General features: G+C 42.3%; 2 protein-coding genes across 11 annotated transcripts; both read left to right on the plus strand.

Moving 5' to 3' along the window:
• Positions 1-1,686: 1,686 nt before the first annotated feature.
• Positions 1,687-60,467, plus strand: elna (elastin a). Of its 8 annotated transcripts, XM_086143166.1 has the most exons (51): positions 1,687-2,111; positions 14,187-14,255; positions 14,665-14,712; positions 15,787-15,879; positions 16,112-16,138; positions 33,904-33,969; positions 34,144-34,212; positions 35,322-35,351; positions 36,421-36,474; positions 36,655-36,735; positions 37,297-37,344; positions 37,436-37,498; positions 38,475-38,507; positions 38,594-38,668; positions 39,945-39,983; positions 40,062-40,145; positions 40,220-40,270; positions 40,357-40,437; positions 41,136-41,219; positions 42,410-42,544; positions 42,647-42,766; positions 42,963-43,148; positions 43,543-43,677; positions 43,940-44,080; positions 44,259-44,396; positions 44,708-44,884; positions 45,238-45,336; positions 45,444-45,524; positions 45,614-45,646; positions 45,803-45,886; positions 46,011-46,049; positions 46,371-46,420; positions 46,463-46,577; positions 47,799-47,924; positions 48,013-48,048; positions 48,545-48,598; positions 49,661-49,687; positions 49,778-49,792; positions 49,893-49,922; positions 50,080-50,100; positions 51,993-52,019; positions 52,208-52,255; positions 52,497-52,553; positions 52,645-52,719; positions 52,927-52,986; positions 53,824-53,895; positions 55,313-55,357; positions 55,881-55,928; positions 57,513-57,548; positions 58,760-58,831; positions 59,064-60,467. In XM_086143166.1, the coding sequence occupies exons 1-51, from the start codon at positions 2,036-2,038 to the stop codon at positions 59,111-59,113; spliced, it is 3,603 nt and encodes a 1,200-aa protein (XP_085999292.1). In that variant the 5' UTR covers positions 1,687-2,035; the 3' UTR covers positions 59,114-60,467. The 8 variants fall into 8 exon arrangements, with proteins under 8 accessions (XP_085999292.1, XP_085999260.1, XP_085999266.1 ...); XM_086143134.1 differs by having other exon boundaries at positions 46,371-46,577; XM_086143140.1 differs by having other exon boundaries at positions 46,371-46,577; positions 48,548-48,598.
• Positions 60,468-62,634: 2,167 nt separating this feature from the next.
• limk1a (LIM domain kinase 1a) lies at positions 62,635-112,745 on the plus strand. Of its 3 annotated transcripts, XM_086143072.1 has the most exons (16): positions 62,635-62,914; positions 66,379-66,478; positions 87,287-87,425; positions 101,086-101,195; positions 102,269-102,484; positions 102,764-102,869; positions 103,495-103,703; positions 104,355-104,541; positions 104,804-104,890; positions 106,115-106,246; positions 106,466-106,525; positions 106,914-106,979; positions 107,889-108,057; positions 108,154-108,209; positions 108,997-109,154; positions 109,470-112,745. In XM_086143072.1, exons 1-16 carry the CDS (start codon positions 62,857-62,859, stop codon positions 109,636-109,638), a joined length of 2,022 nt encoding a protein of 673 aa, XP_085999198.1. In that variant the 5' UTR covers positions 62,635-62,856; the 3' UTR covers positions 109,639-112,745. The 3 variants fall into 3 exon arrangements, with proteins under 3 accessions (XP_085999198.1, XP_085999206.1, XP_085999214.1); XM_086143080.1 differs by lacking the exons at positions 62,635-62,914; positions 66,379-66,478 and adding an exon at positions 76,287-76,613; XM_086143088.1 differs by lacking the exons at positions 62,635-62,914; positions 66,379-66,478; positions 87,287-87,425 and adding an exon at positions 94,776-95,018.
• The last annotated feature ends 31,434 nt before the right edge of the window (positions 112,746-144,179 follow it).

Genomic DNA, 144,179 nt, shown 5'->3' on the forward strand with positions numbered 1-144,179 from the left:
TCGCTACTCGCGCACAAATTCCCTCAACGCAATTACATGGAGGGCAGAAATTGCATTATATTTACACACTTCACCGGATGTGTTCAAGCTCAATAGCGAAAGGTTGAAGTCTTGAGTCACAGTAAGAGGTTAATGAAGATGCAAGACGTAACAAACAAATACTCAGCGACCTCCCGAACCAGCCAGCAGCAGTCTTGCATCACCTCCTCGGCCCTCGGGAGACGATACAGACTCACAGAAGCACAAAGGAGATGCAGCTGTGCATCAGGCCCCGGGGATCCGTCCCGACCGTCGCGCGGAGAAATCTCATTTCGGAGGCCGCGCAGTATCAAGCTCTGTTCGAGCGCGTTCAAATTGTGCCTCCTTACAAAAAAATCAGCCGGAGGAAGTAGGAACACTACCAGCGGACATCTCTACTATGAAGGATACTGTTTGTCTTGGAAAGCACAGGCCATTTGCATTTGAGGAACAGACAGATCTGTCAGGTCTGTATCAGAGAGAGTTATGACTTTGGCCGGAGCCTCTGCCAGTAAAAAGCACCTCCACTCAATCTCTTCCCGAGATGGATCCCATGGCAGAACAGAAAGACGACAGGCTTGTCAGCCGTGAAGTGTTTCCTAAGTAATGGCTCCCCGTTTTTTCGAGCCAAACCGAATCTGCGCACAGGTGTTGGATAAGACGTTACCTAGAAGGCTCTGATGCAAATCCCTTAATGACACAACGTCTGTGAAACAGTTTGTCAGGGGATTACGATTGTTTTAAAAGGATTTGTTGATGTTATATTTACTCGATAAATTAAGATGAGTGAGGTACTCTTCGGCCGTCATTGCCCCCCCAACACACACACACACACACACACACACACACTCCCCCGACCGTTCCATTTCTTCACCCGTGCATCATCGAGCAGACAAAATTCTATCACGCGCCGCCGCGAGCTGTTACCCATCAAATCCACTCACCGTCCAACAACACGGAATGGCGGTGACTAAAATGATCAAGATGAAAGATGCAAATGACAGTTTGCGGGGGAAGAGTTTCTTTGACTTTTGCACGAGAGGAGACGGTCGGGGTCAATCAATCAGACGGTCTTCTAACCTCGGGCAGGTGTTACGCGTTTCTCAAACCAATGGTGTTTACAATATCCTGATGAACTGGCTTGGAGACACCGCAGGGACCAGCAGGCTGGTGTTGCGTGGATTATTGCTCCTCAGTCATCACTCCGCTATGCCAATAGTTTTCTCATTTCTTTACCGAGACCGACTCCAAACATGGGCTGCCACGCACGTTGCGCCGCTATTTCCAGCTTATTCATGAAACCGGTGACTTCATAATGTCTTGTTCTGATATTTCGTGGACACACGCTGACTGTTGCTTGTGTTCTCCCCCCCCCCCCCCCAACCACAACCACCACCCCTTCCCCGACATTTTCTGGAATTAGTTTTTTTTTCTCTTTTTTTTTGCATGAAACACACCGAGAATCAAGAGTGTCTGCTTATGCTGAAAACCACCAGCTGCAGACACACAGACACAGAGACCAGGTAATTATCTGAGCACGTTGTTTGCTCTTCCTTCGTCTCTTTCCTGACTCTTGCAGATAAGTATGCTCTGCGTCCATGCAAATGCTTGGCAGACAGTTCGGTTCCTTCTGGAGGGGAGTGCAGGGTGTGTGTGTGTGTATGTGTGTGTGTGTGTGTGTGTGTGGTGGGGGGGTGTCTCTCACTCTCTCCCTTTGAAAGTGTCTTTTTTCCCCCTCTCTCTCTCCCTTTCCTTGCTGGCAGCGGTGTCTGCGCTGTTGGCAGGAGTGACCAGAATAAAACAGCAACACCAGACATAGAGGAGGAAAAAAAGCAAAAGTGATCCAGTGAACCAGAGTCTTTGCCCTCTTAATTACGTCGTTTTTTTTTTTTTCTTTCCTTTTTTCACCCTTTTTTTTCTCCCTCCCTCACTCTTAAAGACCTCGGGGTTAGTGCTAATTAGCTAGAAGAGAATAAAACCAGCTGATCCGGAGAGGGGTGGTGCATTTCGGAGCGAGATGGCTAACAGAAACATTTGTTTGCTCGTCTATGGACTCTTCCTCTTAGCAGCGATTCAGCCCTCTCTTCAAGGAGGTAAGTGTGTGTTACAGGTGAACCCCTCGCAGCATCAATCACCAGAACAAGTGCAATCTTTATTTTTAAATTTTGTTTTCCACTTTTTACACAAAATATAAAACTTGGGCTGATTACAAGACAAGTTTTTTTTTTTTTTTTTTTATAATACTTGTCGGTTACCATGTGTCAAGCTGGAACTTTGCTGACGCCTTCAATATGATATTTGCAACTTAGTGAGAGCAGTGATGCTTACTAACACTTAATGATAGAAATAAAGCATTTTGTCCAAGATTTTATTACATTTTGATTCCAATTCGAAAGGGAATGACTTCTTTTTTTCACAGCAGCCACTGAAAGCCATGCAAGATTCGATTCAAGCCATCCTGTGCACAATTACTGAATACTTGCTCCGTCGCGTCACTCTGGAAGAAACACAGTTTTCTAGATTGAGAGGCGGTTCATTCTTATCGCCATATTTAGATGTGAATTGCCAGCTGGCGGGAGATTAATCTGGTTTTATCAATTTTTTTCCCTCCTGAGACAATTCAGATTTCTTGATCTGTATGAGAAAACTCGTGTTAAGGAAATGCATGATTGATCACCACTGACACTTTGTTATTCTTATGTGTGTTGGTTTCTGATATTTTGTGTTTAATTGCCATGGGTCTTCACACTCCTTTCAACCAGAAACCGTAAATTTGCTATGCATAACAGTTTAATTGCCCCGGTGAGACTTATGGGTTTTATCTTTTGCCTGCTACCGTTTATGGTTGCTTGAATTTGGTTCAATCCAAGTAGTTAATAAAATATAAACTGGTTCCCTCAGGTAGCTATAGTGACAGGTCACAATTATTTGATTTTCACCTCACCGCAGGGATTATTCCATGAGAAATTAATTGCAATACCCAAAGAAAATCTTTGATACATTTAGAAAGTTTGGTTTTCTTTAAATATTATAATTTTTTTCATTCATTCAAGTTATGACGAGACCTCAGTTTGACAGAAATGTCCATCATGTTTGTCCATAACTAGAAAAGCAGAAAGGACCTCAAGGTTCGAGGTTGTTCGAGGTTGCTGTATTGCGGTATGATGAATTTTCTATAGAAAGAAACAATGATGCGTGAAGGATTGATGCGACCGAAATTTTCTCAAATGCCTGAAAAAAATCAAACTCAAAAATCCTTTCATGAAAATTCTAGTCTAATTTTACATCAGAGTTATTGGATGGCTAAGATATTTGTCCTTTCAATCGGACCAACACAAGCGAGTTGTCTAGAAAGTTTGGTTGTGTCTGCAAAAAAAAAAAAGAAAAGTTGGCCAAACATTCTTGGGAAATAAGGATGAAAAACGTGAGAAAAAAATCTTTGGGAATGCTTTGACATCCTCTCTGTCTATATGTGATGTCACCTACTTACAAAGGTCATAATGTTAACAAAGGCGAAGAAAATCATTTACAAATCCACCCACTGCTACAAAATTAATGGGTTCTTTTTGGCCCGGTCATGAGTTCAGTAAAAACAAACAAAAAACTTTTCGCGCAATCCCACTATCACACAGACAGTAAAAATAAAATGTTCTCGCACATAAAAAAAAGATGTTCCTGCTTTGCCAATGTAACTTGTAAAATTGTAAAACAATGTAAAATTCTAAGTCATCGACACCCGCAAAAGTTCAAATAAAGATCGTAAACAGTTGTTTACTTGGAATCTCAAATACTGGGTCATGCATTTTAAGAATTAGACCGTTCATCTGCTTCCCACACACACCCCTGCTTTCATAGTATTGTTTATTTTTATTAACATCCTCACCAAGTGCGAGAAGTTACCCAATGGATTGTTCATTTAGAACTTCCAGCTTATTTCGACACACTACGGGAAAGGTCATCTCCGTGGCTTTCTTGCCATAGCTTTTCATTTTTTAGCTCGCACCCACCCATTTTTTTTTTTTTTTCAACCTTATTTTGATTTAGTTCTCGGTCTGCGTTTTGGCAGAGATTCTGAGGTCTTCCAAAAACATGTTTAGCATCTCAAAGCATTAGAAGCGCTGGAGTCGACCCCTTCCCGTTGTATTTGTTTTCTTGAAAGTTGTTTATAATCTGTTTCTTATAGTGTCCGTGGAGCGCTTCAGATGAATGGATAAACTCTTTAGATTCCTGAAACAGTCGCAGACCATTTAAAGTCTTACTTTTCCAAGCCGGTGTGTCGGATTCCTCTGTTTCAAGGTTGACGTGTGTTTACCGGGGTCGTTTTTTGCGACATAATCGGCAATCAAAATATTCTTTCGTCCCCTCGCGAACTCCCGTCTCGATGCCAGGGTGTTTTCCTATAAATTTCAAGATACTTTTAGACGAAAAACAGAACACACACACAAAAGGGAAAATGGGCCAGGAAGTCCAAAAACTTTGGCTCGGTTTTGCACAGCCTTGAATTAGAGTGAGCGTTGACTCCATCCCCAAAATTTCTGCGGCTTTCAAACCAGCTCCATCTGTATCTCTGCTGTTGATGTGGTGCAAAGGTTAATTATCGAGTAATAATACAAACCTCATTAACACCCAATCCTCCCGTTAAATATCCCTGTGCGGGAAATACCTCTACGCCTGTAAAATTCCCAACTTGAATTGTGATAAAGGCCAACTGGGAAGTTTTACCTTTGAAGAGTGTAAATGAATTTGTCAACTGGAGGCTCTTGATAAAAAACCCCCTCCCCACGTCATTTCATCAAATCATAAGTATTAGTTTTCTTCTTTCTTGCTTTCTTTCTTTCTTTCTTTCTTTCCACTAAAATATTTTAACTGGCATCGGAAAAACACCCCGTTCAGATGGCTTTGCAAGTAGAATGACTTGTTCGCCGAAAAGTCAAGTTTTCAGTCGAGATGGAGCAATAAAATAGTTTTAATGTTTCGTTCAATGGTCGATATTGGAGACCGCCGAGCAGACAAATCATTTTTATGTGTCGTGAAAAGAAAATCGGGGTCAGTGTTATTCATTTTTTGAAACGTAAAAAAAATGTACAGCTGCAGCAGTGATTATTGGCCGCGTGAAAATGAACAGATATATTTTATCGCCGTAATAAACAGCCGCGAAAATCCCGTTTGAATTAGACAAGTCGACCTCAGCGTCCCAATTGAGACCCAATGCTGGAGGGGAAGTTTACCTTTGACAGTTTCATTCCAACGGACGTCTTGATTTTCAAATCTCAAGAGCTCCGTGCGTAAATCAAATGTCTTTTTCAATGTTGCCGTCGTTCTGCCGTCATACAAGGTCACGCTAACAACTAAAAAGCGAGAAAATGTCCGTGCTCCCCTAGATTTGAGTCTAAACAGCATATCTGCATTTTCAAGTTTTATTTTATTTATGCATATTTACCTTAGTGCACTTTGTCTTCATGTAGAAAACCTCAGCAGTTAAGGGATAAAGCAAAAGTCATTACTATTTTTCCTTTCTTTTTTTTAAATGGCAACAGTTAATGGCAAAGTGAGAGGAAAGGGGGCAAAAATAGCTGCTCTGTTACCTCAGTGTTTCAAGAGACTTAAAGAGGTTGTGTGATCTTTTTTTTTTTTTTCTGCTGCTAGAAGCCAGTTTGCCTCATTTGGCCTTGGCAGCATCGAGCGCCGAGACCTCAGAGGAATTTAATACATTAATCAGTGGCTGACAATCCCCGGGGTTTGGGTGAAGTGGAATGCAATCAAGGCCGATTGGATGCCATGCCTCGGCTGTCAGAAAGCACTAGTGATGAATGTAGGCATTATCCGACGACAGCTGGTAAATACCCAAAATGCTTCCTTGGTGATTGATGATGATAGTTGATTCTCCAAAAAGTGGCGCTTCAGGCTTTGTCGGTAGTGTGTGTTGCGAGCACCTCTCTGGATCTAATCCCCCGGCTTTTTTTCCTTTGTCGGTGAGAATGAGTAAACGACAGAAGGCTGGACCGGCGTGACGCAGTGACACGTCGGCGCTCGGCAACATCGAAATTAATCGTTATCCCGTCAATTATGATTTTTTTTCCACCAATCTGTGTTCACAACCTGGGTACATTCTTGGGACCGCCACATTGGTAAACTGTCAAAATTGGTCAACCAACTAAAGTTATGTCGTAAAGGGATGGTGATCCAGTCAGAAAATTCGGTCTGGTGCAGACAGACCTACTTTGTGCAGGGTGTGGAAACAATAAAAAAACCGACATGCAATATTTGATCTTTTTTTTTTTCCAATATATTTTTTTTAAAGCTTCCATTGAATAAATAGTGACAATTTCAAGCTGCTCATAAAGCAGGAACAGCTTGAGCTCTCCTATGTCACTTTCTTGTAAAATATTCCATGCTAAGATGCGTGTAGGAAGAGGCATCACAATGTTGGGATTGAATTTTTAATGCCTGTAAAATCAAAGTTTTTTTTTTTTTTAAGCTTGGACCCTCAAAGATGTTGAACCTTGTTGTTGTCGAGCATTTTGATGCTATTCGCGGTGAAATTTGTTTCTCACTGAAGCTGTAGAGTTTGCTGTGGTGAAAGAATTGTTGTTTTCCAGTATTCATATCTGTACCGGCGGCCGCCGTTGGAAACGGGGGGGTCAACCATTCTGTTTACAATTTTACAATCCAAACTTATTGTCTGTCTGGATAGCTTCCATCTCGCATCAAATTGTTTCCAACGTTATGGCTTATGACGTTTTTTTTTTTTTTCCCATCACTGTCACCATAACTACTGTGAAAGGCTTTGCAGGCTTTAGAGAACAGGTCAGTGATGAGCCGTCTTTATGGACGCATAAATCCAAAGAACTACACTCTCCGGGGTGTAACACAAATCATTTTACTATTGGTGCTTCAACCTCTGCACAACTCTCCGACTGTTTAATAGAATGCAGTGACTTCATAAGTCGAATGTTGATTTGATTCCAAAGCTTATGTTTCCACTGTCTGGGGATTTGTCATAAAGTCATAACTTGTACATACAGTATGAACGCTGTTTGAGTTATTTGGTGGAATTTCACATAGTAGCATTTTATCACCGTCGCGATTAATCACTAGTTTAACTCGTTGTCTCGAGTAGGTCCAAACTCATAGGATCATTAAAAAGTAACCGAACAATCATCCGCGTTACGTTTACCAGCCTCAGGGTGACCAATATTTCACCCTCTGACATGATGAATTTGTTTTGGCTATGCAGGCAGGAGTTTTTTAAAACAGAAAAGGTATCGCTCGCAGCGGTTTTCTGTGATTCGCTGTGATTTATGGCATCGCGGTTATTTCCCTCGTGCGGGTTTTTTTCTTATCGTTTTGTTTTTTCGACCTAGAATCAAAGCCTTTATTTTTTTTAATCGTCACGATAAAGCTCCTCGCTGGTCGTTTGCGGCACAAACTGCCCGGCACGGTCATTTTCTGAATGGAAAAATAGTAATAGGTTACTTTGATTACAGAGCCGAAGCCAGAAAAAAGGGGCGTCCGCTTTTGCACTCCATCAAAGTCTATGACAAGCAGACATGACGGCACAGTCGAAACTTTAACTCAAAAATCATTGGGTTTACGGGATTAATCACAACTTTACGACATATTTTGTGAATCACGCTATCGTTCAAAGTTGTCAATGGAGAAGGACGACAGCTACGCCCTACGTTTCCAAAATGGCAAAGCCAAGGGTGTTGAAAACACCAATACCAAGGTGTCCACCTCCCATTCTTTTAAACAGTCTACCGTTTGACGCAGCCTCTCCCACTCAGATGTTTGGTCTATGATCAGCGAGCGCCAAGTGTCCAACAAAGTAGCACATTAACCGGGATGATTTACTCCAGCCTGCGAGCGGCCCCCACCAGACCCGGAGCTCCTGTCAGGAATGTTGCCACCACTTACTGATGTCCAAGGCTCTTCTTGGTTTACAAAGAACAGGACATCCTTGTAACGTTAGTATGAAAACATTTTTATTGTAAAATCCTGGATGATGAGTGATGAAAAATGAAATCTGGTGATAAAAGAGTCCCGATTCAACACATTGTTTAAGCTCAGTGACGAACTAAAATGAAAATCTTGAATGATTTGTTTATTTTAATTTCAGAGGAGGTAACTATATCCCTGCCTCGCAGAGAACTGCTCAGTCCTGCCTCGCCGTTGCTCCCAAACCAAACGGAAGAAGGTCTTCGACATCGCAGGGCTGGTCGGTGGCAAGCAGTGGTGTTTTTATTTATCTTTTTTTGCATTGCTGCTACCAAAGAACACGTGGCGTCATGTCAAACCTTCTTTTAAAATGCCCGTACATTTAAAACGCTTTCAGGCGCTGTGACAGTTCAGGTCGGATACGAGCGCCTCGCGTCTGACAGGGCCTTTCAGGTCCGCTGGATGTTAACATGGCTGGAGGGAAATGAACGGCGATTAGTGGAAACTGTCCAAACGATTAGCAGAAATTGACTTAGCATGTTTTTGGTTGTTGTGAGATCACTAAACAGCGCCACTATTGTACTATCACATAAATGACTGTGGGAACGGGGTCGTTGTATAATAGGCTTGCTTCACTCCGCTAACGTAATTTCACATCGTTGGGGAAATCTTTTAACCACAGCTCTGCTTTGGTCATGTTCAGCTCTTTTTTTTTTTTTTTTTTTCTGTACCTAAACCACCGCTATCGCAGTGGCCTTTCTTACTTTACTAATCCGGTAACGATCCTCTGTCCGCTGTCAGCTTCCATTAAGGCGGTAATAGACACAGCACCCAGCGGCAAGCGACCGAAAAACAGCGAAATGAGAACCAGGTCTTCTAAATCCTTAAAATATTGTCATCTGGGGGCTGTGTGTCCGCGCGCCAGTGCATACCTCCCAGTGATGCTTTGCTTCGGAGCGGCCTAATTGAGACAAGGTTGGGTCAGCGTAGATGGAGTCAGAGGTGTAATGTTAAGATGGACGCGCCCGTGTTGGATTCGGAGGTCTTTGGATGTTCAGAGACATCTTTCCTCCCCTGTCTTCCAACGCGCAGTGGAAAACAGGCCTTGTGAGGGTTGACTGATAGGAGGCCAGCTGTCACACGCTTGATAACAGGCAACGAAAAGGCTGCCAGAAGCCCCAGTGTTTGTTTCACCGCACTGTTGCTCTGGTTCGGAGCATGGGAGCTTCCCATGGAAGGCAAACCGAAACCTCACTTCTCAGGTGGCCGTCGCGTCATAGACGAAACGCTTTTTCCTCGGGAGTTTCCAGACGGCATTGGTTTGAATAGTAACACGTCCAAAACGAAGCACGGGAAGCGTTCAGAGCGGTAACCGGGCAACGCTGGTAACATGCTTGTTAAAAATCGGCCAAAATCAAGAAGAAATAGCCTTCCAGATCACAGAGTCTTTATAAAAAAGAAAAGAATATGATGGGGGAAGATACCGGGAAAAACATTCAACGACGGGAAGTCGAGCTTATCCTAAAATTCTCTTAACTTCTCTACTTTTATGAACCCGAAAGACCTTATCTCATGTAAATTAAAACATCTTAGGCCCAGTTCTTCTCCCCGCGGACCGTGATTCACGCACGCGTTCACAAATCACTCACGTTTTCATTCCGCTGGCTTTATTTCCGACTAGACGCAATAAAACGGGTCTCCAGCAAATTGCTTGATCCAAGACGTTGGACACGCTCCCGTCCCGTCAGATGATAGCGTCTGGCCAACGACGTCAAACCATCAAACAATTCATAACAAGAATTCGATAAGCTCAGACATTGTCATACACGACCTTTGAGGTTATTCACTTTTTTCCCTCACAACATGTTGTTTGAAATAGTTTATTCAGCTGGAAACTGAATACCGATCATGATGCAAAAACAGTGTTTTTCCCGCTAAAGGAGCCGCTAGTATTTGTTGGACATAGCCTTAAGTAGGCTATATATCTTATTAAAATATGCGGCATATGCTTACTACGGATCATGTACGTGACAAGGACCGAAGGCCTTAGGGAACTTTCCAAAATATTAAGGGAAATATTTGAATTTCCATATATACAATAAGACTCGAGACTATTTCTCGGAATTTAGGTACAAACACTTAACTTTGAATTATCATGTAGCTGAATGGAAAATATAAACTTTTATGGGAAAATGGTCTGCTTGTTATCCCTTTCCTGAGATGATTTGGATGAGCAGAGAACCAAGAAGGCATCCGGTGCAAGTTAGCTTAGCATAGCTAACGGCAGTCCCACATATCAAAAGCCTTCCTCTTTCAAAAGTCCAAGATTGCAAATTTTTTGACTCATAATAACTCAGCATAAAGCGCAATTGATTGGAGTTTGAGCAGATTTGTCAGTATGCAGTATATGTAAGAAACATGACTAAATATGAAAAGTTACCGCCCTTCTTTTAAAGTGCATTTTATTCAAACCCTTAAACCTGTGCAAAGTTAATTTGGGAATCATTATGGAGCATTTAAACTTGCTCCAAAAGGAAGGATAGGAATATCAGTCAAATGACCTCTAAAATCAATAGAGGAGCAAGACATTTCAACTTCCATATTTATTCATTTATTAAGTTTAGTTTCTGTTTTCATGTGAAAATTTGTATTTCATTCTATTGATAAAGAGACCGCTCACCGATTGGTCACAATACGTAAGCTATGGAGGTAAATATAGAGGAGCATCAGGGAGACAAATTAATTGTTTAATGTTTTGATGAACCTTTGTTTAAAACTGCTAAAAGATAACCGATAAGACAAACAAAGTCCGCCAAAGTAGGGTCTCCCAATACCAGCCAATCATAGGAGGTGATGCTGCAAAGTCACTAGATGCAGATCCAAATACTTGTGCATCCTATCGAGGCTACATTAGATACCTTCTGTAAACATGTAAATACAAATATATATATATATACATATATATATATGTTTATGTATATGTATATCTATAGAGACCTTGTCCAACGGGGGTATCTCAAGTGTAGTGGTGCATTAAAATCATTTAAAGCGCTGTCAGTATTTGTTTTTTCCTTTCATTTAAATCCGTCACCGCGCATTCATCAGCTTTTCATCACTGCAGTGAAGATGAAGTAAGGTTTCTCTCCCCCTCGCCCCGTACACAAAATCGAATTCCAGGAATTCCCCCGAAGCATATAAAATGTGCACGCATACCAAAATAAAGGGAATGTTAGGATCTTTAATCTCAACTCATTGTTTTTTACGATCTTACGTGAGAGATATGTGTTGAGTTAATTGTGGGAGCAACAGGCTGTTCTTTTTTTTTGATTCCTGAAAACTGTCTTTCTCAAACTGAGGGTTTATCTTAAAGTATCGTAAACGTTTTGGAAGACGCAAAAAAAAATGCGAGTGTGAGTTTCAAAACTGTCTAATAAATTCAGTTTCACTTGATTCCTTGCACTCTATAAGTCAGTCTTGTCCGTCTTTTTAATCCCTCCATGATCCCGTTGGCCTGGTTTAAATCATCAGGGATGTAAAAACACAATGTCGACTGGATTTGAAAAAAAAAAATCACTAAAGACATTCGAACTTTACAGAGGAGGGTCAGTTCGCACGGCGGAGGCAGTCGTGACCCCGGTGAACTTAGTGCACTCTGTGGAAGGTGTACGGTGGCGCGATGGGATTCGGGACAGGGGAAAAGTTGAGAGCAGACACACACTCCCTCTTGCCTCGCTTGCAACGCCGAGACAGGAAATCCTCCTTTTGATTGTGAAATGAAGGAACAATAACTCCACCCTCGCTGTGCGCCGCCTGCACCTGAGATCACTGCCTCCACCGCAGTGACACCGAGAGACACACATTCAGAAGTGCGGCGCGAACTGGACATTATAATGCACTAATAATTTTCTATTAGGTCTTTAAACGCTTGCCAGCAATGTTTTGTGACAAAACAGGCTTTCCAACACCCACAAAAGTTGAATCAAAATCTGAATATCTCAAAGGATTTAGATGACAAAAGCATTTTTTTTCTTTGTTATCTTGCCCTACATACGCTTATATAGTTATCTGTCACTAAAATTGATTGAATAACTGGAAATTGCAAAGTAAAATCATTTTCTATAAGCTCATTTCAAACTTGCCGGCAAATATTTCCAACCTCCACAAAACCTTTGGTTTAATCAAAATCTAAACATTTAATATCTCACAGATTTTAGACAAAAAAAGCAATTTTTGTGGTTCAATCTTTGGTTGAATCAAAATCTAAACATTTAATATCTCACAGAATTGAGAAAAAAAAGGAATTTTTGCCTTCTTTATTCTCGTCCTTAATATGCTTAAATAGTTATCTGTCTTTGAAAAAAGACCACCTATTAAAACAGGGTAATTTGAATGGTTTCGAGCAGGGCGTCAACTTGACAATTTGTTTTTATTTAATTAGGCTGTTTATTTTATGAGAGAGTTGTTTCTCAGCTACAATGGATCCACATCCATCCAATAATGAAACCCGGCGCTCCGGCCAAGGCAGCTGCTACCACAGCGAGTGAAACAGACCTTTCGCTTGCTTCTTTCACATCGGCGGTCATTTTCCTATTTTTGCGGTGACCTCTTTTGTCAAATGATTTGTAAAACCGCCCCTCACGATATAACAGTCAAACACATATCGGCCCTTTGGCGAGGAGAGAGTTAGTCAGTCTGCGGCGGTAACGCGGACCAAAAACGCATTCCTGCAGCTGTAGAGACGAGTTAAAAGTTGTCATGTGTCCCAGCTGCCGACGGGCTCATTTACATCCTCCGAAGACACGGCCGTCACCGTAATTGTTCCAAATTAGCACAGTGCTTCCTGCTAGAGGAAAAAAAGATAGAAAGGAAAGTCATGCGAGCCAGATCGGAGTTTTCATTTTGCTGCTTTATACCTCGGAGACTCCGTCAGGGAGCTGCTTCTACTTTTCATGCTTCCTCAAAAGATTTTTTTTGTCCTAACATGTCGTTAGCATCCTATATATGTTTCCATTTCTTTGAAACCGTCCAGCATTTAACGCGTACAGTATGTTTCCTTTTCTGGCACCTCACGGGCTTCCCCTGTTTATTCGTCCCGACTGCTCATCATGCTGCCTCTGACGCTACATTAAAAAGAAATCTGACGTTATGGCGGAAACCCATTGAATGTGTCAAAGCTTGTTTGTAAAAAGGGGCAAATCGTCCTTTAGTGCCACGGAACAATACGTTAGCGCACCTAATAAATTGCGCTCGGTTTCGGTTCTGACACGCCGCGGTGGTTCGTCACGATTTTTCGCCCAACTATGTCAGACATTTGTACTTCGCAACGCTCTTCCTCCAAATGTACTCGGCGGGCGGAATGCAAAGCACATATTAGCCAATAAACACATGAACGGCTTTACCATGTGGTTTAAATTAATTGGTCATCCAACACATGTAAGAGCTATTAGACCCAAAAACCGTAGTGGTCCCGCAACCCCGGCCGCTCCATTTTGTTGTGTTTTCAGTGATGCAAACCAGGTTTCCCCCTCAAAAAAATGTGACTTTGTAATCCTGGCCTCAGCTCTCGAGCCCCAATGGATTTAGTTGTTAGTTGTCCCAGAACAACTGCAGTCTTTTTTTTATTTTTTTATATTTTAAATCCACACTTTACTTTTATTTCCGTTGTTCCTTGTTCGCATCAGGCCACCGTGTCTGGGTTCCAGAACGAACATCGCAGGAGTTGCTCCGGGCTCCGGCCAAAAATCGGGGGGGGGGGGGGGGCGGGGAGGGGAGGCCAGGGGATGTAGGTGGGGGTTGATGGTGTCCGCAGAACTCGAAGCAACTTTCTGAAAGAAACACTTCCAAATGCAATACCTCATCAGAGTGAAAACAACTGGAATTTTCTCTTAATCAAGCCAATTTTTTTTTTTTTTTTTTTTTATAAGAATTTCACCCTGGCTTCTACCGGGGCCGTTGTGTTCACATTTCATTGTGCACCCATTCCCTCCCATGACCCCGGGCAGATGTGTATGCCAAGGACAAACTTCAGCGCTGCTGTCTGGGTCACAAATGATGGATGTGTTACAGAATGTTTGTCCAATAAATGGGGTCATTGTTTAGAAATGATGTTTAGAAAAAAAAAAAAAAAAGAAAACCTATTCATGGCAGTTAACTGTTTGGAGACGGGTTTTGGGTTTGTGGCAAGAGTGGCTGCTAGAGAGTGACCCTTTGCTGTCCCTGCTGTGTGACAGGGGTGTACGTACCACCTGGTGCTGGGACAGGACCAGGAGGCGCTGGACCAGGAACTGGATTCTTTCCAGGTAACACTTCCCTCACTGTCTGCTCGCGACGTGTAAATCAGAATAATTTTTTTTTTCCCCCTCAGGAGACTTATTGCTGTCAGATCACACTGCGATAAAACACAGTAATGTGTAAAGACAAATGAGAATTGCAAAAATTGTAATACACCTTGTGTTGAAAAGTACACTAGTGAATTGCCAACTTCCCTGTTTTTTCCAGGGATCACAGTTGTTGTTAAAGTGCTATTCAATATTATTTCGGAACTGAACTGAAAAATATATGTTTTGTATTTGTTTTTTGTTTTTTTCCCCACGGCGACCTGTGCAACCCAAATCACAAATATAAATAAAAAGTAGCACGTAAAAGACCGATTGCTGCAAATGAGGAGGGAAACCATAAGGAAATCCTCTTGTTTTGTTGTCTTCCCAGGGTCTGTCGGTGGAGTCCCTCCAGACTATAAACCAGCTAAAGCTGCAGGTCGGTAAAAAGAAAAGACATTACGATTATCTCTATTATTTTTCTCCTGTAGAAAATGTTTCGGAATTTCATCTGGTTTACCGTGAAACTGCGAGGGGGGAAGGAGCGTGATCGAATACAATTTATGTCCAGCGGAGAGACAGGAGTTTTCTTTGGAAAACGAGATGAGTTTAACGTCCACGAGGTTCCCATTTTGACTTAAAATAAAGATTTAGAAATTCACCGTCTGCTTTCATATGAATGGTCTGCAGCCTGCGCGATTTAAGAATTCATAGTTTGCCGATGTCACGTTATCTTTTGACGTGATTCTAACCAGTTCATTGCATTCAGCAGCACCGGGTTAATAGTTCAAGTTCTGATTTTGGGAATTTGAGGGTTTACACTCAACTATTACTCATGAAGAATCAAGTGTTGGTTCAACTCTCCATTCTTTGAAGTAAATCATACAAACTTTATCCCAACGGTTTATCTTTTAAGTGTAATATTTTACCTGCTGCGTGTTTTAAAAAGAATTGAATTTTATTGATATTCATGGAATTATTCTCCCAAATCTTCAGTGTTGCTCTCTGCGTGACCTGATCATTTTTTTTTTTTTTTTTTTTCCGAGGCTTCTCAGCTGGATATCCAATTTGTTATACGGTTCATACGCTTTCACACATTCATAGCAGATGCTATCAAGTCATTGCTTCGCCAACGCCGCCGCCAGTTAGGCACCGTCCTGGCATGGTCTCGGCTGCCTTACCGGTAGATTTTTTTTGGCTTGAATATTCACACCACACAAGATTTAAATAATAATAAACATTTAAAGTTTATTCAGAAAAAAGCAAAAAAAATAATAGAAAATAAAACAAAAAGAAAGCCTTCGCCATAGAGTTGTCAACGCTCAGCTTCGGTTTAATCCGATCCGGAGGAAACAGATGGCGGGATACATCGTCACGATCTAAGAACAATTTTGATGTATTGTGATTGAGGCGAATGATGTGTTCACTGTCAACGAGCCAGTCAAGTGTGTGTTTTGAGGCTCAGAAGCGTGAGGTCAGCGCTGATTGCGGTCTGTCCGTGTGACCCCGGCAGCAGGAGGTTACGGAGCTGGCGGACAGGGAGCGGGCCTGGGAGGCCTGGGAGGCGTCGGACCCGGTGGCTTTGGCTTCGGAGGACTGGGAGCAGGTATCAAAACCGTAAAACTTCGCGGGTAGTTTATCGTCGTGGCGGTTTTCGTCAGCCGACACCTAAAAGAAAATCGTACGCATAAAAATAAAGTGTCTTTTGACAATATTTCAAACCATTAAAATTTTGACCCGTATACTGACGTGTTCGATGTTGACCCCTAAGAAATATCCAGGGGTTGTCCGGCCAAAATCAACAAAACTTACATTTTTTTTTTACTTTCTTCCCACAGGACTTGGTGGAAAAGCCCCAAAACCAGGTAATTAGGAATATTTGTGCTATTACATCCTCCGGGAAATGGTGCGAACAAATGATTTTTTTTGCTTTTTGGCTAAATATATCAAATGTTTCGAGAGCCCGTTCGACTTTGCGGATCCGAAATATCTTTGCGGACGAAAAGAGAGGGGAGTAGGAAGAGCGCTCTGCCGATGAATGTTTGAGCCACATAAAGTTCACAGATCCAACAGTTGGCCATGGGCCGTGTAGCTATTGGGCAGTGGCTAAAAGTAAACAGTCTTTTGACTGGTTGTCACCAAGTTTTTTGTTATCGCCTCTGTTATCATCGGTATTGGTTTACACTGGCTTCGCAGCTGGTCGGGACGTCCCGATTGGGTGGAACCTCTCAGAGATTCCTCCGTTCCCTGCACCTCTGGTCTACAAGAGTGATGATTGGCAGAACATTGAGGAACATCAACGCCCTGCCAAAAAATAGTGCCAGAGCACTGATTACTGTTATTTCAATGTTGGACCCTCACAATATCTGGAAACCTCCTTGTTGAAATTCACCACAGCCCTTCTCTTCCATAGTGGAGCCCAAATATTTTCCTTCACTGTATTTCTGTCCGCACCGCATTGGTGCTTTAGCGTGATGTTTAGCTATCGTTTAATTTCCGTAAGCAGCGCCGATACGATCTCGGCCCCACTCTCTGTTTTCAGAAAGATAAGAAGCCGAGCAAACGCCGCGCAGTTCCTGATAACACACTCGCAGAAAGGTCCCTCTGCGGGGCCACACCCCTACCCTCGACCGAGACTGGCAGGAGATCCAGTGTGTGAAAATGACCCATTATCCAGCATTCGGTGGAAGTTGCTTTTGGCCGGGGTTAGCAGAGTATTACTTCGAGAGGTAATCAGCAAAGTTTTATGTGTCTGCCTCTCAAACTCTTTGCGGTGGCAGCTGTGGCTCTGGAGGCAGTGGAGGTCATTAACTTTCCGGGTCCTTGATTCCTCGATGGTCGTTCTGAATAGCTACTGATTCCCCTTCTTGTGAATAGATGAAGTTAACCCCTTATATCGATGGTTTCAACATCTTCCGATAGTTGATTGAAATGCTTTTCAGCAGCCTGTGGCATTAAAAACTTGCCGTCGCCTCACCAATACTGGAATTCTAGAGCTCACGTCATTATATTATCTAACGTCGATATTGACACGTCAACCGATGATGTTGAAATGTTAAGTTTAAAAGAAACTCTGAGCGACACGTGTTCAAAAGAAAGAGCGCTCGTGCTTGTGCTGCAGGTCGTCAGTTCAACGGCAGAAATATGTCAATTCGGCATCAAAAAAAGAAAGACTTCTGGCATTACGCTTCAGTTTAAATATTTGTGCTGCATCATCCAGAGTTGCAAAAAGGAAAAAAAAAAAAACAACCAGAAAAACATTAACGCGGTCACAAGATCCAATTGGATTGGATGCTCTGGGATTTTTGGAAGACAATTGAACTTTTTTCTTCTTCTTTTTTTTTTTTAAGTTAAAACAAAGTTTGACAGAAAGACACACCAGATCAAAATCAGCTGTTGTCAGCAAATGAATCAAGATTACTGGCAATAGAAATCCTGACGTTGACATGGCAGGTTGCATTTATTAACATCTTGCAAACACCGTATTCAGCTGGGTGCCCCCCAGGTATATACATCCAGTCGAATTAGATTGCGCATATATAAAGTACGGCCACGTAAATGCTTAACACTGCATCATTATCAATATGTCAATGTGCGCGATCATGACCTGCTAAATATTGCCAACACTATTCAGATACCTTACAAGGCTTTTTCCAAAAGACTACCGCCAGACGGCTCAAATAATGACAGGGAAACTGTTCCTGTAAGAGTTAGTCAGTGGGCCATGAACATCCCCGATTGTTTTTACCCAACCTTTAATGGACCTGTGATTGTTTCGCCAAAGTTACAGGGACCGGCAATTATAAACAACACATCGAAGGCTGCCTATCGCTCAGATACAGTCAGCACCTTGCCTGCTCTGGCCAGTCATGAAGAACCACAGCTGTCGAATTGAGCGCCGTGACCGCGGTGAATTGCTGGGTAGCTCATACAAGACCTTGTAAATGTTACACTAATTGTGAGGTCTGTCGGCGTCCAGCTTTAACAGCGCGCCGAAACCTTGGAAAGATCTCACTCTTTATTAACAGCTGTTGCCCGATGTTCTCCCATCCCACCTCCGAAATTCCCTCCAACAGAGGTGGATTGCCAGGAAGACAGCTTTTACGGTCACTTTCAGACAGTGTGAAGGCGCTCGATGAGAAACAGCGGCTACGGCGTTGATCCGCGGTGCAGGGTCCGTACGACGATGAAGGTCTGTTTCATGTTTTGGGAGATGAGTCCTCGGCGGAGCGGCCAAAACCCGGGCGATGTTTGCTTACGTCTAAGAACGACGCGGGCTGAAAGTGATCGAGTGATTCATTATAATCCAGCAATAACACAAATGAGACCCAGAGCACATGTCGTCACATTTGATATTTATGGCTTGTGATATATTGCAGGAATCTGTAATAATCTGCAGTTGCCACAGACTTTTACCACAGTTTTATAAAAATAAAATAAAATTAGAAACGCGCATTTTGCAATCGTGCCACTTTTTAACGAGAGCTGTAAAGTGGCCGCGGTTGTTAATGAGTCAGACTAACCAGCAACGGACACTGAGCATTTTGTTATTTCAAATGTTTCATCACGTATGCGTTCATGCAATAAAGCGTCATGGGCGAAAAGGTGCACTGTCTGGACAATTTAACCGACTTCTACAAGCAGCTGACGCCCCGAAATACACCTCCGTTCATCGTAAGGTGGAGGCCGAGCATTTATGTATTATTTTTGATTTTTTTTAACACGTTTAAAAAGGGTAAAGCTGCACCAGCACACCGCAGTGTCCCTTTCTCACATGCGGTATTTCAGTAGTGTGGCTATTGAGTGTGTTGTCCTGGTGATTGTCGGTCTGTAACTGATAATCCAAGAAGTTGCTTTTTGTTTTTTTTTCCTGCACAACGCATAGTGATTCGGTCGACTATGATTGCCTGACCGCGCCACGTTCGGATGACATCATGTTTTTGTCCTCCGTGCGGGTTCATATCCTTCTGGTAATGTTTCAGTGAAAGTTTTGTCTGCCCAGACTTCCTGATTTGATAATTCCTCCGTTGTGTTTTACTGCCCCTATTGTGGACAAGAGGGCTCTTTGTTGTTTTTCAAAGCCGCTTACAATCATGGTTATTGTGGTTATTTCCTCCGTCGTTGCGCTGCAACCGCCGGTCAGGCTCAATTTATTTAAATCCTTTCTCTTTGCGCCATTGAATTCCCTCGATGCATCTTGTATTACATTGAAAAAAATCATTTCGCAGGTGAAGTCCCTGGTAACAGGGTTTATGTTGTCGCTGCAGTGATGCGGTTTATTTTGAAAAATGACTGGAAATTATGCCGGATTTGTGTCTGACTTCCTAACGGTCGCAATCGACTTGGTTCAAAATCAACACTAAAAATAGACCGGGCACATATTCTTGCGCAGACCGTGACGGCGGGACGTCTGGGAGGCTTCTAGTTTTAGCTTCATGTGAATACAACAATGTGACGTAATGAAAAATTCAGTCAGCAGTCAAGATAAAATTATGGCTCGAAAGATGCTTAGGCTTTTATTTTTGGAGACTTTGGATTTATTAGGTCAATGTGATGTTTGTTTAAATGTGCCCCCAAAAACATTTCATCTTGCAGTTTGAGCAAACATGGCGGAGGCCACATTATATATGTCACATGACCACCGAGTGACATATCGCACTATCGTGATTTATGGGAAGGGTCAAAGGAAAAGAAGGAGTTTTCGGACGAAAAGGGAGGAGAAGTGCAAATAGAGACGGATCATGTATTCTGTCGTACGTATGAAAACTGTTTTGGAAAAATAACATTCCTCCCCTCTGCAAAGACACATTGGACCAGATGAGCGCACAATAGAAGTGGTGTTCTCCATTTGTGGCACATTGAGTGAATCACTTATATCCTAATTTTTTTTGTGTGATTTATCTCTATTTCATTTCCTCTGCTTCCCCTTAGGGCAGATTACATGGTGGATTTTTTGGATGACCAAAAAACATAAAACATCATTTATCAACGCGTGCACAATTTTGGTCCATTTGGTCTGAATAAACAATTTGTTTATCTTTGACACTGCTCAATGGGACCTCCCAAGTCCATCTATCTCCAGATTGTAAATGCATATTTCTGTTCTGTTGTGGGAGAAGAGATTTACAGTTGCAGAGCAGTGACGCGCGCTGATTACGTGAACCGCAGGTTTAGGATATTCAGTTTAAATTGAACAGACGGAGCACACACTCTCCGCGGGCCGGCCAAGCCGCTGTTTGCACCGCGCTCTCCGGCATACGTGCACCTGGCCCGAAGAGCTGTTTTTGACAGTGTTTTGAAATCTTGGCTCCTTCTCTGTCTGTAAAAGGCACTCCAGTCTGGGGGGGGGGGGGAACAGACAGTTGTAGTGTCTGATTGCGGCAAATATGTCTGGGGGTTTTCGGAGTTCTCACCGACCGTTGCCAACATTTGCTTCTTACTTTACGGCTAGCGCTAGGAATATTGTTCACGTATCGTCACCGAGAGCAAATGATTATTTCACCGCACAATCGCCTTTTTACAGTCTTTGGATCATGTTGAATAGCGGCACGGCCCATTAACGTGCACCTGACTCTCAAGGGTCATTCTGGCCACAGTTTGAATTTTTGCTTCATGATAGCATGATTGAGGGAGAAGGATAAGGAATGGCAGTGAGTCAAGCGGCAAACGTATGGTAGATATAGACAAAGGTACAGACATCGTTCTGATACCCGACTACCGTCTAACGTACCCGCGCACATTTGAAACCCAAATAAAAACCAGCCTTGTGCACTCATTCATCAGCAGAACACACACTTTGTGATCTGGCTGAAGAACTATAGACTGATGGATTGAGGTGCGGATGAAAGTGTTTAGCCTAAAGAGGATGAGCTTTGGAAGACGTCGCGTCTCCTGATGCACATGTGCTTCTCATCACCGGCCTGCGTCTCCCGAGTGGCTTCAAATGAGGACCGAGATCCATCGTGTTTTCTCTGACGGGTTATATTTCACACGTGATGTATGTATTTGTAGTTTTCTGCCCGTTACGCCGAGGGTCGTAAGGTGTTTGAACCGCTATTCTCTGATTTGGAGAATGGCAGCTACTTTTCTAGACTTTTCGATACTTTGATATACATTTCTACATTATTGTCTCGTCGGTCGCCGACCGGTGCGACTATACTCGCGGGACTTTTTAGTCATTTTCATCTTTTTACTCGGCTTTATTTCTACTTCGCAGAATTCACCCGTCTGTTATTTATTTTAGAATTTCCCTTTCACATGGTCTGGCTCTGCTTCTGCGGTCAGCCCGTTTCCTGAATTTGCCGCTACACTATGAAGTACTTGGAAATGCGTCACACGTGCCGCCTACCGTTTTTTTTTTTTCATCAACTTTAACCTCACAGCTTCTTGTGAGTTCTTCCCACTTGTTAAGTGTTACTAGTAAATTCGTTTTCCTATTTCGATTCTCTATTTTGACATATATCATCATGACCAAAGCTCGGCCATCTTTCTCTGTAAATATGGTAGTGTTAAAAGTGCATGGATTTATGCGCGAACACACAGCATTGAGTATAGAACTACATTTTATGAAATGTAGCATTTTCCCCCCTTTATAATTCTATTTTTTTTCCAACAGCACTTGGTGACGCCCCCATACGCTCACAGTGACACTAATTATTTGCTTTTACTGGAATATTGTTTCACTAAACTTTTTTTTTTCTCAAATGACGTAATCAGATGCCTTTAAGCATCTCGAATTATCTCTGCCAATTATGTCATTTATAACAGAGGAAAACCGCGATAAGGGCCGTATTAGGTTTTATTGATGTTATAACGGTCACACATGCCAGACATTTCAATTTATAATTGGTATTTCTTCCCCAGCGTAGAGCCAATACTTGGTCCGAGGCCCGATCGCAGCTCTTCGGACTTCCACCAGTCTGCTCTGAGAAGGTTACCAACGTTGCGGTGTATTTTTTCGATCTTGTCTTTGACTTGATAAGCCATCCTTTGGTGCGATCTCACAGCCTCCCCCGGTGGTCTGTATTCTGGCATTTTAAGGATCGCAAACCTGGTCCATCTGGCAGCGCCGTCTGACAACTGTTTGAGCGATGAAGACATTTTCTTACTTTTGTTTCCATAAGAGTTCGTAAAGACAGACGGATCGCCGTCCGTGCGACCTGCTTGTAATCAGCGGAAGAATCAGACTGAAGTCTTTCACATCTGAGGTCCCGTGTTTTGTTTTGTTTTTTTTTTTGATTTGTGGCTGATTAAGAAATTGCAGCTCTGTGTTTTTGCAACGGAAACTTAAATCGTACTCAATCAGACTTTGTGTCATCCGTCCCACCCCTATTTGGGAGATTCAAAAAAGTTAAGCCAGAAAGGCCTCTTCATCTTTTCCTTCCTCAACGCACAAAACGAGTTTATATCTCTTTCCTCGACTAGGACTTGTATCTTCTTGCATTTTGCTAACTTAGATTTCGCTGCATCGACGCATAATAACCACTGAGATTCGTTTAACCTCACTTATTGAACTGCTTTCAGTTCAACGTCCTCACCAATACTATTCCAACGCGTCCAACTTTCAGAGTCACACAGTATGTGTCCCAACTGAGTCATTTATTCATGCATTATTAACAAATATTACATTTCCTTGTGGACTTTTTCATGACTCACTGCAATTAAGTTCCTCTGTTTCTCAGCACGTCTCATGACCCGGTGTTGATCTGGATGACGACTTGTGAAGATAATTTCAAAGCGTGCTGGTGATTTAGCCTATGAACCCATAATTCTCCCAGATTTAATTTGCTTTTGCGTGAGTTTTTTTTTTTTTTTTTTTGCTCTCTCTTTCAGTGACACAATTCATCTCCCAGCCATGTTTCCCCCTCCAATTGTACCACATTGTGTTTGTTACAGTGACCTACGGTTAAGTCCAATCCATCTCCCTTTTGACTTGTGAACTCGGAGAATGCTTTTGAGGCTGACTCAACGTATCTAATGTCAGTGTTTCGACGTGCGTGTTTTGAAATGAGACGATCTGTTGAACAATAGCCTCTTTTGCCAACTCCTGAATTGTCAGAAAGGTATTCAGTAAAATGGCAGTTAGATGCACATGTTGACCATCTGGGTGAGGAAACACACTCGTCCAACTTTACATACCATGTAAAGTGCGTTTGTTGTGTTCATCACCCCCACCCCAAAACCATAGTTTGTAGAACTGACCTTCTCTTCATAAGAAACTCCCAAACTGCGTCCTGTATGCTGATATTTAGAATCTCCATTGTCTTAACTGTGCATGGTGTCTGGATTTGAGCTGAGTTAAAATGTGAAAAGCGCTTAGTTAAGGATGCTAAGCGAACATGCCGGGGCCTCGTGCTTGGCAGACATTCCCTCAGCAGTGGGTAAAGCCGAAGGCAAGGCCTCTCAACACAGAAGCAGGGAAAGAGGAGAAGCGGCTGTGCGAGCTGACAGCTTATAGCATGTCGTGCTCTGCTTTGTATTATTTGCAGCATAAACAATGACATCACGAGCTCATTGGATATGTCGTAATGCACGGCGAAGAAATTAGCACAGTTTAAACTTGAGGGCTTCCCAGAGCACGGTTCTCCGAAGGGGCCGACGGCCAACTCTTCCACATGCAAAGCCTAAACTTAAATCATTAGACTGCATGTTGAGATGGGTTTTTAAAATTTACTCGGAAAATTGATGGATTTTTTTCCACAGAGTTCCACGTAATATTTCCGGAAATGTAATGAATAATGAAATGTCAGAGAATGGGTTGCCAACCAACTTAAAAGGGCCTCTGTATTATGATGCCAATGTGCTCCTTCAACGCTTTTCTATTAAGATTAAAAAGTAAACTAAAACTCAATCTCGTTATTTGTGTATGACACAATTTGTGCAGGAAAATCCCTTTGCCAGACTTGAAAAGTTAAATGCTATTGTTTCTTTTTCCCGTCTTTAACAAAAAGCACCATTTTTTTAAAACGACGGCGGACACAATGAAAGATTCATTTTACTAGGAAAAATTTACTCGGAAAATTGCTGGATTTTTTCCACAAAGTTCCACGTAATATTTCCGGAAATGTAATGAATAATGAAATGTCAGAAAATGGGTTGCCAACCAACTTAAAAGAGCCTCTGCATTATGATGCCAATGTGCTCTAAATACATAAAGATCCCTCAACGCTTTTCTATTAAGATGAAAAAGTAAACTAAGACTCAATCTTGTAATTTGTGTATGGCACAATTTGTGCAGGAAAATCCCTTTGCCAGACTTGAAAAGTTTAATGCAATTGTTTCTTTTTCCCGTCTTTAACAAAATGCACCGTTTTTTTAAAAAGACGGCAGACATAATGAAAGATTCATTTTACTAGTGTTCTGACTCACACTACAACATTCTGTCAAAACACACACTTGGTTAAAACAAAGTCTTAGTATCATTTCCAGAAATTCAGGGATTTCGATGAAATTCGCGACCACAAACGAGTTCAGCAGACGGAGAAAAAAAAAAAACAAAACGGAGGAAATGTCGACATTCATTGATAAAAAAGGGTTTTTTGAAGAACACAAAATGTGGAGCCAGCTTGGTCGACATGCAGTTGTTTGTGCTGCCTATTACGCTACACTTGACTGGTTACGATTCCCCAATTAGCGCTTGTTTTTTTTTAATTAAACTTCAAAATCGGTGAGGCTTCGCTCCCGTTGGTGACGTTACAATTATATCCATAAGGACCTCGCATTACCAATTTGATCATTCTTTCATGTGCGGCCAGGCTGAGAGCTTATTGTCAAGGTTTTCGCTCTGACGGACTTAAGTTTCCACATCATCTGCTGAATAACGGTCCGGCGTTGGCTTCAAACTGCTTGTGATGTCACCGCTCCCTCCTTGCAGAAGTGGCTCTTATATTCATAGTTTTAATGAGTACATTTTGATAAATGAAAATTGAAAAAAAAAAAAAAAAAAGTTTTCACCTCTGCCATTTGAAGCGGGAACAATCGGAAAAAGAAGGAGCATATTTTTTTCTTTTCTTTTTAAATGTTTCTTTTAAAATGTCATGACAACCCGCCCGCTGGATTTGGGCAATATTGCCTGCAGACTCACATTCGTGTAATCGAGAGACGGCAGTAATGTACACTGCTCAAAAAAATAAAGGGAACACTTAAAAAACACATCCTAGATCTAAATGAATGAAATATTCTTATGAAATACTTTGCTCTTTACACAGTTGAATGTGCTGACAACAAAATCACACAAAAATGATCAATGGAAATCAATTGTATCAACCCATGGAGGTCTGGATTAGGAATCACACTCAAAATTAAAGTGTAAAAACAAACTCCAGGCTGATCCAACTTTGATGTAATGTCCTTAAAACAAGTCAAAATGAATCTGTGTTGCTTCCTGAGTGGACACTATGATTTCACAGAAGTGTGATTGACTTGGAGTTACATTGTGTTGTTCAAGTGTTCCCTTTATTTTTTTGAGCAGTATATTTATATGTATGCTTTTGCAACGACGGATGTGTTTGCGGAGCTGCGCTGAGGTAAGAGACGGACGTGCCTGGTGAGGTCACGCTGCCGCAGACGTCACCGGGAAAGGCGCTCGGTTTCGGCAAATGCTCGTAACGCTCATTTGAAACTCGGCATTTGCAGTTACCGTTTTATTCGGAGCTGTTCGCGAGAATTGCTCACGTCCTCGGAGATGAAGTGCGCCGTATGTTCTTTTTGTCCAAATTAATGGCCTCGGCGAGAATCTCAAAGTTTGCCAAGGGGTATTTCGTTAATGTAAATTCTTACCAGGGAGAGAAACAGATCACTTTCTTTTTTGCAACATGATGTAACTGTCCCCTAAAGAAGTCATACTTGACCACCCACCGTAACACTGATGTAGCAGTTTAAATGTCCGGTTTTATTACGATGATTTTTATCTGGACGCTGTTCCAAGAGCTGAAATCTGAAGAGAGTGAGGCAACTTTAAACCTCTTCCGTGATTGTCGGTAAGGGGCTCAGATAATTGTGCACTACGGGTCATCTGGCAAACAGACAAGCCGAGGCTCCGAGACCTCTTTTTCGGTGTCGCAGATCCACGAGCGAGGAAAAGGAATACAATAAAAGGCTCGGCGCCAAAGTTGTCCGCGAGCGCGGGAGAGATCGCGAGTGTAGCGGTGAGACAGTGTGAATTCTTAACTAGTCCAACATGTGAATAGCCCTGCTTGGTACCTGGAATTGACAGCGGAGAGAACCCTGGATGTGACAAGGAGCAGCAGAGGTCACAGGAAAGGGAGGGGAAGGGAAGGCGGACTGAGGTTTCAGTGTGTCCACTTGTGTCTCACGCGATCTGGAATCACTACAGCACCTCGCATCATTGTGTTTTCATCCATCTCGGCATGCGTCACCTCACAAGAATGCAAATCTATCCACCGGCTTGGAAGTGAAGCGCTGTGATAATTTGATACTGATAAAAATCTGGTGTCATAACTGTGAAGGACATAATGATGAGCTTAGTTTTCAAAGTGAAAATTTAGAAGGGACCACAGCTGAAGAGGAGAATCTGTCCGTCAGTCGCTGCAAAAATCCGAGAAAAAGTCTTTGAAGACGAACTTATTGGGAAGATATGCTATAAAGATATTATGGCTTTATGTTCAACCATGGTTTGTCTCTTGCGTTTTTGTAGCTGGATTCTACTTTACCTAGGGAGTGAAGTACACATCTCACACAAGTCTTAAGTCTTACAAAAAAATAGAAGAACAAAATCAGATTTTGTGGTTTCTTTTCAAAAGAAATAAATATGACTTTCTAGAGCAGGAAAAAAAAATATGTTGGAATGGGACGACATATTTTTTCAATTTCAGCACTTACATCATGCGGCCGGGTCATCGCTTGTAATGTTAAGTTGCTGTCCAAGAATGAACTGACCGACAGCGCGAGCGTCAAAGTGACAACACCAACAATTCAGTGGTGGTTCATACATCGCTAGAAAAAGGGAACTGAAAGATGTTACTTTAATTCACATTTCCTGAAGTCGGCTTGCTTTGAGCGCCTACTTGATATGAGCATCCCGGACATTTCCTGTCTGTCTTAGTCGTAGGGACATGGTCACAGCCCTCCCTTGGACTGGAGACTTAAGAGCAAGGCAGTTCAGATTGCTAGCATCTGCAAATTCATGTGTGCATTCCGTACCATTCTTGCTTCTCATTGGTCTCTCAACAGCGTCGACGCTGCTTTCGACATCTTTTTGGTCCTATTGAAAATGCGCATTTGTTTCCATTATCGCCCGGGCTCCCTCCAGCACAAGCGTTTGTCATTGCACAGCACTTGCGTAGTTATATCTTAACCAAAATGAAGTAAGAAGGCCGAGAGACACGCTCCGACATTTCCTGGACATTTCGTAGCGCCGGAATCTGTTCTCTGTGCATCTGTCGTCGGTTACGGAGGAACCTCGCTGAGGAATTCTTCGCCGTTTTAAATCGAATCCTTCACAAGTCCCAGCTGGTTGACAAAAGCAAGAAAAAAGGGAGAGAGGGGGACGAAAGGGGATCAGATGGAGAGGAGCGAGCAAATCCATTATTCACTCCTCACATTTGGCTTCCACCGGTTGCTGCAATTAACAACCCATGTCGGCACAACCATTTAGATAACAACTGGAGCAGAAAGAGCAAAGGCAAAAGTCAATAGAACGGAGAAACGAGAAGGACGAGGGTAAGGTAGTTGTTTTGATTAATGGCTTCGGTAACCATCTGGTTGTGAAAAAAAGAGCGCTGCCTTAGGCAACCCCAGTGGAGAGCGAGCTTGACGTTTCAGTGGTGAGATTGAAACCAGATATTTCTGTCCACCCTGGCTCGTATTCATCACCTTGTGAGCCTTACTCACACTGTCTGGCCGGTGTCGGTCCTCGGTTCAGATACCGAAACTTGTGATCCGGTGCAGCAGGAGGCGAGGGATATGGCAGATTCCCCCCTTGTCGCATTTTGATTTATCTGCGAACAAGGTTCCCTCATTGTCAGCGTGGGTCTGGACGGGGAATCATTTCTGTCTCCCTACCGAGATCGGTCTTAAATCCGCCACCACAAATTCATCTCCGCTTTTGGGTGACGCTCAACAATTCACTGCCACACCGTCTCGAATTACGCCCCAACAACCTGCTGCTGCACTTGTCGACGCACAGCTGTAAAAAACCTGTAGGCTCTTTTGAATGGAAACTGCCCGTGTTTTTGGTCATAATGTGCGAGGAATCCAAATGGTCTGAGGGAAACTGTGATGTATTTCTGCGCTGCAAGACTCACCTCCTGTTTTTTTAATAAATTAATTGTTTTAGCCCCCCCGGTTTTCTCCCCTGTGTCACATTATATTACCGTATCTGCCATCTTGGATTTAGAGCCCTGACCTTCGGTCGGGTTCCTCTGTCTGTGGTTTCAAGTCGTCTCCCGGGGTTGCGGTTTCGCCCCAAAGGTCGCAGAGAAAATTAGTCAATGCGCCGGTGTTCAAAAACCCTTCATCTTGTCAGCAGTCAACTTAATACTGGGAGTCGGACCAAAGAAAATCGATGATTTGATATCAGACTTTCCATGTGTGATTCATGACAGAAAACAACACTGGTGTAAACGTCCAATAACATGTGAACTATGACGGGTCTATTTGTGCGAAGCCGACATGCTGTAGTAATAGGAGTCCAACAAAAACATGCTTGTTTGGGCTGCCATGGTGTTGTAAACATGGCTGAACAGTGAGCTTTTGTGCAACAAAACTTCAATCTCCCAAATACACAATCAGTCAATTGATGGCAAGTCAACAAATGTGTCCGACTTGTTTGTGTGGCCTTTTACTGGACCCTGAAAATACACAACCTCAAGGGTAGAGTTGGACGTTATGACGATATCCACTGTGTGATGGTAAAAACGTGTCTCCCTGTGGAAATCTGGCAATAAAGTTTCCGCCGCAAAATTTGTGCAGGCCATGTAAAACATCAGACGGGATTCTCAAGATTCCCATTTGATGTCAAACAAACCGGCTGCCTCACAAGGTAATGCTAATCGGGCGGACGGAGAAGCAGACTAAAACTTGTAAATACACTGCAGGAGGAGGCATCCCAGCCAGCACAACTTAGTTTGCGTTTGTTTTTTCTTCGGATGAAATTTCCAAATATTACCCCACTGCTGTGTATTTGTTTTTACTTCAGAGCTTTTCACTTTATCTGTAGTCAGATGATGTCAGAAGCAGAAAACGATGCCTCCTTTCTCGTACGTCCACACCCATTTTGGGGCCTGAGTCTTGCACAAGAGGTAGAGACGAGTACCTAAAGAGCCCGTTACTCTGACTGAGCTTCACCTAAGTAGACGGAACATCGTTCCTCCAAAAATCTAATGGGGTAAAAGTAAAACGAAGCAAACTGAACGCATATTTTCAAGTATTATCTTCCATTTTCTCAAGCTGCTATTCGGGACAGCCAGTTGGCTCGGCACAACAAGTCTGTTGCTATTATTTCACTTGAAGCATCTTCAACTTCAACATTCCAAGGGGTCTTAGCACAGTCTTGGATTATTTGTCCAGTTCCATTTGGCTCATCTCGTCTTAGCACCAGAAGGCATGTTCGTTCTCTTGACCATCTAACATCTTTCAGTACAGAGGGCTAATTGGTTGGCCGGCCGGTTCGTAGCGGCTGAGCGAAAGCCAAGTTCCCTACGCTGATCTATACACGATTGACTTACACCCTTTTTTGAATTGTTGCCACACTAACAAATGAGGTTGAAATGTATTCGATTAGAATGATTTGCAAAAAATGTACTTATATATACTGCACACACACATCCTGTGAATGTGTCTTTTTAACATGTCTACATTTGCTGTTAAGTTAACTTTAGTTGACTTTAGTTCAGCGCACTGTCGAGTTGGACGTGGCGGCAGCTGACGGCTTTTTCGGTCGCATCTAAAACAGCGTGAACGGTTTTTCATCACTCGCCATCTTTCTCCATTCTTCATTCACACAAACCAGCACACACACACTCGCACGCATCCAACTGATTAATAAATAATGTATCCGTTCCCTGTTTGAACTGCGCAGCCATTACACTGTTAGCATGCTAATTTAAAAGGGGTGGAGGCGGAAAACCACAATTGCTTTGATTTGTATATGAAATGATTGCTGTGGTTATTACACAAAGATTAAATTCAGATTAAATCTTGAGGGGAGATGAATTAGCACATGAGCATTACAGCTCGGGTCTGATTTCTCAGCGGCTTTGCCAAACTTTCTGCGAGGCCAGGCGCCTATTCTTGTTTGACCGGGTCACGGATCACCCAACTCTCGTCTTCTCCCATCCCCGGTGTCATTACAGGCACCCTGCACGTTACTGGGCGCCAGCCATGGTCTCACCCTGCTCCTCTGTCTTGTTCAGCCTGTTTCCCATGCTCACGGCTTACCCCAGATTTCTTGGCTTGTTAAGGCAACTTTTTTTTTAAGCTTACTGGCAGAATTCACATTTATTCCTGTTCCAAGAACAGTCATTACTCCAGTGCGATGGTCTCGTATTGGGGAGCTTGTTCTACAAGTAGTTATTAACATGGGACGTACATGTTCTCAAAAATGGAGTCCTCGATATGCATCCCTGAGCATGACTTTCAGAAGGAATTCTTAATAGAAATAGGTTAAATCAGGGGTTTCCAGATTGTGGCCCTCGGAATAATATTTTGTGGCCCCCTGCCTGAAATCAAATCTTTGTGTTGGTGCGGCCCTGCGCGTCTTTACTCACATGCATCCGGGGGGTTTATACGGTGGATTTAAAAAAAAAACAGACAAGGAAAAAATGAAAAAGTAACTTTGCAATGTATTTTTTGCTTCAAAATTTGAAAGACAAAATGATTTTTTGCAAAAAAAAACCATCCAGTGACATTGTTAAAAATGATCTTTTACTTTTCTTATTTCTATAAAAACCCTAAAAACAATAGCAAAAAACCCCTGCAAAATTAAAAAGATTGGTTTAAAAAACAGAATACCCTTGTAAACATGATGCCGCCCCTTATACATGCTACCAATCAATTTTCTAATAAATTCTATTGGCAAATTTTCCCACAGTGACAAGATTTTCTTTTTTAACTTTCATCAGTTCTTTTTTAATATTCATTTTTTTATATTAATTCGTCATGATTTTTTAGGGGAACAGTCTATGACATATAAAGATTTTTATTATTTACCTGTTAACCTCCTTCACACTAAAACAAAGGAAAAATTTGAACTTTTACTGGTCCGGCCCCCTTGACATCAAATTAGGCCGTATGTGGCCCCCGGACCAAAATGAGATGCCCCTTGGTTAAATGTTAAGGATTTGCTCTCATCCTAAAAGTTCTGATAAACTAAAGTATCATTAAGATGTGTGAAAACACAGTCAATTAATCTGGGAAATAAGAACATTATTAGGATGTAAATCGAACCAGAACCGAAAGAGATTTAAAGTATTGAGGCGAGAAAATCAAATGAGTTACTCTGCCATCCAGAAAATGAAGAGACATACTTTTTTACTGGTTTACAGCTCACAAGAAAGACACATCAGCCTTTACATATTGATATTTAAAGCAGTATATAAATTACTGACATCACATATTACACTTTTGAATGTTGTGGCCGCCATAATACTTTTGTGCTGTCACTCGGATCCGAAGATGGCCCGGACCGTGAACCAATCTGTTTCCAGTGGACGAAAGAAAGTTTCGAGCACATTGTTGAAAAATAAAGCGATGAGTCACCGCTGCACATCTTTTCCTCTCCTAATGGATCCGGCCTGATAGAACACAATGCTTTCCAAAGATGCCAGAAGTGTCAGATAGTGGCTTGTAGTCCGGTTGGAGCTCACTGTTTTGCCTCTGTCTAAAATCATTGCGGGACACTTGAACAATAATACGTTTGTTCAGTTGTACGTGGGTCATTACAAACACTGATAAAAGTAATCATGTCCAGGATTTCAGCACCAGGCCAATGATGATTCACCGTTTAATATATCCACAAACCTCATGATGGATCGCCCACTACTACAAACTCTGGCTCTCTTTCTGCACTCGCTATTAAAAACTGTAAGCATCATACTTCCTGGTCCAGTGCCTTTGAGCAATCCAGTGACCTTTCGACTTACGGGCCGTCCGCAGCCAAACGGGGTGTGAATGATAATCCAACAGAAGGACACACAGGACTTTATCGTATCCAAGAGGCTGAACAGAGATGTTAAGACACGTCAAGTTTATATTTTGGGTTCTTTTAGTAATCAGCCCATGCAGGTGTAGCCTTGTCCATCAGTTATTTTAGTGTTCATATTAAATCAAGCCAATATTTCCCAAATGTGAATCTTCTTCTGCTGTGACTTCCCGGCCCCGCACATCTCCACAGCCCTGCGCTGTAGGACGGTTTTCGGACGGCTGTCGCAGAGAGCTCGGCCTCCCGACTCACAACCTGATAACAGCATGTCCAAGAAAAGCTGTAAATGATGCTTGGCAGTTCAGTGTTCACTCTAAATGCCTCTGGAGCACTGATATATCTAATGTATGTAAAAATTAATGCCACAAATATCGTAGAGTAGCTTTATAGTAAGATTATCTACAAATACTACCAGCCAATAAATTATTAATATTTTCAACATCTCCACATTTTGTTTAATACTATTTTTTTGGTCCCTTATCGTAACATGAGCCCCTAGTTTGTATGATAATAGTGTGATAATACTGCTAATTTTTCATGCTTTGAGAGATAATTACTTTTAGCTGGAGGCAGTGAGTAATGTAAAGTCACTTTAAATACAGTTTCCAACTGTGCTCTATTTATCCTGTCAAAATTAGGCGAATTCCTTTATTAGCCCCAGCCTGTGATTTTTTTTTAACAGTATGAGTGAGCCTGTCAAGTGAATTTTGAAATTCATTACAGCATTTGCATTTACTCTCAATTCCTTAAAATGTATCACCTCCATCCAAATCATGTCATAAAATGGCATCCAAAAGTCAGCAAATCACGCAGGTAAATATTCAGATTTCAAAATTTGTGAAGCAAATTACAGCTCATGTTCAGTATTCCCCGAGCATTATCCAGAGCCAGTACAATTGGCTCCACTTTTGTCAGTGAGCAGGTGGTGAACAGTTTACTCCATGTCATTCCCCTCTTTCCACGCTTATTTCATTTCCTAATCTTCTTTCGTTCTTTTTTTTTCCTTCTTCTCGTCAGATGAATTCCAAGTTTGGATATAACTCCATCCATGCGTCAAGTGAAAACACATACTGTATAATTTGGAGCTATTTACTTTTAGAAATAAGAGACAGCTCCCCCCAGTGTTTAGAATACAATATAACTCCAAACATACTGTACGTGTGTGTTTTCCGTGTGTGCGTATGTGTTAAGTATTTGTGATGACTTCATATATGTCATATTTTGTCCAGGTGTTCTAACTTTACCACATCTGTTATAAATGCAAGTCCCTGAAATATTTTGCTGAAAGGTTAAATGATGGTTTGTCTTTGTTTTTTTTGTTATGTTTTCTTAGAATACGACATGTAACAAATAGGAGGAAAGAGGAAACAGTGTTGAAAGAACATTGTTTTGATCTGTCTTTTGAGTTTCTGAGACACCGACCATTTCCCCGTCATTCCATTGGCAGTTTTTCTTTTTCTTCCTTTTCAGGCTATGGCAATTTAGGGGTCGGTGGTCTTGGAGGTGGTGGTCTTGGACCTGGAGGATTGGGAGGAGGTGAGTAAATAAAACTTGGAACTCAAGTTTAAAATGATGTTTTGTTGCAAAGTATATTTGAGAGTAATTTGATATCCGCTGGATCCATTCTGTTCCCGGTGATGTATCTGTCTTTTAATATTTCAATATTAAAGTATTATCCTAACTCAGCATTTTGTCCTTTTGTTGAAATAGGTGGTTATGGAGGATATGGTGGCGCTGGGGGGCTCTTCCCTGGAGCTGGACAGAAGGCTGCTAAAAGAGGTACAGCTAATAGCAGGCATAGTTCTGGCTTTAAATGTGCCTGTTTAGCCTATGTAACATGTTTTTCATTGTAATAAATTGGTTGATATCTAAACCTATATTGAAGTGACTTTACCCGTAATGATCCAATTCAGCCATTTGAGGTGAGGAGATTAGGAGGTTAACTCCTGAAGACTGTAAAAAGAAGGTAATTACTAGCTTAGCTTAGCTTAGCTTAGCTTAACACAAACACCTCAAAAGTGAAGGCCAAGCTTCTCCTACTTGGCATAAAAAACATTATATTCTTTTAATATTATTATCAAAAAATTTTAAGCCCATAACTAAATAAAAGTTCAATTGAAACTGTTACCATATTATCATGACAACGCAAGATTAACTGACTTGGACTCTCGACAACAGGAAAACAAGGGTTAGTTTAGTTTAGAATAAACAACGACTGGTGATATTTAGAGAAGTCAGTATTTGTGTATCTTAGCCCTGCGTGAGCATCACACAATCCATAGCTTGACCCACCATATGCTAAACATAATGTTTGGTGATATTGGCTTCACTTAGATTCTTTCTTCTCTGAATTTTCTTTCAGATGAATTCAGATGAATCACTAGCACTCAAGTAGGGATTCATTAAAATGACTAAAATCCCCCCAATTGCCGTCATTGCGTTAAAGCTAATAGCAGCTGTGAATTTATCGGATAACGAACATTTTCCAATCACTTGTTTTGAGCTGTTTAGTAGCGATTATTGTGGCACGCTTTCCCTTCATACTTACAGCAAATGTGCTACCTTTAAATATTTAATATCTCACCACTTGCTGGTGAAAGCGCAAGATAAGAATGGCTTCTCAGTGATGTCAAGAGCTTCTTTATAAAAATCCCAAATTTCCATCCTGTACTTGTATACTCTACATAAAGAATTGGGAATTTTGACCACCCTCGATGAACCAATCAGTCACGGAAATGACCAGCTAAATGTTCAACTTTGTCTTTATGCTTATGATCACACTGGAAATTTGAGTAGAAAGCATTAAGAAGAAAGAACCGTAAATGTACTGATTGTGTGATTGTTTCTTAATACTATAGCACTGATATTCTTCATCCATCCTCTCACAGGTGCTGGAGGCCCTCTGCTACCACTTGGAGGTAAGCTGATTTTTGGCCGCAGCGCCAGTTGAGGAACACTAACACAACGTTATGATTGATGTGTGCGCGGCGCGCCAGACCAGAGCCAAAATGAATGTTTTCGATCAACGTTAACGCAGCGTGAAAAAGAGTGGTTTTGCACACAAATGTTCAATCTTTTATGATGTACCTGTAAATTTTAGACACTTTGAACTTTCTCAGAACCCGGCATCTCCTCAATAGCCGTGCTGTTTTGTTTAAGTTCGGCAGGCTGATTAAACTTGGACTCACTTACGAAGCGCCTACGATTTGGCAAACGGCCCGCTCTTAAGTATTGGTTGGCAGACGCAAAACCTTTGTCCCTCACATCGGTCTATGCTCCTTTAATGACATTCAAAATAAGACTGCACAGATAAAACAAACACTTCTTTGCCAGGAGTTTGCTCAACAGATCTCTCCGGCCGCATATTTACAGGTAGTGCGCAATGTCTGTCCGGCGAAAGAATGGGGGGGGGGGGTGTAAGATTTAAAAATGCAAAAAAAAAAAAAAAGTTTGAACAAATAAATGATTGTGTTTTATCCCCCTGCCAAGACCGCTTACAACTGAAGCTGACAGCTCATTTCCTGCACAAAAGGATAGCCAAATAAATGAGGCATTTGATGAGGCAGTGCAAATGCCATACATACTGGCTGCCTCCCATGATTAGATTACAAGACAGCCATGTTGCTTTTGGTCATGACAGTGATGACAGACTAAAAGGCCCAGATTAGCTGCATTCATTAGCGTTGTCCAGTCTATGGATCTGGCTCCCCAGCAGCCGGGCAAACCTGGCACAAACTTCACACGTCCTTTTGGACGTACTAATGCTACAGCGGCCTTCAGTGGTCAGAGGATGTAACACATCTAAAATAAGTAATCCACACACTTGTGGCTGGCGCTGAGCATCTTGTGGCACACACACACAAAGAAAAATACTTCACAAAGTGCTCAAACAAACTAATGTGTTTTTGATTCCAGTATAATAACATTATCATATTACCATTGTTGTTATCAGTTTTATCGTAATGATATAATGTTATGTTGTCACAGGGGCTGGAGGGGGGCCTGGAGGAGCGGGAACTGGGGCTGCAGTGCCAGCTGGAGGTAACACACACACACACACACAAACATATGCAAACACACACAAGCACACACCGGAGGTACTTTACCTCCCCTGATTTCTATGAACACTGAATGCACCAGATGTGCCAGCATGTTTAAAATTTTAATCGGACCCCCCTTGTGTAACTCACATAACTCCCCCCCCACCCCCTCTTTTTACAGTCCCTGTTATCCCTCAGACGGGTCTTCCAGGAGGCGCCGCAGGTGGCCTAGGTGCAGGAAAGAAAGCTTCCAAATTGCCAGGTTTGTATAGATTACACACTGAAAAGTTAAAATAATAGCGATCATGCTGGCCTGCAATTTTTGCGGGCGCAGTGTTGGCTGCCTCTCATGAGTCAAGCCATTTGTTTAGAAGCAACAAAGCCCTTAACTTTGCACCATGACTGTATTTCTTGTGGCTTTGTCTCACAACTTTCATCATTTCCATTTACATAATCTAATAATAATCTATTCTGATATTTAGCACAGTGGATAGTGCTTTCAACTCACAGCTAGACGGTCCATGACATGGGGGCCCTTCTGCGTGGAGTGGGTCTCCTCCAAGTTTTCCAGTTTCCTCCCGCAGTCCAGTCGTCTCATTGGAGACCCTAAAGTGCCTCTGCGCATTTGAGAGAATTGTTGTTTGTCCGAGCGGCAATCGGACCAGGGTCCGCCCCGCTTCACCCCCAATTTCAGCTTGGTTCCAGTCTGAGGGGCAGGATAAACAACATAGATAATGAATAATCCTTACGGACAGCAAGACTGCACCCAGCACTTTTGCATGACGGATACAAAATTTTAATAATGTTTCTTTGGCTGTGACAGGTGTAGGTGTGCCAGGTCTTTACCAAGGCGGCATTGTACCAGGAACTGGTGCGTCACATTCAATACAGTAACTAGTCTGTCAGTTTTCGATTTTGCAAGCAAATCCCTGCTAACGCGGTCCTCTGGCTTACTCCTTTAGGGTTTGGCGGACGAGGAGTTCTTCCAGGAGTTGCCACCGGTACTGATCTCAGTCAAAAATCAAGTAAGGTTTAAGTCAAAGAAGTCATTTTTTTTGGCACAGATACCATTTTGAAATGGAAATGGATGAAGCTGCAACAAATAGCCGCTTCGTTGTGATACACAACATGCCCGACGTATTTGAAGTTCAGGATCTTTGAGCAAAAGAATTAGCTCAGCTCCTCTGGGTTACATCTGTCCTGTTAAAAACTTTTAATGCATTTGAAGTGTGCCTCTCCAAAAACACAATTTGAAAATGACCAGATTCCATTTAGCCCTGGAAAAAGCCAAAAGCACTCAAGTTGATCTGGGAATATTTAGTTATAATTGATTCAGGCTAATTTAAAGTAGAATGGCTCACCAAGTTTCCTATTATGAAATTAATTCCTGAAGTCCAAAAAATGTGTTTGTTTTTTCCTTCTTCGTGCGACTCTGTGTGTAAAGATGTATCTCCAGTGTTTTATACTGAAAGGCTGATGTCATATTCGTTGATGAAAGTTTTTTCTTTTTTGTTTTTTTTGTCAGAGTTTGCTGAAAATTTGATATAATCTGCGAGTGGGGATTGCAAATTTTCCAGACACTGATGTTGAATATTCAGCTGACACAATAAAAAAATGTAAAATTGCTTTATAGCAAAGGACGGGATATCTTTGCTAATTATGTTATATAAAATGATTTGGTCCGTCCCTCCTAACAGCTATTTGAATATGACACAGTCTTTGTTGTTTTTTTGTCTGTGCACGTCAGTGGATTTGAATTCAATGCAATTACAGTGACGCAGATACAAAAATGTTCCGCATGTCCTGGCCTAGCTTCTTTTTTTTTCAGCATGTTCTGGGTTGTAGAGTAGGCCACTCTGGACTTTTGTCCGTTTATTTGGCGATAGTTTATTGAGTGTATTTTATATTTGTTGTTGTTTATTTCTGTTTTGTCAGTTGTGTCATACAATGAACTTCGGCCATCTTTGTATCTGACTGGCCGATTTGATTTTTCTTTCACAGTTGGGGGAGCAGGACAGGGCGCAGGGGGAACCGGTAGGTATTGTGCTCGATTTCAATCGAATACGTGTACTTTCTCGTCTGTGTCCAGAATCCATGAAAATGTATTTCACTCTACCCAGGAGGCCGTGGGTATGGTGGACAAATGCAGCCAGGAGTGTTTCATGGATACCCACTGAAAACACCCAAAGGTCAAGGTGGGAACAAAGATTTGATCATACACAGAATTTAAAGAAGATTTTTTTTTTGCCATTATCAGTCAACAAATAGCCTTGTGTCCCAACAGTTGACAGGTGTTCTATGTGGCACTAAAGTTCTCACTGATAACTAAATACAAAATATCAACAATCCGATTAAGATATAGAAGACTCGATATTTTTAAAGTTTTATTTTAAAGATGAGTGCTTTATTTTACAAAATAGGCTTATGATGTTTGTTTGATTAACCTCAACAGCAAGTTTTACTTATGGCTTTATTTCCAACACCTGAATATATTGTGTATGAGAGGTAACTATTTATTTTCAAAAAAAGGGGATGACTGGATGAAATGGATGACTAATTTACTTTACAGTTGCGAATCCCACTTCATCTAATGTTCATGAAAGAGTTTTTTCAAAAGCAACTTAGTCATAAATTCTAGCTCAACAAGTGCTTTGGTTACTTTCTGTTTGGATTACAGAGCCAATACACCGCTGAGACTAAACCAATAAAAGTAATTAATGACATCCGCTTGAGGACTGACACAGTCACAGTCTATGATTGAGTACTTTTGGACCGGATTACTGCCTTAGTCACTGCACCGCATTACCACAGACATTCTAACACCAGGCAGCACTCTTTCTTCTTGACTGTTTAGGTTCACGGCAGAACACCGCCTCTACATGTGGGGTTCCCCAGAGATCGATTTTGGGTCCTCTACCATTTAATCTATAATACTCTGTGTGTGTGTGTGTGTGTGTGTGTGTGTGTGTAATGTTTCTGAAAGGGGAAAACAGAACTAAACAAGCAAAACAAATGTGTTACCACCATTATGCTAGTGACAAATAACTCCTATTATGTGTCCCACAATGGGAAAAACAGGGGCTCGGTGGCAGGATTTTTTTTCTAATGCATTAGAAATATGACCAACATCATTTTCTTAGCTCTCACCCTAAATCCCACTCTGATATGATTGAGATGCTGGACTCGGGTTTTAATTTCCACCGCCGCCTCAAAACCTTGAGTCACAGCACTGTCACAGCAAAAACTCGAAAAGCTCACCAATGCCTGGATTTCAGGGCTCTTAGCTCTTGACTATATTTCAGGAATGCTTGTGATACATGAACCCTTAGAGCAACTCTCGCAAGGGATCGCCCCTGTGTTGGTACAAATAAAGTTGCCTGTCATTGAAAATGATTTGCATTGGTTGAGATAATCTCTGTTCTTATTGTCTCATTTATCATTCTGATTATTATTGATAAAATTTGCTTTCAGGCTATGGAGCAAAACCCAGTGGTGGCAAATTTCCCTTCGGTAAACTTTTTTTCTTTTGAAAAATTGGTGTAACCATAGCATTGGTGGAAAGAGATTTGACACATTACAATATTTCAGGTTATGGGGGATTTGGCACAGGTGGAGCTGGACTTCCAGGAGGAATCGGTGGAGGTTCAAAGCCTGGATATCCTGTTGGAACTGGTTTGTGTCTAATTAATATGGGCTAAAAAGATACCAGACACCAGGATATCTCTTGACTTTTTTACTGTCTTTAGGAGTGGGACCTGGGGGCATCTCACCTGCTCAGGCTAAAGCTGCCAAATATGGTGAGCTTTGAGATTAAGTCTTCCTGCAAAAGAAAAAAATATTCTGAAGTTGATAGATATGTATAAGTTGGTGTTCTTTCACACAGGGTTGGGGGGTGCCGGAGGCGTAGGCGGCGGTGGTGTTGGTGGTATCGGAGGCCTTGGCGGCACCGGTGGATTGTTTCCAGGTTCGGTGCCCGCAAATCTAACATCTGGGAAAAGACATATGCACTCCGTTCTTAACAAGTCTGTATAAATGAGTGCAAGTAAAATGCAGTATGCAGCAGTAATTTGTGCGTGTTTAATTGCTGGCAACTTCAATACCAGACTTTTTTGCCTTTTATTTCTTCAATTTTCCAACATCAGCTAACAAACCTCCCTCCTACCAGCTAGATCTTCAAAAACTTCCAAGAGTGTGAACTCTGGTCATTTATTGTTGGAACAATAAAATTATATAAGTGCATAATGATGTAATAAGACACTGTTGATGTTATTAGATGAATGTAATCGTGATCTGGTGGAAAATCAGGAACATGAAATGGCTTTGTCTTTCCGGGACAAAGATAAGACAATGATCATGAGTCTGACTGCAAAAATGTTTCCCCCTCTGAGGTAGAAAACCAGTATATGATGGGCGAGATCACAAATCTGTTTGGCTAAATGAAAAATTAATTTGACAAAACTGCATATTTAAAAAGTCTGATAATTGGTCCAAACAATAAATAAAGCTACAGCCGACATTATCAACCATTGTCACTTTGGTCCAAAGACCTCTTTGGACTTTAACCATTAATGTAATTCCCCCCCCAAACTCACTTCAAATGTATTTTAATCAGTTTAATCAGTCCCGGCTGCTAGTAAAATTGTTTGCTTTTTTCCTTTATAGGAGCAGGAGGACTGGGAGGGGCCGGAGGTCTTGGAGGTGGAGGATACCCCGCCGGTGCTGCTGCAGCTAAAGCCGCTAAATATGGTATTACTATTTATATCTCCCAAATTGTTGCATGGTGTCTCCATGGACTTGTGTTTTACAGCATTCCCAAGGCCCTTTTAACTACCTAGCGAGTACAGGATGATCCTCCAGCAGAAACAACTCCACCGCCGGGGAGCAGCTCCATCTCTCCCAGCACCCCATGTTTGATAATGTTCAAACCAGCTGTCACAACATTGTTACACTCTGCATGATAACTCTGCAGCTGTCATAGAAACTTTGAAAGTGATCTCAGCACAAAAATGACCCGCAGTCTTCAGCTGAATGCATATGATTTACTTTCAGCAATCATTGGACTACAAAAAGAAACCTGCGGGATCTGCGCACAACATGCTGAATGTACTATTTCCCCATCACGTTTACAAGTTCTTTATATTGCAGTATCTCCCTCCATAGCCACCTTTAATGGGGCGAGTGTAGTTGGCATCCAGTAATATCAGCCATGTCTGTCAAATCCTGGTTCTTGGCTTTCTTTGGATGATTAGCAATGGCTCGGCAATCGTTTAAGGCCCAGGTTAGTTTAACTCACGAGGGTGACCATGATTGACAGAGAGTACGATTACGGCAACCTCTCCAGAAATGACCGATTATCCTATAACAAAAATACTGAACCTCTATTGATCTTGATGATGTGATTTTCCAGCCAGTAATTTATGGCTACTTAGCCTGAAAAAAAGTATGCTGCCACACAATACTAGTGTGTGCACAGTACAAAACTATAAAGGCCTTTTGACTGTACTTTGTCAGCAGATTAGTCAAAATGCAACCATCAATCATTCAGTTCCAGTAATAATTAATTGCTCCTGGTCTTCTCAACTTTTTCTGTGATGTGGCTGCTGCCTCTAAACACCTGACGTCTTTGTCTTCCTTTGGGACTCGCCTGGCTCCGTCTTTGGGTTTTTTGTATATTTTCAATCCCCAAGCCATCTTCCCTGGAGTCTCAGCCATGATGTTTTTGAAGATTCAACATTTCCCAAAGGATTTGATAGTCATACTTGACTCATTTGCGTCTTACCTTTTGTCAGCAATAATCATGGGCTGCCGAGACTCCCAAGTTTACCCAAGTTACCCTTAAACCGAAACCATGTTCTCAAGTAAAACCATGCCACAAGCACAATCAGCCACAAGCACAATCAACCTAAAAATATTTATCTAATTGTTTCTTGTAAAAGGACAAGGAGGAGCAGGAGCGCTTGGAGGGGTTGGAGGACTAGGAGGAACAGCAGGTTTTGGTGGTGGAGGATCACCGGCCGCTGCTGCTGCTGCTGCTGCTGCTGCTGCTGCTGCTGCTAAGGCTGCCAAATATGGTAGAATATTGTGAAATATTTGATTGATCTTAGTATTTGGGATGTGATTCATCTGCGATTTTGGGTCAAGGAGTTACCTGTGAATAATTGTTTCCTCCACAGGAGCAGGATTAGGGGGGGTAGGAGGACTTGGAGGAGCTGGAGCACTTGGAGGACCCGGTGGACTGGGAGCTGGCGGATACCCTGCTGCTGCTGCCGCTGCTGCTAAAGCTGCAAAATATGGTAGATTATTTTAACTTTACCATAAATTAGCCAAGATTTGTGTTTTTTTTTTTTTTTTTTTTTTGTTCTGAGGCAACCAAAAAGATCCCTTTGAAGCAGTTGACAAATGTTTGACAACATTTTCAAATATGAGGTAAGTTTTTAAATGGAGGCAAAGTTTAACCTTTAATTTTGTTTTTTATCTCCATGGGAGCAGCAGGACTTGGTGGAGCTGGAGGACTCGGTGGTGGAGGACCCGGAGCTGGGGGACTTGGAACAGGAGGATTTGGACCCGGTGGACTTGGTGCAGGTGGACTGGGAGCTGGGGGACTAGGGGGACCAGGAGGACTGGGAGGTGGAGGATACCCTGCCGCTGCCGCCGCTGCTAAAGCTGCAAAATATGGTATAGTGTTACTGATTAATTTTTTTTTTTGTGTATCTCGGTTTTTGCAATGTCTTATTTTTTGGGAGATGTCCAATGGTGAGATGGCGAAACCCAAGCGATTCGGTAATAGCAAAGAAAAACATCAAGCACTGTATGTTTGAACTCACAATCATAGCTTCAATGAACTGTGTGTAATAACATTTTCATAGGTAAGCCAAGTTAGGTCAAGACCACTGGCATAGCCTTGGTTGCGTAATCTGAACATGAAATGGGAAAAAGCTCATAGGTGTATAAACAGCAGAGAATTTATGATTAGAAAAGCATAATAAATTACTCTGACATAAATATTCTTTCATCTCCCAGCTGTTCGAACCCCCCAGATTTTACCCGCGAATAATTGTTTCCCTTGCAGGAACCAGATTGGGAGGAGTCGGAGGACTCGGAGGAGCCGGAGGACTGGGAGGAGCTGGAGGACTGGGAGGAGCTGGAGGACTGGGAGGTGGAGCTTACCCTGGCGGTGCCGCTGCTGCGAAAGCTGCAAAATATGGTAGATCATTTGTGTATTGACTTATTTTTTCACAGGCAAACCAATTGAAATTGTTCACTGAGGCGCAATCTTATTTTGCATGATGGACAAAATGTCAACTACTCTGCTCAGAGCACTTTGGAAAAATATGTGTTTAAACTGTGCAGGTTTTAAGGATTTAAGGTTTGCTCATCTGGAAAAGGCCAAAAAATACAAAAGTTGCACAATTACTGCAAAACATCGAAGTGCAAGTTTATTCCGTAAGTTGTTTCAATCTCTACAGGAGGGCTGGGAGGAGCCGGACCCGGAGGAATTGGAACTGGAGGACTTGGAGCACTCGGAGGACTCGGGGGAGCAGGTGGACTTGGAGGTGGCGGATACCCTGCTGGTGCTGCTGCTGCTGCTGCTAAAGCTGCTAAATACGGTAGAATGTCGTAGATTATTACCCAGCAAACATCTCCAGCGATACAATGCTCAGAGATTAAAAGTGTACGTGGCTTCGGGGGAATATGAGCACATATCCCTGGAATCCCTTGACAAACTCATGTATGGTTTTACGCCCAAATACATCCTTGACCCTGAGAGGGATGTTTCCTCCACAGGCGCTGGAGGCCTGGGTGGAGCTGGCGTGCTCGGAGGAACAGGAGGACTGGGGCCGGCTGGCGGACTTGGAGGACCAGGAGGTCTGGGAGGCGGCGGATACCCAGCTGCGGCAGCAGCTGCTAAAGCTGCTAAATATGGTATTGTAAAATACTCTCCATATCTGAGAAGTCATGATGCGGTAATGCTTTATAGCTCTCACAGTGTCACCTTTGAAAAACTGAGCCATTTTCCATTGGTTTGATGAAGGTGGTGGCATATTCCAAAAAGGAGAGCTGCCTACGATTCTTAAAAGAATATGCAAATGTTACAGTCCAACTATATTAAAATTCAGGTTTACTTGAATGAAAAATAAAATAGTACTTAGCTTTTATTTCTTATTGCAAATCAACTTTTTCTCAAAAACTCACAAATTTGAGACCTTTAACTGTATTTTTCCCAAATGGAACAGGCGTTCAAGGGGGAGCTGGTGGACTCGGTGGAGCCGGAGGAGCCGGAGGGCTCGGGGGTCTCGGAGGCGCCGGGGGGACCGGGGGATTCGGAGGACCTGGCGGACTGGGAGGAGCGGGAGGACTTGGAGGCGGGGGATACCCGGCTGCAGTCGCCGCTGCCAAAGCTGCTAAGTATGGTACTGGAGATTCATATCTCAGAATGTGTGCCGCGGTTTCGCTGGAGTCGGGGCTTGAGTCCAGAAGGCAATACCCAGTGATGAGAAAGTCGCCAAGGCCAGGAAGGAAGCCTGAGAGTGGCACTAATGAGATAGAAATGTGTTTCATTTTAAGATCTTGGAAAGGACCATTTTTAATACCCGCGCTCACATCATTTACTTTGCCAAAGAGCACTTGGGACCGATGTGACAGACCGTAAATCTGTGGTTGAACCGAGGACACGCGGCTCAGAGTACCTCACCCTTGAGGAATGCAGGCTAACCACGCAGATCCAGGCCACCCCAGAGACCCTCATGATTGTTTTCCTCCATAGGAGCCGGCGGGGCGGGGGGCACTGGAGCGCTTGGTTATGGAGGAGCTGGTTATGGCAGATACCCTGCTTCTGCCGCCGCCGGCAAATCTACCATTTATGGTAACTTAAATGAACTGACGTGATGGTAATATAAAATATATTGCTATTCCATACTGGGTTATTAGAAATGAATATGAGTAATAATATTTTTTTCCGGCGTGTTTTAGGTCCGGGCGGTGCAGGGGTAGCTCCAAACGGTGGTGGAGGTTTAGGCGGAGGAGGCGTCCCATTTCTACCAGGATATGGATGTAAGGATTTGTGGGAAAAACAAGTTTTTTAATATCCCAAAATCTTCCAGATCATTTTTTTGTTTTAATTTCTGTGTGTTGCGTTGCAGCCTTGGCAGCGGGTGCCAAACCTCCTAAATACGGTGGGAGAATAATATTGTTACCAACTACTGACAAATAATTCTTTAAGTTTGGCTTGTGTCATACACCTGTACATCTTACAACATTGAACAGTATCTAAGAAATCTTTCATACATAACTATATTTCTGGTCGTGGCACTTCGTCTAATCCTTTCCAGGGGTCCCAGGAGCCGGCGTAGGAGGGGCAGGGGGAGTCCCTGGAGGAGCAGGACAGGTTCTGCCTGGTGTTGGCAGCTTTGGAGGTGAGCTGTCCAGCTGTCAAAGCGTTTTTAGATAAATGTATTTTTATACTGACAGTGCATGTGTTCCTTCACAAAAGCTTTTTTTCAGTCAAGCTGATTTTTTTCTTTTTTCTTTTTCTTATAGGTTACAATCCGGGTGGTGGAGTCAAACCCCCAAAATATGGTAAGATTATATATTGGTTAGTTTATTTTTTTGACATTTTAGCAACCATCATTAAAATCCTCTTTGAGGTTTGAGGCTGTGCCTGCATAATGCATTTGACATTATGATCAACAAAATCAGCTGTATATAATCGGATATAAGCAGGAAAACATTTATTCACATCCAGGCTTGCATTTCTGGATTGCCTAATTCTTATTAGTTTGAAAAAAAGCCATCTGATAAAAATATGCTACCTGTCAGGTGACCTGCTATTGCTTTGATAAGTGTCAGGAGATGTTAAAAAAGAAATAAAAACTTCTCAACGTCCACCGTGTGTTTCAGGCGGAGCCGGAGCAGGATTAGGAGGAGCCGCAACAGGACTGGGAGGAGCTGGAACAGGATTAGGAGGAGCCGCAACAGGACTGGGAGGAGCCGGAACAGGATTAGGAGGAGCCGGAACAGGACTGGGAGGAGTGGGACTGCCGAGTCAAGGAGTAGCCGGCGTGGGAGCCGGTGGATACCCTGCTGGTGCAAAACCTGCTAAATTCGGTAATTGACACTCCTGTATACACACATGACACAAACCGATTTTGATTTTGTTCTTCAGACATCACAGGGTGACTTAAACATTTATTTTAAAAGGTTTTGAAGTCATTGCTGTATCTTCTGTATCAGCCAATAGGATTGCAATAAGATTACATAAGTCAGACTATGGATCCCACAATAAGGAAATTCAATTGTCACAGCAGCATTTCATTGTAGAAAATTGCTGACATGTTAATAATAGAAAGAATATGCAACTAAGGGTGCAAATAAACAAAGACTATGCACAATATATACAGTAGACTACAAAATATTAAAAATATGAAATTAAATGCCTTGTGCAGGGAATGGCCATAGATGACGTGGATAAAAAAAATAAATGACATGATGATAAGTAAGGTGTCTTGGAGAATGTATAAATGAGAATTAAATCAAAACACAAATTTTGCACAGATAACAGTGGTAAGTATAGACAGAGGTAGTATGATAGTACAAAAAATGGTTTTATGTACACACACACACATATATATATATATATATATATATATATATATAGTTATATAGTTTTTTGAATCTTTTTATTACACATTCAATCAAGCATATTAATATTAGCAGCAGTGGCACCTTTTCTAACCAGAGTACACAACGCGTTCTCACTCCCAAGCTTGTGTCACATACTAACGGGTCAGGTATCCCGTCCCCGTCTTTTTTTTTGACAAACCTGACAAACCATCTATTTTTGGGTTCAGTGTCAGTGGAAGAGCGCGATTTCTTATTTAGAGTACAAAAACGTGGATAATATAGACTCTGCTTTTATTTAGATTAGGTTTAAATATAGATACAGATGTTGATGTAGTCGTGACACTCCAGGTTGATCGAAAGAATGACAAGAAAGTGTGATTTAATGCGACGATATGTAACTCTAAGGGAACCTTGACAAGTCATCAGGCTGTTGATGCTTTTGGAGTGAGACTGTGTTTGAGGACAAGAGATCTTTAAAGATCTTTAAAGTCTGGTTAAAAAACACAAAGTTTAGGAACCTGTTACTCCAGCAAAAGTAAATTCATCTCTGTTGTCTCTTCATGAATGCCTGAGGTCAGTGTCAGGAAACGTTTAGCTATAACGATATAACAGAGTAATCACTATCAGCCTGTTGGAAATTCTCAAAGTGTCGCATTATAAGGTAAGACGTGTCGGCCGGTTTTGACCCGATATGTAACCCCTCAGCAGGCGTCACAGGAACAGGGCTCGCTCTGCCAGGAGCTACACCAGGTTCGGTCATCAGTGGTCTTCCAGATGGCGCTCCTGTTTCGGTTCCAGATGGCACAGGTGTTCCTATCGCTGGAAAACCAGGTAAAGATAACGGCATCAACATTTTCTGATATGAGCCCTTTTATATAACTTTATACAATTCCCAAGGGTCTTTTTATTGCTTTTACAGAAAAGGATGTAGGTCCCGATGGAACTCCCGGTCCAGGTAAAGTGATAGGCCACCATTCAGCATATTCTGTTAGTACGTCCGGCCCAAAATTATGATACTGTATGTATCTGTATTGCACGAACAATAATCGACCCTGGATCATCCCCCAATCTAATAAACATTTTCTTGACCGTTGCCACGACAAGACGATTTCAACAAGAATTCACCTTGACCTGGATGACTGAGAACCTCCATAGACATATACAGGATATTTGAATATAAACTTAAATTGTACAGGACCTTCTATGCAGCAGCTGAACTCAACCTTGGGTTGAGAGCGCCGGCGCAGTAACCATCCCACCCAAAAAAGAACCATGACTGTAATGCTAATGCTATCAGCTATTGACCCCCTTGAGCTTTAAGCGTCCCGGCTTCGTGCAGCGTCAAGATCCACCTCACAGCTTCTGCCTGTTCTAGTCCCCCCCTTCCCCGCCCTTCCTCTGCCCCCTTTAAGTCGACGGCGAATGAAAAATGGAACCTGTTGTCTTTCTAGCAGGTCCCACAAGTACAGCCGCAACTGGCAAGGACCCAGAGGTCCCGCAGCCCAGTAAGACTTACTGCTTGCATGAGAGATCCGTGCTATTGAATATACATCTCACAGGGAATTTATATGTATTTTCTGCTCTGATAAACTTGACATAAACATAATTGTGTATCAGCGTTTTCTTCAAATTGAGATTATGCATTTAGCAGCTAGAGTTAAATTCTAGTTAGACTCATGCTTCCTCTTGACTACTTTTACTTCCTGACACAGAGAAGCATCAGTCTTCTTTTAGGGACTGCAATTACACGGTCGATTCAGTTGTTTCCGTCAGCGTTTTTTCTCTGTCGGATCATTTACTCACTCCAGCAGTGCTTCTCCTTAAATCCTCTGCCGCCACTACCTTTTTTCATTATGTCACTTCCGGCCACAGTTTGTCTTTCCTCAATAGTACGTCTCCTGCACACTCCTTTCCTTTTTACTAACCGCTCATTCTGCTTGGCAAGTTTCTCTCAAGGTGAACCATGAATGTCATTTTCTGATAAAAAAAAATCTATATTGTATCTCACTTAACCCTGGAATGTAACACATGATTGCTCTTGTTTGAAGTTTTGACGGTGATGATGTTGTCTGCCCACCTTTTTCCTTAATTACTGTTCCTCTCCACAGTTCTACAGCAGGGATTTTTTTTTGGTTTGTTTGAATTTGCATAAAATAATTTTGGAGAGCGTGCAAAAAAACTGAACTTTTAAGTGTGGTAGAACATATAGTCTTGTAATAAAAAAAAGAATTAATGGCAGTTAATTTGAAGTGAAGCCCCTGCTCTAGAATAACTTTACATTCTTCTATGTTGTGATATATGTACGGTTCGAAAGGTGAGCCTCTTTTCTCGGTAGCAAAATCAATGATATTTATTCATTTTGTTATCCAACCAAACAGAAGTGACATGACTGTATAATATAACAATTAGTTTGACTCTTTTTTCTTTTTTTTTTCCTTGCCCACTTGTGGTGGATGTGATTAAAAAAAATAGGCGGTAGGTCATACTTTATCACATTATAACCAATGTTTATTTCCAGTATCCTGGACCTTAAAAGGCCTTAATTTGCATTTTTATTTTTTCCACAGTTGCCGGTGGAATTGTACTTCCTAGTGGTAAGTACTATCAGATGAATTTCAGTCCACCTAAAAGTACTTCATGTGTAATATAAAAGTGCCTGATGATACTTTTCCTTTGTTTCACAGCAGGGACGAGCGTTGGTAAATAAATTCAACTTTCCCTTAATTGCATAAATAAAAGTCTGGCATAAACACGAGATGTCTGATAGGAGACGCTGAATGTCACATTTCAATGTCACAGGTGGAGTCGGTGTTCCGGCGTCCCCTGGTGGTAAGAAGTTTCTTAATGCGGCGCTGCATTATTTCCAAATGTTCTTGGATTTTAAACTCACTGAGTGTTGTGTGCTTTCTAACCCTCTCCTGACAGTTTACCGTGTATTAGATAGAAATAAATTATGTAATTTATTGTTTTTGTCTTTTTGTTTTAGTTGGTTCCGTAGGTCAACCCGGTGAGTGCAAACCGTCTCAGTTTTCTGTGCTCTTTCTGATTCCTCATTTTAAAGCACAACTACATGACACTAAAAGAAAATTAATGCTTCACCCTCACCATTTCGACTCTGACAGGGAGTTTGCATGCTCTCCCACCCGTGTCTTCATATGTTTTTCCCCGGTTTCTCCGGTTTCCTCACAGAGTCCAAAAGGTTCACCATAGACCCTAAATTGCCTAGAGGTATGAATGAGTGAGTGAGTGAGTGAGTGAGTGATATGCGTCACTATGTCTCGATATGTGGCCCTTTGATCGACCGGTCAAGGGTGAACGCTCGCCCGATGATAGTTGGGACATGTTCCGGCCACCCTGAGCGCCAGGAAAACTATAGATAACAGTGAGTGAATGAATAAATGAAAACGAGAGAGGTGACTGATACAGAAGGATGGTTACCGCAGCAGTGCGTCTTCGTCGCACATGTGGCCAACATCTGGGCTCCAACTGAACCGCGATCGCCGAACGTGTCCCTAATTACGCCTAAATGTGCCGACTGTCTTGTTGCTTAAAACACGTAAAGAATAATGATCACGCGGCGAAATCACGCCTCATTGACCATCTCAGTATTTATCTAATCATATGCGTTTTATAGGTCAGTGAGCGAACACTCGGATCCCAACAATTACTCAGAGTTAAACTGAAGCATGTGCTAAAAACCAATTATATGGTAGAAGGTCATTTATTTGAGATGTTTCATGTGGATTGGAGGCACAAGTAGATGTATAAAAAAGGGACTTTCAGGATAGATCCTAATTTATTCATTAAAAAGAAGAGGCAGGCAAAACCAGGCAAAACTCATCAGGGAAATCCCGGGCCTGCATCAAGAAGCGGGTTCACCCGGCTAAATTAAAATATTGACCAGCCTAGTTAGTTGAATGCAAACCCATTAGCTGGATTTAAACCAAATTAGTGAAGCAAATGCAAAGTCAAGATAAGAGTGTGTGCATTCGCAGTCAGCACACACCATCTTTGCTGCAGGCTCCTGTGACGAAATACATGCAAAATACACTCAAGTTATATTTCTTTGTCTAAAGCTGGAATACGGTGAAAATCTGGGTTGAATTCATATAACAGATGCAGGAAAATCACATTTGCATCAGAGGGTACCCTTGGCATCTCTGACTGTGGAAGTAATTCGATTAATAAATGGAATTATTATTAAATCTGTATTTCATGACAAACATGCATCTCGTGAAAACATCATTCAGCCCAGTGGATACATTTACATCCAGAAATTAAAGTCGACAAATGACGGGCTTTACTGCTTCAATCAGCGTCCGCATTAGGCTTAAAGTGATCCGACACAGATGAGTTATCCCCTCACTTATATTCAAGGAACACGCACACACACACACACACACACACACACACACACACACACACACACACACACACACACACACACACACTTACACCCTCTCCTCTCTCCACACTGACTTCCCACTATGGTCCATTGAGAACTCACTGATCAATGAGAGGGGTTATGTTATCTTTACCTGCACCAGAGCAGTTTAGGCCCCCCGTTACCATGGCGATATATCCCACCAAAACCGTTTTGAGGAAATGACAATTCTCTGGAACGACCCCCCGCCTCTATGATACGGATCCCTGTTGTAGAGGGAAGAGAAAGCAGGTCAGGAGGAATGGAAATCCTGAAAATCTCTTGAGTTCAGACTTGTGTGTCCATTGTTTTGTCTTTCCTCTCCATCCCCTCCATACAATTTAGCTATTTGGTTAAGAAAATCGATTTTGTTGGTGTTTTATTTTGGTGTTGGTCCGCTGCCTCGCCAGTATCAGGCACCTGCACCTGCCCCGGGGTGTGATCTGCAGCTTATGTTGCTTTCCTCTCTCCTTTAGTTGCAACAGGGGTCCAGCAGCCTGGAGGTAGGCCCATTTTTATACTTCTGTTTTGGAAACTGGGATTCTTTTTTTTTCTCTTTTTTTTTTTAGACCCATGACTCTGTGGGATACACTGCAAACTTTAACCACATGATGGAGACAGAGACAAACGTAGCATCTTTCCTGTAGCTATATCTTTGACTCTCCTGATCCAAATTGCTGCCTGTTTTCAGGTGTTGGTGTTGGTGCCGTGGGCAAACCCCCCAAACCAATTTTACCAGGTACAGAAAACCCCTAACATTCCTTCTGAGATATAAAACAAAATTCTGTATTTTTATGGAGGAAAGGTCCTGACACATGAAATGTATAAATATGTTGGGCCATTGTGGTGATAGCGTTTTTACCAAAAACAAAATGGAAAAAATTATGCGCTGCCAAATGGAAACCTTTTTTTAAAGTCCTTCGCTATGAAGGGCGATCCTCATCAATAACAATTCAAAGTTCGGGTTTTCTATCCAACAGGTGCTGGAACAGGCTTTGGGCCAGGCGGATATCCTTATGCTGGCGGACCCTATGGAGGCAAGCTCCTTTCACCTACACCTAACTATCAGCTTTTTTTTTTTTTTTGCATATTAAGGTAACTGTTACCGTCACCGCTTCTCTTCTGTAGTCCCCTATGGTGCTGGTACTGGGGTCGGAACTGGAGCCGCAACGTTGCCCGGAGCCAAGCCGCTGAAACCTCCAGGTGAGTTTGCCTTCAGTCTTGATACAGGGCGAAATGAACCGAAATGGCCTCTAAGGGTACTCTTGTTTTAATGCATCTTTTTTGACCGAGATAGAGCTCATTCCGAGAAACATAACTTGTCTCCGATACAATAACTTCTTGTTTTTTTAATCTCTTGTACTTTATGTGGTCTGTGAACACAGTTGGTTGTGTCCTGTCCTGTTACAGCTGTAGGAGGAGCAGGAGCTGGAGGAGGAATTCCACTGACTGCAGGAGGAGGTTATCCAGGTCAGAGCGCTCCCGTTTACCTTTTTCACAACTTGGGATTTTATGTAACATTTTATTCACACTAAGTTCCCTTCACACAACACATAAGAAGCATATGTTAAATTCCTCTCCTAAGAAAAAAATGCTGAATGTTGATAAAGTCTGCTTGATGTATGTATTTCCACTCTGGAGCAAAAGACCAGACCAGACCAGACATTGATGCTAGTTTTTCTCAGTCCATTTCAACATTGGAATGGGCTGCTATATCGGGCGAAGTCGTCACCCAACTTGAAATCAAAGAAAAAAAGAAAAAAAAACAATAAACAAAACAGCCCTGTTGTGCCCAGTGCTCAAAGTGACAGTTGGCCAGGAGATGCCGGCGTATTGCATTTCCTGTGCAGGAAATGATCCTACATGCTGATAAGATCCCTTATGGCAGTTTAGCATCAGACACCAGGAATCTACTGGACACTTTGGCCAACCAAACTCGGCGGCGGTTTTCAGAAGAACGGCTTTTTCTACACCCATTCCAAGCCATGCTGCACGTTGTTCCTCAAAATAAAAACTATGTTCTATGACGTGGGCTGAGAAAGGGTCTGCGAATACGAAAGTCCCAATTCCTTGCAAATGAAAGTTGCAAAGTACAGTTTTGACAATGGCAATAACATGGCTTTTGTGCATACAATGAATTTATAAGCAAACTGCAAATGTACTTCAGTATGTCGTACATCCCTCTAACATATTTTGTTCACAACAAACAAATAGCTGTTTTTGTGCCATAGTTACAACATTTAGTGACCATTTTGTGATCTTTTATTCCTGTTATTTATATTTGTCTATGTCTTTTTTTTCCGGCAGCGGGTGGGTTGGCGTATCCGGGTGCTGGGGGCCTCGGAGGGACTGGCGGTGCGGCTAAAGCCCCCAAACCAGGTAGGCTTGATAACAAATACTGGAGCGCAGAATCATGATGAAAACATGTGGGAGCGATGTCACATTTAATCGTAATATTTAGCGTGAGCTGTTACTTTTTACAACAGCCCAGAGGGCACGGCCTCCATCTTTAGGCACGAGGAGGTTAAAGTCAAGATCTTAGAAAGAACTGCAGCCGCTCAGTTTGCAGTATTAGAATCTCTTATTCCATCCTGCAATGTTATTGGAGGAAAAAAATCACTTCACAAAAGGAATAGTAAAATAATGACCTATTTGCTTCCCTCATAGCAAATAGCTGGATAAAGTTTATTTGGCTTCAAAACATTCCTGGATTTTTACGGGGAATGGAGGCTGCTCAGTTTATCTTCCCATCCTCTTTGTTTGAAGCCCAGTTTAAAAAACCCATGGAACAAAAAGGCTGTGATTCAGTTCTTTATTAAAGTTGACGTTAAAAGAGTATTATAGAGGTTTCTACTTTGCGACGCAAAAGACTTTTCCCGTTTATCTTGTACAGCCTGTACTCGACAAGATGGCAGCATGGTGGTGGATTGTTTAGGCCCCTAATTCGAGTCCGACGTGGGGGGGCTGGCGTTCTACATGGAGTTTGTATGTTCTCAACGTGTCCGCGTTCCTCAGGGTTCTCCGGTTTCACCCCCGCTGTCCAAAAACACAGAGGCGTATCATTGGAAACCCTTAATTTCCCAGATGTGCGAATGAAAGAGGGAATAGTTGTGCGGGGTGTGAATCAGAAGGTTAATCTCTTTTGACCTGTGGATGAGAGTCAACGGTCGCATGTCTCTGTATAAGGTTTGAATGAGGGGGTGACCTTTTTTTGCCTCTATGACATGTGAATGAATGGGTGAATGGCTGCATTTCTCTATACCAGGTATAAATGACAGGGTGAATGGCTGATTGCCCAGTGACAGGCGAGTCAGACTCCTGCCACCCCGACAACCTGCGTGCAAAAAAAGCGGCATAAATGATCAGTGAATGAATGAATATTCTTTTTAAGTTCTGATTGACTAAAGTTCCCTCTTATTAGTAGCGAAAGAAATCGCTAAAATACTCATCTAGTCATTTATCCCCTTTGAGTGAGACTGTGATAGGGACTTTCATTTGTTGTGCACGTCAGTGGTTTGGGGTTTGGCAGTTTGGACATGTCAGCGACGCTGTTCCCTCTGGTGTAAGCTGTGCACGCCATCAAAGTCCGATTGAAGATAACACTCTGTCCCCGGAGGGCCCTGCCTTAAAAATAGCACATTTGTACCGGAGGAAGTTTGGGTTGTTCCCGTTTTTATCTGAACCACCATACTTGTTGGGGGTTGGCTGGGTTGGAAGCAGAAGAAGACACACAATGCAGATTTTGATGTAAAGCCGACCGCACAGTGTATCACAAAGCTTTTCTCCATGTGAACAGGCTATGGCAATATCGGAGGCGGCGCCGGAGGTGGATATCCGCAAGGCAAGGAGCACCGTACCGTTTCACCGGTTATTTTCATCCCTCCTCTTCTCGGACTTATCAAATAAATGACCTTACGCGTCGGATAAACATAGCAACCATGCCGGCACAGCATTATTTTGCCGCTTCCCTGTCGGTGAGGCACGGGCGGAATCACAAAGCGGCAGCCCTCTCTCACCGCGGCGCGGAAACCACACTGTCACGGCCCCCGACGCCCCCCTCCCCTCAGCAAGATTATGACGTCTGTGTAAACTGCTTCCACAGATGATGTTAATAACTTCCCTCATTTTCAGGGGCATTATTTCCAACGGAGCTTTGCCTCCTGATGAGTAATTATCGGCTTTTATAGAAATGCGGTCACGCCGGCTTATTCGCTTTTTGCGTCCTTGAAAATAGTTTCCATGTCGTTCATTCAGAATTTACACATGCGGCCTTCAACATTTTTACAAATACTGCAACTCATAATACCGTATATACTTCAACACATAGTTATATGACTCTTTCTTTGTTTTTTTTACTTCCGCAGGCCTAGTACCTGGCTATGGAGGAGCTTACCCCCAACAGCTGTACCCAGGTATTTTACCTTTCTCCGTCTGTGAGTTCCCATTTCTTTTTTTCCCTCACATTTTCGGTGGAGTTGTCGGCTGATAGAGATGGAGGAGACAATATGTTTGTGTTGGGTTATCTTTGTGACCTTTGGGGGGCCTTCTCCTCCACCATAAATCAGGAGGAGGCAAAAAACGGAAAGCCGAAGAGAACCATTCATCCTCAGAAGGCGGAGGCGTGAGAAAAGTGTATTTGTGGCAACAGCAGAAGAACAGGGTTCTGCTGTGTCTGCAAAGAAAAGAAATGAAAAAAAACAACATGAAACACATGGATAGTAAAAAGTCAAAGCTGGCCTTTATGTATTCATGCAAAACGTAGTATCTCCCCAAGTACGCCTACAGCTATTCACTACACAAATACCACATGCAAAAAGCTAATACTTTGAATATTACGGCCGCAGTAAAATGATGTGTGGCTCCATATAGAGGCTTATTATTATTATTCTAAATCGAAGAGAGCTGATTAAACTACGCTGGAATGACCTTCTGAATAAGATTCCAGTCATTTCAGTCATTTTTAATGCCCCAGTGGTGCAAATACTATATTATATTGTAGCACTTTTCCAACTATATGTCATTGGCGCGCATGTTTTGGTTGCAGTTACCAGTGGAAATAGCTAAGATAAGATAAGATAAGATAAGATAAGATAAGATAAACTTTATTGATCCCCATAGGGGAAATTCCTTTGTCACAGCAGCGTAACAGTTATGTCAAAAAATAAAAAAGTCAAATAAATATGAATGTAAATATAAACAGAGAGACAGAAGACAGAGGATAGCAAGACATCCACGAATAAAAACACCACCGCAGCAACAACAACATCTACAACAACATCAACAACAACAACAGCCAACAACAGCAACACCAACAACATCAGGGATAATAATAGACAACATAAAGGCACAGTAAGGGGGAAAAATACACAACCAGAACTAAACAACATAAATAGAGTGACAACAGCGGGCTGGGACAGCTGAGTTGGGGCATGATGTGAATGGGTGAGGTAGTGAATGGCGTAAGGTAGTGAGATTGTAGAAGCTGAGTAACACATCGATAGGAATGGTATATAATGAGTTCAAAATTAAACGGCGTTGACCTGACAGTATCCATGCCCGAGACAACAATCCTATCCATTAAAATGTGAACAATCCTGAATCCTTTTCAGATGTGAAGCTTTCAAAAAACATTAGCGTGTCATTTCAAATTTCTAACAACGGCACAAGAAGCTGAATTTGCATAACATAATTAAATTATGTTCACCCCTTTGAAGCAGTGATTGTTGATGGAATTGTTTATCATGTTTTCAAGGATTAAATCAAATCAGCTTGTTACCTGGAGCTATCCAAAACCTTTTTTTAAATGTGTTTTTAACTACTGACTGCAGTCTGCTTCTAAAATGGTGTCACTCCGAATGGCTTAGAGAAACATTCGTGCATGATTTAGGTGCTTCTCGTTGTCTAATCTCATTTCTTCCTTGACGGATCCCGGCAGAGAAACATATCAGGTATATTTGACATCCGACTCACGGCACCATCTCTTTTGTCTCGTCCAGGTGGTTACGTACCCGCTCCTCTGACTCCTCAACAAGGTACCACTTACGTTCATTACCCCACAGAACACTCAATCGGAAACGTTTCATTGTTGGCTGTTGGGACTCTCGCCAATCGGACCCTTTTAGCGTAAACTTATCTTGTCCATAAACATTTTTCTGTCCATGAGCTATGATGAAAACGAAGTCAACTGCAAAGTCAAAGTCACCTTCAACTGCGATTCACATCTTCCATTGGTAGTCTCGGTAGGAGTCTGTGCCAGATGTCCAGTATTTTGCGCTATCATTATGTTATTTTAAAGAAAAAAAAAATGGACTGGAGAGGGAGACTAAATTTGCTGATGGTGACGGCTCCAGCGATGTCCGTCGCCAAATGTGATAATAAGCACGATCTGTGATGCGAGGGTCACCCCTGTCGCTTTGTCCCGACTTTACTCTGTGATCACCGGGCGAAGATGCCAATGTTCCAGATTATCTGGATGAGTTTGAACGAGGGCGCGGCGCAGGCCGGCACCGCGTGTGCTCATCAGTGCAGATGGCATTAACCGCATTTTCCCGAGTCTTGGAGATTACAGTGGTTGGGATTATCTCCAGGAAATTCAGCTGACATTGATGACTGACATCACGCCACAAAATCCAAATTTTATTTTTTTGTGTAGCTTTGGTCAAGTGCGGCTGAAGTTTTCAGCGCGAGATATAAGGATGAACAGTTTTGAGGCAGTTTTGAAGCCTTTCGCTCTAGTTGTTTTTGATGGAAGATACAAGGCTGTTTGAATTTGAGTCAGGTCAACTCAGATTTCATTTATTGGGTTAAACTACTACTTCTATTCCAGTTCAACTAAGAGCTACTGGCTTCCAAAAGCGAATTCAATGCACGTAAACCTTTCAAACTGCAAACTTTGCGATGGCCGGCTTGAGAGTGGAGCGGTCCGCTGGTTAGAAAATTGGCCTTCTTCTCTCTGACCCAAATAAGCATGCCTCCTCACAGTCTTGTTTCTCAATCACTAGCTTCTTTTATGCAGCTTGATGTTGGTTTTGCAAACAATGGGCACATTTAAGAGGCAATCTGATGATAAAGTCGTGTTTTCTTTGATGGCACAGACAGATCGAAGCTTCGCCTGTGGCCTATTTTGTGTCTTAACCCCCCACCCGCAACCCCATCTCACAGAGTCAGACAACATTTGTTTCTCAGAACAAAGCAGCAAAATTAAGTCAAACACAGTATTGATTGCGCCTGTTTTGTTTCGCAGCTAAAGCAGCCAAGTACATTGGAAATCCATTGCAGGGCTTCCTGGGAGGGGCTGGAGGAGGGATCCACAGAGGTAAAAGACACACACACACACTTCCTAATCTGACAATTATAGTTGAATTCTTAGGGGCACTATGGTGAAAAAAAAGCAAATCCAGCTCCTTAAAATGAACTTGTTTTTCACAGTCTCTCATTGCAAATCCAAGTCGCTCTGGTTAAAGGCTCAGAGGGAACATGTGGCTCATGTGTAAGTACTTAATACTTAAGGGAAGATTAAACTTAAATTGTGATGATCTTTGCTGCAGGTGGAGTTGCAGGATGCCAGGGGAAATATTGTGGGAAGAGGCGGAAGTAGAAGCTTTCTTGGGAGCTGGTGTGACATCAAGAAACCATGGTGCTACTGCATGATCTAGAATGTACATTTTATATGCAAACAAATCTCCATTAGAAAACTTGCAGAGATTTTACTTGATTTCAGTGTCTTGTTTTTATACGAACCCACCGACCCAGAATTTTTTTTTTTACACTTTCGGATGTGACACTTAATGTTGAATGTGCTTCAGTTGTGAATGTGATTAATTGGCCGTGGCTCCCCTCGATGTCCTGACCTACTTTGAAAACAAAGTGTGCGTCAGCTTGAGTTGCTTTTTTTGTGTGCATCAAAATGCATGTGTGTGTGGGTGAGTGTGTGTGTGTGTGTGCGCGTGCGTGTGCGTGTGTACTGACATATGGATGTACTGTTGTGTGAAAGACAAGCATCTACTGCCATTGTGACCTTTGAATGATTTCCCTCTCTGTCAGCGAGGTTGAGCTGCCGTTACGTTGCAGCAAAACACTGTATCACCTTGCTGGGCTGAGTTTGTCCCCTCCCTGACTTCTGAGGTGGACGTATCTTCCAGATATGATGAAATCCGGCCACTTTGGCTCCCCATCCGCTGCTGCTATTTTAAGACCCGCCGGGTATAAAGCAGTAGGAAGAGCGGCACTGGCCAACCCATCTGCTCTGCCATCTTGCTGACTCTGAGATGCAAGAGCAGATCAGTCTTCTCTGCATTTCTGACCCAAAGACTCCTTCAAACGCAACTCTGGCGCGTGGATGTTTTTGTCCGAATGTGGAACGTCCTAAAAGTCTAGGATAGAGCGCTGTAGTCAAGTGTTTAGTCTCTTTTCATCAGTTATTTGCATTTACGTATTCAAGCTTTTTTTTGCACCATGCTTTGACTCATATCTTTATTGTTACTAGGAATGTATGAACATAAAGTAAGAACAATTGCATTTATCCACTGTTTAGAAAGGCGATATGAAAAAAGAATGACTTTATTGGGTCCACCCCTTTGTCCATCAACTTGAGCTGCTTTTTAAAAAGGCTTTACTGACCAAAGATTCATGAGCACTGTCGCCAGGTGACCCACCCACCCCTGCCCAGATCCCCCGCCACCAACCCTCCTGTTTCTTTTTGTGATTTTGTACTGTATTTTGTACTAATCTGATGTTATCTGGCTTCGGTTTTTCCGCTCCGTGCTGGGTCAGACCTTGTCTTATGTGCCGTGGGATATTGCTCATCTTTATTTAAGACTATTTCTAGAAGGAGGAACGGTGTGGTTTTGCACTTTTTTTTTTGTTTTAAATATTTCCACGACACACATGTGACTTGTCATATCTTAGCATTTTGCTTCCCGCAAGTAACTAAATAAAATGTGTCAAAGAAATTTGTACCCCTCTGTTTGTTTATTTTGCACGAGGATTAGCTTTAGGACGGCGGTAAAAATGCCTGGTATTTCCCAATAACTGATAGAATTTGCAATATCTGACAGAAGACACTGTCCGTTTCCTTGGTATAGTAACTCTACACTTGTTGTGCCAGCTGGAAATAATCAAGTCATGCCGAGGTCTCACGAGAGCCAGAGCCCTGTTCCACATAGGAAGATTGTTGTTTCCTACTTCATTTACAAACCGTGTCCTGCTGGAACTGCAGTATTACTAAAAAAAAAAAAAAAAAACAGCTATCCCAACAATACTGCCCCAAAGCTTTTTCCCAGGAATATTCCGATGTAGTCTTCTCCCAACAAGCCTGTTATTTCGCAGTCGAGGTCCCTGGAAAGAACATTATGTTCCTTTGGTTCCAATAATCCATAAAATGGTGCTGCGATTTGTCTGTTCGTTGCTTTGACTCTTAAAGCTAATCTGCCGAGCCGTGCGGCTTTAGCGCAGGAAATGGGATGAAGTGAAAGTGTAGCGACACAGGTGAAGAAAATGGCAAAAATGTGAAGGTCACCGGAACAACCAGTCTGCAGGAGGAGATCCAAACTGATTAATCGGTGCACAGTTAGAATATCTAAGTTGGCACTCGGTTAAAGAGTCTCTGGGAAGATTTGTCCATTTCTGTCATTTTCTCAGAAATCAACATGTCTACAGTTGGATCATAAGCACCTGTACAAAATCAGCCCTCCTTGGTTTGGAAAAAAAAAAATTAAATGAGAAAATGTGCTGCTACCAACCATTTTTAATGACTCAACTGTTTGTTTAGGCCATAAAATGAAAAAATAAAGCAAGGACCAAAGCCCTCGCTTTTCCTTGTGCTGTCCTGAAAAGTGTGAACAGATTTGGTGGGTTTCCAGCCAATTGGGCTTCTTTTGATTAAATTGCATATGGCAGGTTTTTGAAAATGTTGTGAGAGCAATTTTAATAGACGAGCCGTTACGCAATTGTCAAAAGCACATGGTGGAAATAAACATTTGATTTCCTTGAGTTCTGTCCAATGTTTTTAGTGTTAAGAGGGCTTGTGAGGGCAGGGTTTGCTATTGGTTAAGTGGCTTTGAAGGTTCACCTTTGCACCTGATGCTATTCTTCAGTATAGTGACACTGAACCAGTGTTGAATTGATGCATTCTTAAAAAATGCTACGGAGGCAGTAGACATGTTTCCTGTGACATGTGTGATTGTTTTACCCAGTTTCTGACCAGGTCAAGAGTTTGGGGGTTTGAAGTTGTGAATACGCTGGAAACTGTCAGGCTTATCTGGCAACACTGGTCCTGAACCACAAGATCCTAAACAAGTGTCATGAGCGACAATGTGAGGCTTCTGTTGATTAATCGATTTGTGAATCAATTAATTAACTCTAGCGATTCCAAAGATGAACACTATAACTTTTTGCCCATTAAAGAAGAGACTTTCACTGCTTATGGAAAAAAAAAAAATCTAATTATCGATTAATTGCAGATTAATCAAAGCTATTTTTTAATCTGTAGACTTTACCTGAAAAGTGTTGAACTTGCTCTCCTGTAATTATAATTGGAGAGATGGAAGTACCCATCCTGAGGTTTTGATGATTTGATACTCACCTGCTACCTATTTGAATATTGATTTCTGAAGTATGCATTACTCGATTACTACATTAAGTATTGAGTTTTAATAAATACAAAATAAAATTGTCGTTTGTTAATCTCTTAGGTTGACTTAGTCCATGGTTTCGTGCCGAAGCCCCCCCCCCAGCATAAAATTGAACTGATCCATCCATGTCACGTGACCGGAAGCGCAGCGAGTATCCCGCAGCGTTAATTACAGCAACTCGAAACACAAGGTGCTCAAAGTGTTTGGCAAAGATGTTTATTTTGCCAATTAAAGTTTTTTTTTAATGAACAGTATTTGTCACGGGACTTAAACTGTAATATTTTGACGAAGGAAAAAAAAGAGTGATTGTTATCGAGTGAAAATGGCAAAAATGTAAGTCGCTATAGCATCGTATGATAACAGTGGGGGGTCTCGCCCTTCACTAATTCCACCGCACGGAGCGGCGCCTCCCTCCTCTTCCTCTTCTTCGTCCTCTTCCTCCTCCCCTCCTCATTCCTGCCTGGAGGAGTGCTGCTGGTTGGCCAACCTTACCCCCCACCCCGCATTCCTCCCCCCTCCTCCCGGTGCCTCCGTTTTGGCCGCTTGAATGAAGGGGAGGTGCGGGGCCACCGCGGGCAGGGAGCGACCGACCGAGCCCTCAGCGACACGACCGCCGGGCGGAGGCGCTTGGTTCGCGGTGTGATCGGACACCGGCTCACCGTCGATCTCTCTCTCACTCTCCCCTCCGGAGCTCGGTGTCTACGAGTGAATGAGGTTGATGCTGCTTTGCTGCACCTGGAAGGACGAACGCATGGGAGAGGAGGAAGGTAAGGGGCGGTGGTGATGGTGGGGAGGGTGGGGAACCGGTAGAGATGCTCGGCGATCAGTTTCTCGCCTGGATCGGGGCTGCAGCCCGCTAACCTGCAGCTGCCGAGAGCGAAGCCATGTTGTCGCCCTCGATGGCGTGCGTGTGCGTGTGCGCGTCCGGCTGCAGGCACGACTTCGAGTCGAGAAGGTGAGAATCCCGCACGCAGCGTGAGCAAGGAACTGAAGTGAAGAGAAATGCGCCGCGTGGAGTGATGATCTGCTGCAACATCCCTCCGCATGAGAGGTCCACATCATGAATCCACGCACACACATGCACACGCAATGTGACAGCTGATTTTATTGGAATGTGAACAAAGTCCAGCCTTGAGAGTCACCGATTATGTCCTGGCTGAATAAGAATGTCTTGATGGGAAGCTGGTGCAGATAAACGAGGCGGTGGTTTTTCTTCTGTGTGTGTGTGTGTGTATGTGTTTGTGTGTGTGTCACCTAAAAACAAAAGTCCACGCACTTCCTAGCGTCTTGTGATTGTACAGTTTAGTGGCAACTTGTTCACTGGCCTCTTCACCTTCACCCCTTCAGTGCCTGATGCTTCAGTGAAGGTCAAGAGCCGCACTAGAGGTGCCAACCTGCACAGTGAACACACACACACACACACACACACACACACACACAAACAATGACTCTAAGTGAGTCACACACACTGCTGGCAAGGTCAGTGAGTCACCACACATGTGGCACTTGTATCAAACCCAACATGTATGCGACAAACATTTTCATTTGACTGCGGTGCTTCTGCCTCAAAGCAAAAAGGTCCCCGGTTCAATTCCAACAGGTGCCCCCTCTGTGGAGTTTCCATGTTCTCCCTGTGTCTGCGGGGGTTTCCCTCATCGGAGACCCTAAATTGCCCAGGCGTGTGAATGAGTGAGTTGTATGACTCAATATGCCACCCTGTGATCGACAGCTGATGTGTCAAGGCTGAACTGCCTCTCGCCTCTGGCAGCTGGGATTAGCTCCAGACCCATCGCGACCATGAGTGCAGGATAAGTGGCAGATGATGGATGGATGACCGATTCTTCTTTTTTAAAACGTCGTTAAAACAGGAAGTTTCAGTACAGGTATCCTGAAGGCAGAATGGAAGGGATCAGCTAGGAGGCCTGTAGTGTGGTTGACAGTTGCCATGGTGATGCATCCTGCTTGGTTTCTCTTAAAAACTACAACAAAGATAGCAACAGCGTATTATGTCAAATTTAATATATACTTGAATTATTCACACTTGATGGTTTTACATTGATGTAACTTGTTCAAATATTTATTATCTTAATAAACATGGATGGATATATATAGATGTATCATTAATAGTCATTACCAACTGTGATATAGTCATCAGACTTCACTTATTTGATGCTTCATTGTTACTACGTCTACATTGGTACTGGAATTTTGAAGACATCCAAATTTCCTTCGGGATTATTAAAATTTTATCTCATCTTATCATATTTTATTTAAAATGTATATAAATATCATAACTGGTAATGCGGTATGGATGTGTTGCTAGATACTTTAAATGTGCTGGTAACAACACTTACCGCATGTTTTCTGTTGTCAAATTTAAACGAGAAAAATACACTCATCACCATGGGTTTATTTCTTATAATAATAATAATTTATAACCAACATGTACTTGTTAGCTTACACACTGCTGACTGCGTCAGCAATAGCATTGGCACAGTGACCAGTCACAGGACAGTAAAAGAGGTGGATCATTCATTTACTTTCCAGTTGTTTCCAGTTTCTGACAACATTTTACCTCTTATCACTAAACATGTTTTTTTTTTCATTTAACGCATAATGAGATGCGATGGTTTGTATAGCGCCCCCTGCTGGACATCTTGAAATACAATGTCTGTGTATTTATAATCTCGGTAAAACCAAGATTAGGCATCATTTCATCAATGAACATTTGAAAAATAATTATTAATATATCATCGCGACATCACAGATATATACATTGCTTGGAATTTTTTATTTTTTACTTTTTTTTATCTTAAAACCTTTTTTGCAGCATCCTTAAGACAGTTTGAATGATGAAAAAGAAAAATCACCTTCTGCTTTGAAACACAGAGTGACAGCACAAGTGCATTTTAATGGCTTAGCTTCTTAAAATTTGTGTGGTTTTTACATCTCAGCACAGGAACCCCCCTCCTCCTCTTTCTCAGCAGGAGCAGGGTGTGTCAGTTGCTTTTAGGCAAACAGGCTGCAGTTGCAGAGAACCACAGCATCATGCTGATGGCTGCCGTTGCCTCCTCTTCGTCCATTCCAATAAAGATTCCCATCAGCATCTTTCAAATTACAGGCCCAAATAAGCGGTCCTAATCCAGCTAATTACTCTCCTCCCCCAACTCCCAATGCTCCGGGAAACAACATTCAGAATCTCGGCGAGTTTTTTTTTTTTTTTTAGCCTTGTCTTTCCTACTTGATTGACAGATGGATGGGATACAAAAGAAACACCAAACTTCTAACTCCTCCCCCGGTTTCTTTTCTATAAACTGAATTCGATTGTGCAGGATAGCTGAGTAAAAATTTGAAACCGGAATCAGAACAACCATTTTCTCAAATCAAATTAAAATGAAATGTCTGTGAGTATCCTCATCTAGAAAGGACTTCCACCATGCGGCAGTGGATTTATAACATCATTACCGTCACTGTGTTATTACATGATGGGCTCCCAGCTTCTCATTGCATGTTAAATCTCTGGCGTAAATGCAAGGTCATACCGTAACTTGTGCTTGTTCATAAACGGCTGCTCTGACCTGTGGGCTGAGAGCCGGATTAGAGGGCCGTTAAGTGGCCGGATGACTTCCAGTTTGTGTTTTAATGGCGTTTTGGTGGTACAAACGCAAGACGCACGAACGTCTGATTCCACCTGTCGTGCCTGAAAATATATAAAAATTTCTTCTTCGTTTTAAGTTTACTGCCAGTTGGAAAAGAAAACACACGTCACTGGTGATCTGATTTCTTCCAAGCAGCAATCTTTGATCATGGTATTAGAAGTAGAGGATCTTCATTCTCTTTCCTCCAAAGCTTTTGGAGTCGATATTTTAGATATCAAATATCTATAACTTCCTTCTGTATTGTGATACTCTGATTCATCAAACTTCCCTATTTCCTCTGACTGGGATTCACCAGTTCAATATATATACCCCCTGCTGACCCAGTCATTCATTATAATCATGTGATAGTGATGTCATCGCCTCAGCTTTGCACATGTTTTGACTGTTGCCACTGGCAACGAAACCAAGATTGCTTGCCATCAAACAAACATCAGCGGTCACATCCCATCCGCAGTGCAATTGATGTTATTGTGCAGAATTACTTGTAAGACCCAGGAGGAGTGTTTTTGTGTGCAAGTGTATGTATGTGTATTCCAGCCATCTCATGTGCTTGTGTGTGTTTGTATCTGCAGCTGGAGGGAGTTTGCCCATCTGCATGGGATGCAAGCAGAGGATTTACGATGAGCAGTACCTCCAGGCCCTCAGCAGCGACTGGCACACCGTCTGCTTCAGGTATGCTTTGCCGCACACTGATGTCACACCTGGTGAAAACACTACTCACTAAGTTGTATTCTGAGTACAATTATTTGATTGCTTTTTTCAAAATTCAGGTCAAATATTTCCAGAATGTCTCTGGAAATAAAATTCTATCCATGCATAGCTGTAATAAAGTGATATTTACAAGCCTTAGGTTGGACTGTAGGTACCAGCTTGCCTCTGTGGATGTGTGTATGTGTGTGTGTGTGTGTGTTTGCAACATGTCATGCATCTTGTTCAACTCACCTATTTGAGTTGAGATGGTGGATGTGGCTGAACGTCTCAGTATATATATGTGTGTGAGTGTGTATGCAGCGGTGTGTATGTAGTGTATGTTGCAATTGACAAATATACTGTATATATTGTGAAGTTTGCCACCTATGCTTTTTTGCGTCGCGCAACCCGAGTGTTGAAAAAGGCTCAGTGAAAGGACACGTCAGTGTTTCCTTGCTCGTCGAGCGTCAGGCGATCCTGCTCTCTCCAGATTTGCATGTGGTGGCGACGTCCATGACGGCAAGCCGAGATAGACGATAGATTTTCAGGTCACAGGGAGGAGGATGGAGGAGAGGAGGAGGCTAAACTTAGAAAAATGGGGGGAAAAAGGCGAGGAATTGGGAGGGAAATGATCCTGGTGTTTCTAGTTATATTTCCATTTACCTTGGTTTGGATGGTGGTTGTTTTTATATTGAATATCCATCATACTTTTGTATCCTTTAGCGCATTTATTTGCTTATGTGTAGCATTCTTTGTTTTTTTAATTGAACTGCAATTAAACTAAGCTCTGGCTGTTGAGAGGCCCTTAGTCTCCAGACAGCATTGACGACAAACTGCCACCTGTTGAGTTTAAGCCGGGCAACTGGTACTTTTGCAAACCCTAATGATGTTTTCCTTTGCATGTGTATGTTATTAACATGGTATACATACTATAGATATGAGTACTATTGTCAGTACTAATACATCATCCTGGTTTGAAGCAAAGTTTCAGTGTGAAAGCAAATGTGACTGTGTTTTTAAGTGTTATTTACCCGTTAGGATTTAAACTCTCTCGGTCTTCTTCTGAAAGATTAGCAAAGCAGCATCGGGGAGGTTCTTATTTTTTGTCCTCTGAGGAGGAAATCTTTTCTTTGTTTGCCTTTTTCACCCGAGTTTTTTTCTTTCTTTTGTGTTTTTCAGGGTCTGTTTTTATTTAGTTTTTTTTCCAGCACACGGTGACTGCAGGTTGAACTTTGTTTTCAAGCTGTCTGCAAACACAGCGCGTTCTGAGTCACTCCATGATCCGCAAACATTACGATACCATTCAGCCTTCAGGCTCAGGAAACAGCCCGGATTGCTTTGGAAGGTTTTCCGGTCAGGAACCGACTCCGTTTAAGAGATATTACAATTTTTTTTCCCCAGGATTTTAAATCGACATCGCCTCAGCTTTGCCTTATTACACCGTAAATTCCTCAGACTGCACATGGGTTTCACTCGGATGGCCCCTGAGCGAGTATGGACGTGTCGACGTCATCATTAACACCGTGTGTTCAGTCGTGGTTACCCATTGCAGGTTTTGCAGGTTTAGTCGGGTCGACAACTCTGAGTCACAAGTAGAGACTCCCTGGCATGTTGAACCCGAACCACCAGGACGTGACCTTTTCAGGTCAATTATATTCTAGAAAACTATAACCCAGAATATGCCGTCAGGTGATCACGAGCCCACAGACACATCCCATTCACACCTACAAACTACTTAGAATATTCCCTTGTTTCTTATCTCACTATTTGTAATGGAGCAATGAAGCACTGCAGCAGGAAATTCAGCCAATCACACAGTTCAAATGTTTAAATCTGCATAGATAAAATGTCACAATATTGAGTCAATTAAATTCTGACCCCCGGACAATAGAGGGCAGCGTTGTTGAGAAAAGGTTAGATTTTGTAAATGTTGATGCTCCAAGTTTATTTTGCGGTATCAGAAAAAGGGCACCGTGAGAATCGCATGCCGCCAGCGAAACTAAGGAACAGCCATCACAGATGGAGGGCCTGCTTCCAACCACCAGAGCGTAGGGATACATGATGTTGCACTGGGACTCGTAAAAGTATTGAAGGAAAAAAACAAACGCTGCTAGAGTCATCATTCTAAGTAAATAAATCGTCCAAGTCGCGAAATTCTCTTCGATGACAGCACGCGCCTTGTGCATGAGAATACCTGATGTCGTGCTGGATATCCTCGGAAGCCGCGTCACTCCTCAGTAGCTGCCTGCCAGCCCTGGTTTTAATGCTTGTGAGATGACTGGTTCTCCGGCAGCGCGAAGCCGTCGGGAGGAGCGAGCGGGCCAAACGACGTCCATGAAACCGAGACCGGCAGATTTTTTTGGTTCCAAGACATCCGCTATCGACCCGTCTCTCTGCTTTACCTCTTTTCCAAAAGATACGTAATCAATGCTTCCTCCGTTGTCCCCAGGCGTATTAGCCGAGACCACTGGACTCTTTACATACCATGTAATAAATGAACAGGAAATATTGAAAGAGCATTTCAAATTGACCTATATATTTTTTAGCATAAACAATCCTTATGAAAAAAGAAGTTAGATCAACAAGGCTAGCTTCTTGGCTCATTTCCTTAGATAAATATATGCGAAGAAAGAGACAGTGTCAAACCTTAAGCCTTTTATCACTGACCTGTTTAGCCCCTATTTATCAGCTATTGTGTTATTTTGGGGACACTGATGCTGCCGGGCCTCCCTGTCAGATCAAATGTTTCCATTGAAGCTGGTCGCGTCGCGGAAAACTCACCTCTCAGTGCGTCATTAATGATTTCCATTGCTAGGATGTCTGAATGGGTAATCCGAGGAGGGCACAGAAGTGTGTGTGTGTGTGTGTGTGTGATACAGATGGGGACTTACATCCGGCTGTGTTACTGAAGATAAAGGCCTGATGAAGGTTTCGGTGGGGGGCATTGATATACATGAATGTGTTTCACAGTTCTCGTTGTATTAATGGACCGGCACTGTTTCCCTCTCCGTCCCATCACGGGACGTGACGCCGACCGGCTGGCATCACCGCTTCAAACCTGATCATTGTCGAAGTTCCCCCGCATTGAAGCGAGACGTCAAACACCACCCTGCGCCTCCACCCCGTCATCCGACGGTTTGGATTTGTCGCTTTAAAGCCGTGAGAGTCTGTCAAGGGAATTTGTCTCCTCGAAAGTCACGTTCTCTGAGACGGTGTTTCACCGTGAAGCGCAACGTGTCTTGCATTTATTTCCTGACCCACATCCAAATCCTCCAGGAGGTAGAGCGGGGGGCGAGATTGTCATGGAAATGGAAGGATTTGGCTTTGCTTGTCCAACAGAGCTCCCATGGAAAATTGACTAGTGGGAGTGGAACTTTAATCCAAACAAAATGTCTTGAATGAGACTGTCCGACTGCAGGGTGCAGTGCTTTAAGTGAGTGAAAGGGAAGTGGAGATGAGAGGGAAGTGTTTTATTTTGAGATTTTAGGAATCCTCTTGGGTGGATGATATAAAAAAAGAAAGGCTGCCTGTTGGTTTCATGGGAAAATAACTTCTGTTAGTGCACGAGGAAAGTGCATGCGAATAAAAGGCCACAGCCAAACTACGGCCTCTTCAGTAGGAATGCAGCCACTCTCCTTATTTTCCTGTGCAATTTTGCAAACCTTTGCTTACTTTCTGTGAAATGGGAAATAATAAAGACAACACTTTAACAGCAACCGATTATAATAACGTCAACATTATATTCACCTCTACAATGGCGGTTAAAGCTTGAATTGTGTTCCTCCAGGGTAACCTCTTAGTTCTGCATTTGTCTATACTGGGCTTACACCTCATAACTTTTGCAGTCGCGGACTTAAAACTGAAAGTTGGAAAGAAATGGTAAATGGAGACTGGAACTGGAGTCGCAGTTTGAGGTGGTAATCTTAGAGTCTTAGCGCAGCCGTAGCTCAGTCTTTTCCCAGTGTGAAAAACCCTGCTGTTACATAGCTCCACACCTAATTTAGCAAAAAAAAAAAAAAAAGTTTACATTCTGTCACAAGGCCTGACAACCCTCTGTGGCATAGCAGGCCAGACGGGCTATGACCTATTTTTCAGTCAATTTCTTACTTGATTTATCCATTATTGTCACAAGAAAGCCGTTGACCAGTGACCGCAATAGTCCGAATCTGGCAACGGCCACGGCCTATGAGTTGTACCACCAAGCACCTGCGTCACAAAGTTCCTATGGAACTGGAAGACCCTGCCTTAAGGCTGGAGCTAAAATGGTTCAGAGTATTGAGGTCTATGGTCTCTGGTTCCTATCCTGTCTCAATATGTGAAAGAACAGCCCTGTTCCTGAAAAGGTTTAAGATTGCAAAAGGTTCCCACTGTGCGAAAAGGGCTAATAATAGCATTGTTGGGGCTATATATTATTAAGCATCTTATTCAAAAAACGATATTCTTTTGTGGATTTTTAACATGACGTTAACATCCAGACATATAGCAGTAGCTTTTAAAAAACAGCTTCTTTTTTCTTCAACAACTCACTGCTAATTTAAAAAAAAAAGTATCACAGGAGACAGGCCTGAGGAAAATGGCAAGAATCCACCAAAAGATCTATGAGAAATATTCTAAGAAATGATTATGAAACCAACCTGAAATATCACCAAGAGGTGATGCAAAAACTAGCCGGTGTGAAATTATCCGTATAAGAGAAAACTTTCACCTTCATGCAGGAGACACCAGCAGTTCATTAATTTTGTTGGTAAACCAACTTTACTCGTAGCATCCGATCAACTCCTGTGAATTATATTATCTAATTGTTGATAAACGTTTGTTTGTAAATAAAGTGATACTGTTTCTGTGTGGAGGAAGTATTGGAGACATTTGGTTATCCTCAGTTTCATTTTGACCTCTGTATACAATTTAGACTCTCGGCTAGAATTTCATCTGCGCGCTGTCCGTTCAGAACCGCAGCGGAAGCTAAACCATTTAACAGCAAATCCCCGATAATTTCCTATAAACCGCTATTAGCTGTTTTCCAAAAAGCAGGAAATGAACGGGCTTGAAGATGATCCAACTACTTTAACCAGCGACTGAAGAGCAAAAAAAAAAATCATGAGAGGGCGGTCAAATAGGTATGTTTTTGTGTGGACAAATTCATTCCACTTTTGCTCATCGCGGCCAGATCAGAACCAGGTCACAGCCGGAAGATAGTGCAGCCGGACCAGATGGAGCTCAGTTCCAAAGAATAAACACTGGTTTTAATAGTTTTCAGGCGGCACAGCTCACCGCTGTTTATAACAGCTGTCTATTACTGATTAGATTAGGTTGACAAGAGGGACCGCTAATTTTTTGACTTTCTTATAAAACACCTATACACAACAAAGCATCTAGCAAGGCTTGATATTATATACCGTGTTATATTATATATATTATGTGCTTCAGGGGGATCACACTCTTCAGCCTCCCTGGTAAGGTCTATTCAGCGGTGCTGGAGAAGAGGGTCCGCCGGGTCGTTGAACCTCGGATCCAGGAGGAGCAGTGCAGTTTTCGTCCCGGTGGTGGAACAGTGAATCAGCTCTATACCCTCGGCAGGGTCCTCGAGAGGGCATGGGAGTTTGCCCAATGGGTCTACATGTGTTTTATGGACCTCTAGAAGGCGTTCCCGCTGGAGATCCGGTGGGAGGTGCTTCGGCAGTATGGGGTACCGAACCCTGTCGTACGGGCTGTTCGATCCCTGTCTGGTCGGTGTCGGAGCTTGGTCCGCATTGCCGGTTGTAAATCGGACCCGTTTCTGGTTAGAGTTGTACTCTGCCAGGCTGCCCTTTGTCACCAATTCTGTTCATAACTTTTATGTACAGAATTTCTCGGCGCGGCCAGGGGGTCTAGGGGATCCGGTTCGGTGGCCGCGGGATCGAGTCTCTGCTTTTTTGCAGATGATGTGTTTCTGTTTGCTTCATCAGTCCATGATCTCCGGCTCTCACTGGAACGGTTCGCAGCCGGGGTGGGGGATCGACACCTCCAAATCCGAGACCGTGGTGCTCAACCGGAAACAGGTGGAATGCCCACTCCGGGTTGGGGAAGACGTCCTGCCCTAAGTGGAGGAGTTCAAGTATCTGGGGGTCTTGTTCACGAGTGAGGGGAGGATGGAGCGGGAGATCAACAGGCGGAGCGGTGCGGCATCTGCAGCAATGCGTACGCTGTACTGGTCTGTCGTGGCGAAGCTCTCAATTTACCGGTCAATCTACGTTCCTGACCTTACCTATGGTCACGATCTGTGAGTAGTGACCGAAAGAAAGAGATCGCGGATACAAGCGTCCGAAATGGGTTTCCTCCGCAGGGTGGCCGGACTCTCCCTTAGAGATAAGGTGAAAAGTTCGGTCATCCGGGAGGAGCTCGGAGTAGAGCCGCTTCTCCTCGACATACAGAGGGGTCAGATGATGTGGCTTGGGCATCTGGTCAGGATGCATTCTGGACGCCTCCCAGGGGAGGTATTCCGGACATGTCCATCTGGGAGGAGGCCACGGGGAAGACCCAGGACGCGCTGGAGAGACAATGTCTCCAGCGTGTCCTGGGAACGCCTCGGGGTCCCCCAGAGGATCTGGACCATGTGGTGGGGAGAGGGAGGTGTGGGCCTCACTGCTCCGGCTGCTGCCTCCGTGACCCGACTCCAGATAAGCAGGAGAAGATGGATGGATGGATATTGTATTGTAATTGTGTTAGTGTTTTATAGGATAGTATACTCTAATAAGAGTCTAAACAGATGATATATTATACGATTCACTTATTTGTTTACCCGGTTCTGTTGCCTAAGTAGTCATTTTTTTAAAAATCCATATATTTACACTGTTGTGATTCTATTACGTGTAGTCCCTCACAATCAAATGCTAATGCTAGGGCTGAGCAAGGGTGTGTTTTTTGTTTTCATTTTTTAACCTTTTTTTTTGTCTGTTTGTATTCTCATTGAAGCTATACTTTTTCTTCCTGCACCTTTCAAGGTGTTTGGAAGAGTAAATGTTATTTAGTTTATTTGAAATGGGATAGATGATATGCAACCAAGTGGATCTCCTATGCTGTCAGTAAATTCACAAAATGTCAGGAGTAAATCAGTAATTTGTAATCCGAAGACAATAATCTACACAAAAATTTTTAAATGAGCCAAAAAAAAAAATAAGAAGGGGCCAAAATAAGATAAGATAAACTTCATTGATCCGTATGGGGGAAATTCTTTTGTCACCCCAGCGTAACAGTTGTAGTATCAATAAATAGGACAATTCAAAGACATCCACAAATAAATAGACAGCGGAGTGAACAACAACCTCAAGGATAAGAATAGGCAACAGAATGGGGTAAAAAAAAAAACAGTAAAATAATATTATCAATATCAAAGGGATTATTGACAAGAAAATTGAAAGAATTTTAGTTATCTCTTATTGTTGTTTTTGTGCTTATGGGTTTTACATAAAAAAAAAAGTTGGAGTTATTAAGCACTCCAGGATCTAAATAAGACCCTTAAGTATCCTACAAAAGAAATGGTGCTGGTTGTTGTGTGTCTCATATGTGAGTCAACATGGAGTAGATGGTAAATTGTTTTTCCATTTGTTTGTGGTGACATTCGTAAGGAATAGTCATTCTTCAAAGTGAACTGAGGAGCATAAACAGCGAGGACAGTCCCGCAGTCCCTCTGCAGCGCCGTACATCACCGCCCCGCTCCATTTCTGCAGGGACTCCGGTCGTGCAGTGGTCTGTGAAGGGCTTCGCTATCCTTTGCACCTCAGCGCATAAATGCCTGTGAGTCACAGTTTTTGGTACAAACGCCTAACCTCCACTGTGTCCCTGGAGAAGCAGGCAAGAGAGTTTTTCTCAAGGACAATGTGAGACGGAGCCAGCAGGCCATCCTTTCCGCCTCCATCTGGAGTTTCAGCCGCCGAGTTCCCAAAAACAGCTGACGTCCCGTCTGATGTGTTGTCACTCAGGACTTTAGAACAAATGGAAGTAAACAAGACTGTGGAGGATGAGCAGGCAGCCTTCTGCTGGCGGCTCTGCAGAGAAGCGCACAGGCTGCAATGACTCAGCTGTTTGTACCTGCGGATTCATTCTGCCTGGCAACACAGGCTGCAGTTTGACGGGGGGGCAGATGAGGGGGAGCCGCTATCGATGAGGGACGGTTCGCATCTCGAGCCGGTTAGAGAGTCGTAACCGGAACTTTGACGTCCGACAGTGCTGATGGTTCACATAAAACATAAAGGAAGCCTTTTATTTTCGGCAGTAAGCTTGAAGCAGTTGGCAGTATTTTGAATTACTGTACACTTGCAAAGTGACTTGTGATATCTGAGAGACCTATAATTTTTACGTTGCATCTAAAAAATGACAGGTGCATTAAGCAGGATGTTTGAGCAGAACATTTAAGCAGCCCAATAATTTTAAAATGTTGCCTACATGTGCAGGGTTGTCGTATGCCAAACTCAAGCAAAGCTACCGGGGAGCCAACAGTGCAAAAGAGTGTGTATAAAGGTTGGACTCAATCATCATATTTTTTAGAGATTATTTACATATTTGTCATTAATAGAACAATAAATTAAGGGATGAGTGAAAAATACATGAGACTATCCTGTTGATGTCATATTCAGTGTGGTCAGTCTGTGCATCCCAATACTTGCTATGCCAATCGTTGTGTTGATCTGTAGAGATAGTTGCTATAGCAACAAGTGGCCAAGATAGCACGCAAGATCCCACCTCCACAGTTTCCCGAATCTTGATTTTTCCCACAGAAGTCATTCAATTGGATAGTGAAACAGTGAACCACAGTTTGTCAGAGGAGGAAATTTCAGCAGAAAATATAAGATAATGTGGTGTGTATGTGTGCTTTGGTGTGTGGGCATTGAATGTTTTTTTACAGAAAGTTGAACAGTTAAATGGGATATGTAGTGTTGGCCAGTGGCCATATCAAGCCCTTGGGTACAATGTATTTTCCATATTTGCACATTGTTAACCATGTTGGGGTTTAGGTGGTGTTCATATTTTCGGTCTCCAAACATCTGTGGTGCATATGAAATCAATTTTTTGCATGTGTTTCTAGAAGTTAACACTCTTGCAAATGCTAAATCATATCAAGACCAATAACATGGCTGTGCCAGTGTGTGGCTTCTTGCTGCTGTGATTGACAGGTAGAAAACCCAATCAGATGTGGTGGCCCCGCCAAGTTACATTGATCCAGCTGTCACTATCATCATGTTACTTGTTGTTAGAATTGAATGATATTATCTCTCAAATCAAAATTTTGAGCCTGCCGCTCAAAATGCGTCCTTTGGGTGCCATGAATATGATCAGCCGATCAACACGCTGCAGGGCCATCGTCCATTTTTAACATTTTTTTTTTATCTGGAGCTATTTACAATCCTGGAGCTCCGATGCATGGCTTCTCAGGAAAAAACGCATTTAAAAACAAGCAGACCTGTTTGGGTCCTTCCTGTGGGAACATGTGGTTGTGTGTTTCCCCAAGGTTCAGCTCCAACACATAGTGTGTACCAGCAAGGGCTTCAAGACTGCCCGCTCATGGCAGCGGGTTGTGCACTGTGACCGTGAACAATTAACTTGGGAGGGTACAAGATGTGCATGGAGTCAGAATACCTCACTGTTTGGGACCCCCATGCTAAAGCTACTCTCAAAAGCAGAATGTACCAAAAAAAAAAAAAAATATATATATATATATATATATATATATATTACTGATTTCATGATGTCTCTCATTCCACGGCAGAAAATGACTATTTACATTAATATTTACATATTTAATGAAGGCAGTAAATAAGTTGCCAAAGGTAAGATGAAGGGGCCACGGGTCTAGTCTGTGATGTCACAGGGACAAGTCTTGTCCCCGAGGACGCGCATAGAACAGGAAATAGTTGATAAAGTAGCAGCTGCACCGAGAGAGGAAACAGTGGAAGGGAGAGACAGAGGACAGTGGTCGATTGTCGCTGACGGTTGTGACAGCGAGGCTGGTCGAGCTGCGTCCGCTCACCATCTCCACTGCTGACATGAGTCTGTCTTCCGCCTGTCAAAACAAGACCCTCGGGGCCACGAGCAATATGTCACCCAAGAACCAGCTCAGCAAGAAGCGTCTGCAGCGCACAAAGTAAGTGGGCCGAGGGTTTCGGGAGCCTGGATGTTAATGATTTCACGATGAAGCCCGTTTAAACATTTGACTAAACATGTCAACCTGAACAGAGGCACCATTCTTTTTTAACTTTCTGCTGTGTTGTGAGTTTGTTGAGACCTGATACTTGTCACGGCTGAAAAAAGGAGAAAATCGGGCAAATGTATTTGTGACTTTTTTTCACGTCATTCGATTTGAATACAAAACTGCTCCACCCAGTAGCAATTGGTGTTTTCAACTGATCGGTGTGTTTGTGTTATGGTTTTAGCAGCATTGCAAAGCTGTTTAATTCAGTAAGAATAACATTTTTCTGTCTATTACACTTAATGGTTATGTTTTTAGAAAAAAAAATACCATTCACAAATCTCTTGTATACTCTATCTGGTAATGGATGACTGGTCAGTGTGTCATCCTGTGAGTGGACATTGTCAAGTACACAATTCAAATGTCAGATACACCTCTGGCTTTCTGAATAGAAGTGAAAAAAAAATCATGGTAATTATTTCCCCTTTTCTCGACACTACAAGTATGTGTGACACTGGGTCATGTGTTGTTGCATTGTTGTTTGTACTCAATGTTTTCCAGCCTCTTCACTCTTGATGGGTTTGCATGGAGTTATAGAGAAGTAATCAGTACTTTTGTACAAGTAGTTGTACTAGTAGAAGTAAAACTAGGTTGTTGCACAGACTGGTGCGGTGCATTTGTGTTGAGGATGTGAGAACACAGACTGTTGTGGGAAAAGAAGCGCGTGTCAGCCGGTCTGGGTCTAATCTTCTGGGAGCAGCAGGCATGTAACACGCAAATCTCTCCTGTCTTATATGGAGATGCTATCTCGTCATTCAAAACACAGAAATGTTTGAAGACGGGTTTATTATGTTGTCATACAAAGCATTGAAAAACGTGGGGAATGACCGTGTCGGGATGAAATGGGCGGTACAGTAGCTAGCAGGTAATTGTGAGGTTTTTTTTTTGGATGATCCCTCTTTTGATTGTGTGAAAGGATACTGGACCCCAAAAGAGCGATGAGCTGGTCATATATTATGTGTGCATTACTGTGCCTGTGTGTGCGCGGATGCAAACTGAGATGTTGTCGCACACACAACGGGTTCCTAACGAAATGATGATGTTTAAACCAAGAATTAAAGCAAACGCTCTAAATAGTCGAGTTGTGATGACATTCCTGCATCCTCACCAGGCTTTTTTAGCAAACTCGGAGCATATGCCATATGTCTTATTACACCGTACTCACTGTTCTATGACAATGTTCACATTCATATTTATAATCATATTAATAATAATGTTTACACTCTTCTACCAGCATATATACCGATCCACTGCGGACAGCAAAGTAGGAATTTCACTATACAGGGAAACTTGTTTCGACACTTCATGTGTGACAATAAATGCTTTGAATCTTGAATCTCGATTTCGATTTAATCACTTCATCACTTTCGCTCAAGGATACGGGCCGGATGGACTTCAAGGCGTGTCGTTCCAGTAAAAGTAGTATCCCAAACAGTGGATTCGGGGGAGGCCAGGGACAGATATTTGCCTACATCACCAAAAACAAAACCAATATTGCGTTCTCTGTGACTCCCTAATCGCGGTCGGTCAGATAGCTAATGAGTTTTGAGGTCACGTGCGGTAAACTTGGCCCAAAAATAATGTTTTTAAGCCGTTAAGAGTATTAAACAAAGTCTGTCCTTGGTGCCATGATAACTATTCTGTTCCACCAAGATAAAGGCGTTTAGTCGGCTGTCTGTACGAAGAATGTCGCTCTTCCTCATCAAACTTCCCAGGGCTCATACCTGCTGATGTAACACATTCGGAGGAGAGACTAGTCATCCTGTGTGCTGGTACTTTCTGATTAATAATACGACCTTTCGCTCACCCGATGTTTTTTAATCCCATACAGGAAACGATTTTTTTTTTTTTTTTTTTTTTTTCTTGTGTTGGAAGCAGATAGTCTCCAGGCTTAAGCGCCACATTTGATTAACAAGAGTAAGACTGACACTCCTGCTGTCTTTTCCCTCAGTCCTGTCCCTTTTATTTTTGACTTTCATTCCTACTGATAACTAAAACTGTTTCTGCCCGTGACAGAATTCAGGAGAGAAACTGATATTTTTCAGAAGTTTATAAACCCCATGCTAGTTTGGTCGAATAGATGACAGTGAGGAAAGGTGACTGTTTATGTTTGTAGGATTTGATTCTTTCCCAGTGGGGAAAATGTAGTAAAGGACATTTTTAGACTTTTTTCAGACTTAGTTAAGTTGCCCCCTGCTGGCCACTAGAATGAAATGCTTTTATGAGACCATGATCACGCGTTTTGTTCATTTTATCTTGTGAGTCAAGTCATTTCCATTCTTGGTTCACTATTATTTGTGAATGACCCATAGATAAAAGCTGTGTTTAAGGCTGAGTCACAGAAACATAGCGGCTGTTAATGACCCAATATAATATCAACCAGTGTTTTCCTTCTTGGTAATTCATCCATTCATTTCGGTCACTCAGGGTCGCGCAGGTGCTGGAGTCCATCCCAGCTGTCATCGGGCGAGAGGCGGTGTTCACCCTGGACCAGTCCAGGCTCAGGAAGTACTCAATAACATCCCTCAGCGTCATGTTCCCAACTCGCTCCCTTGTCATTTGGCACTTCTATTTCGGCTCGCGCTGAGAGTCACAATGTTCTGTGTGCCGTGTCACCAGGGCTACAACATATAGACTTGTTTGAGTTGACGTTGAAGTTTCGAAACAGGGATCATAAAATTTTGACCCCGTGATTTGTTGACTCTCGCGCTGTTGTTTTCCTCATTAAAAGCGTTAAAGCTTTGTGTTTTCGCACTAGCGTCAAACCCACCTCAGAATTATCTGAAAATTGAACACACAGTCATCCGAAAGGCACTGAAAAAAAACGCCAGGGCACTTTGATGGCAACTGGAATATTGGTTTTCCAGCATATACTTGAATTTTAAAAAAATGAACTGCGGCGAATTTAAAACTCCTGCGGTATTCAATGGAGCTGATCGTTAAACCCCACGTGTCTCTCAGCCCCAAGGTTGGACTTGAGGTTCTTGCTGTTTTCCAGTTTTAATGTAAAGGTGAGCCAGATAGCGACTGTTCTGTTACACTATGAAAGAGACCTGCCGATGAATCCCCCTTAACTGAACTCATTATGGCTCCCGGAGCTCGCTCAAACCTTTTTTTTTTTTTTTTTTTTTTTTGTCATCATTGGCCCCCACAGCGGAACAAGTGAGAAGACCCCAGACTGACCGCGCTTGCGGCTTAACCCGCACAAAAGAAACTGCTGCCGCGAGCATCATTTCCTCCCAGCCTGGCCCCGGCTCCTGTTTACCAACTGAACTGGCCATCGGGCCGCGAATAAAGGCATTGTCTTAAAGAATGCGCTCAGCTGCCTTGGCAGAGAACAACCTGCTTTCCTCTGCTCTGATTTAACTCCCAAACACAAACAGGGGCTCGAGGGCTGATGCTAAAGGGGGTTAAGGCGAAGGCCACGGGAGCAGGTAGAAACCTCATTGGCTGAGGTATTTCCTGGTTTAAAACCACCCAATTGAGAACAAGCCTGGGGTCGGCACGATGAGGTAATGCCTTTTTTTTTTCTCGGGTGAAATGGGTGACATCACCGCCATGGCATTCCCCGTTGCCATGGAGACGCGGGGGGGGAGGTTGATAAAAGAGGCATGTGGTTTGCCATGAGCCTGTCCTTGTGGAAACTGATTGTGCGGGAGCCGAACTAATCAAACCAGTCCGATGCAGACGTATCTTGGATTTTTTTTTTTTTGTTTTTCGGTTGTGCGGTGGTGGTGGTGGTGGTGGTGGGGGGGACGGGGGGGGTTCAGTGCCGCGTCGCTTCTCATCCCTCCTTTGCCCTCCTGTCGTTGATCATTTCCTGCGACCAGAATCCATGGCACCAGTCCAGGAATCCTCTTCTATTTATGTCACTGAAAGGGGAAAAAGAGGGGTCTTCCCCAGACAGTCTGCCACTTCCTCAGCTTGAATTTCACTGTGTGTGTGTTTGCGTGTGCATGCGCGTGCACGTGCATGGGTCTAAATGCCAACCCCCTTCTCTCCTTCACGTTTTCTCTTTGTCAGCAAGGATTTTAAGCTTAGCCTGCAAGAGCGCAGCTTTCATACACTTGACACATTTTCTATAGCAGACCCATTTGTCCCCCTCAGTGTCTCCCCGTGTTTGACATGTATCATCTTATTTTCCTCCCGTGTCGTTGGAGGCTGGGCATCACGCTTTCTTGACTTATTGATCAGGCGGGCGCTCGGACATTCCTGTCTGCTTGACTCATCGACAGACGACGGACGTCCTTCTGAGATTGATGCAAGATGAAGGAAGCTTTAATAATAAATGAGTGGCTCTGCATGCGCGTGTGTGTGTGTGTGTGTGTGTGTATATGTATGTGCGTGTGTGTGTGTATTTGCGTTCGCACATGCATCATTTTTTATTGCAAAATCAATGCTTGTAGTCTCATATAGTCCACAGATGCCTCCCTCTCGGTGAAAAATGAATTAATTGATCATATATCCGGTGAGGGCGGGGGCGCAAACGTAAGTCGATGTAATTTCCTCCGAGGTGATGAAGATCTGATGGCGTGTGTGAAAGCGAGAAAGGTGCGGCTCCTCTTAAATGTTTCAGGGTCGCTTCTGTCAGCTGCCGGCGACCCCGCTCACGCCTCTCTCTGGACACTCAGGGTTCCCTTTTGGCCCGTTCTCCTTCCTGCAGCGGTGTCAGGCTGCACGTCAGTTAATGACCTGGGCAACACCTGCAAAAATGCACACACACACACACACACACTGTAAAACGCTCAGCTGCAGTACGTTGTCCAAATGGCATGATAACATCCTGTTCTGGGTGTATTCTGCTGATAGTGTTATTTCACACCCCATACATGACCTAAAGTGCCTACTTATGCTTGTTTTTAACCAAACGCCTGCATAGTAGAAAATATTTCCGGACTTTATGTTGCATCAAGACCTCTGTGACATTCACCTTCAGTCAAAAGCAATGCGGTAAGATTTGCGACTTTGCATACATATCAATGACTGACCTATTTTAGTTGCTCATTTTCTATTTTTTATTATCCTAATTTCCCTGAATTGGTCGTTATACAAAAGTTATACAACCCAGGTATAACAGTGTCAACATGGACAAAACTGGAAACAATATAAAGAGAATAGTAGTGAATTATGAGTCAAAACAGGAAATTGAAAATCATGAATTTAATGATTAACTGATGATAATGTGATTACTCAGTAGTGAAGGGTTCAGTCCCTACATATGTATGCCTGCATTTTTTGATCAATATGTGTGTGTGTGTGTATATATATGTATAGTTACACTCCCTAAAATCCTCATAGGTTGCTCAGCAGATTTTATTCTCCTCGTTTACTCGACCTCAATTCCATCATATCGACCAAGATAAATATATGTGGGCGCTGACCGGGGTCATACTGTCCACACGATTAATACTCCGCCGTGTGGTTCAAAAAGCATATCATTAAACTATCAAATGATTATAATGAATATGTCTAATAACTGGCTAATACAAGAAGCTCATATATAATCAACACCGTGATAATTAACCGCCAACCGTAAAGCCTCTCTGATTCCAGACGAAGCGATGAGGAATTTGAAAAGCGACCCTTTAAACTATTGGCATTTTAACCGTTTTTTTTTAATGTTTCTGGCATTTTTTTCCGCTTAGAACATCTCGCTCGGATATTATACAAGAAAATGGACCGCTGACCGTTTCCATCCAGTTCCTCAGCTCATAGTTTGATTGTTAGGCTAGCGCTAATTTTCAAAGCCTGTTTACATACTAAAACAAACCGAAGCATACTTCAGCTGTCGACATTATTTCATTTTCCAGACATGTTTTCAGACGGTTCTGTGAAATGTTCGCCAGCTTTGTCTCGTGAACCCTGGAGGGCCCCCGGTTCATTTTTGCGGACCCAGTGAGGCGAATGTCTGGAAGCCGGGCAGCCTCCCTTTGACCTGGAAAAAGCAATTTACTACACTGTCGGATACTTTTAGGTAATTCCATCGGGGATTTGAGAGGGGAGCAGCCGGGAGAGTTAAATTTATTAGATCTTCTCCCCCACTCTCATCCTCTCTGTCATTGACTGTTTCTCTCCCCTCAGGGAATCCGGCCAAGTTCCTCAGGTCTCTGCTATCACTCACTTTTCAACATTTTGAATTCACATCCAGTCGTTAATTATTGTTGATGCTTCTCTCAACTCCTAGGTCACTATTTCTCACTCCACTGTCTAGTTTGTCTTTTGTTAATATATGAGGAAACTCTTCAAAATCGCTTTCTGCACGTTGTGTGAAACTGCGTGTTTAGAGGCTAAGCCTTTCATCCAGGCTGATTTTTTTTTTTTTTTTTTTTTGTATCATAACAGAATGGGCAAAAGTCTCACGTTGATAATCCTCTTACACGTCTCTGCAGATGCACACAAGTGTTGTCGCGCGAGAAAAAATGTAAAAAAAAGCTGGAATGGGGAAAGCGCTCATTAACATGATAAGACCAATTTATTTGGCTGCTGATTTTTAATTATTTTTTTTTGTTATTATTTTACCCTCGGCCGCTCGCCGCCTCAGCAGTTCAGATAAGATTCTTGTCCTGGAGGCAGGAACTTGGCAGCGCCATCTGGGAGTCACCGATGTATTCACGCATATCTTTAATACGCTGGCGCCACTCCCAGCCTCGCACATGATGGAGGAGCTGAACCTTAGTTGCCATCAGATAGGATGCCTGTGAATGTGTGTGTGGGTGTGTGTGGGTGTCTGGGTGTAGAGGATGCAGACACATCCTCCCCAGGTATGACTTTGTCTCAGGAGGATGTGTGAACGCATGCGTGTGTGTGTGTTTGTTTTGAAGCCAGCTTTTGAGCTGTCAAGAGCCAAGACTGCTGAGTGTCTCCCAGCATGGTCCTGAAAGCTCTGACCCACTTCCAACTCCAACCCACCCCCCACGTCCCCTTCTGCCCGGCATCCAAACTCGCCGCATTGCGATGCACCGGAGCCAAAATTTGCTTAGGTGCTTTACACGTGTGTCCTCGGAAGCTGCGAGATGCGCATGAAGAGCGGAAGGTAAACGCCTCGGGCAAAGTCACAGGAAGCCGCTAGCTCTGCTTGATACACTTAGGAGTCTTTTAATGGATCCGCGGATGTTTTTTTCCAGAAGATATTCATTTGATTTCTTTCTTACTACCAGAATTCAGTTTTAAGATTAAGGACATGGCAACTGGAAGACGTACGAAACTGTCCTTTGAGATGCATAAAAAGGAATCAATATCAATTCTAAGCTCTTGTGTTAATTCTTCATTCTCTAAAGACACCATCCAAGTATCGATCTGGTCGAGGAGCTGACTTAGTTTACACCCCTTGTTACGCGGAACTTCATTTAGAAAGAGTCTGAATGAGCCAAAACGGAAACCGCTCTGAAACACACTCGCAAATTAGAGTCCATTGGAAAACACTTGTGACCGGTTGAAGCGGCGAAGTGTCCGACGGGAGAGGAGCTCCGCCGGGAACCGGGAGAGCCGTCACTTAGTCACGGCAGTCGGAAGCGGGGATTTAGAACAGATTACAAACATGCACCAACTCATGCACGTGTCATGCCAAGAGGGGATTAACACCATTATGGACACACACGTGGTACATTTTCCTACAACACATGAGATCATTCCCGAAGACATTATGTTTGCAGTGAAAACGCACAGCCAGACATGTAGTCATCGCCATGGCGGTAAACAGAGACCCAACTCGTGTTTAACAGGCGAGCCTCATCCGTCGCTCTCATCCTGTTAGATATCAAGCATCACATGGCTTTTTTTTTTTTTTTTTTTGCATCGTAGCCACCGAAGCTCAAAGGGGATGTGGTGTTTGAGTCATATCGTCAGCACCCGCCGCCCGTCGCTCGGTCAGCAGCGGATTGTCACGGCGCACCCACCCCCTGTGTGGGTCCGGTGTGTGTGTGTGTGTGTGTGATCTGTCCAGATAAACCTGTCTTTATCAGACTGGCTGCTTAGTCGGTTGTGGATTGATGTGGCTCATCCGATGAGTCAGCGCTCGGACGTTGAAAAACAAGAGCTTGGCCTTCATTCTTAAAAAAAAAATCAATTCATTCATATTGTAAGGGACTATAATCTCATAGTGAGATCAGATATGCTGATCCTGATGAAAGTGTGGTTTTTTTCACACACTTTAGGCTCATTGGTTGCTTTCTGAAAATGAATAGGTATTTTGGTTTTGTTTTTCTTCCTGGGAATTTTTCTTTCGATCGTAAACAAGATGTTTTGCATTTCTTACCGAGACAAGGCTGTGCAGGTCTGTGCACGGCAGCGGCATTGTTTATTGATCCACAGTTTTTTTATATCAGACTACAACACTTGGATCAGCAATCCATATTGCCCCGTAACACTGCAGTACTTTTGCAGAAACTCTGCAGTGAGCGTCCTCACCGCAGATCCACAAGCAGAACTTTATGCTGCATGCGTTCAATGTCAAATGCTGCTCGTTCTCAGCCGAGCAAATATTATACCAGTAGTCGATTTTCAGTTTCGATATTTATCCCGACATCTGCTCATGTGCGGAACTCACGGGTCAGATACGTCAGTGGGGGAGTTTGAATTCCATTTTTCAGTCCACCCTCTTTGACATTTCTGATCTGACTAAGACCGAAGCTAATATTTACCGTGAAGATCTGTCAATCGGATGTTTGCTATTTTCCTCAGCTTTTCATAATAGTGTATTGGCAGAATGCATGAGGGTGGCGCAGGGGTTCCGCTCTGCAGCTAGAAGGTTTCCCGGTTCAATTCCGACGTGGGGGCTTTCTGTGTTGAGTCTTTGTCTGCGTGGGTTTGCACCAGGTTCTCTGGTTTCCTCTCACAATCCAAAAGCAAGCAATAGAAGGATTTTAATTGCTCCCATGTGAACGAGAGAGTGAATAGTTGTATGTCTCTGTATGTGGCCCTGTGATGGAGTGGCTACCGGTCCAGGGTGAACCCAGTTTCTTGCCCAATGACTCCGGCCCCCCCAGGACCCGGAGTGCAGGATAAGTGTTATAAATAATGAATGAGTCAATGACCGAATGTTCTTTCAACTAATTGATCTCTTAAATGTCAGAGAACGGTGAGAAAGAGCCGTCTCTTCATGCCCGGAGCCAAAGATGATGTCCTCGAATGTCTGCAACTTAAAGATAATTTATGTGATGTTGTAGGAGAGTAAAGACAAGAGAAAACGGGTCACATCGGATGAATTGGTGGAATCATGGATCCTTTATTCTGATTTCTACTGACTTAATTGCTCCAAACATACTTATCATTAACCTCATGACAGGAAGTCTTAAAAACAATGTTGTTTTTATTCAGCGATGCATATTTTCCAGCCTCTTCAGTCCCGACATCTCCTTTGAAACCATGTTGGAATTGGACTTGATACCGAAATAGAATGTGACTTTGGCTCTCTGAGGAAAAATGCTCGGTTGTGTTTTTTTTCCGTGTGATCTCATTTATTTGATAGAGCTTCAGAGGCATTTATTACCACCGTGAAAACTATCGTTTGCGGCCGCGCAAGGGTGTAATTATGCGGTTTAAAGTAGGGTTTGCAGATTTACTTTGTTATGGCGTGAAAGGTCCCGGACGTCTTAACCAAAGATTCAGTCGGACTAACGTCACCTTGGCTCGGCTGCTCAGTTATCGGAACTAAAAATAGCAACTCAGTTTTAGGTACGACTTAACTGAAACAAAGAGTAACAATTTCCACGGTTGCTCCTGTTGGAAGTTGGTGGATTTTGCTCTGGTGACACTCAAATTAATGCTGCATTTGGAAGATTATTTCTCTGCCCTAATGGGCCAAAACCATTGATCAGCCTGACGAGATAAAAGAGATGTACTTTAATCATCCGTTGCTTGGGAAAATAATTTTTCCCTGCTCATGTTTTTTCATCTACCCTCTCTGAGTGCGTTCCACTTCTAATGGATGTGTGTGGGTGTGGAGAGGCTGTGACCTGAGTGTGTTTACCTCCAGGTGGAAGGTAATCTACCACCTCCAGTTGCAGCGTCTGTAAGAATTTTGAGCTTTTGCATTTGTGCTTGGTAGCATGGCTAGCGCTTCTGCCTCTAGACAAAAAAGGTCCCTGGTTCGATTCTGATGGGGCGTCTTTCTGTTTGGAGTGTCCGTGTTCTCCGTGGGTTGCCTCTGAGTTCTCGGATTTCCCCCCGCCGTCCAAAAAACACGCAGGAAACGCTAGATTTTCCAGAAAGAGCGAATGCTGTATGTCTCTATATGACGTTGTACGTCTTCATATGTGGCCCTGTGATTAACTGGTGACGAGTCCAGGTGGCCTCTCACCAAACCAGAGCTCAAGTAGTCCAGCACAATAGATAATGCATGAATAATTCAATGAATAATTTCATGCATTTCAGGTATGGATCTTTATCTCCTCTGAGGGGGTTGATATCCATTCAGTTGCATCACATGCAATATTTAAAGCCTGCCCCTCCTCTCCCCCGCCACTTCACGCAATCCTTTTCCTCATAACCTCCATGTTGGACACATGTTGATCATCAAGCTTGTCTCCAGATCTTCTCATGTGTTCTTCTTCCTTCTGGATCTCCACCAGGTGCTGCGAGTGCAGCGCCTCGCTGTCTCATTGGTACTACGAGAGAGATGGGAGACTCTTCTGCAAGAAGGACTACTCGGCCAAGTTCGGGGAGCTGTGTCACGGCTGCAACGACCTGATCACCACCGGCCTCATCATGGTAAGAGGATTGGCCCCGGCCGCGCACGTCTGTCCTCCCCTTGCCGCGCTCCTTTGTGAAGGGATGAACCTCGAGTTACCCTTCGGATCCGTTTCCTTCACGCCGGTCGCGGCCGAAAACGGGGCGCTCGCCGCCGGATGTGTGCAAACATGCGTCCGTGCCGGCGGGATCCGCGTCAGACCTGTCACTGACCCGGACCCGGGATCTTCTTACAGACCCCCCGGGGAAAATGAAGGCTTTTGTTTTGAAACAGGAGAGCAGAGGTGGCTGAGCAGAGTAGAACGGGGGCAGCCAGACCGGACCGCCGATGGCCAACAGATACAGTTATTAAAAGAAACAGGAGAGTCACGACTATTACTTAATTAATGATGGAATTAACCGCTTAAAAAAAAAAAAAAGTGAGTAACGCAATACGTTGGAGATATTTGATAATCTAGCCTTTGTGCGCGCTTCGTCTTCGTGTAACAAAAGCACCGTGTGTGAAGTGCGTGATAAAGAGAAGCAATCCTCGCCGAGCGAAAATAGAATTATCTGACTGAACCTGTCAGTGGTGTGATGGAACACACGGGGATCATGAGCTGGGAAAAACACCGCCTGTCTTTTCGCCCAGGAGACTGATAAGAGAGACATTTAAATATTTATTTGCATTTTCGGAGGGAGTTACCTGATACTGTCAAATTTGCAAAACGCGACTTACCATAAATTACAGGCCTTTGTGTTTTTCCAGAGTCCTCTGAGGAATTCTTAAACTTTGTGTTTTCCTTTTTCCCCCCACATATTTTCGGGACGCGTGCCTCGCTGTGGGTTTCGTGATATCATGAATTGGCCTAAGGTTTAACCCAAAGCTCAGACAGTTAAATAGGTCAATAAGTCACCGACGGTGGGAGTCCTTTTATGCTAAATAACAGTTAAAGTAAGTGCAGAGTACATTTGTGGAGCATAAAATAAGTTGATTGACACATTAACATCCTGTTAATGTATGCCTGTGTGTGTGTGTGTGTGTGTGTGTGTGTGTGTGTGCACGCAACCTTTCATTTGCCCTTTGCCAGATCAATCTCAGTAATGAAACATTGGAGAGTAAAGTGAATTGTCCCGCTGCACCACTTTTCCTGATTTTCTTTTCTCCTGTTTATTGCTCTTCTTCTCCTCCCCGTCGCAGCCATTAGTGGATTTGAGATCCGTCAGTCATTCAAACTTTATCGGCAGGATCCGCATTTGTCTTACCATCTCGTCTGACGTGCCAATGTGAGCTCTTCGCGGCAGAAGAAGCCTCACCCACGTCGGATTAGCGCCGAACACGATCCTTTTTTTTTTTACTTTTCAATCTCCATTGTCGGCTCGGGGTTCAGAATATCATTGATTCAAAGATGCATCAAGATGCTCAATGGGACGATTTGGAACCGAAGCTATTAAGTCACAGAAGCAATTTTTTTTAAGTGTTTTTCTAATTTAAAATAAAACAAGTTTGACGGCTGCGTTTCTCTTTTCTGTTAGGACAATGACTGATGTTTTAAACTTCAAGCTGCATTATGGGAGAAGGACAAATGATCCAGCCTAACACGAGCACAGTAAAAAATATGTAATTGTATAATAATAAGATGCGACATGGCAGAGGAACGAAGCAGCTTTTGTTTTGTGGAACTTCATCCCTGATAGGGATCTAAATTTCTGAATGTGAAGGTTTCCTACATTCACAAATTGTCTTTACCCAGTGGGGCAAACCATGTTAGGATGCCTAATATTTAAAACACTGCAATATTTTACACAAAATAATACATTTCCAGCTCGATTCCGAATGGAAAATCAAATATGCATTGAGATTATGGTTGTTTTATATTATTCAATTATCATTTTTCAAATTCAGTTTCTATAAAGATTGCTTTTTGGCCGGAAGAATAAGATGAATAAAATTTTACAGAAAAACAAATAATTACAGACGGCCGCAGAAGGAATAAAGAAAAACATGTCACTCCGCGTCTGGAGAACGTCACTGCTCGACTCGTGTGTGTCAAACCTTCTGAACGAAGGCTGAAAGATTCATTCATAATACATCCAATTAGTTTAAGGTTAAAAATGGTTGAAAGGGGGATCCCTCTTGTTTACCATGTAAGTAAAGTGTCTTTGTATTGTGTACAAATACATCTAGACTGTCAGTCACTCAACGTGAAGTCGCACTCTGTTTGTCGCGTCCTCATTTTTTTTCCCTCCACAACGGAAAATGTGCTTGTGATGTAATTGTTTCCACCACAGACCTTTCCACTTATTGACCTTGAGAAAGTCTTTCACAGTAATGTAATTATTATTTAAATAGACAAAACGTGTGAGAATTTTTGAATTTGGGGATACATATTAGCTAATTTACCATGTCATTTCACTATGTTTTGTTTTTTTTTCTCCATATAAATGGAGAAAAATAAATTTTGACTTTTTCCTATGATTTTTAAAATGGTAGAATAACTTTACATGAAAAAAAAAGAAACTTAAAGAAGTGTTCAATGTGAAAATAGACAATAAGATTTGAATCAGACTGATCCATGTCTTGATGCAGACCATTGTGCGGACCATTGTGTCCAATGTCAGTTTATACAGGAGAAGGACGACTTACAGGCCCACTTTCTTTAGTCTTTGCCGTCGGGGGGCGGTGTTATGTGCTGATCACCATGTTCTCCTATAATAATGTGTCTGTCCATCAGCTGCCAAACATCGACCTGTGTTTCCCCTCACTTGAAAAAAGAAGCTTCGTGCGCTCTCAGTCAGTCAGTGTTTTTTCCTGCACGTCAGCCCCCCCAAACCCCCCACGCTACCAGTCACCCCTCAGATACACACACACACGCTCTTGTTTCCTGTCATCGGGGCTCATATGCGGGAGTGGGGGGCGGCGGCTGAGATTGTGAAAAACAATAAAAGGGCAAGTATGAATTGAGCGGGATGAAAAAATAGACTCGGGGAAGTGAGAGTGTGTGTATGTGTGTGTGTGTGTGTGTGTGTGTGTTTGTGTGTGTGTGTGTGTGTGTGTGTGACCAGCTTGAATCAGAAGGCCACCAGTGGCAGGGCATTGACGAGCACACTGGCATTTAGTTACAATTCAGGGAATTTCTGTTCAACTCTCCTCACTTATACAAAAAACAAACAAACATTGTTGGGAGTATTTTTTTGGAAGTCAGCGGGGTTTGTCATTCTTTATCTTTCAGTTTTGATTTGAGTTTCTCTCGTGCTCGATCAGTCGCGTCCTGCTGCTTTTTCATTTTTGGTCTCGGCCTCAGATTCTGCACAACAGTCATCTTTTCTTGTGAAAATATATAAATGAAAATGTAAAAATACTGTGAATATAAAGCAAAGTTGGGGGATTTTAAAGGAGACCAAGAGAAGAAATGTGAAATCTTCAAGTTCTATCTGAACACTCGCATACTGACTCAGGATTCATGAACAACATCACGTTTGTGTGTCTCATCAGTGAAAGTTTAAATTAGTTTGTTTCCAAACTGCTAATGCATAAGACTCGCGGCAGCATTTCCTCATTTCCCTATTTTTATTGCGGGTGTTAAACTATAACATCATCGGTGGCGTAGTAGTAGTTTTTACGCGGAAAGCGCTTTTCACTTCATCTTTTCATATGCGCAACTTGGACTTCATTAAGCCGCACTTGCACTTACATGTTTTATTTAACAACCTGATTGCAGTGACGTTTTATGGGTTAATAACCAAGTTGTTATATTATACGACACAAGAGGAGTCCAACAATTAGAGGCAGCAGGTGAGGGCTCAGTGGTTTCGCTGTTGTTGTGAGTCATTCGCTGATGCTGTCTGAATTTTGCTTCTTCCTCTTCTTCTCTACTCTCTGTTATTTTTTTTCTAATTTCAAACTGACAAAATACACTTCAGAACCCAAACGATGGAAAAGTCCCTCAGTCGTCACGTTGTTCCCCATCACCTCCCCTCAGACACGCGATGACAGCGCATTCTGAAAATCCACCTGGTGTTTCTGTAAATGTCAGATGACTTATCTTTATGTGTGTCCACATCAAGATAATTACATGACCACTTTTTGGAAACGGTAATAATACTATGATGTTGTCAGTGAGCAATAACATCATCTGACCCAATAGAGGTGTGTGAAAATTCTTAATACTCCGATTGCATGTGGCCCTGACGCGTCTCGTCCTGCGTGTTGCACATGTTTGGAACGCAAAGAAATACTGACTCTGTCCGGAGGTTTGCATGGACTGAAGGTGAATGCAGATGAGAGCCGTGTTTAAGCAGAAACGCTGACAAAGAGCCAGGAGACGAAGAATTTGTTTGAGATTAAAAACTGCGGTAGACTGCGTCACATTCAGTACCTCAAACAATGTCCTCCCTGCATGTATCAGATGGCGCCAGCAGTGTTTGCTGTGTGTGTGTGTGTGTGTGTGTTAAAGTGCCAGCTTAAACACATTTCCCCTGACCTTTCGTTACCATGAGACTTTTCAAATACTCATTGTTTGTGTGAAATTATATTTAAGTTAAGGGAGAGTCATTCAACTCTCCCCAGAGGTCAAAGGTCAGATGGTTCTCTAACAGCTTCAGGGGTTTGTTTGTTGGCTCAAGGACATTTGCATGCAGTGAAAGCGCCTCACACCTCGAGGGCTCCGACGTTCCCTCCTTACCGGGTGATCTTGCCTTGTTTGTCTTCCTATGAACTTATATCATCAAGCTTCACATTCCCAAAATGTTCTAAATTCATGATTACTCCGACATGGCAAGTATTTCTTCTCATTAGTGTGGAAACGCCATTTAAATCTCCCTGCTGGGTTTTGCTTGAAAAACAACTGTTTATTAGAATCTTTATTTAGTCGTAAATGCTGATCTGCTGTGTGGCGCTTTCAAGGACTGAACCTAAATTTAAAACGTCTTTTACTTTTAAGCTTTTTACCCTTTCGCATTATGTGTATTGATAATAACCACCAATTTCACAAAATTAATTTTTTTTTATAAAAAAGAATAAAAAAATAAAATGAAAAATTTAAAAAAAGAAAGAAATATCATCTTAAAAAAAAGGCAAAAAGGGACGAACTAGCTTTGGCTAAAAATTGGAAAAAATATTAAAAATGAATGAATTCGTAATAGTTTTAGATAATGTTTAATGAAAGAATTCCTCTCAGTGATTAGTTTTTTGTGCTACGTTTGTGACGCAAACCAATTAGCCTCTGCACTATCATTTTGAACATTTTTACCTTCACAACTCTAAAAGTCTATTGAGGCACATGAGGATGTGAACCGATCTGATCTATTTTCACATTGGATTGCAATACAAAGTTCCTCTACGCTTGAGTGTGAGAACAACAGTGCATTCACGTGCACCCCTGCAGACAGAAAACACAGCAAAACTAAAATCAGCGAGCGGCAAAGGTAACACGTGGACACAACATCCAGCTATCTGTTGACATGCTATTACGAATCCATGTGGAGAAATCATCTCAAAAGGCAAAATTCCCTTTTAAATGTTTAAATGTAACTGTTTTTATCAATATCCGATATGAGAAGTGAAAGAAGAAGTGCACTCGGTGCTTGCCCTATTAAAAGGAGAACAGCTGCGTTACTTCTTGTCACAAATCTGTCACTGACGGCAGTGAAAAGTCCCAAAATATCAAAACGCTGGTCCTCAGTGAAGTGCATTGCTGTAGATGGCATTGTTTACCTACCTGAAGAATGTGTTTTACTTTTACTTTGGAGACAAAAAAAAAGACTAACTCTCAAAAGGAATGTGTTTGTAAACTCACCCAGACAAAGAATAGACAGTGGGAGACCAAAACTTTCTGGCAATACAATATCATGAGGTTAAATAGTTCTTCATTGGTCCCAAAAGGGACCTCCACCAAGGAATGCAGCAACTCCCCTTCTACCTCGGTCTCCATTGCGCTTTTATCTCCCTGTCACGCCTCACAAATATTTCAAAGTGTTGACGTAGAATACACCATAACTGTGCTAGAAATAGATCGCGTGTGTGTTTTGAGACGGGCTAATTCGCCGTTGCTTCTGGTGAAACTGCTCCCCGGATTCGTCATCGTTCGACTAACGCAAGAGGTGAATGATTTATTGACGGTGAGCACGGCGAGCGGCGGCGCTGATATTCTAAAACCCGATGTCACTTGACTGCGTCTTGGCATGGGATGTAGGAGATTGAGCGACAGGAATGACAGCTTCTAATGCGGCCCCTGAGCTGGCAGTTAATCATAATTCCTAGCAGCCATTTTTTTCCCCCCCTGCCGGTGTCCCAGGGCCCCTCAGTCAGAGCCGGCGGGCAGCTGAGCGTCTATTAATATCCATCCACTCATCTGGCCTTCTGCGCTCGAGCTGTGCTGCAACGAGACGACAAGGACAAGTGTGGCGTGGGAGTGACGCCGAGATAAACCTGGGAGCGCAGACTGATGCGAGGAGGGGCGAGGAGGGGCACAATGTTAATAATTAAGCTCACACTGGCACGTCACATGTCAGCGTAGCACGCCAACCTCACGCCCTCTGACCAAGTCACAAGTCTGTCCCTGATGAAATTAGACATTTCTGACTTTTTTTTTTTTTTTTTTTTAACTTACCTTCTCAAAGTGGTGAATTCTGACAGAAGGTCATCTCATGATCTCTGTTGCCTCTTTGTTATCATATTTCCTCATCTTTTTTTTGAACATGGGTTTATTCCAGCATATCATCACATCATCTCGCACGCACAACCCAAAACAGAAGCCGGTCAGCTGAGCGCTAATGTTTCAGGTGAAGCTGCGATCGGAGGTTTTATACAAACGGAGAAATTGTAATTTAATAGAATACAATAGAATGTTCCTTTAATTGTTCTCCAATGGGGACATTTAAAAAAAAAGGAATTGCTATAATCATCTATTATTTGTTTGTTTAACCCTCATATTATGTTAAGGGTCAATTTGACCCATTGGGTCAGTGGGTGAAATGGGTCAAATTGACCCTTAACATAATATGAGGGTTAAAATTATTTGCTGTAAGAAAAACGACAAATGTACATTAACTGCACATTCTGTTAAATTTGAGAAGGATTTCTAGATATTTTTGGCATGTTTTTTTTTTCCACATATCGGCGTCAATACAGAGTAGCGGAAGACTATTATGCGACCCCATGTTTTTTTGTGCGTGTATTTTTTGTTGATGAATAAAACGACACTTTTGCGGGCATGAAGGCAGGAGGCAGGGGAGGAACGAACTCAAGATCGAGGAGAGGCGGGGGGTTTAACAGCCGGCATGTCGTGCAAGAGTGGGCGGGCCCGAGCAGGAAGCGATGAGGTCATAGCAAATGTGAGAGAGGAGGAAACCCATGTGTGTGTGTGTGTGTGTGTGTGTGGTGGGGAGGCGGGCTGAGATGAGCTCAGCTGCAAAGGCGTGGGCTGCCTCTCAGCCTCCCTCCCTGCTCCGCTCCGCCGGCCCGCCACTGCCTGCCAGTGTTTTGTTGTGACACCGGCCGCGGGGGGGATGATCGCCGCTTCAGTAGAATGAACTAGATCAGCGCAGAGCCACGGCCCGGGTCCCGCGGACATGGTGGGAGACTTGTTTTTCTGGAGCTTTTGCTGTCTCAGGCTGTGGAAAAGGGAGAAGAAGGTAAGTGTGCTGACTTCTGCTCTGCCGCCGGTTGCCGGGGGAAACGCGCACTCCCGCATGTGCCGAGAGCCGGCGAGGATGCGAGAGGGGCATCTCCAGCTCTTCCCATCTTTTAATCCCTTTTAAACATGTAGTGCAGGCTTGATGTCTAATCTGGGTCAGCGTATTGCTTTGTAATTCCGAGTCTCTCCTCTGTCATGTGGGGTCTTGCCGGCTTTTTCTTCTCCTCTTTTTCATGTCATGGAAAACTGATGAGCCAAGGCACGGGGACTATTTTTAGAGGATCACTGACACAGATAAAAGTGGCATTGTGCAAATGCACGTTGTCATGTTTAATTCCCAGCTCGCAGTGATGAGCACTTACTATACACGGTGAAAATCAGTCCCCGGGTTTGTTTATGTTTTTTTTTCCACAGAGTGGACGCTGCCAGGCGTACAGTTAGGAGAGAAAGCAGCTGAATTCATTAACATTTCTAAATACTTTGTACTGTGAGTCTCTGTTTGTGGCAGAAGGGGGGTTTTCACTCAGCGCATCAATGTGACCCACTGTCTTCTCCCTCTAATCGTATTTACCCTTAATGATCTCCCCCTTGGCTCGGCAGCCCATGATGGAGAGGCCTTGCTGGAGCACATCTTGATCACGTTTTGTCTTTTCGAACTGTCGGATATCTTGGACGCGTCTCCCCGGATCTGACCCAGTTGCCGCTTTCTCTCTCTCTCTCTCGCTGGGGAGTATCACTTACCTCATGCATGTTTTTGATTTTTTTTTTTTTTTTTTTTTTTTCTTACCTCCAAACTACCAGCATGAGGTCACGGCTGAAAACGTGAGTCGCAGACCAGGTCACATATGGATTTTGTTTTGGAGTTTGAAAGCGGGCTCGTAGTAAAGTTCATTACATCAAGTGCGAGGTTAAGCGGAGCCAGACCCGCTGTGATTTTTGTAAAGCTGTTCAGAAGCATTTTCTCCAGTTTGTTGATATGAGGTAACCATTCTGCCTTTGGCCACAGATGAGCAAAATCAGACACTCTTCAACTATTGTTTATGAGAAACCTGAAATGAAGAATGTTGATATGAAACATACAACAAATCCCAGCTGAGCTTCAGTTTTCATCCAGAGGTCTCTCTAAACCTCATTAGTTTGTGATGAAAGACAATATAAATGAGGTAACAGTCAGATACGGCGTTATGCAGGGGAAAAAAACATACCCCCGCATAAGTCCCAGACTCAACAAATCACATAGCCCGATTACTAAAAACCAAAGAAAAATAAAGGCCTTGAATAACATTCAATGTGTGCGATGCTTTCAAATGTAAGAAAAAAAAATCTGGATGGTTGTAGTAACACAGTAATAAGTAAATTAATTCAAGATTTCTCATTGAATCCAGACTAGCATGCTGTGATTTGTTGATCTGGCTATAAAACATGACTTGTAGAAGGAAAAGAAAGTGAAAGTGGCAGAATGTGGATTGATTGCCTCTAAATTGTTATGCTTTCCCCCTGTGATCGGGGATCCCCTGGGTGTTTTATATAAATTTCTACTACTCCTTTTTTTTTTTTTTTCTTCAAGCTTTTTTTTTCAAAGGAAGAAAAATGGGAGAACCCGTGCTGATGTGTCATCTGGCCATCGTTTTCAAAGGCCTTCTCCTTTTCTTTTATTAGTACAAACTTGGTTTTTACTATATTTTTTTCCTGATTTATTCTCACATGGCACACACACACACACACACACACATACTCCGCTCATTCCTGAACGTCAAACACTCGTTCCATGCAAACATGGAAAAAATCCTGTAAGACGCGCAGGTGATTCTGACCAACATGAGAGAAACTATTGGAAATATATGTAAATGCAGTCAGTGTAAAATTCAAATAATTCTTCAGAGGAATTTTGGTATTTTCTTCTCATAGCCATTCTAATTCTTTAACATATGTTTTGGAGATTTATGTCTTTAATACTCACTCAATTAAACCCCTGAACATTTGACCCCAGCAACTCCATGATGACTAAACCAGACAGGCCCCCGATGTTGCCGCTAAACACGCGTGACTGATGAACCGACGACATTCGACCGACGCGGGTTTTTTAGATGTTTGGTGTCACCAAGAGCATCAGACGGTTGTAAATACCCCCGATCGTCTCAAAAAGTAGATTCACATTCCGTCTGCGGCGCTGTAAATCACTGAAAATGAAGCTGAAGTCGTCCAAATCTGCTGTTGCTGAGGGTTCAGCTCCAATGGCCTAAATCTGTTTCAGTCTGGAAAAAAGTTCCATGTCGGAGGCACGAGGCGAGCTCTGGGCCTCTGGAGTGAATAAGTCGGTTGAATTATTTAGCATTCGCAGATTTTTCTCGTCTGGTTGAATTTTTCATAAGTGAAAAAGCCCCCTGATATTCCGGACTTTTCAATCGTCACGCTTTAGGAGACAAACCAACCTCAATTTCCAGGTAGAAATTGGGGATTCATTGCTGTTTGCGTGTACAGAGACTCTGGACTGAGATGACAACCTACAGCAAGCTAGCCAACAAGCTAGCATTTTATTAAAAAGCTATTTTATTGAATAGTAAAAAGGGCTAACCACCCAGGGATAATGAAAAATAGTGACCAATGATAAGATGCTCAATGATAATAACAATAATTATATTAATTTGTTTTGGAAAATGTTTACATATAAATTTTTAGATAAACTAATAATGAAAACAAAGCCCCATTCGAATGCTAACATTTTCCCATCACTCTGGTTAGCAGGTTTCCCATTCTCCACCGCTGTACTGCTCTGTCTGTCTCTGTCATAATTTGCATAAAAATTATAATGATAATAACAATAATGACAATCATTACAATAAGTGTAAGAAAATGTTTCAATATTGATTTTATAAAAATGAAAAACACATATCTCATGACCAATGCTGGCCAATTCTAGCATTTTATCTGATTCAGATGTTTCCCATTTTACTCATGGCAAATATACAGATCAATATGTTTATTACAAGTATTTGCACCATGAGCTGGATTGTGACAATAGAAAAGATAGATTGATATTTTTTTAGACAGTTAAAATCAGTTTATTGAAAGACAACTGTGCAACCAACAACCTCAGATGTAAAACTGCACTTCTGTTAGATATCAAGGAGAAGAGAAGGTTGTTCTGTTGGGGGAGAAGAAAAAAAAAACGACTCAACTCCTCTGGATCCACTCACCCTTCCCCGGGGCTAACTTGCACATGGTTGTTTTGCTGTCAGTTGAAGTATCTGCAGGGCAGCATGAGCGGCTGACACACACACATGCACACACACTGGCAGGCTCACGAGAATGATGAGATAATGCAAAGTGAATTGAACACAGAGGCTTGAAAACACACACATGATGTGGACCGAATGAGTAACTAGCAGTGGGTTGCCATGTCTTTTGAACTCTGTCCATCGCGTATTCTTTTATTTTGAAAATGTCCGACAACTTTTCTCTTCATGCATTTGTGAGCGACTGTATGTGTGTGTGGGAGTGTTTGTGTGTGTGTGTCTTTGTGTTAGTGGGCTGCCTGCATGGCAAGCAAATGGCAGCGACACACCCTTTTTCATCTCCGTCCAGCTGTCCTCTCTTCCTGTCTTCCATTTGTCAGGCTGCACCTAAGGCTCTCGCTCTCTCTCTCTCTCACACAAGCACACACACACACACACACACACACACACACACACACACACACACAGAGTCAGGCTCACATTTCCACCATTAACAAGGACATTTCAGTCCTTATCGTTATCCTGGTCCAGGCATCCATAAGGCTCCTAGCCTAACTTTAATCTCACCGTAACCTTGAAGACATTTACAGTAAGGAATTTTGTTTTTTTTATTTATTTTTCCCCCGCAATAGACAAAATTCTGTCCCCATGCCATCGGATTACATGGTACACGTTCTGCACAATGCTTTCCCCCGCAGTTAAATATTGCCGGCACCCGTCAAAACCCTTTGTCAGTCCTCCTGATTGGTGCATTGCTAAATTTCTACCCCTGTAAATGTCTCTGTAAGGTGTGTCCTGTCCCTCGCCAGGTCAAGTAGAAGTCAAAGATGAAGGAAAAAAATATGGGCTGACGGTAATCTGCACGTCCCCGAAAAGGAATAATGATGATTAGAGATACCCTGTTTTGTGATGAATCCCCTCTTTTTAATTTACATTTCATCCACTGTGATTTAGACTTGTACCTTAAACATATTATATACGATTGTGAGTTTTGATCTTGCAAGACTGCGTTGTCTCCATGTAATTGGCGCTCGTTATTATAAATCCTCTTTTGCATTCACCCATGCGTTTACATTCACTAATTCACGCGTCGGTCTCAGACTAAGGCGTTTTTATGGCTCTCCGTACGAAGCTGCGCAGCCGGTCGGATAAATAAAGAAATGAAATTGGTCATTAAAGCCCACAGCTGCTTCCTCCCTCGTCCATTACAGGGCCATTTACCTCCTGGCTTTCTCCTCTCGTCTCCCCCTCTCTTCTCCCCTGCCGTCACTCTCCCCCTGTCTCTGTTTCTTCTACAACATATAAACATCGTGTGCAGTCAACTGCAGGCCACCTTTTGATCTGCGAGTACAACTTTCTGATACTGGGTCACGTTGTAAAAACTGGAAAAAAAAAAAAAAAAACATGAGGCGTTGGGCTACCCCCCCCCCTTCCATCCCCACCCTATTCTATTTTTATTTATTTTTCAAAGCATATGAATCAGTCAGTGTCTTCTGAATTCTTTGATCCTCGCACTGTGATGGTATTTTACCGCTATTAAGCCAGAAGGAGGTGTTTTGAACCAAGTAATTCAAGCTTTTAATTAATATGCTTGTACAGTGTTTTCATCCCCTCAGACCCCGTGTGCATGTGTGTGTGCGGTGTGTTATTGTTTGCGCGTATGTCAGCGCTGCTGTCCCTCGAGAGCGTAGCAGCAGACATATGGCTGGAGTTAATGATTTTATTGATTCCCCATATCACATTTCTCCCGGTTTACCCCATTCGCTCCTGTTAGGAAGTGTCACACATTCTTGCAGGACAAACGCTGGATTAAATCTCCACGGTCGATATCACGCCCACCTGACTTTTTACACGGTGTGTAAAGTCACGGTTTCATATGAAAAAAAAATTACTTAAAGCCGCTACCTGAACCAGTAATTCTCAAAGTAGTCTTGCAAATACATCATTTATCTTAAGAGCCAGTCAAAGAATCACACTGTATGATTTTTTTTTTTTTTTTTTACAGTTTTTTTATTACTCATTTGATTGATTATTCTTTGTTCAACGCTCCCTCATGCAAAGCAAGTCTGCCGTGTCTGTATTGGAAATTATAATTGCAGATCACTGCAGCTGAGTTGGGGGGCTCCACTCCCCTTCAAAATGTTTCCAATCAAAGCGAGCAGCGAAAGCAGAGGCCCGGCCTCCGGAGAGCAAACATCTCATGTTTAACCATCGGCATCACTGAGCGGCTCGGCCTTTTGCATCTCGGAGTGCAAACAACTTAGAAGGGGAAAATAAAATGGTCGATATTATTACCTCGAGGTTGTGACCACTTTATCGATTTCCCAACTAGCAAGGACACCGATTTAATCAGCGGTGGTAAAGCTGGGTTGATTGCATGGCAAATAACAGTATGTGTTTTAAAATATTTTCATTTAACCGGTTAGCGGAAGGGGTAATTTGTCGATGTCTCGAGAACATGGAGTGGAAATCTCCAGTGGGAGCATAATGCCCACATCTGCCAGGCTGTTTGAATAATCTGGTCATTGCCTGCTCTGTTTTTTGGCCATAACTCAATTCCCTCTTGTTTGCAAACGTGCCCTGAGCTGCAGCGACGATCTGGCAGCAACAAACTCAATCTCCCAGCTTGAAACTCATCATTACAGTCAGTGACCAGACCCTGTCCTACTTCTTTGCCCGCTTAAAACCTCGCCGGCTGTTCAGCCCCAACCACTGAATTCTTGCCCGCAAGGTCTTGTCTCTTTGTACAGAAGAGCAGAACGTTGTAGAACTTAATCTGTCTTAACGCTCGCCTAAATGCGTCTTGCTTTTTTTGTTTTTCTCTGACAGGTTGCAGGGGAACAAAAGTATCACCCAGAATGCTTCACCTGTCTCAACTGCAGAGCTTTTATCGGTGATGGAGACACATACGCCCTGGTGGAGAGATCCAAACTCTACTGGTTGGTTTTGCAGCTTTACGTTCTATGAGGGAAACGGCAAACTTGAAAATGTTTTGTTTTCGATTCACTGCACCGCAGCAAGCGATGCCATTCCAGAGAATGAAAGCCACACATAAAACCCCAAATCGCATCAGTAATCCAAAGTTTAGTCACATGACCAAATCTTAAAATTAGTCCAGCATATTTTGAGCTACAAAGAAGTCTTTGTCTGAATTGTGACCGAACGCGGGGACTCCCGCACAGTACAACCAGCCACAACATTTCCAGTAATGTGTTTTTCCGCTCAGGGTGACCCTTACTGGTCCAGTAGTCTGAGCCGCGGGTGGAGTGTGTAGCTCCGCTGTAGCGTCGGGATGACTTTCAATGGCGTCAGTGGCATTTTCAATGACGCGGCTTGCTTCGCATCCAACTTCATACCCTGCTCTTTGCACGGAGGTGCATGTCCAGGGCCGGGATCGCTCACATGACAAAACCAAAATCCCCACCTCGCTGAGGCCATTACCCCGATGTAGCAAGAGTTTCTACAACACAAGTGTTTAGAGTCATGTTTCCTGGGGGCGGGGAGTAAATTGAATTAAAGGATTCTGATCTGTTAGAGCTCAAACATCACATCAAGATGACCGCAGTGTTCACCAGAGCTAACAATGTTACTGGTCTTTGACATGTTGCAGTAAAAGTACATCAAAGATGTAGTTGGGAGCCAGCTGAGTGCAGTATAGATGATTTTTGAGTGCTTTTGAAAGGGCAAGCAACGCTTCAGAACAAAATATTCCTGAGGCAGCAGTTAGGATCTTGTTTTTCTGAACACATTGCATTTTAATGAATTGTTTGCCCTTTTTAAAAGCACTAATTAATTCCCTTTTTGTATACGTCCAACTCCCAAATATTTTTTCTGTGATTATTGTATGAGGCCTTGGGGGCCTTAATCTCCCGCAAGCATTGCCAAAAACAAGAACGTGCTAAACCCTAAATGAGGTTTTGACAAAGACATGGCATTTTGTCAGATTGTCTTTTCCTCCATTTCTCACTCTCTCTCCATCTCATCATCTCTTGCCTCTTTCTCGCCACCCCAGTGGCCATTGTTACTACCAGACCATCGTCACCCCGGTGTCGCTGCCGGACTCGCCATGCTCACGTATCCCTCACACGGTCACACTGGTGTCCATCCCGGCCTCGGCCGAGGGGAACAACAGCCGCAGAGGGAGGGGTTTCTCCGTGGCCGTCGACCAGCCGCTCAGCCCGACCAACGGCTACAGCCCTGAACACGGACGCACCGTCAGAGTCTCCCAGTAAGTCTCTTAGCCTCTTCTTCTATGAGAGACGCACCATTGTGTGCGAGTGTCTGGCCAGTGTAGCGCCAGGAAGATGGGAAATGACCGGGCGCAGATGATCAACATTGGACGACAGGCTGATGGATGTGGGTCATTTTAATATTGTGTGATGTAATGGAACAAAAACGAGATGGGCGACAATGAAAGCCACAGTTACGCAAATGAGCCGAGGCTGTATCAGATCCCAGGGCTTTTTGATACGGTCACTACAACTGCCTATTGTTCCCCCTCATCCAGGGTGGACCCAGACTGCATCAGCCCGGATGTGAAAAATTCTATTCACGTCGGCGACAGAATCCTTGAAATAAACGGGACGCCGATTCACAATGTTCCACTGGATGAGGTACAGCACGGTCCGAACTCCTTTGTTGAAATATGACACGTGAAACAAACGCGTGCGCTATGAATGTTTTTTCTTTTCTTCTGAAAAAACTGCTCCCACATTCACATCAGGAGGACCTATGGATGAGAAAATGTCTCCAACCAGCTGAAATTGTCATATTTCTATTTGGGAAGAATGGAGAATTAACTCCCAAGCGGTCGTCCCCATTCTCTGATATGTTAATTAAACCGCGACCTGTAGAGTCTATTAGTCAGCATTAGCATCGACCTATATCATATTGGGGAATCAAAAAACAGAATTAGGTGTGATACCAAAAATATCCAGGTTTTTTGGTGTTAGGTTTCACATAATTTATCTATTAGCTAATGTACCCACTAGGTTTTGGCACTTTATTGTTGGTATCATGTTGGTTTTGAGTTAAAAAGTCAGCTGTATCCAAGCACACAACAATATTTTGCTCTAGTACATCAAAATTAAAATATGGAATGAATACTAAAGTATTGGTTTTAGCTCTTTAAGAAGAATCCCATTATAGATCAATTCCTGTTCATCATTTGATCCAGTTTAACTTAAGTCAATTGAGCTTTCTAGGATTGAATTGTGTACCGACCCTCCTCCTCTCCAGATCGACCTACTGATCCAAGAGACGAGCCGTCTGCTCCAGCTCACTATTGAACACGACCCCCACGGCCTGGGACAGGAGGGGGGCTCCTCAGAGGCCGAGCGCGGGGAGGGCTCGCTGTCCACGCCTCTGTCAGAAGGCCCCAGCCCCGTCATGCCCATAACCCAGCCACCCAACCCTGATGTCAGCAACCTGAGATCCCGCATCATCACGTAGGACATCTGCACAACTTCTGCTAACTGTACTTTGTCTTGTGTCACTTTGGCTCCTAGTAACTTGAAGACCAAAGAGCAGATTGCACCGAATGATCTGGTTTAAAAAAAACAAACAGGAAAAAAAGTTGTTTTTAAAGCTTGTGTGCCATCACTCATTTTCCTCCACCATCCCTGATTCGTACATCTGCGTGACGCGTGTGATGAATTGATTTTTGTCATCGCCCTGCTGCGGTCCCTGGATGAATGGATGGGAGCCGTCAGCTGATGAGCCACAATAAAAAACCCATTGTCAGATTAAATGAGTTGTATAATGTCAAAACAGCAACAGATTTAGCTGAATTCAGATAAAGTAGAAGCGAAAGCAGGAAGTTAGAGATACGTCGAACGCTTTGTCTGTATCGCTTTAGTCTTTGTTTTCCCCTTAAGATCCCGATCTATTTATGTACTCTAGCAACTCATATGTGTATTCCTATTGTTGCAATAATTTCTTAAGAAATAGGATACATGCATGAGATGTAGTTTCTGGGTGAAGAAACCATCATTATAGTTACTCTGCCCTCTGCTTCCTCATAAAGATAGGTGAATCGATGCTTTAAAGATGACGGTCTCCCTCCCCTCACTGTGACCATCTTCCTTCTCACCATGCAGGCGCAGCTACAGCATCGATAAGTCGCCGGGCTCCAGCAACGCAGCGTCCCCCATCTCGCAGAGGAAGGACATCAATCGCTCAGAGTCACTTCGTGTCGTTTCGAACCGGACGCATCGCATCTTCCGTCCGTCTGACCTCATCCACGGAGAGGTGCTGGGGAAGGGTTGCTTTGGACAGGCCATCAAGGTACGTCGAAGCCAAACGTCCACCAGAATGGCTTTTAGGCAAAATAGAGCACTGTTGACAAGTCTAGCTGTTATACTCTTAACATCCAGCAGACAGCAGCATTGAGTCATATCAGGGAAGAGGGTAGAGGCTGTTAGTTATCCTTTGCTGTTCAAAATCTCCCTCTCTTGCATGCATCAGGTGCAATGAAAATGCCCCGCATGTCACCGTAACAATGTTTGTCAGATTTATGGCCTTGTTGACCCACTGTGTCTGGTCCCAGGTAACACACAAGGAGACGGGGGAGGTGATGGTGATGAAGGAGCTGATTCGCTTCGATGACGAGACGCAGAGAACATTCCTGAAAGAGGTGAGCGCCGCGACAGTTCCCAGGAAGTCAATCGCCTCTTTCGACCTCGGGTCACACATTGTCAATAGTGAATTGCAGGGGTTTAGACATTATTGGGGGAAAACTGAATTATTTTACATCATTTTTAAGGTCATTCAGTCCGTTTTCAGCTCAGTATGGGTGGATGAAGAAGTACTGTCCTTAAAAACATCTTTAAATGCATGAATAAAATTTAAAGCTTGAACTGTTTTTTATCTCAGATGGTCCAAAAACTGAGCAACATGACCGGTCCTCCTCATCGGTCAGGAAGGGTTTCTGAACAATAAAGATCATGGATAGCATTGATACTTTACCATATACATTTTTTGTGAAAACAAAACAAAATGGAGGTTAAAACTCATAAAATACTTAGCGAAATGGAAATTGGGTTGGTTTTGGTGAGTGAGTTACCCTCCAACACAGAGTGCCCTATCTGCTTCAACATCATTTAAACTGACGGAAGGGGGACTAATAGCAGTGTTTTCATCTCCTTTAATTCCATGCAATGGCAACTTTTATTCCATGTAATTGGCTCTGAGTTACTCCAAGGCTTTTTTTTTTCATTGTGATTCGGACGCCACCCACTGTTTGCTGCCTGTAACGCAGACGCGGGTGTTAACAGTTAACAGCCCTCTAATTCAGATGTTTGAAGTTGCGGTTAATGGTTTTCATCTGGTTGCATGTAGGCTTACGTCAGGTCGGACTTTTTGCTTTGTAATTTGTGCAGAAGACAGCAGCAGAGTGAAAAAGAGGCTAATAAACAGCCTCGAGCTGTAATGAGATTGTTTATCGCTCCCAGTTGCCACTTGTGTGTAGGTGGACTGAGTCTTAGGTTGTCTCGCTCCAAAGCCTCGGTAGTGAGACTAACTTGAAAATATATGTTAAATTCAGGGCTGTTTTGAGGTTTCTTTTGGCATATCATTTTCAAATTAAAAGCACACCCTGGAAGTTGAACTATACGTGTCATTTTTGGACATTTTTCTAGCGTTGACACACAATGTGGCCCGATATTGTCACTGTTGTTTCACTGCTCGCTCATGCATTTAGGTGCAAAGGAAACCGGGATTTCAGCCAAAACATTGCAGAGAAATGAAGGCAATGTTAAGCACTCAGGCCCAAACTGTTCTAGTGGTTGAGTAGAGGGCAAAGCAGCAGGTGTTTATTTACTACGATAACGGGTGAAAATATCCAACGATCTCCCTCCAGGTGAAGGTCATGCGTTGTCTGGATCACCCCAACGTGCTGAAGTTCATCGGCGTTCTCTACAAAGACAAGAGGCTCAACTTCATCGCGGAGTACATAAAGGGAGGGACCTTGAGGGAGATCATCAAGAAAATGGTGAGGAAAACAAGTGTTCTTTCCTGAAAAGTGTCAAACACGACAAACTATCAATTCGTCATATTGCCGCATTTATTTGCAGCAGCGGTTGATGGACAGATACTCAAAGTCTCGGGATTCTCTCTGTAATATGTAATGGGTTTTTGCCTCGGGGTTGTGTCTGTCATGAACTGTAGATGAAACTACTAGTAAAGATCGACTGTGACCTTTCATTCACAGGACAGTAACTATCCCTGGAACCAGCGAGTCAGCTTTGCCAAGGACATCGCTGCCGGAATGGTGAGAAAAACTACATAAACACGCCTTTTACTTGAACCGGTCATCAGAGGCAGCTACTCCCGTACAGACGCTTCAGGGAGTGAAATACTTTCTCCCTCTTGTGGTCGTAGTTAAGAGCTACAACATCTCCGTTTATAATGTGCAGTCCCTCTTTTTCCGTCCTCGGTGGAAATAGAAACACGAATGCCTTCAGGATTAGGCCATGTGTTGTCGCTCGATAAAAGCAGGATGGTGCACGTCATGCATGACAGGGTTACAACGAGTACAAAACCAGCTACTCCAGATGAATCAAGGCACTATTGTTCTTCTTGGCTTCAGTTTTCAGTCAATTAAAAACAACATGTTCTGTTTGTTTTTCTTGTTCCCCGCCACCCTGTCCGTCATCCAGTCGTACCTGCATTCCATGAACATAATCCACCGCGATCTGAACTCTCACAACTGTCTTGTCCGAGAGGTAAGGGCTTGCATACTCGTGCGCTTGTGAGCTCTCTGTCTTACTTTCCACAGGAGTCATTGCGTTGCTAACATTAGCTGACAGGTCAAACACAGGAACGATATGCACTATATCACGTTTTATTTTTCCTTAATTCATTTAAAACCAAAACAGAATCCATCAGTGTTTTCCTTGTAATTTATCATCGGAGGGAAAGGAAAAACACGTCAAGGTCATATGACCTTTTTCTGTGTAGCCCTTGAGAAGAGATAATAAATACACCCTTCTTAAAGAGGAGAATACCAAGAATGGATTTATAAATAAATGTAAGCCAATGGGTGTGTCTCAGTGCAGACAAAGACAGCCAATTAGCTTCAGTGTCCTAAGTTGCAGCGATGTGTGAGAACTTAGTAACCAGTCGCAAACCTCAGCGCACGATGACAGACAGTATCTAACATCCATAAACAACCAGGCTCTTTCTTGATTCATTCTTAAAGCCGTCTTTGTTCTTAAAATAAAAATGCTACTTTTAGTTTTCGCCTCCGCACATGTACTTCAACACGAGGTTTCAAAAAAAAAAAAAAAAGGAGAGGGGAAAAAATGGCTAGCTATCAATTAAAATGCCAAAGCAGTTAAACATCTGTTCAGTTTTCTCGCCCTGCAGAGACGTGATGCTGAGAGTCGTCTTCAAAATCTCAGCTTCTCGAACCCGAGATTCAATCAGGAATAAAATATACAATCCTGAATATATTCTGAAGGCACGTGAACCATGAACTTGGACTTTTTACTAGATAAAACTAGATCCCAAATCGAGAGAAACCAGATTTGTTTTGTTGAATTTCACACTTGACGCTTAAAATGTTTCAAAAGAATAATAGCTCTTGTTTTTATGTCCGCCATAACGGTAATGTTTGATATGACCGCTTGTAGGACAACACGGTGGTGGTGGCAGACTTCGGACTGGCTCGGCTCATGGTGGATGACAAACACGAGGAAAAGTTGTCACAGAGCAAACTGCCGGGTCTGAAGAAGCCCGACCGCAGGAAGAGGTACACGGTGGTGGGGAATCCCTACTGGATGGCTCCCGAGATGATCCACGGTGTGAATTCAAAATTACACTCGAATATTCCTCACTCCATTTTACCGTGTCGGTGCCAAATTAAACTAGAACTGACCTTGCTCATCCTCTTCTCAGGGAAGAGTTACGACGAAAGAGTGGACATCTTTTCCTTCGGTATCATGCTCTGTGAGGTGAGTGGCCTTCCAGCATTTATAGCGATACAAAAAATGTGTCTATTTCCAGAGGCCTTACATTTGAAGTGAAGAAACATTATGATTTGTGTGTTATGTGTGCGCGAATTATTAAAAAAAAAAAACTCATCTTACAAGTTTTCCATTAATATTTTGTCTTCAGAATTAGATACGCGATTTTTATTGCCCATGTGTGATTGTGACTGGGTTCTACGCAAAGCTCCTGCAGAGATCACAGGTTTTCTGCAAATGTAATAAATCTGTCAGAGCAATATTCTTACACAGGAGACATTCCCACTTGTCACAGTCGGAAAAAATCACAGATTTACGGCTCACATTTTCCCATCTGACGTGCGCGCTCAAAGCCAGGACCCACCAGCCCGACGAACTCAGCAGAATTTAGCCGCCATTTGTTTTACTGTGTGACATTTCGGAACCTCGTCCAAATGCAGCTTATTTCGGCTCCTGCACATGTTTGTAAAATATCAATTTCGTTTCAAAAATATTGCCTCCGCGAATGCCATATTTCTGGAGGAGCTTTCCACGGCTGCGAGAAGCAAAAAATATTTACTTTCCAGCAGATGATCCAAAGTGTAGAAGCCTGGCTCGGCACCATCGGCATAATTTGGACTCAACGTTTTAGTTCCACCAGTGAAAAGCTGAGGAATATGACTTCCCCAGATGAACACCACGAGAGGGAGGATGCTGGGAGGTTTTGCTTTAGGGCTGCTGCAGCTGAATTGTCCTCACAAAGGCTTGAAATGCTCGCTTTTCTCGCTCTCCGTAGATCATAGGCAGGGTGAACGCAGACCCTGACTACCTCCCCAGAGCGATGGACTTTGGGCTGAATGTGTCCGGCTTCCTGGAGCACTACTGTCCCCCGGACTGTCCGCACGCCTTCTTCCCCGTTGCCGCTGTGTGCTGTGACCTCGACGCGGACAAACGGTCAGACATTTACAACACGCACATGTAGAAATCTCACGTAAAGGGACAGTTCGCCCTAAAAAATAAATAAATCTCTGCTCTCTCTTGACATTAAGGTAGCTCACCTTAGCATTGTATAGTTTTTACTTTTTTAAACACAAGATGAATTGAGCTAATGTTCTTGTGCGTTAATCACCTCTAACAAGTTGCTTTTCATTGATTTGAGTTTTGCGATACTAAGGATGATGTTTTAATGGGTCCCCATTAAATATGTTGAAAAAAAATACAGAATCATTGAGAAATGACAAAGTGACCTCATGCGATTTTCATCTCCAGCCCTGCGTTCTCTAAACTGGAGGAGTGGTTGGAGAACCTGAAGATGCACTTGGACATTGGTCTGCCCCTCGTGTCTGAGATGGAGCAGCTGCGCTCATCATTCTGGAAGAACAACAGCATCACGCACTCTGAGAACGGACTGCATGTCCACCCCGAGCAGCCGGAGTAAGGCTGGACTGCGTGAGTGGGGAAATCGGCGTTTAACCCACTAGGTCCCTTAAAAGTGCTAATGTCGGGCGGCTGATGTAGCGGCGCGGGACGAGCGGCCACCGTTCTCGTATGGCGGTCGGAGGTGCTTTTTGTGGGCGGAGGCGTCCTTTGAAATACCCCTCCGTGTCCCGAGACGGATGCGGAGGGCCAGAATGGCTCAGGCTTAACTAGCAGACTCAGGGGGAAAATGTGGATCTGAGAAGCCACCCTTTTGCGATGCACACATTTTCAAAGTCAAATCAAGAGACTGCGATTGCTCGAGTCCGCCGCACCCGGAGCTAACGCGAAGCATGTCATATGCAATCAGACCCAATGTGCAAATCACAGCTCAAATGTTAAATCATGTAGATTAACATTAGCAAGTCAGGACATTCAAGAATACTTACTGTAGTGTGTATGTTTAGGCGAGTAAAGTATTCGGTCAAAACAAATGTTCGGCCTTCTGATTTTGAGCCACTGCCGAGTATATCGTGAACATGTGTTGGCAGGTGTTCGCATGCGTTCGCTCGATTTAATTTGCTCTCTGGTTTGGATATAAAATCTGATCATGCAAAGGAGAGGGGCCTGTCTTTGACCTGTCCGGGGCTTAGTGTTTGACATCAACTCGCTGTCCACTTGTACAAGTCGAGCAGAATTTCCAAGCTTTAAATAACAAAGGAAGGCGTGCATGGCTGTAAATAATGCTGTCAGATCGAATCCAGCTCCATCGCGTCCCTCTGACCCCATTTGGTCATTCACTACAAGACCTGCTTGTGTCTCTGGGGCCGTCCCTCTCCCCTCATTATCGTGTAGCATCGCCTTCACTTTGAGGTACACATCTTTGGCACGCATTCGGTACGTTGTTTCCAATTTTGAGAGCTGTCACCCTTTCTCACATAAATCGATGTGGCATCTTAAACATCCAATTCATACCAATGTAAATAGCTCGCAGTGGCAACATTGTAAATGTTTTAAATATTGTAAATGTACAGACATATTTTATATACATATACAACATTGCCATATTTTTATTGGCTGAACAGTTGGAACAAAGGCATTGAAGTTTGAATGCAGTTACTAGGGAACAGCTGAAGGTTTGTTTGTTTTTATTTTGGTTTTTTTTTTCCTCCACTGTTAAGTTAGGGACTTCAGTCATTTGAGAAAAGATTCAAATTGCAGCTGCTGAACATCAACTACCATTTACTTCATTTCGCTGAGTGTCGCACTCTGTCACCCCAAAAGTCTCACTCGATATTTCATCACTCCTGTGAAGGCTCGGTCATGTGGCTGGAGTGAGGTAAATCCAAATACTAATCAGATCTGTGTTCAGGAAATTAAATATATAGGTCAAAGGCCCCTTTCAACATGCTAAAATAAATGGCAATTCTAATATATATTATACAGTAGGCTATCATTCAATTAATGATTCACTCGTGGATTACCCAATTTGTTTACATGTTAATGCAAAATGTAAATATTATGTATATTTTAATGACTATATTGAGATATATATATATATATATATATATATAGTCATTGAAATGTGCTATGGCATCTCTCTTACAGGCATCAAATATCTCGCCTTGCACCTTCAATATCAATGTCTTTCCTCGAATCAAAAATACTTAATTTCCTGCTGTTGTTCTCACGAACTGCATGATGTTCTAGTGTAACTAGGTCTGTTCAGCTTCTATGCTCAGCTAATTTTGTCTCTGCTAGCATTGTGATTTTGAATAAGATATGAAAAGACAAAAAAAAAAGTCACCAGAGAGATCCAGGCTGAAAATTATGCATAGAAGGAGACAAAAAAAACAGCATCTGTTTTTATATCTAACCACTGAAATGTTTTTGTATAGATTTGAGTACTTTAATTTGCACTATATAACCAAATGGCTGGTTTAAGCCATGTTTTTTTATTTCCTCTCTCGGGCTACTTGTGATAAGGAAATTACTACGTCAGTTCAGGTTGATAAATGAATGCAAGACACTGATAGAGCCTTTCAACTGTAAAAATGGGTTCTGGGAAATCCATCCTCTCGGTATCAAACGGGAACATTTGAATAATGTTCGATCATGTACGTTATGGGCAAAATTGGTTAAAGGAGCTTGTTGCAATCATACCACTATGATGATATTTAAATGAATCGGAAAGGCGTCACGTGAAGACTTTGAAATTCTTCGAATCCAAGAGTGTCTGGTTTGAAAGCGACACAGAGGGTGAGATGTCCCAGTTCCGCTGCTGCCTCCAGACTGGTCCTTTGTGAATGACGTTCTGTGTTGTTTCTGACTGCTTGGTTTCATATTTGACGCCCACAGAGGCTGCAACCACTGATGTCTTTCTAGACACACAGCACTTAAAACAGCCGGTCTCGCCCCTTCATCGTACTCTTTTTGCCTCAGGGCCATATTTTCTAGCGCTTCTCCACGATTAACTTAATTCAGCAGCTTTATAGAGCTATTCTAACAGTAATAGTAAGACACAAAGAGCATGTGACTTATCAATGTATTGCCTGGTTCACAAAAAACGCTTTTTACAAAGTATCAACAACCGGTTGATGTTTGTCTGTGGGCGCTTCCTGTGCAGTGGCTTCGATATGTTTGTGTCTCCATTCCCGTCTGAGCCGTGCGGAGCATGTTCGAACTTTGTGTGAGGATGTTTTGATGATCAATGAGAATGTTGCCGCAGCACTTCTTTGCAAAGGATCAATACCTCTGATCAATGCTGTGCCTTTGTTGTAAGCTAGCCTTGCCAACGACTTGAAAACGTGAACTGATTTCCTTTTTATGTATCATAAGTTCAAGCCTGATTCAAGTGGATTGAATATCATTGCTGATTCTATTTGTATGAGATTTCATCTTGTTCTGTATCATATTTATATTTTCCAGAATCTTCATTGTCAGTTTTGATATCTTAATATTATAGTTCTTTTTTTTTGTCTTATTTAATTTTTTTACACAAACTGTGAAAAAAATTCTGCACTTTAATCCCGAACATGAACATTTAGACTCCGAGGAGACGACTGTTTTTATTTTGTTTTTCCTTTTTGTCACAGCAAAAGAAAATTAAACTGTTGCTCCTTAAACTAAGCGGACTTAATGTGTCGGTTGATTTGCACTCAATGTATCGTTGACTGAAAGGGTCGCATCTCGGTCCCTCATCTCATGACTGGGGGTTTCCACATCGACATCTTCAACCGCCGATGCATCCTACTTTCACACCTAGCAAGATATGGCAGCGTGTGCAAAGACAATCAGAAAAAGAAAGTGAGAAAACAAAAAAGAATTTGAGAAATCAAAAAAGAATTGCTTCTGCAATTTAGAAAAAAAAAGGTACAAAATATTAAATGAATTCCTTAGAAACATGTCTAGCAACCAACCAGCAGATGTCACTCTCTGAGGTACTTTTGTGTAGCTATTATTAATAATGCACTAACTTTACATAAAGTGTATTCAATATGACCCTAAACTGTCACACACCGCTGCTATGAAATCATCATAAGGCTAATGCTGAAGTACTCTGGTAAACAGAAGAGCACAGTTGTGAAGAAAAAGCTCGCATTGTGAGATGTAAAAGAGAAAGTCAATAACGGCTCTTTGTAAATAGGAGTATGATCACAGTTCAGTATAAAGACGGGAAAAAAGAGCAGATATTAACATAAAATGTTTACAATCAACATGACTGAATGTGCAGTGCTTTGGTACAGCAAGGATATGAAAACTTCATTAGCATGGCGTTTGGAGTGGTTCGCAAAATAGTATTGGATGCGGATGAAAAAAAATGGGTGAGAGATTTATATGAAGGCTGGATCTGTTTTAAAAGTAGCCTCTATTTAGATATTTTCTAATTATTAATCAAATTTTTTTTAGTCGTGTAATTTTTGTAACGAGATGTCGCCCCCTCCCTCGCGCAGGTGCACGTGACCCCTCTCCTCATCACATCCACGTGCGATTGTTTTCATTCCGCCACCGCTGCAACAACTGCTGGCGCGTGACGTCACCGCCCCGGCAGGAGGCTGGCTAGCTTAGCACACACACACACACATATACACACACACGTTGGAGACGGGTTTGTCCGGTCAAACACCGAGTACAAGCAGACTTGTCATTTCACTGCGCGGTTTAGAAGTTCAGACGCAGGAGGAAAAAGGACGCGGAGGAAAATATCGTGAACGGGAGGGCTGCGGCTGCCGGTGTCACACAAACTTTGAGAGATGGAGCATTCGTCCAGCAGCAGCCACCGCTTTCGCTCCGCGGTGTTCAACCACGGTGAGTGTCCGCCTCCGCGCCCGCAGGTAACGCCGGTGTTGAGATAAAAATAATTTAAAATTAAAAACAAATAAAAAAAAACGAACACGGGGACTCGTCCATTGCGGGTTCAGTTGACGCGCGAGCCGCAGAAACACTTCCGCCGTGTGGGTGATTTCGCGCGTGCGAACCCAAACATTGGTAATCAAAATAATCGATAGATAATCGATATGTGAGGTGTAGCCGGTTAAGAGCAGAGAGCTCCCTGTACTACCGGAAGGTACACTCCGTCCCGCACCGCCCAAACCCCCCCCCCCGCCGAGAAGCCCGCGGCTCCGGTTGCAAATGCGCCGTAATTCTCCGGTTATGCAAGAGAGGTACCGCGGCTCGCCACGCCACGCCACGCACTGTTCCGCTGTTCCCGACCGGGGGGAAGAAAACAGCTGGACTGCAGCAGGAAAGTCCAGCGTGCACGGAGATGGACTGTCATCCAAAAGCCCCCTTCCCTCCCCCCTAACACACGCACACACACTCAGACATCCCGCCGCGGTTAACCGAAACTCGTCTTATCAATGAAGGAAGTCATTGGAGGTTCATGACATCTGACTGTACTCTTGGTTTGACAGCTTGCAGCCTCCGGCTGTTTCCTCGAGGTCCATATCAATATGACGGGATTGACAAACCTCAAGTGGATTTTTCTCAAGTTTGAATCCAAACACGCAGTAATCCCTGTCAAAACAATGCAAAGAAAAAAAAAACAACCCCTTCTGGAGTATAAGCTCTGACACTCTTAGTTGCATGCTTGTCCCAGACGGAACTGAATGGGACATTTATAGACCAAAATAAAAACTTATAACTGCTTTCTGGTGGACAAACAGTATAATCTGGGCTGGATCATCCATATATGGTTTTGGGTGAGTGCCCAGCAGCAGTAGCAACAGCCATGGGCGGTACCGAGCGATTGTGACAACAGCTAAATGTTTCAAATATGTGTCATATTTTTATCGTTTGATGCGATGAGAGGAGAGCCAAACAGGTGCAAAATTTAGAGTTGAGCGAAAAGGCTGCATTTCGACACTTATCGTTTTTCAATTAATTAGAAATCTCCTGATGTTAGTTCAGTAAGCAATTACTCAAGGGACTATTCCAAGAAATTATGTATCGCCCAAGTTGAAGTTGAGTCCCTTTTTAGCATAAAAAGCAATACTTTTCCAAGTGTGGATCAGCTGGGGCTTTGGAGTTGTGGTTTTGTTTCTGATGTGTCATTTTCACACAAGGTGTTGTTGCCTGTCAACCCAGATATTTTTCACCCTGCTCAGAGTTGATCCACAGCCCTTGAATGACCTTGAGCATACAACAAGATCTGATACCTTTTCTACTTAAAATACTACACGTGCAGTTCCACCAACGTGTAAGTCCAGATCTCCTCCAAAGTTCGACACGGTCTAGACGTGACCCCTGTCTGCTTGCATCAAAGCATTCCGTGCTTTGTTTCTCCGAATTGCATCAAGCAACAATCCCTGGCATCTAATCATGTCTGAAACTGCATTAGCCCTCCGTCACTCCATGTCTCATGAGATCCCAATCTGGGTCCTGGAGGCTCGTGATGGAACACTGGAAACTAAATTCACGCTCAAAGTCTTTCTGGCTTGAATTGCTTTCCGGTAAGTGAGAGAGCGAGATGATGAGTAGGATGGAGCTGAACGTTACAAACGATAAAATGGGAGCTCTTGTGCAGTGAGGGGGCAGAAATCTGTTTTATACTGTGCCATAGATAAAGGACATGAATAATAAACATTCAAACTTAAAAAAAATCATTGTTACCAAAATTAGATTTTCATGGTCTTATGGTTATAATTAATTATGAATCAGAAATAATCAGAACTTCATGATCCCCATTAATGAGTATCATTTATGATGCAGAGGATAAGGTAAGATGGAGGCAGATGATTCGCTGTCGTGACCCTTGAAAGGAACATCTGAAATGACAAGATCTTTTTTTTTTTATTTTGTCGAGCCACTGTAAATTTGGCAAGCTGGTGATATGTTCAAATGTTGGTTTTTACATGTTGGCTGTGCAGAGGCTACTGGGAGTGCTTTTTTTTTTATGTGCATTTTGCACAGCATTTTCTGTGAAATGGGATATCTAGGAATATCTCAAACTTACCATCAAGACAGTGTTATTAAACTTGCTGAAATAAGCTAGCCCATAAATGAGATTAAGGGGGAACTTGTGCTTTTTTTATTGAGAGCACATTAAAAGAAAGCCAGAACAGCCCTAAACAGGCAGCTCGAAAAGGCTAGAGTAGGAGTGTGTGTGGTGTGGATGGGTGGCACAGTCAGCAGGCTGACATTCCTCAGGGAAAGCCTTGTGGAGAGATGCTACTATCTGTGGCTGCGACAGCATCGCTGGTGGAAGACCTCAGCATGTAGGTCAAGGGAGGGACCTCAAGGAAAATTAACAGGTCAAGCGAGAGGCCAGTATAGTACAGATGAGGAATGTAATGCCAATCTCCTGTGTTACATGTCTGAAATAAAAATGTGCTGGTCTCTATACCGGCGGCATTTTGGGGTGAGCAGCTGATGTTTAATTTATCTCTTCATGCTTTTGCTCTGACAGCAGTGCACAGGAATCTTGTTGCATTGCTCTTCCTGCTACAGTAATTTTACTCTCTGCATCTGGAGTGGAACACACAGATGCCACTAGTTATAAGCAGCAGCAATATCCATCTCATACATTATAAATCATTCACATGCCGGAGTTCCTCAGGTATTGAGGCATATTTGCTACTCCAAAAGGGTTGCAAAGGTTATAATAACATGTAGGTTTCTCTGTGAAGTTGCACCCACCCACGATCCTCAATTTGTGGTATTGGACTGATACCTGTACCACCGCAGGTACACTTTCAGAACTGGTTGTGCGAAGAAAAATGCATTTGTTTTGCTTCTGAAGAACTGAAAGAATCGGCAAGTGCTGAACAACATGAATAATTCGGAGTAGCGTATGGTCCTGACTAATTACTGAAGAGGCCAAGTGGTCTGACTTCTGTGTTGTTTCCAAAAGAAAGGCCCCAAGACCTTTAACAGCTGAAAGTTTTCTCTGGAAACGTTCCAAATGCATTGTCCACTGATAAAGAATGTCCGCTATTGTAAATCCAAATTCCTGGGGAAGCGACTTGTGTAATGGCCTGCACCAAAAAAAAAAAAAAAACCCTACAGGAACCCATTCACTGTGTTATTTGAGAGACAGAAGCAACCTCAGCATTTTGAGTCATTTCATGCAATCTTTAAAGCATGCGCACTTGGACACATTTGCAACACCAAGTATTTGTGCTGGCAAAGTTTGCTGACGCACTTTCTAGTTAAAAATGAGTTCATCATCTGTCAAGCATATGAAGTGTCACTAAAATTGACGGCTTAACTGAATTTTTTTTCCCCTCCTTTTTTTTTCGGCAGCTCTGTAAAATTATCAGTGCTGTATATGTATTTCAATCTGTTGTAAGGGATTGAGAGATGTACGGCAGTTTGATTTTGAAGAAAGAGCTCTTTGGCAAATAGTTCTGAAAGAGTAGGCTTGAGGAAAACAACAGGGCCAATTAATTTATATTGATCGTTGTTGCTGACAAAACCAGAAGCTGAGAGATTTTTGTTGGTTTACCTTATTGTTGTAAAGTCAATCTTGTTAACCTGCTGCATTAGATTGATAGCATTAGATGAATGAATGGGTGGACAAAATTTTTGAAGGATGGATGTAATAAAGTAAAATAAATAAAATTGGGTATGGCCTCAATCTCTTAAAAAGGTAAACTATGCATGTTCAAGTCATGTTCAAATCATCCAGTGCCATATTGTATGATGGATAATTTTAATGTAGAAAAATCTGATGCACAGTTTTACTATTTATATCCAGAGAAAGATCATGGAATCACCGGAGAGGGCTTGATAAGTAAATTGGCAGGCACTGTTAAACACTAGCGCCGAAGGAATTCCCTAATGATGTGAAAATTTGTGATACGGGGAAGACACCCAGCCCACCTGAGCTGTTTATCTCTTCCATATCAAAGCAGATATCATAAAATATATCAATATGAAATTCAGTATGAAATGCTGATTATTGCCTGCTGATTATTGCCTGTATTCCTTTCATAACAGGAGGCTCTAACATTAGGTGAAGCAGGCGGTTAATATTATCAGACTGATATTAAATAAAGACTCTGCGCAAAATCCATTGTTACTCAGATTTTTGTCATTATTAATTTGCAGTACTAAGACTGGAGCTCCAAACCTCCGCCAAGGGCAGTGGACACAATAACTACCACTTTCCGTTATGTTTAATGGCTCTGCCCCAAAATGTAATTGGTTCCTTCTTGGCCCTGTGACAATCCTCCACTGGGTTTCAAGAAAATTGTCCTGGCAAATGCTGAAGGAGCTACTTTTAAAATAATGCTTTTTCAAGTCAAATCAGGCTGTGCTTGGCAGAAGCTGCCCCACAAAGTCACACAATGACACACATTCGTACATGGCAGTGGCATGGAGGAACCATGGATGAAACCATTAAGTCTCCATTTTATCAGAATGTTGCAAGTCCCGCAGATCAGGTTGCATAGATAAATTGGTATGTTTAAAAAGAAATGTAAATAAAAGAAATGTGTTTAAATGTAGAGTTGTGCTCAAGGACTAACAAGCAGTGCAAGAAGTGAGACGATAGAATTGCAAACTTCCAGCCTCCTAAGTTGGTGTGTGTTACAGATCGTATTTGTTCAACATGTTGATATTTTTGTTTCTGCTCTTCTCTTATGTCTCCAAACTTGATTGGATGTGGGCTTGGGAATGCTACCGTTTCTGATCAACTATTCTCCTCTGACCAGATGATGAGGTAAGAAACCAGTTTTACTAATGCTACGGTTCTGCATGAAGCGCTTTATTGATGAAGTGCGGTTTTGGACAAGATACGCTGACCCCAATGAAGATATTACGGTTTCAAATGTCAGCTATGTCATTTCAACCTGATAGAAGCTACTGCTCTGGAGATTTTTATGTTCAGGCATTTCAGGGCCTGCTGTTCAAACGTGTAATACTTGATAATCATACATGTGATGGGGGTTCAACCCTTCTGTTCCGCGATTTCTGCTGCAAAGATCTGTTTGTGTGTCTGTTGGTGGTGCAGAGTTCTCATACACCACAAAGGCAGACTCTGTGTGAGAGCGCCCAGAATTTCTTGTTCTGCATATCACAAAGTTAAACTTTTCCCGCAAGCGTTTTGTTTGTATACCTGTAGCTTTTGATTGTCTTTGAAACTGACATGTTTAGTGCTTATAATTGTCTCATGTCTTAACAACTGGGCTGTCTGTCAACAGTCAGCACAGTGCCAGAGGCTTACAGTAGGCTAAGGGTAAATGTGCTTCTCGATTGCTTGTTAACAGGAGCATGTCACCTCCACGGCAAACCAGACCCTTCCCATCACTACCTTCCCCCCCCCGTCAAATGTCTATCTCAAAGCCTTGGCAGCTGTGTTTGGCCCCTGAGTGGGGATGAAAGGGGGCGTGTTTGTTTTGAAGCCTGAACAGTTCACAGACGGGTGGAGAGGAGTGAATCTGTATGGGTGTGACAGAGCCGGGTTCCTTCCTCAGCAACATTCCAAGCCTATGTGACAACGTGTCTGCAGATGAAATGTCTTGTGTTGGATGAGACACCTGTCAAAGGTTAAGAAGCTCTCGCTATGTTCAGTGGCTGCCCTCGTGCCCGCTGGCTGGACAAGCGAAAAATATAAAAAAGTAAGAGTCTATATGAATGTAGCTCAGGCTCTTCAAACCTCACCCACTGTGTGGTTCACATTAAACACAGTGTGTCTATCTTTTGAGAGCAATCGGTCAGTCCAGTGTGACCGAGATGCCCTTCTCCAGTGCTTGCATCCAGTGGCTGCAAACCATGCTGGGCCCAGGGGTGTGGTGGGGCAGGAGGGTGGCTGTGGTTTCCTTTTGTTAGCCTGAAATTGCCACACAACCTCTCCCTCTCTCACGCGCACACACACACAAAGACGTCACTGGCTGCAGGCGGTGCCAGATCCGCACACAGACGCATCGAAGACGGAGCAGTTGTATCTCTTGGGTAAAACCTCTGCACACACATTCCCAGTGTTGTGTTCCACTGTGGCTTTTACTCACCCGCCCATTAGCTTCCCGTGCCTTCATTTGCTGCTTGCCGCTGCATCCAACTCGTTGGCAGCCTATATTTGGACTTTATTAGCCCGTTAGCCTACTAGCCGTGGCAGTCGATGCTGGCTTCCCCTCTCCCATGTTTCTCGTATGGTCCTGTCTGCTTTTCTCATTAGCTGTTACTGCCAATTTGTGCAAAATGATTGCATTCATTTGCAACTGGGATGGCTAACACAGCCTACCACACCCTAACCTTCACAGCTGACTATTGCATTGTTGAAGAAGGCAAAAGACAATGTATTTTATTTCAAAGAAATATCTAGCAGCAATTAATCCAAGTGAAGAGTGTAAGACTTTTAAAGGACTCCTATAACATGACAGTTTTCCCTTTTTTTTAAGACTTCTCTTACATATCCTATATAGTCATTCTTGCTTGTTTCAATAGCTGAAAAACTGCATTCTGTCAAATGTGAAAAATGTGCTTTTGTCTATGCAACAATACCACCATCTATTACATTGTTTGACCGAATCCACACACCAGGCCAAGTCATCTCTCATCCATGGTGCATGTAGTGCAATGACACAGTTGTGATGTAGACAGCGAGTCAGTGTGTGTGTGTGTGTGCGTGTGCGTGTGATGCGGGGGTTAGCCAGTGGGTTTGGCTGTGACAGGCGGGCCTCTGGGCTTTCACAGTTTGATGCAAGGGCAAACAATTGGGTTAGGGAGAATGCTCGCAGCACTTCACTGAGTGCGAAGGCACCGCAAGACAACAATGAGGAGATGGTGAAAGATGAGAGCTTAAAGGGGGGATTTGTTGTGAGTGTTAGGCACCATCATGTGTGCAGTATGCAAGCCAGTTCATATTCACATGAAGAGAAAGTGCCTTGTAGTTCAGCTGTACTTTCTCACTCAATGAATCATGCAGGATAATGTGGGGTATAAATAACTTCTACCCGTGAAAAGCGTGAATTATAAAGAGACTTAATATGTGTAGTTTCTTTTCTCTTTTCACAGCTTCCTGCTTTTTTTGTATTGGTTTGACGATTGGGTGTTCATCGTATTTTGTTGTTTACCAAAATGTGTTTGTTGTCAGGTGCACAGTAACTGAGTTTCGATAACATTGAGTGAAGCTTTCAAACGGCTGTTGGTATATGACTAGTGAGGACAAACCTTTTATCTGCATGTATACAGATGGTAAAAAAACATGTGGATTTGTGCTGTACATGAATCTCTTTGACCTAATCTGTTGAATGTGTAGCTTTGAATGAGTTTACCAAATTGCCCTATTTGGTCCTCGTTTGAAATTCCAGCTTCCTCTGCTCCCCACTTCCTTCCTGTCCCCGCTGAGCTGGCTCACCGTTCCCTTGAGCTAATTGGCTCGTGTCTTCGTCTCTGCAGATGTCTCACGTCAGGCGGAGCTAGGCTTCCAGCCTCCAGCCTCAGCACTCAGCAGAACTTTTGGTCAAAGAGTGACCTTAAACATTCCTCTTAAGCCACATAGAAGTGGCCTCTGCCAAGCCCCCCACCCGCTATAAATAATTTCAGCCCAGTTCCCATGGCCCCCAACAAGGTCCCAGTACTCGGCTAGCAAAGCATGTTATGTTAAGGCAGTGATGGTGTTACATCTGTCCAGTTCCACCAAAAACTATTGAAATGTAAGGCAAGTCAGGTGATGAAATTGTGAAAGCTCTTCGGTCTTCACAGAAAGAAAGCATTCTTCATCCTGTATGAAGATAAAACCTGGGCTCTATTCCAGCTGTTTCTTGTCGAAGAGTTGAAATTTCCATCTAAGGCCCACATGTCTTTCATATTTCGATGTAGGAGCAGTCCTTACTTCATGGCTTCAATTATACCGATTTTTTTATTTTATTTTATTTATTTTATTTTTCAAATTATTATTTATTTATTTTTCTTTATCTTCAGTTATACCAATTGTTTTTTTATTTTATTGATTTTATTTTTAAATTATTATTTATTTATTTATTTTTCTGTATCTCTTTTTAGAATCTATTTTCATAGTGTATTAATATAGTGTTTGCTGTGTCCGCTCCTTGCATCAAAGCCCTAAGGGACAATCTTCAAATTCCCCCCATATTTCGATCTCTGTCCTGGAATGTAAGAGAGGAGAGTTATAAAGGACATTTTTTGGATATTGAAAACCAGCATTGGCACAAGATAGGTTCGGAGTCCATCAGAGGTGGAAACAACTTTCTGTTTACCGACAACATATGGGAAGTAATTCATGGACCCAAAGATATCAAATGGCTTAGCTTCAGTCGACTACGCAACAAAATTTATCATGAGCACATGCTGTGTGCTGACTGAACCATCAGCTGCATGAAAGCAAACCTTTCTGCGTTGTCAAAATCTTTTGGAAATGCATTTGAAAAAAAATAAGCTAACAAAGCAAGAAATCCTCTACTGGATGTTGGGCCATGCATAAGTCAATCTCACAGATCCCATGTTTAATGTGTGGCAAGCTGGCTGCAGTGAAGCATGCAGATAGTGCAGCAGGCTCACCCATGTTGGGATGGACCATAAGGATGGCCTGGGCCATCAGCCAAACCGCCCTGATCTAATCTTTCTGCTCAGGGGAACAGGGTCTTGGTGTCTAGTGTAAGGCAAGACACTGTGAAGATGCAGACACACATCAAGCAGATAATACATGAAGGCAGCCTTTGAAAAATTATAATCAGCCAAATGTAAAGAGTCAAAGGGAATATCGGATAATTCAGGTCATAATTATCAGATAAACAGAGCTTTCTTACTACTGTCCTTCATTGTTATTTTTTATTTTAGTTCACTGACTTAAATAGCTGTCAGTAGGGGACCTATTAAGTGATGGTGAGTATCAGGAAAGCCCTCTGCTGTATCACAAGACAGGCTTTTTTAATAACACTGGCACTTAAAAATACTTAGTCACTTCATGTATTTTAAATCATTTAAAATAACCCCCACCTCAATGGGACAATTTCCTGGAGATCTCTTCGCCATTCTCAAACACAGCAATCAGCAGGCAGCAGCTGCTCCAGTGTAACATAAATCATGATCAAAAATTTTATTTGGTTGAGGTACTTGGCAGTCAGCGCACAACAAATCAAATGAAATGACAACAAATCAAATGAAATGACAACTAATTTGCCAAAGTTGGACATCCTTTGCATCAAGATAATTGGCAGCATACTAATATAATCCCTAACTTAAAGGGCATAGCTGTGCCTTTTGAAAACAATGGACAAACAATGTGTTGTTATGGTCTGAAGCAGATTTTTGGTTCTAAGAAGTATAACATGAATATTGGATAGGCTACCTGGATAAAAACTATATGTGTACAAACACACAAGATCCTGTTCATTTGAATGTTAACTGCCAATATAATTAGATTTTTAGAATGAATTTCCCATTTTGCATTATTTACCAACACTGATCATTTTCATTGAAATAATACCACTGCAAAATACCAAAATATAAAGGCTATCTGAAGCCAGGTGCAGCTCAGGTCTACCAACACAGTTACATACACTGTGTTGTAAAAACACAAGATCTCATTTCAAAATCTAAATAGAATTTAATTCCCATCTGATAAAGCATATCAATTATCATTACTTTCTCCTGAATATTTCCATGCTACAGATGCCAGGTTGTGACTTTGTGCGTGTGTGTGTGTGTGTGTGTGCATACATGTGTGTGTGTGCGTGAGTGCGCCTGCGCATGCTTTTGCATGAGATGACGGCTCTTTGTGTCCAGAACCAGCGCGGCCCACGGCTACAGCTCCTTTTGACTCCCCCTAAAAAAAAATACATCCAGATGCTCCCACCAATCTACTGGGCAGTGAAAGGAAATGCCAGACAAGTCTAAAGGAAAAGCAGGGGAGATGCTGGAGATCTTCTCGCGAGATGCGATGCTTCGGGAGGTAGTTGATGTCCCCCAGAGAACATGGACTCTCTGACTTATGCGTCTGTCGGATAGTTGTTTATTGTGTATAGTTCAGGAAATAGGAGCAGTTGTGTTGAGATAAACTTGAAGGGGAGCTCAAACAACTGTCTCAGCAGTAAATAAAACAATGTTGTATGACATACATTTAAAATTGTTAAGCAATAAGAGAAGAGCTCACAAAAAAAGCCACATCGATAGCTTTCTACCAAAGTGAATGTCCCCGAATCACTTGTTTTTCGCACTTGTATTTAAAGTGCATATAGATTTGGAACCAGTCGTGGAATTGATCAATTAACCAAATGAATTTCTTCATACCATCAGATAACAAAGTTGTGTGAATCTTGCCTAATGATATTAGCTGCAGCTGGTGCGATCAGCAACAGTAGCACTACACTCCTCAGCTCCAATTACTTACCAGTGCATGAGTACTCCTGTAACTTCAGTAAGTATCATGTCTGTGTTAACCCAATTGTCATCCGTAATGGCACAGATTGTGTCACAGGAGGTTTAATAATCAGAGGGATGGTGGTCTTGTCCAATTCATGTGTGACTGAACAAAACTTTTGAACCTCTGCTTTTCTACTCCTGATGAGCCAGTGGCACCTTGCAAGGTGTATTTGAGTGTGTGTGTATGTGGTACCACACAATGAGGAGTTATCATTTTGGAAATCTCTTTATAAATAGAGCCCATTTTCCATTCACACATGCACCAATATGCACGCAGCAAAACCTTTCACAAAGAGTGAGGGAAAGAACAGTGGTAGAAATAGATGGTAAATGTAATGGTGGTTGGCAGAGACCAGGTGCACTTTTATGGAGTGTGAATTTTCTTTCCTCAATGTATCACGTCAGATACTTTTTTTGTGTCTCTGGACACATTTGTGTGTCACTTAATCCCTTACCCACCGCAGCCAGCCCTTTTGAAACACGAAACTAAAACCGTAACATCAGCACAAGACCAAATATTTACTCTCACACAGGTTTTATGTGTACACTTTCATGACATCCATAAAGTCTCTCACATTTTCTTCTGTATTTTCTCAAAATATTGAAGCAGGATTTATACATTTGATGTTGAGCTACATATGACTCATCAAACTGCCCACAATTTGGCAAACACGCTCGATTGAGGTCAGAACTGTTGGCACAAGTGTATCATTTTTGTGATGTTCAACAAAAATGTTAAGGAATAAAAATGTCCGAGGTTACTAAACAGAGGGAAAAACGTGCAAAATAATGCAAGCACAAAATATACCCCGGGTTTAAATATTGGCAGCAGAGATGAACAGATGGGCTCTGACGCCAAAGAATCCACATGTAGGAACAAAAGGATCATTTCCTTTTATTTATAACCCACATCTCCACAAACTCACCTTCCCCTCTACTGTCATGTTATATCATTACAAGGTGCGCAGCAGATTCAGTTAACCATAAGATGGGTTTTTGCTACACAGGGATTTTTTTTGGCATCAAATGAGCTGGATGTTTTGCAGAAAAGTGCAAATTTCTTAGTCACCCCATAATATTTAACGTTTTATGTGCACATGTACTCATTCTGTTATTAGTGGCCTTCGATGTATAGGTTTAGAGTATGTCATGTTCAAGTGCAGGTAGTTACAGTGACCCAGACACTATTATTGCCTAACCCTGAAAAAAAAAAAGTTATCAGATGGTGAACACCAGCTCAGATCTGCAATGATTATGTTTTGGAGGAATTCAGGTTTCCAAAAGGATTCATGCTGAGACTCATTTTAAGTTTAGTCTTTTGAACCGTTTGTGCTGAAAGAGGATTGCTTAGAATCAGCACCCTGTTGAAAGTCCCAAGACCTCTTAATAAATAATTCTGCCACTTCTTTCACAGCATGTATGGTCTTGTAAGCCAAGCAGCCAGCATAATAGAACATCCCATCATATTACCTCTGAGTAATTTTCCCATTATTTCTTTTTCCTGGGGATATTCAGAATCTTGTATTTTAAATTCAGATGTACCAGCTGAGCTAACACTGACTATGCTAATACAGCAAGCATGACACATGATATCCAATTAGTTATATGATCTGCCTCCACATACGCAATGCTATGTGATACAATCTCTTTTATCCCTCTAACCATCTGTTTGCCTTTAAAAGATCCGCACTACTGTCTTTGAAATGTGACCGCTTTGTGTTTTTACTTTTTTATAATCCCCCCCTCCCCCCCGCAACACAGGTTTGAATTGCATGCACCATGTAATTCTAACCGTTCTAACTGTTTTTAAATTATCACTCTAACTTTTTAGCAAAAATCTTTAATATATTTTTTCTCAAAATCATCATCAGGAACACCACGATCCCCCAAAGGTTTTTCACACTTGCATGTAGTTATCTTCAGTTACAGTGAACACTCTTGCATATTTCTTGTTTCGATCATCTCATAGCAATCCAGGTATTCATTTCCTCTGTGTTACTTTGTGATATTATCTTGGATGGATAACCATTGATGTCACTTAACAGGCCATGAGGTGGTTTAACTACTGCCATACTATTGAATTGCCTGTAGGAAGAAGAAAGACCTTTTCACATAAGACCACTGCAATTAACCCATCATAGAGCCATGAGCAGAAGACAGCTACTGTTTTGCTAAGAACACTTTGACAGGCTCGGGGGAGCCGGGAATCGAACCAGGAACATTTGGTTCTGAGGACGACGGCTCCAACCCCTTGCGCCCCGCACAAAGAAATTATATCGTCGTGAGCACCGGGATGCAAGCAGCAAAGCGCCGAAAAGTGTTCGGAGGGTTGGGAATTTAAAAAGTTGGTGAAAACCACAACATGTGTGTCTCATTGAAGGATCAAAGAAGGCACACTTGGCCTCCGCCTTCCTCCGTCTCTCGGGTTAGCTCCCCCCTTTTCCCCTCACCTCTGTCCCCTTTCATGTACTGCCTTCTGTTCAGACGGCAGCCCTTTTTTTTCCCGTTCTTCATCTTCCGGTGTTAGACATCTCCTGGGATGTCTAAAATATCCTGTCTCACTTACAAGACTGACTTCCTCGTGCATTTCTTTCCTTAATATCCACATAAACAGCCTTGCATACCTGTGGCATGTTGACCTCGCTATTATCCAGTAGCTCTTACCACAGCAGGATACCATCTTTTCTCCACCCACAATGCCAAGGACAAAGTTTGTGAGCTTAAAATAAACTGCGGGTTAAGAAATAGGTATCATTTTTTTTTAAGATATTTTGAACCTGTGAAGAATGGAGCCCATTTCCTCATCTATTCAGGAAGGATTGGGTATGACCGAAATGATTGCAAAAATCATTATGAAAATCTGCTGAATGTAGAAATACTGGACAATTACACATATCGTTGCCATTGGCATACTTGGAATGTTGCTCTACAGTCTGACGCTGTCAGTGTTTTATATTTTCATCAGGTTTTATATTATTCGGATTTTTCCATTTTTTATAGTTATTAGGAATGAAGGCCGTGGATACATTGTTTGTTTTTCCCTCACAATATTAGACATATTAGACATATTGGAATGGTATTTTTATGCTCACTACTTCTACTTATCTAAAGAAAACATTTGATATGCCTCTTGTACACACACTCGCAAACCACTGGTATTTTTCATTTATCTACACTGAAATGATATCTGTCGATATGGATGTATTTAAATGATTTTGATATTGTTACTCCTCCTAGCTTGTATACTTTTAGATATAAGGTGTCCCTAAACTAGTTTTAGTAAGATAATTTTTTTTTCATAGAAAGGTCCTTTGGGGTTGCATTTCTTCTCTTGTTTGCCTGCCAGATATCATCTTGGTATAAATTATCACAGCATAAAGGGACTTTTCCTCCAATTGAAGTAATTTGGTAATGATTTGAGTGTGTGTCTGTCCCCCAAGTTAATTTGGCAAAAGCTTCGTGAAGAGTTGCATGTCCTTTTTTAAACAATTAAAAAAGCTGCCAAGACCACTTTTTTTAGTCTTGATTCAATGTTGAACTCTTTTTGTAAAGCTACTTTGAACTGATAGGCCGCTCCCTGTCAACTAGCCAACCTGATTCATAAGCACATACACAGCAAACAAGTTGCAAACAGGAGCTTTTAGCACTGTGTTTTTTAGTATAAAATTACCCCAAAACAATTTTACATCTCACAACATTCTTTCTCAGTACTTTGGAATTGCACACATTTTAGTCTCCAGAACGTTCTTTCAAACATAATTGCATGAGGTGATGTACGTCCCAACAGAAAATACTCGGATCTCCACTGTTCTTTTGCATTTTTCACTGCTGTACAAGATCTTTGCCCTTACTCTGAAGTGTCTCCAGAAACACCTGACCTGCTCATAGTAAGTCCCACCCGCTGGCCGCAGGGGTTTTTTTAATTGTTTCTTTTACATCTATACTTACTATGTATAGGTCTATACAGTTTCCTTAAGTGTCAAGTAAGGTAACTTCATTAAAATGCATTATTATTATCATTTGTACATTCCATACTGCAGCAGTGTGAGGTCTCCAAACCCACTTCTCACTACCCGTGATTATCATACTTCACTTGTTCATTGTGGAGCCTGTGTACAGCTAACATAATTATGCTGGTTTACCCTGTAAGACCTTCATACTTTGAGTAAGATCTGGATGTCCATAGCTCATGAAAGAAACTGTAATGCAACCTAGATTGCTTTCAATAGAATCAAACACATGCCAACAACGTTATTACACTGTCATATATCAATTTATGTTTTTTGGTTTTAAGGCTACTCGTAATACATTTCCAATCATAATGCTTAAGATTAACCAAAATTACTGTGTTTGGAAGCACTCTGACTAGCAGGAAACCGCATGCTCATTTACTGCGACTCTGTGTGAGGCGCTTTTAATTGCAGGTGTCTGTCCTATCGTGTGTGTGTGTGTGTGTGTGTGTGTGTGTGTGTGTGTGTGTGTGTGTGTGTGTGTGTGTGTGTGTGTGTGTGTGTGTGTGTGTGTGTGTGTGTGTGTGTGTGTGTGTGTGTGTGTGTACACATCTTCAAAGGTTCAGACGATGACAGAGCTAGTAGACCCATTACTGACTGTTTTATGGAGCAAGCTCTATTATTTGAACGCCATAAGCGGCTAATGACTTCCGTATTTTTACAATTTTCAAACCTCTTCCAGTTTCTTTTTTGACTCCTTGTCATTGGGAGGAAACAACAAAAACATGCCGTATTTCAGCAGATTAGAGGATCACTATTGACAAGGCTTTAGGATATGACCTGCTCTTGCAGCACTTTTGCAGGCCAAAAGATTTTACGTTTTTGAGACGGAAAAGAAGGTCTTATCATACTTTTACCACAGCTTTCATACTCACCTCTTAGGATAGTCACAAGCATATTTACTTAACAAAGAAACTTAGAAGACACTAATAGATGTTAAGCCCAACATATGTAAATTAAATGTCTTCTGTTTGTATTCCATTTCTATAATATTTTCAGTGACAATTCACTTTATTATTCAGCCACAAGAACTCACCAGATTTCAAACTGCAATCTGCTGCACATGAACACCAGCACAGCACCGTGACTAATATCTATGTGTTGCACTCCCAGGCACTCGGAGACAGATATACAAACACTGAAGGGCTTATGCAAAGGATGGCCTGTTTAGCCCTTGGAGAGCAACACTTTTTCGCTGAATTTACATGTACTCAGGGCTTATTGCCACTCCTCATACTGGAATCACTCACCACACTCTGTAAAACATTTGGAAAACTATCAACCGATTCATAACGTAGTGGGTGAAGTGTCAATATTACTTAAAAAGGCCAAATGTGTTTGAGGTGAATTATAAGAGGGTTTCAATCCTTGCATAAAATATTACATTTATGTGCAACTAAAAGGCAAAGATGTTCCCCTTTGCAATTTTCATAAACTTGGAGATATACAGTTGTGCCAGTCCCTCCGCTCACCACCTGCTACAGTGTTACCCAAAGCTCCCACTTTTTTATTAAACATTCCTGTAAATGCGGACACATATGTATGCAAGTGTCAAGCAATTATCTTACGGCACATAAAATGTGATTTTGGTTTGGTCATGTTAATTTTGTTTGTAAGTCTATGCCATGAATTCAGGCATAACTTGAGTGGTAGTTAAAAAATGAATCAAAACCAACAGTAACCTGTGAGAACATCTGGTCATCGGCCATTACTCTACAAATGGATGCAGGCTCATACGTAAAAGGCTTCTAAGCTGGGATGATTTCTGTCCCTGACAGGGGTGCTTGTCTCAGGCAGGGTTTTAGAAATACAGTGCTACATCACATCACCTAATGCACAACACTTGTATGATCCTGACAGCGTGTTTTGGGAAAATGCTTGATAATTTCAAAATGCGCCAAAATCTTTCTGAGCTTCTATTTCGAAAGTCTTTTCTGTTCAGCTGTAACTATTAATCATTGTTATTGCTATTAAACTATGATCCCCACTCTGACCAATCTGTGCAGGAGGTGTCGTTGAAGGATTGTCAAACTGCAAATGCAGTAGAGACAGTGCACTGATGTCAAATGTTGAAGGACTGCACAGCATGCTGAAATAACGAAACATTTGTCAGCATAATTATAATAATTAATTATCAGCGCTTATGGTACAAAATAACCAAAGCAAAGACATTGCCAGTGATGCTCATTTTCCACTGACTATGCTGCTTTGGACAACCTCTGATGTCTTTTATTAGGTGTAGCAAATTCATTTTGTCTCAGAGATTACTTATAGAGACAGAAAGAGTAACATGGTACTATGTTGAACTCTCACTCTAAGGACCAATCAGTTGTAACATTTCTGTAGATACACATTTATTTCTAAGAGTCATGGTGCTCAGACATCTACAATTGAGAAAACATTTATTGGGACCAAATAGATGAAAACGCCTAATCTCTCTTGAAAAAGTGGATATCCTGTGGTCTGCTCACAGTTTTACCCACTTTCGGTTTGTCGTGTGTAATAAGTGCAGTGAAAAGCACAGGCTAACACACCGCTGTGCAATTGTGAATATAAGCGTCTCCTCAGAAGAGTTTGTTCAATTGGAGGTTCAACTGACCTCAAACTGTCTTGTTTTTTTTGTTGTTTTTTTTGAGATGCCAAGGAAAGACAAGAAACCACAGTTGGCTTTTGCTGGCAGTAGGACTGAAAGAAACCGAGGTGACGTTCTGATTAGGTATCAGAGACATGTTTTGAATAACACTTCTGTTTTTTCCACAGATTTACCGGGGAGTGGGGCAAAACATGTTAGCTCCTGTGTAATGGATCTATATACCAAAAGTACACACGAAACAAACTTACTGTCTGTTTAAGAGTAACTTGGGTTCCCCGTTGGGAGTTCCACGTTGATAGCTGTCGGTGTTAAAGTGCACATTCTTGAATTTCAAGTCCTCTCTGAGTTCAAAAGTCTGACAGCCCTTGGACCCCTGTGTCCCACCACAAAGGAGGAAGAAATAAACCTTCACTGTGGCATTGCACAGGTCCACCTGTTAGCTGCTGCCGCCACAGTTGATGGCCAGCTGCTTAGCTGTGCCACTTGTCAATCTTATTTATATTTGTGAGGAATGTGACATATTTTGGGATCACCCTTAACAAAGGGGTATGTATTGTACCTACCAACATGACTTTGGTCACACTTTAAAAATGACCTTTTAAACACTGCAAGCAGTGTGAGGGCACAGCATTCTGTTTACGTGAGCTATCAGGAATACATCAAAGAAATCTAATTACTTTCTACCTGAAATGGACATTTGTTTTGGGCAATATTCAAATGTCAAAATATTGAACATAATGAGTCCCTGTGAGTTGTATCTTTTAAAAAACAAAGAAAAAAAAACAAAAAAAAAAACGTATATTTTGCAAAAGCAGGTTCTGGCTGTTCTTGTTTCTGCAGCAATAAGTTGGTTTGTCGTTGTCAGTAGTGACACTGTAATCCATGGGGATTTTGGATCTGGCTTTTTTGGACTTGTTTTTTTAGACTTCCGGGGTAAAAACACTGAAAGAAAGATGTTGCTCTTACACCATGTTTGTCTAAAATGACAGTTGTGGCCTTTTCAACTTGGCCATTTTGGTTATGAAATTGTTCTTACTGGGTAAATGGCAGTATAAGTGGCTCAGAACAAGATTTGTTTGCATAATCTCACAAGACAATTTAACCAATCCCATAGTCTTTTAAAGTAAGCAAACCTCACTCACATCAGCTGGGACTTCTGTGATGGGAAGAGTTGTTAACAGTAATGACCTGTCTCCATGGAAACAGTCATAGTTTATAATTTGACAGAGATTTGGCATGTCTAATATTACATCTCCGGCGTCTGTCAAAAGTTGTTAGTCTTCTGCTGGATTTTGGCTGGTTTTGGACAGATTCACAACTTGCTCTTGTTAGTATTGGAGCAGCAATACACTTCTATTCTTTAAATACATCTGTGTTTTCAGAGTTTTCTGAGTCAAACGCCCTGTTTCACGACTTTGAATGAGCAGTCTTGGCAATACCGAGCCATGTCTTTCTTGGCACTGCTGTCCAGTTTCTCTGGGAGCGCTGCCAGAATTGGTGCCCCTTTCTCAACAGCATCGCCATGAGAGGAAAGGTAGAAAGCCTGGACATTGTCATTTTGTAATTACACCGTCCAGCTTAAGATGACACGACTTCTTCTCGGTGCAGTTATGATATTTTTAACCACCGTGCCTGGGAATAAATGAAATTCAAGCTCACTGACGTGTATTTGGAAGCTCTTTATGCTTTAAGATGCAGTTTTGTTTTGTAAACAATGGAGAATGAGAGAGCTGAATGAATAGGGCGGGCATTTCTTTTTCTATGTAATCAACAGTCTTGACCATTCAGAGCCAAACGAGTAGTCAACCCTCGGCTGCTGACTTGGGAGTCTTCTGCTCGCTGGTGTCTGGGCTATTTATAGAGCTAGCCTGAGAATTTAGACTAAGGTCAGCAATCAGATTCCTGCCCCCAACAAGTGGAAGGGAACAAGTAGGAAAAGTCCCTCCCTAAATAAAGGCATTTTTCAAATTTCAGTTTGTATATTTAAAACTTTAAGTCATGATGGATTGAAGTGGTGGTACCCAACACTGCTACAGCCAATTTCGTCTGTCTTGAGGCCCTCTTATTTTATTTATCCTTAGTGAGCCATACAGCGGAAAAGACCTCACACTTAAGTTGCATCTTTGACTACTCGCTGAAAAGCAGTGGAGCCAGAGGGAGCTTAGCCCCCTTCAGCAGAGCATGAGCTCCACTGAAAGAGTAAAATATTAAATTAGAGGTGCTAAAATATTGAAAATATGCCATTTTGCATGTTTCATGCAGTTGCCAGCACCACGTGTATAAATTGCGACAGAATCATCAATGCTACCCTAAGATTTGATGTACTAAGAAATTGTGTTCATCGTGAGCGGTTTGCTACTCAACACAGCTGATGAGGGCTCAGTCCATGATATTCACCAACCCAGTGTTTTTTATTCTGTGTTTATTAGCTATTTCAATATTTGAACCATTCGTATCATTTCGTCTAATAAATATACATCCATATGTATAATACTCTATACACAATATTCAGAGGTGCTGTCATAAAGAAATTGGGCCCATGTGTTTGCAGATGTTGAAATAACTAGCATGTTTACTTCATAATGTAATTTCATGCAAACTGGAAACGTGTTTCCAACTTGCATTGTTTGGAGGATTCCCAAAGATTCACCCTCCAGTCAAAACATGTTTTCATCTGTGTTGCTCCAGCTGAATGCTTGAGAGTCACCATAGAATGATATGTGTGCAGAGTTTGACACGGGGAGATTCCTATCACAGGAATTTATCGGAGTGTAAGCAGTCTTTCTGGAGAAAATGTGGTTATAAGAGCCACGCCTAACAGACAGGTTCGGTGAGCTCACAAACATTTTGAAGCCAATCCTAGTTCTGCTGCTCAGCAGTCACAAGTAAAATATAAAAACCAAAAGATTCCAGAGTGCACACAAGGCAGCACTAGACTGATCCATCTAAAGTTATCTAATTCTACTTTTTTAGAAACCGGGAAATATCTTCATGTTTTCTTGTTTTTTTTTTACCTGTAACTAACTATATAATTCATAGTTCCTTTAACATATGTCATTAGGGGAATCATTAGGGTAAAAAAACCAATGAAACCTTGTTAGAATTTATAGAGCGAAATCTCTATGTGTATTTTTTTTTTTCTTTTTGGTATTTTAGTAGTTATTTTTGCTTAATTATAGATGGGAACACTGTTTTATGAATTGGAGTTTGACATGGTGAGCAATAAACTTTTCCCGGCAGTGCCATACCAAGTCTTCCAAGGTTGTTCTTGAGTTTGCCCTGTCTTGACTTTAGATTTCCAGTTGGCTTTTACATCAGCCACAAACCAAGTAAAGCTGCTGGTAAAACTGGTAAGACCTCCAACCAATCAGATTCGGGGAAGAGGCAACACAAAAAAAAGTCACACATGGAGAATTGATGGAACAATCAATCAAACTAGGTAACTAAACATCCCAGTTTTTTTTATTTTGGTTAACCAGTGGCAACCATGTTGCATTTATCAAAATAGGGCATTCTCATTCTTGAAAAGCGGTCAGCTGGAGCTCAAAGTAAATCCACCCCTAACTTGTCGCCATTGGCTCGAAAGTGTTAAGCTGCCAGAACTCCAATCGACTGGGACAAGGGCTGGATGGATCTGCAGACCGAAATAAAACTCAGATCAGCTAATTAGTTTGGTTGCCAAGCTGCATTAAATCCAGATTATGAAATTAAAAGACTTCAGGTTGAGGTGACCTGACGCATATTTTTTTCTAAGCAAAGGCTAAAACAGCAGGCCCAAGTAAAATCTGGCACGAAATTTTAGGATGATAATATTTGGCCGTTACCCTTAAACTTAAATGATAAACAATGAGCCTAGGTTCGACATGGACTAAATTAATGAATGGAATTAAAGTGAGGAGATTAATCTTGGGAGAGACGAAAAAAAGTGGTAAAACAAAGCCTAAGTACAAGTGCACTTTTCCTTTGGCAGATTTCCTTAAATTGGGTTTGAAATTCAGTTGAAATTTAGACGGGGCGTTAATTGGAAAAATATAGTCTGACTGAAAGAAAAGAAATAAGTGACAATTCGCGGACATCTAGTTGCCACGCAGTAGGTGAACTGCTGATCAAAATATCTGATTTATATGTGTAAGTGAGCCTTCTGTAGAATACAGACATGGCTGGCTGGATTTAACATGGCACATCTGTTGGCTAAACCCTCACAGCTTTCTGTAGCAATCTGTCCACATCCATAGATAAAGAGACACAGGAGCTGCAGCGAACATAAACACAGTCGCAAACATCTGGAGCTTAACTCTGAAGCCACCTAGACCTGACTATCGCACACGGATTTATCAGCGTAGGACGCTTATTCTTCTGTCACATATGGCCTTCATGAACCTAAAATAACCTCGACCATACCAATGTCACTTCATCTCCACCCAGTTGCTACCATAGGATGATGATAAAGTCCTCATAACCTCTGTTATCGTGCCAAACACTACACTACAGTTCACCATCTTTTACATTGTTTGTTATTTAACCTTGAAATTAATGATCTTGTGTGTATTTTTCAAAGTTACTGTAAAGTGCTACTTATGAAATGTTTGCTAAAGTGTTTATGGGAAACATAAATATTTAATCTTGATTTTTATGGCGATTAAGCGCCCAACATCTGGTGGAGTGACTTCAGTGCCACGGGGCTTGAGTATCAGATACTGTGACAGAATATTTTCAAAAGTGCTGGGAGCGTTTTCTGAAATGTACAGTTAAGCTATTTCTGTTGCCATTATAGCCATATTTAACTTTTTTTTTTTTTTTTAAATTGAGCAGAGTTGGATGAAAGGCAAGAATGTGAGCTTTATGACTGCACTTCATAAGCAAGCTGATCATTTTTGTCCTTTTGGGGTCATGCCTGCAAAGGATGGAGCCTCCAGTGCCAGAGGGAAAAATGAGGTCATTTTAGGAGGTTATTTGAATTTTGGCTGGCTCTAAGCTTAGTGCATGCACTGCTCAAGATTTAACTCTCCTGTTTCTATCCGTCTTTCATAGTTGTTAATTCCTTGCCCTTCACCCAAATCCTTCTCTCCAAATCACTGTCATGTGGTCCTCTGGTGATGCAGCCTTTGCCAAATGCCATCGATTCAGGGCGAGGAAACAACGCTCCATCCCTCCGTTCAGCGCAGCTCACACAGCAGAACGTTTCCGGCTGCCTCACCATTGAAGAGGCATCTCACTGGAGAGTGGAGACTTAAATGATTCCTCTCCGGCTTTTTTGTTCAGCCAGGTTAAATTCGTTCTGAACTCCATTTGACTCTGCTGCCGTGCCTGGTCCGCATCTTGGCTGCCAAACAAGAGAATGTAATGTGATTGAAAGAGAAGGCTCCCTGCCTTTTGAAAAGGTCTCAGAGGAAACTGCACCCAGAAAATGGTTGCGACCGTTACATTTATGTCTCAATTTATACATACAGGGCAAGGAAATATGCACAAAAAGAAGTTGTTGTCACACTGTTGACAGAAAAAAATTCAGCTTATTGTTCAAAGTGACAGTTTTTGATTTTCAAACATCTCAAAAAATTTGTGCATCTCTATCTTTTGGTATTTTGTTCATAATTCAATATAGAACTTTGGTTATATTTAATACAATACTGCCCACCATGTTTTATATAACAACTTTTAAAATGAAGTGCTGAACTCTTCAAGGAATAGTTTGAAACAGGGACTAATAGGAGATCTAAAGTGTAATGTGGAGTGACATCTCTTCGGGTGTTTGTTAATTCATATCTTAAAATCCACTTTAAAAGCACCTAACCTAGTATGGGTGGCACATTACTTGTCCATTCATTCATTCATTCATTCATTCATTCATTCATTTTCTTTACCACTAATCCTGCACTCAGCTGTCATTGAGGAAGGCGGAGTTCACCATGGACCAGACACCAGGTGATCACAAGGTCACATAAAACCATTCACCCCCTCATTCACACCTTTGGGCAATTCAGTGTCTCCGATGAGCCAACTGCATGTCTTTGGACGGTCTGAGGGAATCGGAGAACCCGAGGGAAACCCATGCCGACATGGGGAGAACATGCTAACGCCACACAGAAAGGTCCCCTTGTCGGAATGGAACCAGGATCCTTCGCTGTTAGGCCGAAGCGCTAACCATGCTGCCACAAGCTGTACTATTACAGTTTGACCTTAACCTTTAATATTTTGTTTTGCATGTAATCAATGGACTCCTCTTCATTTTCAAATTCAACATAATTGTGCAGGTTTCCGTTTGAATAATATGATTAAGGATGCCACAGTGAAGATGTTGCTGCTGTGTCTCACTGAGTGTGTGCCGTTTCCGACTTTTGACACCTCAGAGGTGTAAGTTCTGCTGACGCACTTTCAAGATCTAGACTTAGTTTATAGTCTTTCGATTTCAATTGCATAGCCATATAACATTGCAGAACGTGGAGGACTTACGTCATCTTATCACTACTTTAATATGTAACTCAATCTCAGAGAAATTGTCAATCTCAGAGAAAATATTGCCTGAATAAAGGTGCCCACAACAAGTGTGACAAATTTAAGATGCTCTTGTTCTGTCACCTCTTGTCCACCGAGAAGTCCAGAGACTCCACTGTGTTCCAGTAAGTGAGGGAGCCGGCCCTGCCAAGCCTAAATAAATATTATCATGCCCCACTGAATGTACCCAAACACACTCAAGAGTGGGCAGCAACAACCTAAACACAGCCCTTTCCACAGCTTCTAAACCATAGAGTTGAATAATGTTACAAAGGCTTTCATTCATACAAATTGTATAACACACAGGAAATATTTCACTTTGGTGACTTTTAATACCTACATTTTTTGTCCAAAACGTGACTGATATGATGTCATTGAGAGTATTTTTGTCCATTGCTTACACTTTTAAATGAAATTATTGGAGTCAAAGAGGGTTAGTGTTTTATTCTTAAACTCTTTCAGTATTATCACAAAACCAAGAATCACATGCCTCCTTACAGGCATAGAATGAATCTATATATAATGAATTTCAATCTATATTAATCTATATATCTATAATAAGCTATAAAATCGTCTATAATTATGACTTGAAGGGATGGCATGGTTAGAATTCCTACCTAAGAAGCGTGAAGATTCCTGTTTTGAGTCTGGCAGGCGACTGGGGCATTTTAATTTGTGGTTCTGCAGGTTCTCTCCGTGCTCTCCTGCTTCCTTCCACAGAACAAAACATGCTAAAGGCTGATTGAAAACTTTAATTTGTCTCAGAGTGAATGGCTAAATCTCTTTATATGTGGTCCTGTGATTGACAGTTCTTTAAACAATGCCAGCTGGGATTGTTCCAGTGATCCCTAACTGCTGGATAAGCAGTAGAGATAATAAATAAATGAAACACAAAAGTCATGATAATAAGGTTTCATTCCAAAGCTAGATACTGTCTTCTTAAGTCTTTTTTTTCCTTTTTAGGGGACTAATCCCTAAGGCCATATCGGGTTAACATTTTGAGAACCTATTGCATTACTTTTTTTTTAATTGAAAATGGCAATGACTGAATAAATGAAAATCCTTATAGTATATCACCAACAACGGTCAATGTATCTGTACATTCAGCAACCCTTAATAATGATACCCTAGCAGGCAGATTTTGAATATTTTGTGAATACAAAATGCTTGACATAACTTTGAGAAAAACAAAACAAAACACAAAAAAAAAAAAAACAGTTAGATAAACTCAATGGATAATGTCATTGGTAACACTAAATTCTTTTTTCCCACCCGTATCAGTCGGTTCTGGGAGGGCGACTGCTCCACACAGCCATTCCTCCCACAGTCTCTGACCACTGAAGTCAACACAAGTCTCTGGATTGTCTCCCCGTCCACTGCTCGAGTAACCAGCAGGTCTGCCTGCAGCTTCGTGTTGTCAATGAAAGGCCGTGCAGCTCTTCTGCAGCTGGAGGCACGATATGAAATGTGATGAAACGCAAGATGACCCCCACCTTACAGAACCTGTCTTGGTTTATGAAGCAATTGTGTTGTCATCAGTGTGCACTCTGGTTATGACCAGTTATTTTTCCCCTCAAGCTTTCCTTGAAACCAGTCAGAAGACTTTCATGGAAAAAAAAAAAATCTGCTTTTAATAATATACACACCAATGTCAAGCTGACTGTCTCTTGTCTCCCTACAATGCATTTTGAGAGCCTAAAGTCAAAGCGATATATTAGTACTGGGGCACGTCTGTTTATATGGAGCCCCTTCTGGCAGACAGATGTTCTAGTACTTACCATTCCTGCTGTGCAGTATATAAGGCAACTAAACCAGAGAGGTGATTGTACAGTAGATAACACAACTTACCACGTCTTTGAGTTCTGTGTGTGTGATATGTGGCTCTCGGTGTGTTTGGGCTTTGAGATTATAAAAACAGATTACATCCAGCAGCATTGGAACAGATGGAAAGAGAGGGAGGAAGGGAACAATTATGTGAAGTTCATGTTGGAGCACGGACCAGTCAGGCACTGCACCAGAAGCAAATAACGCCATCTGTTGAGGAGATAAGTCATGGACTGGCACGTAAACCTAAATCGCTATCATGAATTAGCAGGAATAATTGACTTTGTATGTCAATCAAGATATTTTGGTTGATGAAACCATAATCTATAATATACTTATGGACTTTACATGCATATGATTAAATGTCAGAGAGCTTGACTTGTACACATGAGCCCTGGCACAGTTTGCATGGGTTCAAAGTACTCAATGAACTCCTGGTGGCCAAAGCCAGAAATACACATTTATGAAACTAATATCTTTATTTACTGATAATCATTAAGTAGAGGCAATGAACAGATTTGAACAATACAATTGTTACAGTTGAAAGACTGATCAAAAAAGAAGACTATTTAAATAACGGGACTTTTTTGTTGTACATCCATACAACTTTAAATATATTTTAAAACCTCCAGAACTTTCGAGGTCTTTCCCGGTGCCAGAAAAATGCATAAAGTTTTAATTAATCCACAGATGTTTTTATGAACTCTTTGACTTGAAGTTCAAACTGTACCGATGCCAGTGAGAGCAGCACGTGAGACCACTGAACTCACACACAGGTGAAGGCCAGATGTAACCATGACCCCCCAGGAACCCCCACCCTGAACCACCTGCACAGCAGCTTTTCCCTCCAATGCCCTGATGGGTTTTGTGGAGATGGAAAGGTCTGTGCGAGTCAAGAAGCCATGTATATCATGCACAAGCACAGGGACTTGCCTGCTTCTTGGAATGTCTATCACACAACTGCGAGGTCATTTCGGAGGCAACTTGTCAATCAGTGACGCTACCATGAGCGTTAAAATCGATGAACAAGTCCATTGCTAAGAGATGGAGTAACGTCAGATGACCTCAGGAGAAATGGCGAACCAAATGGTTGTCATGCCAGAAGTCATATATGTGATTCTGTGTGTAAGAGATATTGATATGCATCACTCTGTATACACAGTATATGAGTTTAACATGAGTTTTTGAAACAGAATGACCTACTTTTTTGACTCAAGGGTTTTCAGCCCCTCACAGATCCTATTTTACATAGTATATTTATATATCAGTATATTTGAAACCTTTTCATACAGTATGAGACAGTCCAAGCGATTATATAGATATATTATGGGTTTTTTTTTTGCCTATTGTGGATTAAAATTTTCTTTTCTTATTACTTATTATAACCTTGTTTCTTTTTTATCCTAAATTTTTATTTATGCTGTGGCTTTGTTGTGATTCATATCACTCTTTGAGTTTTCTGACAACCAATACTGGATATTATTAGTCATATAATCCAGGAATACATACGTATATATATTGAGCAAATGGTAATATGCTACTCTAAAACCCTCTTTGGCTTTTCTCAAATGCTGAACAGATATTACTGTTCAGTTGATCTGCCAGGGAAGTGTTTTACATGCTGTATATCTGTGAAAAGGATTTCTAAAAATTCCTTCTCTTTATCCCATATTTGATGAGAATGTCAGTTATTTCGGAATTTTGAGCAAATCTAGACTGGAATGTGAAGTATTAATATGATTACTCTTTGGCTTTTTTCAATGAAGGGCTTCGAGCAACTTTCAAGTCTCTCAAGTCGCCAGGCTCGTGATGCTTGTGTTGCTGTTGCTATCTTGCTAAAAATCTGTACGAACTGGACTTTGAAGTTAGCCGAAGATGTGTTACACAAGAAGAACGTGTTTGTGCTTTAAGCTGCCGAACGACATGATTTGAGGAACTATCCTAGGCTTGGTGCAAACTTCAGGAAATTGTCATCTCGTGCATGATGTAATGAACTGCAAATGCCCCACTTTGCCTCTCTGGGGGGGCCGCTGGCTTCCCCCATTACAAATATAATGAATCTGAGAATATTTCAGTGATATGAATTTTGTCTCAACTCCTTGGCACCTTAGGCAAGACTGGAAGTCCTGTCCAGACTCATGTAATGTCTCTTATTGAATCTGCTCGAGACACAATGCAAAAGCTGTTCCAGCAGATACAAGTCTCTTATTTTTGAACTGGGGTTGTGATAAGGTCCGGCAGGGGCCAAACATCACACAAGGTGGTTTTGTGTTCACGTAATGCGGGAGCTAGACAGGCTGGAATTTGGAGGAGCCGGAGTGAGGCCGCACAGCAAACCAGCAGCTTCTCTCACCAGGGCAAGCCAAGTTCACCACCTGGCAGATGTTTTTGTTTTGTTTTGTTTTGTTTTGTCTGTTCTTGCCTTTTTGGCTCTCAGGTGTTAGGTTGTGTACACCATGCTTAGGTGCAACACATCAGTCCAAAATAAGTCTAACCCTTCACCAGGGATTCATAATGGTGCATGTGTTGTCTGCCTTACCATTTTCTGCAAAGATTCATTATTAGGTAGAGCCAACTGACACAGTTATAATTCAATCTTACTATGAAAAAAACTCTAAAAATTATGATTTCTGCCAAAGGAGGCAGAATTAGGCACAATAATGCCATACATAAGGCTTCTGATGTTTAATAGCAGCACCTCAAGTAAATTCTGATCAGCTCCAAATCAGTTGATTTTATAAACCCCCTTCATATCCTCATTTAGCACAGTACCGTTCTTTCCCCTGTCCTACAAATGATGCATTTCAGCAATGATGTCTATCCTGAAAATAGGTCAGTTACACAGCTCCAAACAATTAAAAGACTATTGATAAAGAAATGCAGCAGAACTGAAATGACTTGGATATTTAAAAAATATAAAGAACAATTGAATTCCTCACTTTTTAATCTGGAAATGCATCTCCCTTTATTCAAACCACCTAGTGGAAACCCCCCACCCCTCTCCTCAACCATATCAGCCATTGTTGCACCGTGCCACCTCTTGAGGAGGGGAAAAAACAAAGTGAGAATGCTTTAGCTCTGCTCCAACAGGAATTTCTCTGTGTCAGATAAAGAGCTTTAATTGAATGGAGGAGGAAGTCTAGGAAGTGTAAGTCCAGGCGATTCCCATCTCCTCGCTCTCTGCTATTGTGAAACCATATTTATTTTCCTGCTGAGGTGCTGGACATATACTCCATCATCCATCCACTGTGTGTAGTCTTACTGTAAAGACAACCCAAGGCAAGTTTCTGCACATGAACAACACAGGTTTTCATACTTTATGTGATTTAACTCTCATATGCACTCACAACGTCTGCCATGAAGTCACAAGACCATTTGTGCTCTGAGAGCAGGTTGAGCCTATAAAGCCAGTGTGCACAGAAAACATCTGTCAGCAGGATAGAATCATTAAATACATTATTCTAATTGCAAGGTTTATGTAATGTGTCGGTCATTAAAATACATGTACACTTGTATACTGGAGCAGGAACAAAAGCTTTCCTCTTGTCAGAGAACTGTCTCGGTGTTTGATCTGTGCTTTTTTTTTTTTAAGTAAGATGAAATTGGAACCATATGATCATTGTTTGTCAAATGGATTAATATTTGTGATAAATTGAGTAAGGAAAAAAACTCTTGCTTTATACGTAATGCGATATTTCTCTAATTAATGACCTACAGTTCTCTCTAAACATTTGCAGATCCCTGAAGACGCAGCAAACGTTTTGAAAATCTGATTTTCAGTACATTTCTGTTGATGATGGTCAGGGTCTTACACCTCCTTTCCTGGGTTGCAGTGGCCTGGCAGTAAAAATGTCAAGGCCACAGCAGAGGAGTTTGCTTGTACATCACCTTGAAGGAACTGTTTGATAAAAAGATAAAGATAAAATCAATTTCCGTGAAGGTCTCGACTTTTTGTTGTTAAATGAAAATATATGTTAACAGTTTAAAAAATAAACACACAAACTTTGAGATCTATTTTTGATGTATTCTTATGGAGGCTGACATGGTGGAGTGGTTGGCAAGAAGGTTTCAGACTGGAATCCTCAAACGGTCAAAAAAAGATTGCTGTAGGTTAAGCAAAGCCGGTATATTGTCAATATTTGGGATTGTGAGCGAGAATGGTTGTATTTCTCTATATGTGCCCCTTAGTTCGACATGCGACCGGTCCTAGGCCAGGCCCCGCCTCTGACCCAGCAGGGATTGGCTCCCAGCCTGACCATAACCCTGTAGGCAGTTTAAGAAGTCTAGAGAATAAATTAGTGCACATGACAGTTGGAAACCATTTCTTTGTTTTTTAGAGTTTCCACTGCCTTACTCAGTAAATTAAATGTCAGGGCAAAATACCAAATTCATTATGTTTTAGTTCAGTTTTCCCCTCTCGCTGCAGAAAAGAACTTACAATCATTAGCAGGTCAGTCAGCCAAAGCTGAGAAGCCCATCAAGCTCTCGTGTTTGCCTCTCGACGGGCTAAAATCAAACCGATACATATCACTGTATATCTGTCAGCTTCACAGCTCCCTATGGTGTGATAAATATGCATTATTAACCTTCCTACTTTGCCATAAATATTATTCCATTTTAAAACTGAGATAATGTGACCTATAGCATAACGTGAGAAAATATACGACTGATAGCCGATTCATATTTGGTTGCTTCAGCCGTTGAGTGACGCCATTCGTAATGTTATTAGTAACACCTGAACGATGTTTCCTGCTCCGAAAAGGACGAGCGCCGGCTTTGGAATGGGCGTGTATCCATAACTCACACCAACGGGTTTGC

Source organism: Fistularia commersonii, chromosome 3 (genome assembly GCF_037954325.1).
Source record: "Fistularia commersonii isolate RoL2024-O1a breed Wild chromosome 3, RoL_Fcom_v1.0, whole genome shotgun sequence".
NCBI lineage: Eukaryota > Metazoa > Chordata > Actinopteri > Syngnathiformes > Fistulariidae > Fistularia > Fistularia commersonii.

Bases quoted from the DNA above. Each gene is read 5' to 3' on its own strand.
- elna (XM_086143134.1), top strand. From the start codon at position 2,036: ATGGCTAACAGAAACATTTGTTTGCTCGTCTATGGACTCTTCCTCTTA. The intron at 2,112-14,186 runs GTAAGTGTGTGT...GCTGTGTGACAG, and splicing joins TCAGCCCTCTCTTCAAGGAG to GGGTGTACGTACCACCTGGT. The intron at 58,832-59,063 runs GTAAAAGACACA...TCTTTGCTGCAG, and splicing joins TGGAGGAGGGATCCACAGAG to GTGGAGTTGCAGGATGCCAG.
- limk1a (XM_086143072.1), top strand. From the start codon at position 62,857: ATGAGGTTGATGCTGCTTTGCTGCACCTGGAAGGACGAACGCATGGGA. The intron at 101,196-102,268 runs GTTGGTTTTGCA...TCGCCACCCCAG, and splicing joins GAGAGATCCAAACTCTACTG to TGGCCATTGTTACTACCAGA. The intron at 104,542-104,803 runs GTACGTCGAAGC...GTCTGGTCCCAG, and splicing joins GCTTTGGACAGGCCATCAAG to GTAACACACAAGGAGACGGG.